Below are 140,983 nucleotides of genomic sequence, written 5' to 3' on the forward strand. Positions count from 1 at the left end.
TTTTCGATAGCTAGGGAGGACATGATCCTTTCACAAAATGCGGCAAAGAGTGTATTCTGGACAGCATCCCCCACTTGGCTCAGAGAACATTGGCAGTCTGCTGTAAACAGCCCCGAAGTACCCTAACTGCATTAAGTTTACTCTGTAGAGCAGCAAGTTTATGACACAACTCAATACAAGGGGAAACCAGCTAGTGTGGGACCATCACTTACTATAGTCAGCTGCAAGCTTTGCACCAGGACTCAGGACGAGCATGGAAGGCATTTGCTCCACAAAAGTTTTTCATGGCAAGGAATTACATTCTTCTCCAAAAACAACACGCCATGGATAGCGTCACACAGAAACAAAAGAGAACACTGACTTGCAACTTATCAAAAGGAGTTCAGTTCTTGGATCACCCCACGGGGCCTTCTCGTAACCTGACAGCACTGAGTGTGGCTGCTTCTGCCTGTTCCTCGATGGTGTCATTTCGTTTCTCGGCCCAATCATGGAATCATTAAGGTTGGAAAGGATCTCTCAGATCATCCAGTCCAGCCATCAGCCCTTACACTACTAAACCATGTCCCAAAGTGCCATGTCTACATGTTTTTTGAACACCTCCAGGGATGGTGACTCTACCACTTCCCTGGGCAGCCTGTTTCAATGCTTCACTACTCTTTCAGTAAAGAAATTTTTCCTAACATCCAATCTAAACCTCCCCAGCTGCAACTTGAGGCCATTTCCACTCACTTTCACACAGCTTCCCTCTGCTAGAGCAGAAAAGCCAACCTGCTTCATCCACTATCACCAGAAGGAACCAGATTGTTGGTGTCACCAACAAAAGTCACCAGCAAAGCTTGGTCACAAACAGGACACCCCACACAGGTTTCCAGCGAACAGCTGTTTCTGCTTATATCAAAAGGACACTGCAGCTCTCAGATCCCCAAAGCTGGCAGGTAGTGATCCCGAATGCAATTCTGATTTTTAATACAAAACAAAAGGCACAGGAACCATGAAACAACCTTATGTACCCAGCAAACCAGCTGCAATGAAGCCATGCAAAACATTCCTACAGAAAGAGATAGGGATATCTTTTCATTGCCTACAGCAAATCTTTCAAAGCTAGAACAGTTTATATTGGGATTGTTCCTATAACTCAGGTCTCTGAAGAAGTCAGGGCTTGACCCTTCCCATGTCTGTCTCAGTTAATCAACTTGTGTCACAGTCTGTGTCTGCTTTCCTCGTACACGTAGTTCCACAAGTTGTTTCTCTGCTTCAACACAGTCTGTAGAGGCCACAGCAGTCTTCAAGCAGATCTAAAGCTACTGCAAGGAGAACACATGCACAAAGAATAGGGTGAAACTTGGGAATATGAAAAAAGGAGCAGGAAATAAATGAGGCAGCTGTGCTTTCCTGACAAGCAGCCTGGAGCTGGAGGCAGGCATCCCGATTCTCAATTGCAGGTGACCAGAAAAATCCTCTGAAATCCAGAGACTCATGATTTCAAGTAAGGGAACACATGAGGAGACAAAATTCACAGCCACACACATACATAGTGTGGTTTAATAGCTGGGCACAGGATTTTGATTGGATGTGGTGCCAGGTTAGGTCATGAGCTTCGCTCTGGATCAAACAGAAAGCATAAACATAAAGCATCAGACTCCAAGCTCCTCTGCACCTTTGAGCTTGCACCCTGCTTCTCACTTAGCAAAACGTTTCAGGAGGTTCCATTCCCCCTTCCCTCTCACTCTACAGTGAATCAGAGCAAAGCTGCTGAACTGGGGCTGCTTGTCACCCTGCCAAACTTTGCTACTCAATCTCGGTGTGAAAGCAGCTGTGACAGGCGGCGACAGAAGATCCAGCATCAAATTAATCAGCTGGAAGGGATCCAGGAAAACACTGGCACTGCCTCAAAACCACTGGATGGGTCAATTCTCACCATACTCAATGTTACAGATGTTGGGTTGGGTGCAGGGTCTGACACTCTGAACCAGAGTATGCCAGCCAGTACCCACAAAATAATCTAAGGATGAAGTATTTATTTTAGGGTTCTTTTCCTATTGGGAGGAAATTTGTGGCCCTTTAGACTTGCAACAGCTTTTTTGGCAAACAATGCCAGTGAAACTCCCCCATCGCTTTTACAACTTTGTTTTTTGTTTTCTTCCCAGAGAAGTGCATTTCTGTGCTTGGAGCATTCAAAATGCACTGACCAAATCTGGCAGGGGTAACCAACACACGGGAAACACAGTGAAGGAGGGAAGAAAGAAGGATACAGGCAAATATTTCTTTGTCAGGCCTTTCAGTTACCATGGCAGTATGTTACCATGGAAGCCAAATTTGAAGCCTGTTGCTGCCACTGTAGTGGCCCAAAGAAAAAGATTAGTTTTGAAAATTAATCAAGCTCCTCTCTATCTTGAAAGCCAGCCCACCCACAGCCCTCAAAAAAAATAACAGCATCTTGCCACCCCTGATAAAGGATTCAATAAATATGTGGGGAAGGAGGAGACAGCAGAAGAAAATGCCACACAATAGAAAACAGGAGCTTCCTTTTATGCAACCAACAATGCAGAAATAGCACTGGTAAGGACAAGGCTGAATGCACTTTTTGAAATATTGCGCATAATGATCAGCAAAATCCTGCAAAGCATCCTGTGCCACTGGCTCCCGAGGGGCCAGAAGGGGGGTACTTTGAGACCAGTGCCATTTGGTTACCATTTGTTTGAAATTACCCCTTCTTAATCATGTCTCTGCCTTGGTTTCCTCACCTACCTCCTGGGAAAAGCTTGGGGAAGGGAAGCAGAATTTTCCTGGAGGCCACCTCAGGCAACATTAAAGATCAGTTTAGCTGCTCTCCTTGCTGGTAAGAACATATAGTTGAATTCTTGAAAGTCACTTTTTTCCTTATCCATCCTATTTGCCCATTGAAAAAAAAAAAAAAGAAGACACTTTCCACAGCCCCTTTCATTTTTCAGAAGCCAGAGAGCCTGCATAAGCTGCCTGCTCTATTTTATCACTGGTCACTGAAAAACAGTGGCACAGAGATTCAGCCCTTTCTGAAGGAGAGATGGTGGGAGACAGCAATGAAACGGTGTCGTGTCCCACAGAGTGCCCAAACAAGAGATACTCAGGCAACAAGAGCAAACCCAGCACTACTTTAAAAGGACAGATGACAGATTCTCTGGATTTGTGACTTCCACCTAGAAACAAGTGCATCTTCCCCACTAACATGAAAACAGCATCATGAAGTCGCACCAAATTAGGCCTTCTGGGGATTTAACACCTAAATCTAGCTGAACTCTCATTGAAAGACAAAGGTCAGAGGGAAAGAGGCACCTGTGATGAGAGACTGTTGGAATTAGCTGAATCTGATTTCTTTGCCTCAAAATGAGATGAGGACTGTATCACAGAAACATCACTCTTACAACACTGCTGTAAGGTCTCCTGTGCTACCTGGGAGGTAGGAGAGAAGGGGAAGCAGATGCTTTTACAGCACAGTCCAAACAGCAGCATTTGATTGGAATGTATCAGATTTCCTTTGAAAGAAAGGTGAGCACAAATAAAGGGCCTACCACCTGGTTTGGGATCCCTGGTCTGTTCAAACTTCACTGGAAAAGGGATTAAAGCCCATCGTATTTGTCACAGACCAACTGATCCCATTATGCAGTGCTGCATCCCACCTCACCAGAACAACCTTCCCCACCCAAAATCAGTTGTAAATTCTAAATTTCTTCATAGATGTAAAAAATTACTCCGCAAGAGGCAGTTAAAATGAGATGGCACCCAAGAGAAGAACAACCAGCTTAAATCAACGCCTCCTCCTTGTTTGGGAGGTTTTCTCAGTTCTTAGCATTACACAGCTCTGGTATCTCTCACTGCTTGTCTTTCTCTCTGCCAGAGGTGACTGCCTTGCAGAAGGAAAAGCACGTCCAGACTTTACCTCTTCAGTGAAGAGTCCTGAACAGATGAATTTCTAAGTATGCACCTGGGGGGAGCAAGGATGCTCTAATACAAGTCACACATGAAGGGAGCTGCTGGCAGCATCCTCAAAGCAGCCGAGAGCACCACAAAAGGCAGATGGGGCCCTGAGCCATCAGCTGAAAGGCTTGTCAGAATTGTCAGGCCAAGTTTTACTACGTAGTGTAATTCCTGCTGGGCACTTCCTATGTTTTACACACCAGTGCTTAAAATTCTTTGCACTGAACACATCCAACAGATGAAGTATGTTCGTGCAGGAGGAGGCTTCAAGCCCAGAGGGATACTTGCTCACCCAGACTGCAATTCCACTAAATGAAGGTAAAGGCATGAATACCCCCAAACTAAGATTTTCTTTGGACATTTCGCCTTCTCCCCCCAAGCTCTCTTCTGTAAAGGGAAGGCAAACCTGGCTAGCAATCTTCCTCACCGTGCAGAGGACACAGGCATTGGATTCACTTTCCATGACAGATTTTGGAGAAAGAGAGGGGCAAGGACTGACTATCCAGACCAACAGTTCAGCCAAGAACTCAGGAACAGCAGCTTCAGTCTTTGCTCTGCTAACTTGCTCTCTGGGACTACTCTTACCGTCACTGAGCAGCAGCAGGTGCACAGTAAAGTCTGCAAAGGACCACTTACCAATGCTTCAACAAATCTACCACACCCTGCTGTCTCTGGGCAAGCAGCACTGTAAACGTCCCCTTTTCACACTTCCATGCTAACAGTGCTGCTCCAGACTTCTGAAGTCTGAAAGGATTCAGGGTTCCATCCAAAAGGAGTATTGTGCATCATACCACGGCTCCTGGCCAAGCTTCAGGATTTCTGTTTCACACACAAATCAGAGGGAAGAACACGAAATGTAACAGTGCAGGTAAGTTCCTGAGCTACTGGCCTTCATTTATCTGCTCTCTTATAAACATCGAAAGGATCACGGGATCCCTTCCAGCTCTCACCGTCCAGTCATATCTTCGTTTTTACCTCCAGAAAGCTGAGATCCCAGGAGCCTCCAGAGACTGATAAAGCAACGCAGCCATGAAAGAGGGAGGTATGCTTAGTCTTCAGAGATTTAAATTGTCTTAAATTCTGTGTCACGTAGACAAGTAAGCAAATAAGTAATTCTCACAGAACTGAAACCACACAGAACTGCCAAATGTTTTAAATCCATAACTTAAAGCATTTTAATAAAAACAAAGCAAAATACATTTTGTAACCCGTCCACTGGCACAATGTATAAAAACTTTTAAATAACTTTAATATTAGTCACAAAATACAGCACTTTGTATAAAAATAGCTGTATGCACACTGCTAAAAGATAATGTAAAACCTCTCTGAATAGGCCATGCAAAGACATTCAGCTTTGACCTTTAAATTTCCATGCGTTTTTTGGATCTGCTATTATACTTTATTCCTTCTCATTCTGCTTGGGAGGGTTTTGTGCCAGCACTTGGGGGCCACCTCCCCCTCCTCTCCACCCTGCACACAATGCCTTGGCAAAAGGTTTTGGAAATGGCTGGCAAGTTTAAGGTGCATCACGTCGGGCATCTTAGTGGCCCAATTTTCACAGCTTACACTTCAGAAAGTGCTCAATATCCATGTCCTTCTGCATGGACACCTCACCTTGGTCACTTAAAACCTTCGGTTTTTCAGCCAGTACCTTTCTGAATTACTCCTGACCCCTGGAGCACTACAGTACTAAAACTGGAAGCAAAAATCTAGACGCTCAGACTCAGTTCCACTGCAGGAGGCAAAATGCCACAGCTGCAGCACTGTTTCTGCACAGATGCGTCTCTGCGTTTGATAATCCTGAATTACTCACACACCAGATTCACTGAAGCCTGTCCATTCACATTAACAACTCAAGGTAATACACATAAAAGGACTAGGAGAAATTAGTTTACAGAAAGGAAGGTATAACTGACAATAGCATTAATACAGGAAAGAAAGATACTAAATATAAACTGTTACATAAACAGTCTGTTACACTGTGGTTATCAGACACAAGAATGTAACTGACAGAGAAGGGGACACGTGGAACAGAAAATGAGATGATATGGAGTATATTTTAGTTAAGAATTAAAAGATGTCAGATAAAGAAAGAACACCCACCCAGCTTTCATCCCACATCCTGACACACAAACTATCAACAGGATAAAAAAGCAACCCTGTTTTCTTCATTTCTACAAGCCTGGGCAATCCTTGCACCTTTACACTACCATCCTCATACGACTTAAGACCAATAAAGGTAATGGAGGCAGAGATCCAACCCAGTCATCACCTTCATTTCCTGAGCCTACATAAAGACAGAAGGGCACTGTTGGTTGAAAACAGTCCCTGCTGCTAACACTAGCAGCAGCACCTTGCAAGATGTGCCACCAAAGACAGCAGCCATAGGCAGGGAGAGATGTGATGCTCTGCTGGGCAAAGCAAGAAAGTGCTTCCTTTTGATGTTTTCAAGCTTGCATTTTAAAGCATGCTCTTCTAAGAAGAAAATAAGGAAAGCTTAGTGATTTATCATCTCAAATACAGCAGCAAACCCACCTTCTCCTGTTTAAAAAGATCAGTTACATTATCTTAATGCACCAAATCTGACAGTTAAAAAAAACATTCCCATAATAAGCTGTCCCCTTAACGTTACAAGTCACATCACTAGAGCAAGCTTCTTATCGAAGCGTCAGAAGCAGAGAAGCTTTTATCAGCACTGAAAATCCAAATAAAAACACAGGCCGATCTTGACAATCCACAGCAGAAAAATAGTTTAAAAGGCTTTATGGGGAACTGGCTGGAAGTCACTGGTTTTGGTGGCATGCGCCATTGCTCTGCGCTTGGCAAGGCGGGACTTGGATGGAGGAGAAAGCTTCATGGAGCACACAGCATGGGCAACGCTCTCCTGCTCTGCGCTGAGTTCGTTCTCGTGCTGAGACAACTGGCGGTTAAGGGCTATAGCCTCAGCGGCAAAAAGTGTCAGGTCTTTTGTGCTACTGTTCCTTTGAAGGGAAAAAGAAAAAGCAGTTACAACACAAACAGTCACATCTGCTCAACACTCCTACTCTGCTTAACCTCAGAGCAGAGTATCTATTTTCAGGCAGTTTTATTTCTCCTATTACAACACTGACATAGAGGCAAAACGACGGTTAATATTTACATCTCTTATGATTTTGAGGACCAGCAAGAGATAACAAAGACAGTCTGGGATTTTGGAAACAGCCACAGTTCTTGTCCTCGTTCTGCCAAGGACTTCCAACGGAAACCCAGGAAGCCACCAGAGGTGCCAAGCTTAATTTCTACATGTTAAAAAAGGATAGGCATATGAGGCAATACTGCTGGCTGTTTCCAGAAACTGCAATCCCACTATAATTGTATATCTGGCTCAAGGAAATTAATTTCTGATGGGAAGAACTACCTGGAATCACCGGTGGTAGACATAGGAATAGAAATGGAGATGTGAGATTGTCTCTCTAGTATATAGAATCTGCCATCAAACCACTTGAAACAAGGCTGGCCCTGCTCACAGTTAAATTGATACTGTGATTACCACCAACTACAATGTCGGATCTGCATCTGTGTACATGATGATTATTCACCCATCAGAACATCGTCTCTTTGGATAATGCATAAAAGACCTTTATGCCTTTTTTCTCCTCCTGGGCAGCAAACTGCTAAAACCATAGTTATTTCCTGCCTAACATTAGCACTGCACTGCAGGAATCCTCTCCAATGCCTTTCCCACAAACGAGCAAGATTAGTTCATAAAGAAAAATCACAGCTTTAATATTTCTCACGCTCTTAATAAAATTAGTGCTGCACATTCATGAAGTTCCACTCTCAATCAGGGATCTTACACGCTCTGATTTGTCATCTCCTACCTCTCCCCATTCTTTCAGCAATGATTCTTCGCCAAGTTTACAGATATTAAAAAAAAATACCTTTGAAGAACTTGAGGTGTAGGTAATCCCCTTTCAGGAGCCTGCTAGAAGAAGCAGTTAAGAAAAGTTAGTTACGTTTTAGTAGCTGGGAACCAAGCTTACCCAAGAAAGGCAACTCACCTGCATCTTTACAAATAATGGATACTGCATATAAACCAATTTACTGTGCGTTTAAATTCATATTTCATTTCAGTCTACCCTCACAAGAAGATGCCAGTTTGCAGGTATAAGACTAAAGCTGTGGAAACTCTCCTGAAGGCAAAACATTTCTTTCCTGAACTAGCAATACTGAAGCAAGAGAAAACATTCAGTTAAAATCTTATCTGCCAGCATTCTGCATTACTGTATTAAAGAGTAACACAATAATTAGTGTACTGCAGTGCTTGGTATTCACAAGAAGGCCATTTAAAAATGCATAAAATAATAATTAAAAAAAAGACAACAAACACTTAAAGCTTGACAGATTCATCCAAATATTTACCACACAGAGCTCCAGAAAGAATATAGCCATTGTATCCTATTTAATTATACTAAGATAAAAGCACTAAACCATGCAATGACTATTAAAAGCCAAGAGACAAGAAACAGCTTGTTTGTCACTTTGGAAGAACCATAACCCTTAAAAACATATAAAGGGGGATACATACTCCTTGAACCCATGAATGTTGCAAAACTTGAGAAGCACTAAGTCGTTCTTTGGCGTCACGAACCAGCAACTTTGAGATGAGATCTTTGGCCTCAGATGATATATGCGACCAGTCCTTCTCAGGAAATTCATACTTGCCTTCCTGAATGCTCTCAAAAAGCTTGTTCTAGGAAAGGAAAATTTCTTTAAATTAAACAGCATCTAGAGTGCAACCAGAAGACTTCCCAGACAAGATTCCTCTCACTTAATTTTATCCACCTGATGCAGTGCATGACAACTGAAACCACCCAGTCTCCTTATGGAGTCAACAGAGAGTGACAGGGAACTCCACAGCAGGGTTGGAACTGGGTGATCTTGAAGGTCCCTTCCAACCCAAATCATTCTATGGTTCTATTGTAACTGGCTGCACTACAGACACACCTCTTCACTGCTGGCATTATGGCAAGTCATACACCTTAATATCACAGTGCCAACCACACTCTCCCACACATGCCCAGGACACGCACATTCACCTGGCAAACTCTGCAGACTTCTCCTCTATCCCAACCACAGTCCGTGCCACAGTTGCCCACAAAAGGAGGGTAACCACTGAGCATGATGTACAGAATCACTCCCAGGCTCCAAAGATCACACCGCTTATCATAGAACGTGGCCTCCTCCGTGAAGACTTCAACCACTTCAGGTGCCATGTACTCTGCAGACCCACACTAGGAAACCGGATTCAAGCAAGTTTTCAAAAGGAGGGTCAAAACAAAACAAAACTCAGGTTTATCATTTTCCTCTTTTAATAGCAGGCAGCTTGGTTTAAAAGCAGAATTTGGCATCAGGGACTACTAAAGTTTATTGCTGGCTTTCGCTCTAGGTCTTATTCTGTCAAGCCAAATCACAACTGCTGCATCGCTCAAATGTTAAATGGAATTTCCAAAAGCTTGAAACGTTTTGTGAGCATATTGCAAAAGAAAAAATAACATGTTTCAAGTGTATGGACTAGAGAGATGTAACAGAAGGCAAAAGGGTTCCTACTCTTCTCCTGCAGAACCATCAGCTATTCCAAATGACTCTATCATCCTTTAATAGGGTCAAAATATTAATTTTCATATTTCAGGATTTTAAATCTTATCCATTAGTTATCAGGATTTTCAGAAAGTGAATAAGTATCACAGGAGGCAGTATTTGTAGCAAACTTCTGCAGAACTGTCAGATTTTAATTTCACAGCAATGCCAAAAGCACAACACCGTAGCTTTCCAAAATAAAGTGTATAATAAAGCTACACACTGATTACAGAGTTTGTATTGCACTCAACCCAAATAAGGCGAAATGAACACAAAACTAAGGTTCAAACTCAGTCAATAAGCACAGGAAAAAAAACTCCAGTAAAAGCTTCCTCAGTTCATGGGTAAGAGACAAAGAGGACCAATGTGTTACTTTCCAGCCAACACGAGAATTAATACAACGAACTCCTGTGCTTTTGTATATTTTTACGACAGGGAATCTAAGACAGTATTACCATACCACACATACACCTGCTTTAAATGAACTATTCACTGAGTGGAGTTGCAGTAAGCCCTCTGGAAGCTTTCTCTGGAGATAAGGAAAATTGTTTTATCGTAGAAGGGAAAAAGCACGAAGCCACAGTAGTCTCTTACCGGTGTTGTTAATTCAGGAGTAGTTATTGGAGTACACGCACTGTTGAGCTTCACCCCACTACCAAGATCAAAGTCACATATTTTTACTGGTGATACCTAAAACCAAGGACAAAACAGTAAGAGGTCCACAAGACCAGGACTACCGCAATACATATGAATACAGCATGATACAGAAAACCCCACAACAAAAAACAAGTTGTTTTAGCAGAAGGGCTAGAGAAACCCAGTCTTTTACAGGTATATTCCACCCCTTGCATTTGCCTCCTCTGTCTCTGTCGCACCCATGTCCCCAGCATCTGACTCTATTCCATCAATTTTTCATTTGGCTAGGCAAGTGCTAGCACACATTGGGGCGGTCTGGAAACTATAAGTGACGTGCTCAGCCTGCCTGTAAATGTTACCTGTCCATCTGGGTACTGTCAGAGAACAGACGAGATGCTCAGTTTTAACTGCCATGCTCTCTCTAAGAACAGTTGGCTTTTTATCTCCTAGATGCTTGCACTTTAACAGCTCACAGAAGAATTTAATCTGTCTTTAGGGCTTCAATTCTGGTAAATTTAGTTGAATATCACTAATTGGTTCAGAAGTCTTCAAGAAGAGAAAGACAGAAGATGAGGGCTGTCTTTAGAAACAAAGTTAAAAAATACACTTCAGAAGGTTAAGAGGCCAGAGCAGCACCTTTTCTGGAGATTCGCACAGGATGTTTTCAGGCTTCAGGTCCCTGTGAGCAATACCTAAACAAGAGTACAAATGTTCATTAGAGAAGGTACTCTCCTGTTTTAGCTCTCATTACTCCTCTCTATTAGAAGGTGGCCTGGGAAGTATTCTAGACCTGGGTTTGTTACACAGCCCCCCCTTAACAATACTGCAAATAATTAAATTTCAAAGTGTGTTTGTTACAAGTCACTGTTGCATCCTGCTATGCCTTTATCATCCTTAAATGTACATGAGATTCAGTCAAGCAAATAAGAACCTGCTAACACTGGAACTTTCTGGCTTAGCCCAAATTAATTATGTTAATTAAAACCAGCTCATTGGCATGGCTGACCTGTAGTAAAGTTTACTGACAATTTAGTCAAAAGATTTTTGTGGTTTCTACAGTAAGGTCCTTCCACAGCAATCAACTGCTGATTTGCTGAACTCCTACCAGCACAGACAATACTTGAGACATTTTCCCCAGATAAAACCCTTGAGTTCTTAGGTAAAAATATCATCCCTTTAATGGTGAGGTATGTGCTCATTCCTGAAGTAAAATAAAAATGAAAGGGTTTGGTTGGAGATGCAGACAAAAAGACTAAAGGAGAACAACCAAAGGGCTTCTATATTCATTCAACTGCTATCAGAATAGAAAAACCCAACAGGGAAACTCAAAGTTATCTGCCTGTTGTATTCACAGGCAAAGGTGGTTCTATGTTGTCAAAGCAGTTCTTCAAATGCCTAAACGCAATTTCTGGAAGTTCTCCATTTAATAAGATCAAACTTAATGTGGAGGCAGAAAATGAGAACTAAATATTAAATCAAATGAGCAGCTTGGCTGTAATTTAACTGCATTCTAGCTTTGCTTAAAAAAAATGACACTCCAAGCACACTTGATACTACTTCAGAGTATGAGAAAAAAAAAATCCCACCAAATTCCACATAAGTGACTTTCTAATATTTTTAATTCAGCACACTCCATGAGACACGACTTGAAACGTAACATTAATAGCATAGCACTGATCTAAAGAAATCAGAGCTTTCATAAGGATGCAGCTCACATTGCTTATGCCAGGAAGATGGGAAGCACTACAAAGATGGCCCGTGCTGACATTCACAGCAAGGCTGACAAAAACTCCAACAGTTGGCTTGGCTTGCACTGTGAAACCCAACAGCACTTTTTTGTATTATAGTTTGAATTCCAATGTCTGATTATGTAATATTTTATTTTGCAGTTGCACACAGCGCTGAGAAAAGAAAACAACTGCCTCTAAACACTCCTCCAGTGGATTATTAGCAATGAAGCACACATATCGCAAGTGGGTGTAAGGCAGTATTATCATCCAGCTGAGTTTTAAACTACTCCTGCCAAAAAAATTAGTTGTCTTCATTCAAATTTTTTTAAAGCATCTAGCTATAGCACTTTGCTGTTAAGCTGTGCAATAAAACAGCTTTAATTTCCTGTTTACTTTAGTGTTCTGTATGCTACTTACTAATTACTTTAATGTCACACAGAAGAATCATAAAGACAACAATAAAATAATAGGGGATGGTGCTGTAGCTGATTCTGCAAGCTGTGTTCCCACTGTACCAATTCATAGCAAATGACAAGAAAGGAAGCGGATTGCTACTCTAAAGCCATTTTAATGAATCATTCCCATCTTGTTTGGGGAAAAGGGAATTAAAACTAAAGGCTGAGAGAGAACTACAGAAAGATATTAGCTGAGGCGATGTTAAAACTTCCTTGAACAGTATTCCTAGACTTTCAGCTGTTAACCAACCTACTACAGCCCTAACACATCAAATAAGTATTTCTCCACACGTTCAGCCTGTGTTTAGGCTGCTATAATATGCTCCTTATTTACCCTATAGCTCAAAGCCAAAATATTCTAAAGGCAGGTATTCAAATAGTACATTTTCTGCAGGTTTAAAGTTGAGTTATCACAGATACAGGCTACAAAGATTACCAAACTTAACCTAAACTAAGCTTGTTTCCACATTTAAATTAACTTCTAATAACAATTACAACAATATTCCTCACATTTACTACTTTCTTCATTTCTACGCTTCTTTTTTTAATGGGTTTTAATCGGTACAACCTAGTGACATACCCGGAAGGAATGCTGTGTTTCCAACTCAAGTGCATAAGCAGTCCTGTGACTTGGAAGTAAAGCCTACAATTAAACCGTTATTGAACTGGGCCCAGTGCTAAGCAACTTAGACAGCAAACAAAGACCTGCTAAGCATCTGTAAAACCCGTCTAATCATAATAGCAAACTGAATGGAGATAAAAGTTTATCAGAATAAATGACAAATAAATACAGCCTCTAATTACATGCCATTCTATTTAGAGCTAGTTACCATAATCCAATGAAAGCAAACATTCACTGAAATTGCTTCATCTATGCAAGACTGATAGTTCTAAAATCTTTCACGTCACATTCAATACAAACAGATACTCTCGGATGACCTAGTGCACACAGATATTTTGAAATGAAAGTACTCTAAAGTTGAAAAAGCAGCAGGAAAGCATTTTAATGTAAAAGAACTCTCTACAAAGAAAACTGCTTTTAAATCTGAGCAAATCACTAGTGAAACGAGGACACCTTCAAACAAGGACTATCGTTCACTTGTAAGTGTCTCAACTCAACAGTGAGAGCCTAAATGTGGAGAGCAAAACCCGCTATGAACAAAGAGGTTTGTAACCAGCAGAGTTCTGGATAAACACTGAAAAGCATCTCTGTGGACCAAAAAAAGGAGAAAATTAAAAAGAATACCAGCTCCCTTTTGAGTAACATTTACATGGTGGCTTAGGTAACAAGAACAAGCAAACAGATTCAACTCTAATGTTAATTTTCCCTGGATGCCGATTTAACTTTTCCTCTTCAATAGGCTATATTATCTTAACACAGATGATTACATTAACTACCATGTTATGAAAATAGTATTACAAAGGAAAACTGAACAAGTCACCTGGCATTACTACATATAGAAATGCTAGCAAAGTCTGACTTCTTACACATAAAATAGGCTCCCTACCATAAGTGTACAATATCAACCAGCAAAGATAGAAACAGCCTTCTCTTACCTTTTGTATGAAGAAAATCCAGAGCAGAGGCAATATCTCTTACCACTTTGCTAGCTTCTCGTTCATTGAAGTGCTTCCGCTTTTGAATATGGGCCAGGATTGAACCTGTTGGGATAAAAGTGAAACAGAAAAACCTTAGTCTGAGTGCTGCGTGAGCTGAGAAAAGGCTCTGTCAATACGAGGATAACAATGCAATAGCCACTACTGGTCTTCCATAAAGGGAGAACTGATCTCAGTGTGAACAGGGCCAGAAGTAATTTAGAAAAGTTACTTTGCAACTAACACTCTGTGCTAGTATGTTTACATGGCAGAAAATCAAGCGTCACAATCCCATGTTTTTACATTAGAATAGCCTCAGAAAATAATGATGAACTAATACCAAGTATAATGAGTCCATAACCTCATTTCTCACATTTTATAACAGCCTTCCACAGCAGGCAACTTCTGAGGGCCGAACAGGGGAATGACTAAGAAGGAAAAGGTACAACTGAACAGCTTCAGTACTTAAGCACGCTAGAACATAATTTGTGGGCACTGCAGCCCTTTAGTTAAAGCACAGCATGAGAAGCAATCCCTTTTTATTGCCCCAGCACGACTGGTCTTTTTTTTTCCCAAACACCACGAACTTGCTAATAGTACTAGTAAAGCCTAAAGACCAGCTAAGGATGTGTGTAGCACTTCAGCAAAACCTACCCTCCCCTAGATCATGGGTGGCCGTGGTCAGACAAACTCTCCTCATTCTGTGTAATGTGACAACTGAAACCTTGCACTTATAAAGTCAAGTATATGTGGTTTTTTGTCTCTCAACACTATGAAAATAAAGAGGTATTCTGCCTTTAAATACACATTAAAATTCCCACTGACATCAAGGGAGTTCAAAGGGTTTTCCTGGTATTGTTGTTCTTTACACCTTTAGAAAGTAATAACAGTTCTTGAATTTTGTTTCCATCCCTGTGGAAAAGATGTTGCAGGAAACAATACTGAGCCACCTGAAGTGCTCTTTTCATTCTGCAGTTTTATTTCAGGTTATCCTTCTGAACAGAGCTGGTGTTCCAAACTCTCTCAGCTAAGAGTTATATCAATACCAATGAAAATACAGTCTACAGACTACACAGTCAGTCCTCATAAAGGAATCCCACAAACAGAACAATAGGGCACTCCTGCCACAGTTGTTTCCACCTCTGCAGTTATTCATCAGAGAGAAAGCATCACATCTAAAAATTCCCAAGCATTTCTAACAAGTTCTTCATTTTCTGCTTTACAACACTGAGACAAACAGGACTGGGACAATTCAATGAACACAGGCACAGTTATTGCACTGTACCTCCTTGCAGCTTCTCAAAGACAAGGTAGTATCTTGTGTCATCTTCAAAAAACTCTATTAACTCCAAAATGTTCCTTGAAAAAAAAAAAAGAGGAGAAATTGGAGAAACAGGTACAAAGTATAGGCAGAACAATGACGAGTTTCAGCATGGATAATTAGGAAGTGCCAGAAGTAACCAAAAATAACAGTGCTAATTAAACAAGTTGCTTTGGCTGCCTATGGCATTAAAACCAAATTTCAGTCAAGAGTTGGAACTGTAAGTAGAGGAAATGCTTCAAATATCAAAATGAGAAAGGATTGTGAGAGTTCTACCATTCAACTGACAGGAAGATAACTGGTAATAGGTTGTATTTAATAATTCAGAACATTGCATTTGTGCTGAAGGCAAGAACAAAAAAATAATTAAATTGGCATTCTTTCTCTCTGGAAATCACAAGGCAGAACACACAGAGGAGACAGGCATCTGTCAACATGACATTAAATCCAGCGCATCTATTATCACTTTTAGACTAACTCCTGTTTCGCTACTGTACAGTCTTTGCAGTGCAACACAAACGCCCCATGACGCCTTGAGAATGTCAAATGTGTAAGTCATTTTTCTACACTTACAAGTACACACAAAATCCAAATTCTGCACATGGTCATGACAGCTTCAGTTTTTCATCAGTCATGTACTGGATGACCATCTGCCCTTAACCACACAGAACAGAGATATAATCTGCTTCTCTATAGCACAACTTCTCTATAGCCCACCAGTTTGGTAAAAAAGTTTGTTTTTAAATTATCTTTAAGTATTGTACTAAAAATTGTAAAAAAAGATATGATCGGTATGATCTCCACAATTGTAGTATAGATAACAGCTGTTGCTTAGATTCTAGATTAACAGAGACATCTAAAGGAGTAGTTTGGCTTAAACTCATCACAGAGCACACTGCCACTGGCTGTGTAGGCTCTTCCTCCGTTTCAGACAGGAGTAGCAGCTTTAAAATTACTTCCTCCTGTGGCTACGTGAAGTCAGCAGACATCCAAATGAAAACTAAATTAGTTTTTGGCTGCTCTAAGAGCTCCAGTGCAATGCAGGAGGCTGACACAAAAAGAAGGACAAACTACACATTAAGGAAGGGAACAACAAGACTCTTCCTCTCAACAGTAGCTGCCATCAGGTGAGCTTTTGCTGATGGTGAAAACATTTTAACATTCACCCCTGTGAAACTCCTCATTTGGACAGAAGTCATGCATCACTGAAGCACATTCAGGCTACACTGATCTGGTTGCTAATCAAGTAATGACTTATTATTTGTAAATATTTCTCCAAGTTTTACAGGTAAGAGAAGGATAAATTCTCATTTAGAATGGGTCAAGTCTAAATTTCAACTGGTCTTAAGGAGACTACTGCAAAGCTCCTAACCTAGTCAAACAAGAGGCATGAAAATTTGAAAACAATATTCAAGATACTTTAAATTAAAAAATAAACATAAGACTTAATACTTACTTGTTACCCTGACACTGGTATAGAGTTTCTATTTCACGGAAAACCCGACTCCGACTATGCCCAGCACTTTTTTCAATGATCTGTAAAAAGAGTTAGAGCTTACATTTGAAAAATTACTGCAGAAACTGTGCACGTGGCTCTGATCTAAAGCTTGAATCTCAGGCATGCCTTCCAGAGAGAAATACTCCACCTTTTGTTTGTTTAATTTCTCATCTGTCATTTATTTACAGTATCAGCAGAGTCGTGGGAGGCATTCAAAAGACAAGAGTAGTAATGACAGGAAGAGAAGAAAGGAACTAAGTCCAAGTCACTGACCAGTTACCACAAGCTTTTTCTTGCATCATTTTAACTCTGCAACGTGCAGAAAAGGGTATCCTTTTGAGTCCTAACAAAACCAGATTTGAGTCACATCAGACATTGAACAGTCAAGAAGAAGAGATTTGTCATGACAGGCATTTAAGTAAAGAGTACTAAAATCATCACAAAATAAGAGTTTGGTTTAGAGTGCAAACTTCACAGAGACACAACAGTACCTAATGAATTACAGAAAATATATATTCCATCTCAGAGCCCTTCTGTACAACTGAAGTCACCCTCCTTCAGACAGTCCTCAAACTGAAAGAGGACAAGGACAAGGGCTTTCACAGAGACTGGATAGTTGCTACATTAACTGAAAGTTCAAGACATCACTGCAAATACTACCACCATCTGTATCCAGTATCAGTTTCTCATTTTCACAGGCAGAGTTCTCTGGTACAGAATGGAAAACCATCCACCAGTACTACATGGAAAGCTTGCCCTGAGATCTAACCATCACACAGTTATTTACTGTCTGTGAATTCTGTCTGCAGATGATATACCAGTTTATTCCAGATGCACAATACTTAAGGCAACAGATGTCTCAATGGTTATAAAGTAGGCTTATTTCAAACAGCAAACATTTTCTAAAAGCTTTTGCTACTACCCACTCTATTACCAGCTTTCACTGAAATACCAGGAGGGAGAAGCTACAAACTGAAGTGCTTTTTATTCTATACTTACTTTGACCGCATACTCTTTTCCAGTTTGGAGGCTGACAGCGCCCTGAACTTTGGCATATGCTCCCTCACCAAGAAGCTCAGCAGTCAGCTTGTACAAGTCTGCCAGAGAAATTCAAAATAAAGGACTCGGTAGCCAAAGCATTTCTATAAATAACATCAAGAAAAGCTATTTATTTGCTAAGCATCCTCCACAAGACAGCAACTGAAAAAATTCCCTTGATAATGAAGACAGAAAATAGATTCACGCAGTATTATAGTAGATGGGCGAGTCTTAATTATGTCTAATTTTTCACTCCCCTCCCCGCCATCTGGCTCCGGGAAAATTTAAAGACTTCAATCCAGCGCCAAAATTTAGTACTTTTGTACAAGAAACATTTTCTATCTCGGCAGTTGCTAGGACCTCATCCACCTTGCAGTGGTAAGCAATGTTTACCTAAGAAAACCGAGAACAGCTGAGGGGAAAAAAAAAGACCGTTACAATTAAAAGCCTAGAAGCTGCCACTGACCTTCAAACTTCCCAGGGACTTGATCGGTGGCTCTGGTTCTTTTTTTCTTTTTCCTTTTCCCACTGTCTGCTATGGGGAGAGGCTGACTGCTAACCATCTCTGTGGGGCAGAACATAAAGGTGCCTTTAACACACAATAAATTACTTAAAGAGAAAATGAGCATGCTCTTGTCTGTTTATGTTCTTAAGCTACCTAAAAGTTTCTCTGCTTGTCTTCATCAAAGGCTGCCAACTCTCCCCCAAATAACAGAGAAAACCTAAAAATACAATTTGGATCCTAATTAACAGCTTTGGGGAGGGTTGATAAACAAACGTAGAAACAGAAGAAAATAGCTATGCACCTACACTGAATCCTCCTCCAACAGCACAATAAGGCAAAGTACGAGAATAACCTTGTCAACAGCCACCATGAGCTACCCACGACATAACACATGCCCTGATGCAAGGCAGGATTTACAGCTCTCACAAGGGCACTATTCTTTAAGCTGTTGTGCTCTTTTACAAGTAGACTTTTTCCAGTCAGCTTAAGAAAACGAGCTTCCAAAGCTGGAGGAAGATGTGGGGAAGTTTCAAACAATGCAGTGAAACAAAGCAACCACAGGAGTTAACAAGTGAAAGGAGCGATCTAGGTCAGTTTATGCTGCTGAAAGCCCAGACAAAAAAACGGCTTCTCACAGAACCATGATGTGGCTTTCTAAACCACAGATCAGTGGATAACTTATGCTCCAAAATAAGCACTTTTCATGGCATTTGGATATTTTTTTCCTGCATTACTATCTCCAGATATCACAAGAGCTTAGTCAGAGATAAGAATTTACTGATGTGAGATAATAAGGCAGAAAAAGAAAACACACCCACATATTCTTAGGGAAGGAGTAAATAAAAATGTTGCTATACACTTCATCTACCAGCAGCTGCTTTACACAGCTAAGATATCTTCAAAAAGGTTAAATGATTCCACACTGCACTCACATGAGCAGTTCTCCATAACAGTCGCGTTGTGCCAAGCTGGCCAGTTAAAAATCACAGCAAGAAGTCTTTAAGGCAGTAGCAAAACATTACTGTGACATTTTACAGCCAGGAAGATTTCTAAATAAATTCACAATTAAAGATCTTGTACTACAGAAATAAAAATGAATCCCTAGAAGTGGTGTAATCATGAGGACACTGGTAATGAAAGAAGAGCGTGTCCCAAAAACAAGAACAACAAAAAACTTCTGGCAATTCTACTTTAATAGAGAGCCTTTGGCAACAGCAGGTTTTCTGCCTTTTACTGTTTCTAAAGTACTCTTAAAACACAGGGGAAGCTCTGAGGTAGAAAATATTACACAACAATCTACCAATACATGAAATACATTTTTGTTGCTTCGTTGTATTTTTCTTATCAATACCTGTCAGTAATAGCCATTACAAGTGTCACTTAGAACTCACACCTCTGAAAACTTAAAACAAGTGCTATTCTGAAAGCCCTTAACAGGTTACTGAAACGCTTATAAACACATCACTCAAAGCCTCAAGACAGTAGTAAATTCTCATTTTCAAGTCTTAAGCAGAATGCGGTAAGAAATCCTCACAATGGATGACATATGCGAGTTCTTAAATACAATAAGAAATATACAAGCATACATTTTACCAACTTATGAAGCAACAGCTTCTTTTTAACTCAAACCAACACACACAGTTTAGAATTTTAACATAGGAGGTAAGCCTTTGACTGCAAGTTCCAGCTCTCACCAATTTCAATTCAGCCTGCATTAGAAGTTACTCGGAACTGGGATCAAAATGACACACAGGAAGCTGCTCAGAGACAGAGCTGGTCTGATTGACATAACCGATTTCCAAAAGGTGACAAACAAGTATTTTAATGACCTGACCTTCTGCGAATCTTCAAAAAGGAAATCCTAGCAGCTCAGGAGAAAGCCATCCCCATGTTCCGGAAAAAAAAGCCGGCAGGGGAGAAAACCAGCTTGGTTAAACAGAGAGATCTTGAGTGATATCAAGAAGCAGAGAAACGTTTATAGGCTCTGGAAGAGGGGACAGGCCTCTTGGGTGGACTACAGGAGGGAAGTGAAATTGTGTAGAGAAAAAATCAGAAGGGCTGAGGCTCAACTAGAAATCAGATTGGCAAAGTCTGTGAAAGATAACAAAAAAATCCTTCTATAAATATATAAATAATAAAAGGAGAACTAGGGAGACCATACAGTCCCTATTGGACGCAGAAGGAACAACAGTGACAGGGGATGAGGAAAAGGCTGAGGTACTTAATGCCTGCTTTGCCTCAGTCTTTAATTGTAAAGAAAGTCGTTCTGCCTGTGTACAAACCCAGGAGCTAGAGGAGCATAATGAGGCCCTCATGATCAAGAGGAGGTGGTCAGAGCCTTGCTAGCCTGACTAGACAGCCACAAGTCTATGGGGCCGGATGGGATTCAACCAAGGGTATTGAAGGAGCTGGCGGATGTGCTGGCCAAACCCCTTTCCATCATCTTCCAACAGTCCTGGAAGACTGGGGAAGTCCCACTGGACTGGAGGCTGGCTGATGTTGTGCCCATCTACAAGAAGGGTCGCAGGGAGGATCCAGGGAACTACAGGCCTGTCAGTCTGACCTCAGTGCCAGGGAAAGTCATGGAGCAGGCGATCTTGAGTGCTATCATGAAGCACATGCAAGAGAACCAGGTGATCAGGCCCAGTCTGGACCGCTGGGCAGAGTCCAATGGCAGGAGGTTTAACAAGGCCAAATGCCGGGTCCTGCACTTGGGGCACAACAACCCTGTGCAGTGCTACAGACTAGGAGAAGTCTGTCTAGAAAGCTGCCTGGAGGAGAGGGACCTGGGAGTGTTGGTTGACAGCGACTGAACATGAGCCAGCAGTGGCCCAGGTGGCCAAGAAGGCCAATGGCATCTTGGATTGTATCAGAAACGGCGTGACCCGAAGGTCCAGGGAGTTTATTCTCCCTCTGGACTCGGCAATGGTGAGACCACTCCTCGAATCCTGTGTTCAGTTCTGGGCCCCTCACCACAAGAAGGATGTTGAGGCTCTGGAGCGAGTCCAGAGAAGAGCAACGAAGCTCGTGAGGGGGCTGGAGAACAAGTCTTACGAGGAATGGCTGAGAGAGCTGGGGGTGTTTAGCCTGGAGAAGAGGAGGCTGAGGGGAGACCTCATTGCTCTCCACAACTACCTGAAAGAAGGTTGTAGAGAGGAGGGTGCTGGCCTCTTCTCCCAAGTGACGGGGGACAGGACAAGAGGGAATGGCCTCAAGCTCCACCAGGGGAGATTTAGGCTGGACATTAGGAAAAAATTCTTCACAGAAAGGGTCATTGGGCACTGGAACAGGCTGTCCAGGGAGGTGGTTGATTCACCTTCCCCGGAGGGGTTTAAGGCACGGGTGGACAATATGCTAAGGGGAATGGTTTAGTGTTTGATAGGAATGGTTGGACTCGATGATCCAGTGGGTCTCTTCCAACCTGGTTATTCTATGATTCTATGAATCAAAAATTCATATCTAGACAGGTTCTCTTCTATTTCAAGTATTACAGTTTCAGGGCTTGTCACAGACTAAAAATTAGCAAAAAGACAGGAGATGAATCCTGCATCTTAGTACAGCTGACATTTCATCACAAACATCTCCTGCACTCTACTAGCTGGCTATGATATTTACAGTCTGATGTTAATTAACTCACTTCATTATTTCAATTCCCTTTAGTCTGACTCAATTCTTAAATTACAGAGAAACATTTCCTTGAAACCGGGAAGTTCACTAGTCATGCATACAGAAACCGAATTACTGAAAAGTTGACATTTTCAGCCTATAGCCTTGACCAAATTTGCTATCAGACAGGCATGAAATGTTTGCTTTATAAGATTCTTATTACCCTTCTGGTCTGCTACTTCACATCATTGTGTAGTTCACTTCTGCTTTTCCTTTAAAGGTATCACAGCTTCATTCTCATTATTCACATTGTTATAATGAACCAGTACTTAAATAACAGCTGGTATGACAAGAAAATGCTTTTAGCCCTGCCAAGCACTTTTTCAAGATTTTTCAAGTTTTAAAAGAAATCCTGTGTTTCTGTGATTGTGCATCACAGCATTTCTGAAAACACCGATAGACAGTGTGCCTCAATCACCCAAGCAAGGCCTGCACACTGCATGCGACAGGGACAATCGTGGGCTCTGAGGAACCTCACCCTGCCAGGCAGAAAGCTCAGAGACTGGATTAACGGCTCAGGAGGGAAATGGCCTATGGACACATCAAGTCGAAGATGAATGTCTAAATGTGTCATTTTAAGGTAATTTTACAATGTGACCCAAAGCGCTGAACCCCTGCTTCTACCAAATCAACTGAGCACTCGCTTTAAAATCTATTCTGGCTGAGTGCAGGGAAGTGGGAGCAGAATGCTGCTTGGTGTTTGGAGCAGACTAGCCAAACCTTTGCTGAAGAGCACTTCTTACATCCCTCTCAACCATAACAGGCAGACTATTCTTTGATAACTCCTGGCTGACTAGCAATCTCACAATAGCTGAAGAAATAGGGAAGAGTTCAAATTCTAATTTGTCCTTTTCCTCCAGTCAGGTTAGGATTAGTGCTCACAGGATAATGTAATCCAGTAAAATCCATACGGCAACCAAAACCAGAGCTAGTTTCTGTCTTAGCTGCAGTCCTGTATTTTAGTATCATCATAACTCAGTGTTGAGGCAGTATTTAACACACACATTATTCAGAGCCTGTGTGGGAAGTTATAGTTACAGCCTTTCCCCTTTGCTATTGTGGCCTCTACAACTATCTTCAAAAGCATGAACAAAACCACTTTTCGTAAAAAAGACTTGCAAACAATGCCAAGTGAATAAGAAAAGCCACAATTACCACAAGTTTAACTTCATTCACATCTTAAATCAGCTTTCATCTTGCTTCCTAACACTCCACATACAAACAAGCCAAAATTCACTACCCAGGCATAATCCCCCTCTAATTCTAGTCTGCTTCACAAAGGAAGGAAGGGTGTATTTAGAAAACAAGGACACACATGTAGAGGAAGCACTTGGAGAACATAGTACACATGGCTTTTCCTATTAAGATGATACCTTGTTTGTGTTCTTGAATTTAATGGAAGAAATTTGCAGTAGAGAGTCCTGGCACTACCACTTGCTTCAGAACTTTAGCTGGGTTGTTCTGCAGCTGAAAAGGAACACAATCACATTTACATGCAGAAATCACAAAACCATTGTTACTTACATTTGTGTAGTTCTCAAAGTCTCAAGAGATTTCAAGAAACTGTTGTGCTGGGCTTCGTCTGAGCACACAGCAAGAGTACATGCCTGCGTTAAAGACTTTACAACTCTTAAGCAGAGAATGCAAAACAGTTATTTCTAGCACTCTGATCATTTCAGCTGAAAAGACCCCCTCGTTGCAGTCTTGCAAAAACAATGGAGGGATTTATGGTATTCATACGTTCTTGTTGTCATAGCATTGGAGAACCATAACAAGTTCAGATATAAAATACAGAATTACTTTTAATGGACAAGAATTATCATACTCCTAACTTAGATCACACTCTGCTGAGACACAGCACAGCAACTACAGCCGTAACAGCATCAAGTTAAAGCATATCTTGAAATTGTTCTTGAAAGCAGCCAAACAGGTTCTAACAGACCAGGCGCCTGAGAAAGCATTTTCAATAGCTGAAAAGCTTCTCCTGAGAACAGATACCACTAGTGCTGTATTGACTCCTAGCAAGTGACAAACAAGGCAGTGATGTTGAGGTAACACCACATGAAGAGAAGAATCAGGAGCCTCAAATAAGTCCTTCTGTGGATTCACAGACAACAGCCACAACCCAGAATTCAATAGCTGAAACAAACTCATCCTGCCGGCACAGGATGTTTTCAGGCCACTGGGGTGGTACCTAAAGAGCTGCAATTACAAAAATATTACTGCCCCACAGATACTACAAAAGCAAAGCAAAGCTTTTTTATTCAGACTGAATAAAAGATCTCTGATGAGGCTTTTCTAACTGAAATTTAAAAATACTATTTTGACTAACTGAACAACTGCACCTTCTGAACAGCATCCAACTTTACTGTCAATTTATGCTTATTTTCAAAGCCACTGTTTACTTGTCCAAACAGCTACTGACAGACTGAATAAAATAGTTAGGCATGACTAAGTCCCTTGATTCCACAAGCATGACATACCTGTTACTCTCTGACTTCAAATAGAAAACTGTGTGCTCACATCCCCCCACTTCCTCCAAAAAAAAAAAAAAAGTTAAACCACTCTGAAGTTTTGGACAAAGAAACAAAATGGAAACTAGACTTCAGTCTTATTTTCGTCCCAACACAGTATCTCACATTGTTCTTGGAGCCTCCTTTCTATAGGAATCAAAGTCTTGCTGGAGATGCGGCTCATAAAAAAACATTTCCTCAGCAGGTGCTGATTCTGCCAAAATCTGCTCATTGTAGGAAGTTCAGAATAATCACAGCTACATTTATAAAGCAACTACATAGTGATCAATTACGCTTGTAACATTACAGATCAAGGGAAACACAACTTGAAGAGGAAGGACAGCAAATTTTTTAGGACAGCCCTGTGTTAAACCCAGAGGCAGATTATTTTAATATTAATTCTATATTGCATTAAATAAGAATATTAATCTCAAATTGTAAGAAGTGAGTATTCTTACTGTTCATTCATCTTTACAGTAGCTTGCCATAATTCATTCTTAGTTGTCAGAGTTACCCTCTCGTCACACCTGCAAGAAAAATTTTAGTATCATTTAACTCATTAATCTGAATTATCCATGAATGAACAGGAACTTAAAAACATCCCAAGAGCTTCCCAATAAGGCACATGACCATTAACACTTTAAAATGAACACCCAAAAGTCCAGAGGAAGCCTGAGCAAGGTGATTTCATGAAAGAGCAAGCCTGAGAAAAATTATCAATTCACCTACACAACGTAAAAGCTGACACAATCCTTCTAGAATCCTTCACACTGCGATTCCCTTCTGTCACATTTCTAGAAAACCACAATCACCTCATCTTCTCTGTAAGCAAGTTGCAGAGTTGTAACTTTTCATAGTCTCAACTAGCCACTTCCCTTGCAAACTAAGTATGGGGTTTCCGAGGTTCTGAGTCAAACCCTCCAGCAACGGGTGGGTCTCATCTTGCAGGAGAGCACAAAGTTATTTCAAACGGATTCCTCCCACCCCAATTTATTACTTCATCACAATTACTACTGGGGAAACAGGGAGAACCTTAACAAAGAGCAGAGCACACAGTGCTCTTTTCCCTCTCTTGTTGGGAGAAAATAGCATATTCTAGCACACATGCTATAGACACAGGATCTGCTGAGGTTTGACTATGTTTAAAGAAACGCATGTGTGTCTGTGTAAAAGCATTTGTTTTCATTCAGAAGAACTGTTACCATCCCCACTGGAAAGACAAAAAGGCAAATGAAACTAGTGTGCTGACCCTGCTATGTATTAACAAGTAAGGGCAACATAGGAGACCGAATGTGGCTTAAAAACACGCAGTAATCTTTTAAACTTCTTGTTCTAGGACAATGTGCCTTTGAGACATGGATGAGAGGACATAACAGGGTGTAATATTTCACAGAGCTAACAAATAAATCTGTATGGTAAGCTTTGTCAGGAACAACATGGCATACACACTGGTTACTGGACCAAACATCACCTTCCCTCCTTCCACATACAGCATATTTTGACTCAACTACTCAAAGCTTTTCAAACTCCTAGAGCACTTCTAAATCAGGGAGACGTGGAACAAACAAGTTCTGAGGGCCACTTACTAAACAGTAAGCTGCTTACTCTCTTCTATATCTGATGGCATCATAAGACTGTATGCATCGCCAGTCAGCTCCTCTAACCCCACTCAGCTCTCCTGCTAGTTTTCAAGCCTAAACCAAAAAGAAAAACTTCTTAGAAGAACACTTTTAATTTCATACAGATACAAGATAAGCATTTCCTGTTCTTACTCCACACCCCAACAAATGATCAGATAATGACATTCATCACTGGAAAAGTAGCTACACAACATACTCCCCTGTTAGCAAGCAGCCTTGTTTGAAGAGGTTAATCTAAGTGTGTACGTGAAGTCTGAAGCAAGATTGATTTTTCTTCTTTTTCCTCCCTGTGCTCTCAACTCCAAAATGAAAAACCATTAAACTCCACTACATTTTCACATTTGATGTCACATAGAATTTGTACCAGTGTTTTAACTTTTGTTACCAGGAGAGTAGTGGAATATGAGAGGAAATTCATACAGGAAATAACATCATGATGGACAACACTCAATGTCAAGAAACTTTCAAGTGTCCATGACATACACACCCACATTAACTGGAAGGATGCAGATACCAAAACCAATTACCTTCAGAATTACAACGGAAGAGGTTCAGCTCCGCACGTGTATTTCGCCTTGTTTCCATCCAGCACCTGGAAGGCACGGAGAGGAGCTCTGTTCCGAAAAAAATGCCAAAGTGTAGTTCTTCAAAGTTAATCAGAACATATGCCAATCTTTCCAAACTACCTGTGGGGCAGAAATTTGTATGAAAAAGCAGCTTTTATAAGCAGTAAGGTCATTAAAGGGGGGAAGAGGGGAGAGGATCTAAAAGATGGTTTACTTCTAAACAAATCTGACATTTCACAAACAAATGCCACTGGTGTCAGGGGAACGGGCTAATTTTTGGCTGTCACGTGTACTGCTGAAGCCAGCAGCCGAGCTGTCACCAGGGCTGTGCCACCACTCTGGGTCTGCTTCTCTTCCCTCTCAGCTGACCCAGAAGGTCACCCTGGCCAGGCCAACACAGAGATAAAGTACAGATTAAATTGAGGGGGAAGGAGGGAGTATGTCTCACCATTTTATGCCAGAGAGAAAATACAAGAATAACTAAAAGATACCTTCTGATTTTTGGGGTTCACGGGTCTCACTGTTTCATGCCAGAGAGAAAATACAAGGCTAACTAAAAGATAACTTCTGATTTGTGGGATTCACGGGTCTCATCGTTTTATGACAGGTGAAAAATACAAGAATGACTAAAAGATAACCTGTAATCCAACCTAGGAACAGGTTCATTCGCCCTCGCCCGCTCTTCCCTCGCTCCCACAACATCCCCAATGGGAAGCAGCCGTCAGAGGACTTCGTCAAGAAAGCTCTCGGGGTGAAACATTGCGGATTGAGCCTTCGGAGAACAACCAGCCCCAAGCAACAGCGAAGCGCCCCGTCCCCGGAGAGGCACCGAACCCCTCCCCGCGGCCGCCAAACACGGGAATCGCGCCCAGGGGACAGCGCGTCTGTTCCTCCACTCGCCGCGGGGCGAAGAGCCGCAGCCGGTGGCTCCTGCAGGCACGGCCCGGGTCCCCTCAGGGCTCCGGGTCCCCTCAGGGCTCCGGGTCCCCTCCCTCACCTCCATGGCGGCCGCCGGCGTCCCAGGCGGGAGGGGGCAGCGCCGCGGGGCCGCGCGCCTCGGGCTGCGCGCGGAGGGAGCGGTGCGCATGCGCGCGTGTTGGCCACGCCCTTTATTCCTATGGACACGCCCCTTCATGAGTCAGTCCCTGCCCCTAAGCGGTTGGCCCCGCCCCCATGTGCCTGGCCCCGCCCACCCTGAGGGCAGAGAGACAGAATGGCGTGTCCTGGAAGGGAGAGGGGGGAATCGTGGAGTACAGCTCCTGTCCCTGTCACAGGACAACCCCAGCGTTCACACTGTGTGTCTGAGGGCATTGCGATGGAATCATAGAATCATGGAATCATAAACCTTGGACACCTCCAGGGATGGGGCAGTCACAGCTTCCCCAGGCAACCTGTGCCTCACCACCCTCATAGTGAAGAAATTCTTCCCAGTGCCTAGTATAAATCTTCCCCCTTCTAATTTAAAGCCATTCTCTCTCATCCTATCACTCCATGCCTTTGTAAAAAAGTCCCTCCTCAGCTTTGTTGTAGCCCCTTCAGCTACTGGTAGGCCACTAGAAGGTCTTCCAGGAGCCTTCTCCATGCTGAACAACCCCAACCCTCTCAGCCTGTCTTCACAGCAGATGTGCTCCAGCGAATTCCTCACCGGGGTTCAAAGGAAACATCCCAGAAGCAGAGGCAGCTGAAGCCTGTGGGTCCCAGGACAGGGTGGGGGTATGAATATCAATGGTGGTTTTGTGGTATCCTCTCCTAGGATGAAAGTATGCAAAATTCTCACAAAGCTGGCATGGAAGACTGTGTCCTATGAACAGCAGAAGGACTGAAGCCTGGTTTCCTAGGGATGCACTCATCATGCTGGTATGATGCTCTGATACTGGGCAAGGTGCAAGCCAGAGCAAAGCCACTGCCAGCAGCTCTTCTCCATATGAATCTCTGGAGGCCCATCCAGGTTGAGGATGCTCCCGTTTCCCTTTCTCCTCTGGGGAGGGCAGTAATAGTTTTTACCTCCTAGTAGCTGCCCATCTATTTCCACAGCACTTAGAAATATTTTATTCTTGAAGGATCCAGGACTTACATCTGAACATCTTTTCACAGAAAGGGTCATTGGGCACTGGCAGAGGCTGCCCAGGGAGGTGGTTGAGTCACCTTCCCTGGAGGGGTTTAAGGCACGGGTGGAAGAGGTGCTGGGGGGCATGGTTTAGTGTTTGATAGGAATGGTTGGACTCGATGATCCGGTGGGTCTCTTCCAACCTGGTTATTCTATGATTCTATGATTCTATCTTGCCATGTATACTTCCACCTGAACAGAAGTGGAGGGTAATCTCACAGAGCAGCTCAAATCCATGTAAGCACATTCAGACTCTCAATGACTAGGACTCTGGCAGTTCAGAGCAGATGGTCTCAAACTTCTGCAGCCTGTTTTCAAATTGAGTCTTCATGGTTTTTCATTCCATCCGATGCTGCTTGTTATACTTTTCTCCTCTAGGTTAAAGGGCTCTTGTATAACACAGAAGCTTTTATCTGTTGAAGTAGGTGTTCATTCTCAAAGCAGGATGAATACCAATTCAATACTTGAACACTTCTTGTTTTTCTGTCCCTTTTGCTACTTGCAAGATAACCCACCTGCATAACACACTCAACCAAAGGGCAAATCTTATATTTCAATTTAGCCTGTTGTACAGCAGAAGGGGAAAAAAAGTATTTTGGTTTTCATCTTGTTGTTTTTAATAGAATAGGCACAGCATTTCTAGGAAATGCTTATGCGAATATTTCAGGTATAAGTCCCATGAAAAAAGGAAGAAAAAGCACATACTCAAACAGTATAATTAGTTTATTAACCACAGTAAAACAAGTTGTTCCTCTACATCATTTTTTCCTTTTATTTTTTAATAGCATTTACCTGTGCAGCACACTGCAGAGAGGATAAGGAGCCATCTATGCTGGCTGTGAGGCAAATAAGAAGTAATTACCAAAGCTAGTTCTGATTTAGCAGTGTTACAATTGTATCACAGTACTTCATCCTAAGTTTTAATATTAAAATTATTTCAAGCCTTGACTAGAATTATTCCTCTCTTATCTACCTATTGCCAAGCACCTAAATCTATATTTAAGAACCTGCAATCTAGTCTAGTCTGATTTTCAGGACACAGAACATGTACTGTTCCCTCCGCTGTTCAAGGAATTTTTACAGGCTCGGTTTCTTTGAAAATTATTCTTCTCATTTAGGCAATTAAACCCAGAGACAGGCTTATGCAACCACATTTGGCAGGATCAAGCTTCTGTGTCATGCTTTTGTTGTGAATGTCCCTTCACCACTAAAGCAAAAAAAAAAAATCTAGAAAGAGAAAGAGAGAAAGTACTATTTCTTTCAGGAAACCTTATGATTCACATGTAACATTATGGGTCATGTGAGATATCTCTAGTCCTGGAGATTGTGTTTCAATGTCCCATCTGGCAAAGCTATTCATTACTGGGGGTAAGGAGAAGTTCTTAAAATGGACATTGAAAGTACCCATATGGATGTTTGTGAATGCCAGGATGAAATTTGCTTTTCCTGTAGCCAGAACCATGAGGAGTGCTCACATCTTCACACAGTGCCATTCCGCTGCCCATTGGGATGGAGATCCTGGAAAGCTCAGGTAATATGGGACCTGGGGAACATGTGGTCTGCTGGAGCTCAGCAAAGCAAATCTGCTGGAAAGAAGCAGGAAAAAATACGTGTTTCCACTGTACAAGCTGATCGCTAAAGGTTGCTTCTGCATGACCCTAGCTCCCCCATCTGCCCCAAACATCTGCTCAGCCACAGCACAGTGACTTCTTCCAGTCCAGAATCCTTTCTGTCCTCAACAGCCCCTCTCTTTTCTGCCAGACTCAGTAGGACCCGTTACAAATCCTTGCAGCCCATTTCCTATGCTGTTCTGCTTCGGAGAGCAAGAGGAAGTGCAAACTATGTGCTATCCCGAATGCGAGGCTCCTGAGCAGCCACTGGAGACACACAGGGCTGTGAGCAAGTAGTCTGACTTAAGTATTATAACTTGCTATTGATTATTTAGGTGGTGCCCATGCCATCATTGTCAACACAACCTGGACAAGAGGGGTGAGATCTGATGATGTTACACATGATGTTTTGATGGTATGTTCTCATTCAAATGAACAGAGCTAAGCTGGCTCTGCCTGGGGGAGCCTTGGGATGTTACCCGGACGAGTAACAGCCTCTCTGGCCAAAGTTCTGGCTGCTGCAGTTTCTTCCTGTGACACTGTGCATTTCACATCTATCTGCACTGCCTAGAGGTTTAGAGAGTATTTGCACATGGATAAAACAGAAGTCTTGGGGCCAGGAATGAGCAAAGCTTTCAGAAAGTAGGTATCTTCATCATACACAACTGGATTCCTCAGACATAAGAGGTGCTGTTGTATGCTAGGTCTGCACTAAAAAGGGAGTATCTCAGACTCTTCTGTTACAACCTTGTGCAGGAGAAGGGGCATTTTTTAATCCTCCTTTTGCTATAGGCTGGTTACAAGAGAGTAAAATTTAAGAATGTCTGTAGGTTTTAGTGAATATGAAAGCCAGCACCAAAGGGTGTCTTGGAGAGGAAATTGTTAACTACCAGGAACAAAAATAGGAAGATAATTTCCCTTCTGAGTGGCAACATTTTAAAATGCAGCATCCTAGTTTCATTACACTGCATTCCTCTACTTAGGTATTTATTTTTGCATCAGAGAGCAATAATATCATCCAGATTGCAAAGTCAAGCAAGAAGGACTTAGACAAGATGCCAGGGCTGGTGCTTCCAGCCCAGGGGAGAGTGAGAGAGCTGAGTTCCTTACAAGGCCAGTTATGGGTTACAGAAGCAATCCAAGGACTGTAAGAAAACAGGTACTCAGAAATGAGCACAGTCACCAAAACAGCAGAACATTTGCCACAATATTAGGAATTGAGGCATTCCGTTATCTCTACCAAAACCAGCACATCCACCCTGCTGGTTTAGGCTGGGATTGAGATCTTGTGCACTTGTTTCCTTCAGCACGTGTAAGCACAGAGAATCCTGTCACTACTGGAAAACTGCAAGGTGAGTTAAGACCTAAGGGAGTACAGTTCTGGCCCTGGCCTCCACCTGAAGATCCTACAGCAAGTTGCCCCAAGACTGTCAAGTCTCACATATGCTCACCTGACAGCCAAGTGAACAGATGGCAAAACGCTTGTCTCGCTCATTAGGACTTAACCCAATGCAATTGGTAACTGGCCTAGTGGATGTAAAATAGGAAATGACAAAGGAGAGGTTTGTTCCAGGATGCCAAGTCCCAGGTGGCACAGCTTCCTTAAAGCTAATAATAAAATAGCTACTGGAGGATTACACTAATGGCAGTGAAGCTTCTCCTTCTAACACAAGATGAAGAGTCATACAAGTTGAAGAATCCTGAAAATACGGATCCTCTTCCTCCCCCTCATCATTATTGTTTCCAGCAGGAGGATGTTATTTGCCACCACTTGCTGAGTGTGAAGCAACTCTGTACCCCAGCAGCACCTGGAGCCAATTGTTCTGCAAGAGAAGCCCTGCAATCCAGGGTTCCTCCAAGTCCTAAACTTCTTTCAAGTTTTCCACAAAATTACATGATTGAATCAGTGATTACATTGATTACATGAGGAAAAGTGCCAGATTCTTTTAAGAAGCAGTAGTTGTGGAGCTTGTGGGCTCACTTAGGATCCAACAGGATAGTGAGTCCTGCTGTATGGATGTTAGTAGCAGATGCCGTCACCTGGTATCTCAAAGCATCCAAGTAAGGTCCCTCATTGGAGCTGAATAGTTGGTGTTCCAAGAAATTTGCAGGCAGACCATGCTTTTCTTTTTTTCCCCGTGGCCACCTTTACAAGAAGAGACTTTCTCGTGTTAGAGACCTTATTTGCAGTTGCTATGTTCTGCATCTGTGCAAACATGCAGTAGTCCCCAAGGCACTGCTGGCATTTCAGCTCTGACTCAGGGTCTCTTTTCATCAGGGAACTGAATGCCACACTCTTTCTTCGAGGTTTTCTTGACACTTATGAGTCATTTGTCCTTCCCTGACCTGCATGAGGGAATACGGCTAACCGGGCTGCACTAGCAAATCTATCAGGCTCCAGAAAGTAAAAACTGCGTACATTCAAGAGAAACACTCTTGCCTCTAGTTGTGAAACTCTGCTACAATCAGCATCTTACCCCAACCCCAAGAAAGCGATTAAAGAATAGGTCTAGTGTTATTAACCCATTTCATCCCTTTCTGATCCCATGTGGATTCATGGTCGTTTCCCAGCATGGACCGATCTTTTAACCCGTGGAAGCAACGGCTTCTCATTGGCTTGTTTTTCTCTCTTCACAAGTCTTCTCTTACATTATACAATTTTTCACCAAGAGAGGAGAAATATCTCAGACCAAATCATGTTATGGTTACTGTGACCAGTCACCCAGGACTCAGGAACCACACACTTAAGAAAAAGTAGTGAGCAAAACTCACTGGAAAAATATCTTCTTGTGGGGTGCTGGTAGAGAGTTTGCAAGAGGAAGATGCAGGCCAGCAACATTAGCCTATGTCAAGCCACTTTCTGAGATCTCAAACTCATTGAGAGCCGTCAATGCTGCAACTCTCAGAGGAAAGCCATTTTTTAGCTTATCCTGAGTGCTGTTTCATTATACCAGTCTTGCTACAGATGAATCAGGAAAGAACAAAGTACATTAGGCTTATCAATGTTTTTTTTTTTAATCAATTACAGAACAAAAGTGTTTGGACTTTTACTGATTTGTTTACAGAGAAAATATTGGAATGATGTATCAGGTGGTTTTGTGTCTGCTTTGCTCTGTTTTATTTCCATGTAAAAATATACATCTGATACACAAGATTAAAAAAATACATTTTTCCAACAAAATAAGTGCTTTGAGCACTAAAAATTCACTTGTGCGCTTCAATTTTGGCCTAAATATTTACATTTTCTAGCCATATCCCCTCCCTACCCCAAAATGGGCAAACCCCAGGTTATAAACATCAGCTGTCTGGTATACAAAACTTTCCCAGAAAAAGGGAAGGAAACACAAATGTAACAGTTCTGTGGCTCAGATAATTTGATTTTAACTAACTTCCCCAAAACCATACAAAAAATAGTTAAATTATTGTCAAATGAAAAATGGCACAGGGAACACAACACTGATTATCAGGTACTGCAAGCACGAGAGGAAATTTTGAGATGTGATAAATTTCAGGGGAATAATGGCACAGACCAGGTAGCAGTGGTAGGCTTTCAAAAGGTCAAAAAAGTTTAAGAAAGACTGATTTTGCCTTTTTGGAAAACCAGGGTATATTAGATATCTTTTGAAGTTCTTCTCTACCTGATTTACTATGCTGTAGGGTTGTATAATGGAAAAACAATTTCTACAGCCAGTATCTGCTGATCTTGAGCCAAGACGACGTGTCAGGAAATGCTGACATGTTGAAAGTGTTGCTTTCTGGCAACAGCTTCCTTCCACCACTTTCTGAGTCTTTCTCAGGAAGACTGTGCTGATCACACTGGAAAATGGCCTCATTCACCTCCTCTTGTCATGGGGCCATCTCGCCATTAGTCCAAGCTCTGTTGGATGTATCTTGGAACATCTTGAAGTCCCCTCTGCCAAGCATGAAAAATCCCTTGGGAGGGAAAAGGGTCCCTTTGGTAAAACATGAATTAGGACAGAAGGAGAGATGTTCATAGCTCATGGTTAAAACCAGTACATCAGCAACTGGCCACATGAAGGTGGTTGGGATCAAATGTCAGCAACTTGGCAGAGCTGATCTCAGATGTAAGCAAACCCACTGCATGTAGGAAAGGTAACAGGCACTACTCAGTAGCCAGTGTCACGCCTGCTTACCAATACAGCTGGAAGAGGATGGATTTACACTAGATATAAAGAAGAAATTCTTCGCTATGAGGGTGGTGAGGCGCTGGCACAGGTTGCCTAGAGAAGTTGAGGATGCCCCATCCCTGGAGGTGTTCAAGGCCAGGTCGGATGGAGCTTTGAGCAACTGGGTCTAGTGGGAGGCGTCCCTGCCCATGGCAGGGGGGGTTGGAACTGGATGAGCTTTAAGGTCCCTTCCAACCCAAACCATTCTATGACGATTCTATGATTTGGAGCTCAGCATAGCTGAGGACAAAACAAGAGGAAAAGTAGCTGAAGGGATGTTACAGACATAGAATTGATTCTTAGAAACCAGAGTTTGCAAAAGTCAACCAAACTTGCCAAAAAAAAAATCTGTCCAGAGATGCATGGCAAGCTAAGGATTAGGCTCTGTTCTGAAGAGGCTCTTCTGCAGTGTTCATAGTTCATTGAGTTGAAATGCCCAGAGGGAGTCCTTGGGGAAGAAGTCTTCCACCACAGGGTCTCTTGTTCCATCAGACTCCAAATGAGCCAGCTGAATTCACTTGCCAGAATGCTTCAGTGGCAGATTCGTTCTGTCATTTCTTTCTGCATTGAGGGAGGAGAGAAGAGTAAGAAAGAAATAGTAAGTGCAAAGGACAGGTTTTAGTAGAGTGATGTGCCAGGCAGTTTGGTAGGTGTCCAAAAACAACCCAAGGAGGCAACTGTGGGAGTCTCAGGGAGTGTTTCTCTATTTCCAATGACAGCCCTCCTGGGAACTGCTCTACCTCAGCAGCTACTTCCTGGCATCCTCCTTGGTCTCTGTGCCACAAGGTTATTTTGGCAGTGCCCTAGCGTTGTGAGTTGTCCAAGGAAAGAACATTGGCAGAGATGTTGAAAGCTGCAGGTCCTGCTCCTGACTCACCCATGAGCAGCCAGACAAGGCAGTGCCACTCTCACAGCCTCCAGTTACATCTGCCTAGGGAGGCAGGACAAGGAGCTGCTCCTGGCTCTCACTCTGGGATGTGACAACAGCTCACCCAAAGGATCTGTGGTTTTGGCAGGGAATCCTACAGCCACACTGCAATGCAAATGAGTGCTAATAACAGAGGGCCACAGGAAACATCCTGTGAGGGTGAGCTCTGTTTAGGCTAATAGACTGCTTTCTTTAGCCAGGGTGCCGTCATGCCAGCTGCATTAGGAAGGTGCTCAGCTTTCAGCTGGTGGAAGATGGAATTTGTCCTTGCCTCAAGGAGCTCAACAGATAGCTTGCAAATCATGTACATTTCTGCAGTGAGGAAAGTCTGTGCTCCTCTCTGGTTCATCAGGGTCACGGCTTGTGAATCTGTGTGTGCACACAGACCCCTTCATGCACCCCAGACAAAGGTTAGCACATTAAAATGCATTCCCAAAATAGACCTGAAGTAGGACCGTCTGTGGAAAAGGAAGGATGCAACTCTGAAAAAAGGAGAACTAGGAAAGTAGGAGGACCCTTGAGGAGCCCCATAAAAGGCCCTTTAGGGATATAACCACGGGGGATAGAAGCTGCAGTCTCAGCTCTTTAGTTCTGAAAGTTTTGTTTTTAAAATCCGTCGAGTGAGAGTGACAAAGAGAGGACAAAATCATTAAAACGCAGAACCCTTCCATCAAATAAAGACAGTGCTCTGCCACAAAATCATATTGCAAAGAAACGTTTACAAATATCTCAGAAGAAATAAGAAGAGGGGGTGAGAGACTCTGAATATCCTTCTGCAACAGCATCCAGGCCACCCCACTAGCACAGCACAACGCATTAAAGCAGCCTTGAACAGGATGGGCTGGGGTGGCCAGTGGACTGCCAAGCTGCCTGCAAGCTGCTCAGGCTGCCCCCAAATTCCAAGGTATTCATTACACTCCAGAAATCCTCACAGCTCTGCCTCCATACACATCCAGCTGGACTTCTGCCAGCGCTGCTGCCCAGCACCATGACTCGCCCTTATCAAGGAAATAAGTGCACGGCTTCTCTCTGCCCCCACATTTCTTCATTTGTTAAGAGAGTGAATCAGTGCCTTTCACTAGTTCTGCCAGCACAAAGGATCTCTCATTCTTGGCTCCCAGGATTTGCTGCTAGGAAATCACATCCCAAGGAAGCTTGACAAAAGAGAAACTGAGGCAGCAAAGGGAAATTCAGCCAAAGGCAGGGTTAGAAACCAAGAACTCCCTTATCTGCAATCCCTGCAATTTTTTTAAGCTATTTGGGCCTAGCAAGATGTTTTCTGGCTGGGAAGGTGCTGTTTGTTTGTTTTTTTTCCTTCTTACTCCTGAATCTGAAAACTGGGGCTCCTCAGTAGAAAGCCCATATTGGAAAGTTCCAAGCATAATGCAGCACTCAGTCCTGCTATCCTGCTCCAGATGTGTGCCCTCCACGTGCTTGGTGTCCTTCTACAGTCACAGGCAGGGAACAGGCACCTCTGCAGGCAGGAGAATCCTCTGTCATGGGATTTATGTGGACTAACCCTAAATGCAACATTAGGAAAGCTGTCTGGCCTCACGAGGTCGTCAAGAGACCGAACCTCTCAGGGACAGTTCATCTCACCCCAATGACAGATTGTTGTCTTTTCACAAACCTTGAGAGCTCACAAAAAATGAAACCCTGCAGTCTTAGTCTAAAATGAAGGCAGATGCAACACACTGTCTGTTCTTGCTTAAGTGTCAAACCAGCTGATGAATCCTTCAGGATTTAAAAACAATTAGGAGCACAGCAATAGCTATGATGCAGCCCCGTGAGAAGGGGAATGAGCAAAGCAAGTCACTGGTTCTCTGTCTTCAGTTGGGCAGAGTAATTAGTCACAGGAAAGAAGATTGAGGTCAAGTATAAAGTGCTGCAGAGGCTGGATATTATTATTTGTGAATCTTCTTCATCTGCTGGTGAAGCAAAGCCAGGACAGCATGAATGCTGGGCTCCTCACACGCTCCACAGCACAATGAACCAGATCTACATCAGGCTCACAGGGGCTCATTGGAAAGTCTCTGGTTTGTACATGAAGGAACTTCCCATGATTGTTTTCCCTGCCTGCAGCAGAGACAAATGGTGTTGGAAGCTACTGGATCAATCCTAACCCATGCAGACTTTGGGATTGATGGTTGCATCAAGCTGCAGCCTCCCAGAAGAAACAGTCACAGTTGTTTGTAAGCTGCAGCAACTTGTCCCTCCCTCCTTGACTCAGCATTGCATCCTGGACACAGACGTCCTCTGATTTGCAGGACGCTCTCATAGATGCCTACAGCAAGTCATTGCCTGAGGGAAGAAGGTCTCCCATGTGGTTGGCTCTGCCTGGGGCTTGGATGCCAGGCAATGGGCACACCAAGAAATGAGACATAAGTAGACCGAAGGTAAACATGTCTCATTTCCTTGTAGTTTAAGCCTGGTTGCATCACGCAGGAAAATTTGTTCATCTTCTAAGCCATAAATCATCTCATGTTGCATGTGAGTCACTGGCATTGAAAGCCTATTTAGCAATGCCAGTCTCTACTTTGGCTGTTAGGTGCTAATTACTTAGATTAGTAAGCATCAATAAAAGGAGATGACAATATTATGGGCTGTATATCAATGCTGAAGAAGTCTGTGATGAGGAGCAGTGGTGAGGAACACTAACAGAGGACAGAGTGATGTTGAGCTGCCATTTTCTGGAGCTGAAGCCATTGTGATCATATAGGTCACAATCAAACTCTACAAAATAATTAACATAGACACTGTTGTCATTCAAGTCTCCTCTGGTTACATCATCATCTCTCCATGCTCCCAGATCATGATCAGAGCAGACAGGCAGCAAACTGACTGAGACAAATGAAAGCAGCAAAGCAATAAAGCGCTTAGCACTTAGGGGCAGGAGCATCCCCTTCCACCCCCACCTACTCCTAAACATGCAGCTCATGCTGGGACTTTGCTCAGCTCTTTCCTTCCTGGAATTATGTTCTCTTGGTCTTCCCTGGCTCTCCACTGCTGGGTACAGCCTTTTCTGCAACCCAGTCCTTATCATAGTGTGCTAACTACTGAGTTCCCTATTAATTCTTCTCCCCATTGCAACATGACCGTACTCAACCTTGTCTGTGACATACTCGCTTCTCTTACAAAACTAACTATGTGCATTTGCTCGTTTATGTGCCTGGGCTGTCTGGCCCCTGCTTCCCACCAGTCCTGCTGTTTCCTAGGACTCTCACTCTCTGCCTGGCTAATTGCTTCCCAAGAGAGGCTGCAGACAAATATAGAGCTCCGGTGGGGCCTCTCCAGCTTGGTGTCTATACCTGTTGTCTGGAGCTGTGTTGCCTGTTGGGGCTCTTCTTCCTGCAGCCTCACAGTAATACACACTAGGATCTCAAGTATGGACCTTAGGCCACTAACAGGAAAACTTAAGACTGTGGAAAGGAGACCAGGGCTCAAATCTGACCCCTGAAAGCCATGTGGACACAACACTTCCATGTGCAAATTACAGGAGAGCTACCAAGACAGCGATCCTGAGGGTATTAAAGAGAGATTCATAGAAATGGTAGCAAAGGCAAAGTTTAAGGAGGGTTTTCAAAGGGTAAAGGGTTTCCTCAGTGTTGCTGGGAAGTTCTCTCTCAGAGCACTAAGCCTCTGGTTACAGGGCAGAAAAGATGGGTGTTTTTTTCTGAGGTAGAGTGGCTGAAAGAATCCAGAGAGCATGACTGCACCACTCAGAGCCCAGATTTCACCTGAACAGACCAGTGCTGTGTTCAGCCCATGCCACTCTCACACCCTCCACCTCCCCATCCCTGAGGCATCCTTACCAAAGGCTCGAGCTCCCGATGGTCAACGAGGCTGAACTCCCTGATGAAGTAGTAAAAGTGCTTGTAGCAGGTGTTGACGTGAGCCTCAGCTCCCATGTTGATGATGCTGTCAAAGTGGTGGATGTAGACATGGACAAAGACACGGAAGAGGCGGGTGAGGATCTTAGTGCAAACTTGCTGGAACTGCCTGGGGAAGGGAACACCTGCAAAGCAGAAGCAAGTTGGAAGCTATTTGACCATTTCCAAACAAACCAGCTAGCATTTAAATGTCACTGTCATGCTTAACAGGCCATCATGGATGATGAGGAAGGACTCCCTTGGCTAATGTCAAGAGTGACAGCTACAGTGGGGCAATGTGCCATCTCGCTCTCCTCGCATACTTCCTCAGTACCCAACTAATAATTTCACACAGGCATGATCTGAAGATTTGAAGAGTTTCCCTACAGAGAAAATGTCTCATCTAGAGGAGGAGGCCACATCTCTCCACATCTGGCTCTCTCCAGAGCAATCTGGCAGAGGATCCTTCTGTGCTCTCTCTCTGCATTTCCCCTACAAGCCTGTGCAGACACAGCTTAAAACAAGTTGTATTTACTCAGGTCCATGAACAAAACAAAACCTCTACCTAGCAGAAAAGATACCTCCCCTGGTCCTCTTTTGCTTGCTCCATACACCCTCAAACATCATTTATGATGTTTCGACAGAAACAGGCGGGGCTCCTACCTTGTTTCCTGATCCTCATTTCAAGCAAATATCTCACTAAAAGAGGAAGAAAACTGCTCATCTTACTGATGTTGAGGTTGTAATTTCATGGCATCTGCACAATGCTCCCTCCTGAGAAGTCCTCTCAGGTTGTTTGAGGACGGGACCCACCACACATTGCTGTGTCCTTTTAGCCTTGTCCCACACAAGGACACAATTTCATACTCTATGTTTCCATCCTTGTCTAAATGCACTGCTATCACAGAGAAAATCTCAGGGGTGTGATACAGTCACTATCAGCAAGCTTGGAGTAAATCTCTAAAGGAAACATGGCTTTGAAACCTCAAACGTTTTTTGGAAGGAAAGAAAATGAGACAAGTGGAGTTTGTTTTCCTGAAGCTTCTTCCTCTCCCCTGAGCAATTCAATGGAAATTTGCAAAGAACAAAATACAAACCCCCCTTCCCACGGCTGTAGCAGCCTCCTCCCTCAGCTTCTTATTAATGCAGCACATAACTCTTCAAAATCTTTCCAAATAATTTCCTCTCAACCACGGCCAGCTCACACATTTTGCACTGCAGAGAGCATCAGCAAATCTCTTAGCTAAAAAAAATTTAGAATGGTAATTTTATCTTTGAATCTTTCTCATCAGCCTCGCTAGGCAATTAAACTGTTTTTCCAAAAGACTCCTGGCAGTTTTGCTTCCCAGCAGCAATTCCATGCCACTCTACTCCGTGGGTGGCAAACGCAAAGGATCTGTCCCTCCAATGTGTGCATGGAGCCTGTGTTTTCAATAGCCAGGGTTTTCTGGGTGCTGGGTTCAGTACAGAAAACAATCTTCACCCTAAACCAGAGTCACCTTCAGCCCAGCCTGGTCTCACTTTCCTTTATGCACAGCGTGGGTGCAGCAGGCAGGACAGAAGCATGTGTGTTTATACCACAGGTGGATGTCTCAGACACCACTTGGAGGAGGACACGTATCTTAGCTCAGCATCACACAAACACCGAGAGGTGTTTTTTGAGACTGATTGACTGCTGTTGCTCTGCATAACCTCGAGCACGCTGCAGCCCCAAGGCTGCTCCTGCACCAGGGACCTCAGCATGTCCCGTGTCACTGCCGGCTCTAACAGATCCTGATAGGATTTCTGGGAAAGGTGTTCGCATCTGGCAAAGTACAACGAGGATCTCCCCGTGCCGGCAGCTTAGAGATGGTATTGGAGATCTGCTTCTGCTTTTCATCCTCGGCTGCAGAGCTCTCCTTGCCTCCCATTCTGATAAGGGCAGGGGTCAGACAGACACCTCTGGGTTTCCCTGCAGTCAGGAGGGACACGGTGCTTCAGCAGCAGCTTCATCTGAGGTTTTTGCTCTGAATCAGAGTTTGCTGGGCAAATAAAAGCCCTGATCACCCAGCTGGGGACTCATGCATGCCATTAGGGCTGCAGACCAGCTTTGAAGAACCAGTCAAGAAATATTTCTTTTAATAAAGAAAAATTCATGACAACAAGTAATTTCTGATGAGCAGACATTGCAGGGCCCTGGCTGGGGAATACACAGTGTTCTGAACAGCCTGGTTCCCTGGCACCAGAGGCGAGCTGTTGCTGCCAGAAACTCAGCAAGGTGCCGCCAGGCAGACAGCAAGGCATTTCTTGCCTCCAGTTGGTAACCCGAGTGCCTCCTCAGGTCAAAGCAGGTCATGAGGAAGAAATCAGACCTGACCCAGGAGTTCATCACCAAGCTGCAAAAAGTGATAGTGAAGGAAAGCAGCAAACCCCAACCCAGTCCTGAGCTGAGAGAGAAATAAGATCAGGCAGTGAACAGCAGACCAAGAGCATCTCAGACTGATAACATCTGTGATCCAGATATTGGTGTTAGATGAGCCACATCCAGAGCTGGCAGATGGTGGACAAGTGGCTTTCCACCACTTTTATCCTAAAGTCGGTGAAGAACTGTCTTGTCCTATAAACCAGTTGCCAGCAAGTCTTCATGGATGTGCTGCCAGCTGAGAGGCTTAGCAGGGCAGACACCTTCAGCTATAACCTGGGTTTTCCAAAAGCATCTCTTGCATCAGGGAACAGAGATCTAGCATAGACCTTGGGGCCGTTGGATACTATGTGAGCTGCTGACCTATCCTAATGATGCCTGGGAAGATACCACCAAGCTGCCATGACCTGCAAGTACCCTTCTGGGCTACCCCACTGCTGTGCTTGGGAGGTGAGGCTGGGCTGCTCTTCTTTGTATTCATCACAAGGTGTCAGTGTGTGGCCGTCCCCTCCAAACATGGCCAAGCTGTAGAGGGTGGCTGACAGCCACCAACGGACTTCCACAGGTCACCCCTCATCCTACTCTGTCATGATGCCACCTATCCACTGTGGTCCTTTGGGTCCAGAGATCACTGGGGTCCGGCTGTGGCTCTTCTCCCAGGTGACAGGGGACAGGATGAGAGGGAATGGCCTCAAGCTCCACCAGGGGAGGTTCTGGCTGGACATTAGGAAAAAAATCTTCACAGAAAGGGTCATTGGGCACTGGCAGAGGCTGCCCAGGGAGGTGGTTGAGTCACCTTCCCTGGAGGTGTTTAAGGGACGGGTGGACGAGGTGCTGAGGGGCATGGTTTAGTGATTGATAGGAATGGTTGGACTCGATGATCCGGTGGGTCTTTTCCAACCTGGTGATTCTATGATTCTTTCTCCACAACCTCGTCCCTCTCACTTGCACACATGCCAGGGGAGGTATGGGCAGCCCCAGCAGCACAGGGCACAACCCTAGGCCATCAGGTCTTCCTGTTCTGCAGCCACGCCTGTATCTCCTGTGCCAGGACTCTCAAAACATGCTATGGATGATTGACTGAGCCCTGTGTCTGGCTCGGGGTCCTGCTCCAGCTGAGCGAGCGCTTCCCCACAGGAAGGAAGCAGGTTGTGCGTCTGATGAGCAGCCTCTGCTAGCAGCAGTTGTGCCTCGTTGCTGATCTCCAGCGACCTGGAAAGCAACCCACAACAGCCCCAGCAGGCACTGGGCACACCGGCAAGGAGCTGGAGAAATACCCCATCACCTCACCCAGAGCTGAAAGGGATGGGGTCTCCAGAAAAGGCTGCATCTGACCAGCCCAGAGAGAGCAGCAGAAAGCACTGGCATAAATGCGGCTTGCCCTGGGTCACAGCAGCTGCCGCAGCGGATGTCCAGCAGACAACACATGTGACATCCTCTGTAGCACACGAGGGGACACAGCGAGAGCAGGCTGTGCCTCCTCCCTGCAGCCAGGCGTGCATTGCAGCCAGCACATCCCAGCAAAGGGAAAGCCCTGGGACTAGGATCTCTGCGCTGGCCTCATGCCTCTCCTGCCCTTGCAGATGGTTATTTTTAACTGAGCAGCCAGTCCCCAATACGTTTATATCGGAGTCGTCCTGGCTGCTAGGAGGGGTCACTGCCCAGCAAAGGGGGAGCAATGGGGCCCATTCCCCAAGCGTGCGTGGCAGCAGGCTGCTCCCACCATCCCTCCCACCTCTCTGCCGTGCTGGGACACGAAGATCAGGTCCCAGCTGGCAGCAGAGGGACTCCACGAGTGGCCAATGTGCCAAGAAGTGGTGTCTGTCACTTGGGGGACCTTCTCCACTCTGAGGTGGTGCACAATAGCACAAACCAGCAGGAGTAGCAGCTTGGTAAGCTGGAGGGGTGAGGCTGGTGAGACTGACTCTGCATAGCTGAGGTGAGTGAAAGTCGGGATGTAGCCCTGAGTTTTGGCAAATCACCCTGGAAGTGTGATGTTTCTTGGGTTTTCTTCACCCACCTCAGCCCTAAATACACATGGCAACCCAGCAACGTCATCCCAGCACGTCCCAGTGATGCTGGTCCCAGCTGCCCCAAGGGACAGCAGAACACCTCAAAGCCCATCTGGGCTGATACAAAGGCACTGAAATAGCCTTTACGTTTAAATCACTGGTGCTCACCATCCAGCAGCCTTGGAAGAAGCAGCAGCGAACCCACAATCTGACAATTCTTCTGTGGTGAGTGATGAGGAGGGGACCACGGGATGCAAAGTGAGCTTGCTCAGACGCCAGCAAAAACATCTACACTCTAGGTCAGCTCTTTTTCTCCATCCATGATCACAGGCATGTGCTACCCAGACGTGGCACACGGATCAGACAGCTGGCGGCTGGAAGTGTTGCCTGTCCCAGGGCAGAAACACAGCCTGATTCCAGGAAGAATGGAGCAGAACAGCCATCCCCAGCAGCAGAAAAGGGAGAACATTACCTATTCTCCAAGCCAGGGCAAAAGCTGCAAGTACAGCAGGTACAATTTCACTCACTGTAACACAGCCAGGGTGCTGGCGAGCGGTGTGACTCACAGCTCTGAAATGAATTAGCACCTTCAGTTTATCTTGGATGTTTTGCTTGAAAACCCCAAGGTGTGATTTAATGCTCTGAAAAATCTGTTTTCCCTACTCTGTGCTGCTTGCTTCAAAATGTAAAGAAACCATGTGGGACTACGCGTAAAAGGAAATGAAAATGAGAGGTAACAAAGTTCTTGCGCTTACCGTAAGGGACTGCGAATGGCTCTTGCATCTTTCCTGTCATCTCTCCCATCCCTAGCCCTTGTGCTCCAGCCAATTTAATTTTTTCATGATGAATCAGTACTGGGAAGCTATTTTGCTTCTTGGCAATTGTACTTTTTTTCCTCTGCAAAAGCAGTAATGAACTATGTGATGAATTATTGCTGTTGGTATTATTTTTCAATTTCATTTTAGCCACCATGGTGTTCAGTGATTCATTTTTTCCTAAAAATAAGTCTTTAAAGCCCCATTTAAAACTAATGGCGTGATGGCAGCTGCAAGCTGGTGTGGTGTTAATTTTGGAAGAAAATAGGCACAAAAAGAAGACAAATCATTTAAAAAAAAATCCAGCTGAGAGAACGGCAATAATTAGCTGAATTCTGAACATTTTTCTCCTGTTGTTATGGGGAGAAAGTGTCAGATAATTTCGCACCAAGTTTTCTCTGTTTTTCATAATTGTTTTGGGAGCATGCTCGAATGGCAGAAGAGTTTTGAAAAGCTTTCCAAGAACTGTTCCAAAATCTCCTCTGAGTGATGCTCTTTAGAGCCACAGGCACGTTTGGCAGAGAGCACAGGGTGTTTCCGGTGCTGGGTCTGATCCAAACCCTGCATCCGCACTGATTTAATAACAGAGAAGTCTCAGCATCCACAACAATGCTGGTTTGGGACAGCTGACCTCGTGCAACACGCAGTCTGCTGCTGGGCTGACTCGAGGAGATGCAGCTGACTGCCAGGGGCCCTGCAAACCCCATCCACTTAATCCTCCTTCCCACCAAGCAACAGCTCCCTAAAACCAGGAGCCATAGGGCAGAATGATTACCAGGAGGAACAAAGATTTTCCAGGTGGCAATTGGTTCACGTGGCCACTCACTGAAGAAATCTACTGATATAGTTTTACCAGCTGGTAAAAATACACCTGTAGAATCATTTATTCATCTCCCTGCATGGGAACAATGCTTATTCTTCATTTAAATGTATTTTTCAGGACAGCTATGTTCGTTGGAAGAGCAGAAACAGAGCGCTAACGCATGCAAACTGATACTGAGTCATCGGGGAAAGCTGCTGCTGCTGCTGTAGATTTATAGCAATCAGGCTGGCAGAGCTCACCCCATGCAGGGATTTGTCTCATCTGACTAGCAGACAAACAGATTTCCGCTCCAGAGGAAGAATTATACAGCAAAGCCCTTAAGTGGGACTGAGACCTCCAGGGATAAGGAAGATGCAGTAACGCCCTCACCCCCTTGCTGGGGTACCCAGAGGGCTTGTCAGCCCTCCTGTCCCCATCAAACCACCACAGGGCTTTTCTACTGGTGCCAGCTTGCCATCTGAGGGTCCTGCTGGTTAACTCTGCCAGGTCACAACCCATCTGCTGGCGTTGGGCTTCCTCGCCGCTATTTCAGATGTCAGCAGCGCCTCTGGCCTCACTGCAGAGCCGGCACAAGCTCTGCATCATTCAGTCTGGCTAAACCCAAGGTGTCTGTCACCCAGGTTGCTCTGCTCCCCTCCCACCTCTACAGCTCTGACACATGCTGAAGGACCAGATGCTTTAGTGGTGTAAATCAGCGCTGCTTAGCTCTGGTCACTGGAGTTGTGCCCATCTACCCCATCCAAGGTCTCCCCCATGATGACAAAGGACCCTGTAAGCCCACAAACCAGTGATTCATCTCTGCTCATTTCCAGCTGAGCCTGTCAGCCCAGGGTGAAGGATTCTGACCCCTGAAATACCTTCCCCTGAACTGTCAGGACAGCCATGAGTGAGTGAGCCCCGCTGAATCATGCGCTGCTTCAGGCTTTGTAGGTTTTGGATGGAGAGGGATGCTGAGGTTAGCCTCAGGCAATGTTAGCAAGTTTCTAAAAGAGGAAAAAAAAAGTAGTCTGTTTTGTCTGCGGTTGATTGGCGTTAGCCAGGGAAATAGTTGTGCTGGGACAGTTGTATTGCACATGGCAAAGAAGGGTCAAGAGGGAAAGCTGAGATGCACTCAGCTCATAAAATACCTGCTGAGGTGGTGGTCAGTCATGCCAGTGAACATCTCCTATGCAAGAAGGAGTGGAACAAACATTCTTGATAAATCCCATCTCTATTACTGATACTGAAGAGCTTCACCTCGACTCCAAAGCATGAAATATATTTTTCCCTCCATCATCTTAGAATCATAGGACTGTTTGTTTGGAGAAGGCCTTTAAGATCATCAAGCCCAACCGTACCTGTCCATTACTAAACCATATCCCTAAGCACTTCATCTACCCAATTTTTAAATATCTCCAGGGATGGGGACTCAATCACCTCCCTGGGCAGCTGTTCCAGCATCTGAAAGCCCTTTCAGTGAAGAAATTTTTTCCTGATGTCCAATCTGAACTTTCCCTGATGCAACTTGAGGCCACCAGAATCCTCTCCCCTCCTTAAAACAGCTCACATGTCCCCTGTGTCCTCTCGGTGCCTTATTATTGTCCTGCATCTTCTCCTAAGAGGCTGACTCTTTAGGAGGGAGGCTGAGCATCTCTGTTTGCTCACCCTGGCCGCCGTCCCTGAGCCCTGCACCCCCCCTGCTGCGCATCCCCCAGCCTCCTCCTGTCATCCATGCCAAGAGCCTGTCAGCAACAGGAGGATTTGACATTTCCCTTAGGCCAAACACCTCCATCTCCTGAAATGCCAGAGGTGCCAAGCAATTACCCGGTGCACAAGGCAGGCCAGTGAAAGGCTGTTAATTGGGGACACACTGATGACAACAACAGCCTTTCGTGCATTTTAAAGTGCAGTCTCAGACTAAGTTCCCTTTTAGAGATGTAAGGCCAGAAGCACCAAGACACTCCAGCAAAGGGACTGAAGTCACTCAGGGACCTGAAGGTGTCCCCTCCTCAAAGAAGGCTTGGAAGAGAGACCCCGGTAATGGCTTTAGAAGAGAAAAAAACATAGGTTTGCCCCACGCCAGCCCACAGCCAGTCTGAATCTCACCCAGAACATCCCCCATGCCAAAATAAAAGAAGTAGAAATTGGGGGCGTCAGCCATCCCTCCTCACATTGGGATCTGCTACACCCTGGAGGGAGAAGAGCCAGACACGGGGTGAAAACCAGCAGGACCATGACTGTACTTGGGTTTTGCACCTGTGAGGGAGATGTGGGAGGGTCGTGGGATGCTGCTGTCCCTCTGTGGCTGTGGTCTTTCTGCAGTGTTAAGACTCTTTGTAGCCCTAACTACCCAAAGCAGCTTTCAAGCAGCATCACATCCCAAATCCAACCTGAAAGGCATGGAATTGGACCAGGACACTCGTACCTGCCAGAGGCAAAACAGAATAAATCCATGTCTGCACCTCTGCTCTTAACAGCACATGGATCTTCTTGGGAGAATGGAAGATCCAGCCTGTACGCAGCCAGAATCAGCAGGGACTTTGTTGTCCCCAGCAGAGCTGGGGCTGCTGGCATGGAGCATCCTGCACTGATGCTGTTGGCCAGCTACATTTCCAGCCTCCTCTGTTCTCTGGGATGTGTGGAGCCCAGAGCCCACGAGGGAGGAATGTCTGTAGGGCACAGTGAATGCCCCTGGTGAATTCCAAGGGCTGACTCCTCCACATACCCTGAAGACAGCCTGTCTGCCTGTCCTGTAGCGTGAGGATCTGGCACTGCACTACCCAGACTGCCATGAGGGGAAGAAGGCAGCTATTACCTGCAGGTCTTGGCTTCAGGTGAGGGAGGCAGAGAAAAAGAAAGCCCCAGAAGGCAGGTTGTACTGCTGTAACACCAGGCATAGCCAGGTCAGCCAGGTCAGACCAGTCATCTGGGGAGTAACCCCCTGCCAGAAGGCTGAAATTAAGAGTTTGGCACAAGCAACCTGCAGGCTGTGCTTCCCTCTTGCTTGCAGAGACCTGTAACTCTTCTAAGCCTCCAAAGGCCAGAGGCTTTCCCAAAATAGACACAATTAGATGCTACAGCACAGCCAAACAGGTCTACATCAGCAAGTGGCAGCCAGTAATCCCACACAGGCCATTTTCTTCAATGTTTTCTAGCATATTAATGAAAATCCTGAGCCTAAACTGTGCTGACTTCGTACATCTCTTGTCAGCTGTGCTGCTTGGCTAAACAAAAAAGGTCAAGCAGATTCGCAAAGCGAGGTGTGTGTCTCCGAAGCTCCTCAAATCTTCTTTTACATTCTAGAACCTTTGCATTTCATCAGAAAAGCAACCGGTCCAATGTGCGACCTGGGGCTCTGGCAGCTCCGCCACCCAACACATCCACTCCAACCACTGAAGTCATCTTCCCAATCTACAAGAACGCAGCTACGTAGCAGGGCTAATATCAGCTGCCAAGCATTGCAGGTCATCAGCAGAGGGGTTAGTCTGCAAGCTGTGTTACCTTTGGCAGCTGCTGCAAGCTCTTGAGGCCAAAATTTTTGAATAGATGCATCATACATGCTGGGCATGGACAGACAGAAAGACCAGCTCCTAGGTTAGGTATATCTGCTCGTACAATGCCTCAGCTAAATGGTAAGATATGATGAATTAGCAGAGATGGAAATGTTAGCTGGGAAGTGAAGTGGCAAGGTGGGATAAAGGTTAGACCTTGGAAGCATGAACCTACTTGGAAAACCAAAAAGAAATGGAGTTGGTTAGTTTAGGGAAGAGCACAGTGCAAGGGTGTGATCATCACCTCCATGCAGCCCTGCAGCTCAGCTCCTTCAGGAAAGGCAGGGAAGCTGATGACCTACTAGCCCTCATTTCTCACAAGCACAGAACTTGTGGCAAAATTCAAGCACAGAAAAGGAAAATATTATTTTCAACATCTCCTAGGAGATAAATGAGAAACCCTGAGCTCAATTTACAGCAAGGTAACTTGCTGTGGGATGGCCATTGAGAAGGAAATGCCACTTTATTTGGGATCACAAAGTTCAGCAATACCAACCCTGAGGCACACCAGCAGCTTGGGAAAATGAACCGGTTACAATCCCAGCCTTCCCATGAAGAACCAGAACACACTCACCTATCCTGGTGGGGAAGATGTCCTCGTTGTTAATGAGCATCTCGATCCAGTCCATCAGCATACACATGTACTGCGGGGCCGACAGCTTGGTTGGTTTCTTGTATTTGCTATCATCCTGCCACCTGTACTCATACTTGAGCCCACCCGACATGATGGGGCAGCTCTTCTCCGTGCAGTACTCCGACATCGTGCCGTAGATGAGGTTGATACGGTTGAAGAAGTCCACCACGTGCACAGCGATCCAGTCGTTGATGCTCTCTCCAGGAGGCAGCTGGACCACCGCTTTCAGGTCCAGCCCAGACTTGAGGGAGGCCTGGGCTTTCTTGTACAGCTCGAAGCGCTGGGTGCCCGGCTCAAACTTCTTTCGAGGACGAAACGTTTTGTCTTTGTTGAAGACTTGCTTGAGACACAACGCCATTGCGGGCAAGGCTGGCCAGGGTGAGGACAGAGGCTTGGTGCAACGAGAAACCCAAAGCTGGGCTCTTCAGGGATGGAGGTTTCTGGGAGAAGAGAAAAATTTTGGTCACCTATGAAGGTGTGAATGTGTGGGCACGACTGCAGAGACAAATTCACACCAGGATGCTGTTTGGCCCCACCGCTGCATATGGAAATGGAGATTTGGGGTGAGGTCCCAGCCCCTCCATATCCACCAGGGTGACCTGGAACAGCTGCTGCCCAGCACTGGAAAGGGTGAGCACTGCCACACGTGCCCTATGTCAATGATAGACAGTCCTTCTTCCCTCCTGAGCACACCAGGAGCTCGCCGGCTACAGCTAGGCTCTTATCTCTGGGGCTTTATCAATAACTGCTGCAATAAGGTGAGAGCTCCACCAGGGGAGGTTTAGGCTGAACATTAGGAAAAATATTTTCACAGAAAGGGTCATTGGGCACTGGAACAGGCTGCCCAGGGAGGTGGTTGAGTCACCTTCCCTGGAGGTGTTTAAGGCACAGGTGGACGAGGTGCTGAGGGACATGGTTTAGTATTTGATAGGAATGGTTGGACTCGATGATCCGGTGGGTCTCTTCCAACCTGGTGATTCTATGATTCTATGATTCTATGATTAGTGGAGTTCACCAGCCCGGACAGTCCCAACCTGGTGGCCCCTTCCGCTTCCAGCAAGGAGGAAGCATCTCTTTCCCAGGGATTCCTCAGTACAAATAACCGCTGACCCTGCCACAGCGGCTGGCGAGCGATGCTCCAGGGACTGTGCTGCGACCACAGCTGGCTGCTGGTTCACACAGCCCCAGCGCTGAGATCAATGGGAAAAGGATGGATTGTTTTTGTTGCTCTGCCCCGTGTGTTTGTTCAAAAGAACAAAACCTGCATGTGAAGAAGGGAAACGGCAGCCTAGCACAGCAACGTGACGCGCCAGGACGCACACAATGCACCCAGGACCCGGCTGGGTGGTGAGCAGAGCAGCTGATGCTTCGGGTGCCTCCGTCTGGAAGTCATTGCTCTGTGAAACGCTGAGCTCACTCCTTCCTACCCAAGCTCAGCAGCACAGACAAGGGCTGCGGTCTGGTTTCCTCTTCCTCCCTGAAGCTCCCGTGGAAATCCCATCCGCCCCAGGCTGTCCCAGACAGGCTGAAACTTGTTTAATTATCAATGATGGTAACACAAGATCAAGACCTCCTTTTGATAAGCCTTAGGGAAGAGAAAGTCCTCCAACAGCATCTCCCTGATGGGAGGAGATGAAGAAAGAGTTAATAACAAAGAAGACAAAGATTCAAGGAAAGGGGAACTGACTTACTCAAAGTCACGAGCAGGAGGGAATGGTGCCTGTGCAGAACTTGTGTGCAAATTCATTATTAAAAAGACAGCTTTTAGCCAAAAGCTTGCTATATAATCTGTTTTCTAAACTAGTCCTGAGCCACAAGTAGATCCTATTCTGCCCAGTAGAGACCGGCTAAATATCTTGCAAGAGAAACCCTGTGCTGGGCTCATGCCCACCCAGGGGGCATCACTGGGAGGCAGCAGGACCTAGTGATCATCCCGAATTGCATCAGAATCTGCCCTGTGGGGATTTCTACACCACAGCCAGCATGTGGCTGTGAAGGGAGAACCCCAGCGTGGGTGCAGACCCTGGTGTGAGTGTAAAACCCAGCGTAAGTGCTGTTCCTGCACCAACCACAGCCTTTCCCACAGACTGGATCATTGCTTTGTGGCTGCTACATTGCAGCATGGTGGTACCAAACCATGCTCTGCACCCAGGTACAATCAGACCTAAACCCGTATGGTTTTAGCTGGTTTTTGCCCCACTGAGGGGGTCACTGCCATCACACAATGTTTTGCAGCGTGAGTTTAATACCAGAGTGTCTACAAACCTTCCCAAGAACATGTGGCTGGATGGGATTTTAATGGCCGTGGCCCTGATGTCCTCATTTATTGGCAAAGGGCAATGACTGGGGGATGTTTCTTGGATGCTTTTTCCTCCCTTGCCCCTAGCAGCCATCTCTGGACACATCAAAGATCTTGTTCCTCACTTCAAAAAAAGAGCACAAGCCCTCCAAAACGCCAGCTGGCATCGTGTCATGACTCCCCCCTGTCCTGAGGGGCAGGATCTCTGGCACAGCAGCCCCAAGAGAGCCCAGCGAGGCCAGGGGACTCCGGGCACAGCCAGGCTGTAAGGAAAAGCCCTGATCCGGGGCTTCCCACTGGGCTGTCACATACTCAAGCTACATTCTGTTGATAACACCTCTAAAAAAAAGCCTGCTGGGAGTTTGCTAATGCAGAATGGCTTCTAAATAAGTACATATTTCTAAATAAGTACTATTTCTTCTAAATAAGTACATATGGCCTCTTCTCCCAAGTGACAGGGGACGGGACAAGAGAGAACGGCCTCAAGCTCCACCAGGGGAGGTTTAGGCTGGACATCAGGAAAAAAATTTTCACAGAAAGGGTCATTGGGCACTGGAACAGGCTGCCCAGGGAGGGGGTTGATTCACCTTCCCTGGAGGTGTTTAAGGGACGAGTGAATGAGGCGCTGAGGGACATGGTTTAGTGATTGATAAGAATGGTTGGACTCGATGATCTGGTGGGTCTTTTCCAACCTGGTGATTCTATGATATACATACATACATATATATTTATGTGTAACTATAGCAATGAAGATCCTAACCCAGTGGCGTAGGAAGTGCTGGGCTTCCCTTTGGGATGAGGCAACCTCCACCTAAGGAGAAGTTGGGATTTTCCCATCTGACACTCGGCAGCTCCCAAGGATGGGGATGCTGCAGCACCCACTAATCTGTCCTGCAGCTCCCTCATCCCCATCTCCAGCCGGTCCACAACCCCTGATGAAGCTGAGCAGCCACTTTGCCCAAATCAAACTGTTTCTGCTGGCCTTGGCTCCATTCACTCCACTCCAGGAGCTATTGCTGTTTGCAGGCTCTTCCAGGCAAAGGCTATATTTGTTCTGGGATGATGAGAAGCTGCCCTGGCAGATGATATCCCATCAAACACACCACTTGCAGGGTCCATCAGCAGTGAAATCTGTTCTGCATGAACATGGTGGGGTCCCCGTGTTCTTGTGTCTCACATTGAATGCCTTCTGTAAATACTGAATCACTCATTGGGAAATAAACTGCATCTCATCTCTCAAAGCCATCCTACTGTCCTGTAACTCATCCCATGATGCGATCTCTGTGTTACCCTGCAAGATGCTCTCCCTCATGAGGCAGGTGCTTTAGGCTTCAGTACTATCTGAATAAAACACTGGTTTTAATTAAAAAAAAAAAAAAGCAACAAAACTGCTAAACATCTCCCACGTTTTCCTACCACGTCTCTGTTACCAGGAAGCGTGGAGAACAATCTGCTGCTGCCCAAGTGCCTGGAGCAGGTTTGACCCCTGTCTCCTGAGCCTGTGGGATGCTGGCCCCACAGCCTCTCTGCTCCCAGGGCAGCAGCACACGCTGGAATATCACAAGTAGTTTTGCTTTCAGGAGCCTCGCCATCATCTCTAACAAATTACCAGATCACTAAAAGGCCTTGTGAGTCCTTACTGGAGAAAAACAGTCTTCAGAAATTAAATTTAACATGAAGCCAAAATACATCCTGGGATTTATGACCCAAAGAAGCAGAAGGAGGCATTGGGCCAAAAATCTAATTTCTTCCCTACCTCACTCCAAAGTTTTCACTGCCCAGAGAGATGGATATGCAGGGAAGGATGTAAGCTGTGTGGGGAAGGAGCTGCATGGAGGCCAGGATAGGGACTTGAAATACCAGCTACAGCCCTTGCAGCTGGGGTGCTGAGGTGGGACACACCAGCCTGGGGCAAGCAGCCTCTGCAGGATCGCAGATACCTCAGTTTCTCCTTGGGCAGGGACTCAGCACATGCCTGTGCTTTGTGGGAAGAAAGGCAAAGTCCTTCGGGGAAGGACCCAGGCGCATCCTGAGTTTCACTGGTGGGAAGGGACATCAGCAGCAAACACAAGACCAGATTTTCCCAGTGTCCAACTTTAGGCATCCAGCTCAGCCAGTGCTCTTTCATCACCGGTCGAGTATTTGAGACCGGTCCATGTAAAGATACGGAAAATAAGAGATCCTCCAAGGTTTATCTGTGGCACAATGTCAGCAGCACCTGGCATTTGGGGCTGTCGAGTTCCTGGAAACGCAGCTGGGGCTGGAGTGAGACAGGACACCCATCCAAGTCCACATCACTGATCACACTACTCTTTTTGGGAAATCCAAAGGGCGAGCTTCCATTCACAGAATCACAGAATCACTAGGTTGGAAAAATCCCACTGGATCATCGAGTCCAACCATTCCTATCAAGCAATTCCACAAGCTTAGGCAGCAGCTTCCTAGGACACGACCGTACACGTCCTGCTGCCGACCCGTGCCAGCAGAGCCTGGACTGGTGCCGCGGTGGCAGCCTGCGGCTCTTTGCCTTCCTTTCCCACGTGCAAAATCAAAGCTTCCCCAAGAGGAGCCTTGGCAAGGGCTGCAACCCTACTTCACCACGCTGCAGTTCCCATCACAGGGTGGTGCCGGCACCCCCGTGGCTCACACATCGCTTTCTGAAAGCATCTGCGAACCCCCAAATCAAACCTCATCCTGCTCTTGGGATTGAATAAGGAGAGGAGCGGGCAGCTATGGAGCCAGAGACTTTCCCCACTGCCACTCCATGTCCCCGCTGTAGATGGTCAGAGGAGGATGAGTGAAGCTGCAGGGTGGAAAGAGGCTCCTGCTTCCCACGGGACATCCATGCCAAGTGCTTGCCCCCATCCGCGCTCCAGAAATAGCCTCAGCTTTGCAGAGGGCTGGCTTCAAACCCAGCTGAACAGCCGCAAAACCCCAGCCGTGGCTGCGAAAGCTGCTGCCCTCAGTCCTGCCCCTGTTTTTACCGACAGCAACAGAAGTGAAAGTCTGTCGGGTTTAGCAACAGCCAAATGAGCACAGGGTTAAGCTCGGCAAGGGCCAGGCAGAGCTGCTGTTAGGGGTGTAACAGGCAGAGACACGTGAAAACTGATTTCCTAGATTGCTGGCAGGTCCAGGGATGAAAGGAAATGAACTGGATGGGGGAGTATGCAAGTTCAGGGACAAACTAAGCCACTAATTTCAGATTTGAGGGCTGTTTTGGTTTTTTACTTAAGCTCTTTTTTTTTTCCTTCTCCTTGTTTTATCATTTGAAAACCACAGAGGAACATGCCAATGCAAAAGCTTTGTTGTAAATTAAAAACAACTCTGAAAGGTCTGTTTAGAAACCGAGAAAACAAAAGGGGAAAGCAGGCAGAGCGGTGGAAGGGTGGCTTCCTCTCCCCCAGTCCTGCAGGGGCAAATCAAGGTCACCCTCCAGTTTTGGCCTCGAATAAGCTTCAGTTGGACACCCAGCAGGAAGGATCCGTCAGACACTCTGCCAGTCTCCAGGGCGATGGGCACTGGGAACAGTCTCACACTCCCTGCCTCAGTTTCCCCAGTTTCAAAACTCCTCTCCTTCCCCTGGCTGCCTTTATATTGAGCTTTGGGGCAAAAGTGCTTTGCAAGTGCCCCTGGGAAGCATTAATGATCACAGAGGGTAAGGGGAGAGAAAGGCTCCTATACTGGCACCTCCCGTGGCTCTGGTATTAAGCATATCCTCTCTGGATCTGGCCCGAGACGGTTACACACTTTCATAAGCATCTGGAAACCGCAGGTGACTGCTTTAGCAGCACACTCCAACTCTCAGTAGCGATGCAACAGCCAGGGAGCGCAACAAGAGGTCCAAAGCGACAGGCAATCCACAGGGAGACTCTGGCTCCCGCTGCTTTTTGAAGGGACTGGAGGAAGGGCACAGATCTGTGCAGCTCCAGGCACCACACTGCAAACTGTAGGTTAAATATACAGCTCTGTACATCCCCCCTGTCTTCAGCCACTCAGATGTCTACTTCTGCTTCCCTGATTTAGGGGATTCCCTTCTCCCCGCCCCAAGCAGTGTAGAAGTCCTGTCCTGCCCTGGTCCCCGACAGAGGAGCAGGGCAGGCATCAGCTCAGCTGCTGTCTGCGAGAGTCCGAAAGAGCCAGCCACCAGATAGACAGTCTGACCAGAAACCAGCTGGCCCTGGGGCTCGGCTGGCTTTTCACTGCTCTAGGATGCATTACTGTCTGGCTGCTGACTCAACAGCCTTGTCTCTGAGCTTCCCTCCAAGCCCTAGAGAAGTCCTGCTGCAAAGTTTGATCTTCAACCTGTCCTGGAGCATCTTTGCAACTGGGGCTTTTTCTCGGTGCACTTGAAAATATATCAGAAGCACCCCAAAGGGCAAAGCTGCCTCTCCCAAGCATCCTTTGCACCGCAGCCACCTCAGATCCAATCTAGACAGGGGCTGTGGGCGTGTGGGGATCCCAGAGAGGGGAAAGCATCCCCTCCTTGCCAGCCTTTCCAATAGCGATGTCTGGTTTTAATAGTCCAGGGAAGAGGGGGTTGCAGAAGGATGATGCTGGGGAGTACGGTCTCGGGGTGCTGGCCCCACTCCCTCTGTGCATCCTGCTGGAGCCAAGCCCCCAGCTGGGCTGTCCGTGAGAAATGGGATTATTGGCTGCTGATCCCAAATATAACCCAAACGATGGAAAATTCCAGGAAACGAGCCAAGACAAGATGCTGGGAGGGGAATCAAGTCCCAGAATATGGGCTGGGGGAGCTGCAGAGAAGCCTTGAGTTCTCAGCAGCATCTCCTCGCTGCCAAACCCTCCTTGTGCAAAGCCCCGAGTGCTGCGGAGACCCACAAGAGGTGTGGGCATCCTCTGAGGCAGCCCCCAAGCACCCATCTCCAGAGCAGCCACCTCTGGAGCAGCAGTAGGACTCAGCCCCCGTGTCCCAGATGGGGCCAGCTGCCAGTGGGAAGCCACGCTGGTCCTTCCCCCAGCTCACTTGGTGCTTGGAAATCCCCAGCTTGTGTAAAATGGACACAGCAGAGCTTCCAGGAATGGGACCTCACTCCTTGGCTTGCCCACCCCAGCCAGATCTGCTGTTCCCCTGGCCCCGTCCCGCTCCTTGCCCTGGGTCTCTGCCGTGTCACTAGCAAACAGCAGCTCCACGAGGACCACAGTGTGGCCCAAAGGCACCAAAACAGTTTTTCCCAAGTCACCCAAGATGCCTCCAAGCAGAAAAAGCAAAGCCCCATCTCTCCAGGCTACAGGTAGCACATCCAGTTCATTTGGGGGTGACACCCTGTGGGGCTGGGGGCTTTTTGGGGGTACCTCATTCCTGGGGGATGGGATCTTGCTGCTGCCACCAGGGACTTGCTGGGAGCCCTGCAAAGAGGTGTCGATGGCCTCTGCGGTGCCCGACTGCTCCGGTGCAGTCCCAGGGGTGATTGCTCCACTGTCAGAGTCGTAATCCCAAACACTGGGAGGTCCAAGCCTGCGAGCTCACGGAAGAAGATGAGAGCAGATAAGCAAGTTGCTGAAAATCCATCTTGCTCAGCTCCCCCCACCCACAACTTTCTGCCTTCACTCCAAGACCAGAAAAGCTGCTGCGAGGACTGTCCCACCCAGGAAACGAGTGTCTGCCCACACCATCTGCACTAATCCCCTGTCCATGAAACAGGCTCCTTTAGTATTTACACGCTGGCAGCTGAGCTGAGACATGATGGAGGAAGGGGAAGAGGCTCCTGCAGGCATTCGTGCCCCAGCTGGGTGAAGGATCGCACTTTCCCAGGCTACCCTCGACCAGAGCTTGCCCAACCCATGCTTAAAAGCACCCCAGGAGCATCCCTGGGGATGCAGAGGGGTGCAGCCCTGGCTTTATCCACCCCCAGCACTCACCTCATTCCCCAGCACACTCAGTTTCCAGCCTCAAATCCCTTTGCTGCACTTTCTGCTCTCACTGAAGAAAAAGAAAACAAAAACTAAGAAGAAAAAAAGTCCAAGTCGGGCTCCCTGTTGAGACGGTCAGCGGTTTGGGGATCACAGCGGCAGGGAGAGCTGCTGCGCTCTGGCGTTCGCTGGGGTTTCGTTAGAGAAATGCGGGGCCAAGGGTTTTTCTCTGGCCAGTGATGTCACATCCTGACCCGGCCGACAGCTCCAGCTGTCCCTGGAAAACCCGCTGGGTCCCCAGCAGCCCCAGGAGCAAGCACGCACTCTCACGGACAGGGACCCACACGCACCATGCCTGGATGAGGTCCTTGTTGGGATGAGGTCCCACGCTTCTGGCTGGCTCCAGGCTTTCACAGGGCAGCAGCTTGCGAGGGGAAAGGAGATGAAATCCTGCAGTATTTCTCCCCACACACCTTTTGCTCAGTTTCACTTCTCTTCTTCCTTCCCCTCTCCGCGCGCACACACAAAAAAATCAGGCGGAGGTTTCAGTGCCAGGCCAAGCTGGACACCATCCAAAGCAGAAAAGGCAAAGGAGGGGGAAAGAAAAACCCCAGAACAACTTTGACTGCACAAAGCAGACTTTCTGTCTGTTGGTCTCAGAGGTGGGGTGAGTTCTGAAGCTCACTGCGGTATTTAAATAGCGCTCGGCGAAAGCAAGCCTGCGCCGGCATGCTCAGCGCTGAGAGGAGCAACCAGCCAGCGTGGGATGGCTCGGCTTTGGGAGAGACTCTGCTTCGGGGTCAGGCTGCTCAGGTGCGGATGTAAAACTGGATGCTTCCAGATGTGGTGGTGAAGTGGAAGGCAGCAGAGCAGCCCCGACGCTCATCATCGCAGGTCTTTCCCAGGGGAGCAGCTCGGCTCAGTCACGGTGAGATGAGATGCAAGCATGGCTGGAGATGCCTGCAAATAGTTTGGCACCAGGACAGTTCTAGTGAGGAAACACTTCTAGGCTTTGCTTAATTGTGTGTTAAACTCAGGTTCAGCCAAGCTTTTGTAGCTGGTGGGGCAGCAGGAGTGTGAGAAAGGAAACCACAAACCCAGCAGCTTGAGATGATGGGAGGATCTGGTTGCTGGGTGGGTCTGCACGAAGCAGGAGGATTTAAGATGAGGGTTTGCCTCCCTGGATCCTGCCTGGCTTCCCCTGTTGCTGTGGCTGGGGATTTAGCTTCTGACTCCACGCGGGTTGTGCACCCAGGAGGATGCATCTGTGCAGGATCTGGCCTTCTTCCCCCTTCACAGGGCTTCTCAGCCACAGGTGATGCCAGGGTTTGCCATTGAGGCACAAAGCTCAGAGCCAGTCTTTAAAAATAAAGTCACCTGCCCAGCAAGGGCAAACAACCTCAGTTATCCAGGAGCCTCCTGGAGCAGACGGACAGGAGGAAACTCAGCCTGGACCCAACATGGCATCTTCTCCCTTTTCCTCCCTCTCCCTGTGCGGGTGCAGCATCCCACACAGCACTGGTTCTGTACAGGTGCAACAGAAACTCTTTGTCACCTGCAGCAGCATATTATTAGAAGCAAAGAAGGCATCAGAGGGCCCTCAGCATCTGGCAGCAGCTGCTAGTGGATTGCTTTTGGGTGGAAACAGAGGGAATCAGGGCTCTGGCAGGGCTGAACATCTGCTGATGGGATTTTGCACAACCCAGCAGCCCCTTGCTTTCCTACGTTTCCCTGTTTGGGATGTGGCTGAAGGGCAGGTTACGAGCCAGGTGATGGGAGAAGGATGCACCAAGGACACGTAGGATTCACCTGTGCTTGGTGCCCCTCGCAACATGAGAGGGCCGAGATGCCTCACACCTGCAGCACGTTTCCACAGAAAGGAGGCCAAGAGCTGGATGATGTCACTGCAAGGTTCAGGCAGCAGCAGCTCTGCAAAGTCTTTTTTCAGTACCTGGAGAAGCATCCCAACACTGGATGATCCCTTGCACATCACAGCCAGCCCGGGTACCAGCAAGGGCTGAGCAGCACTGCCATGCTCCACTCTGGGGACCCAGTGGGCATCAGCATCCACTTTCAGTCGAGATGCGGGGAACTGCCTCAAAACTTGTAAGCAGGAGGCAAAGCTCTGCTGAGCAGATCTAACCCCTAATGCTGAGCCAGGAGGAAACTTTCAACTGAATCCCCAGCAAAAAAAAAAAAAAAAAATAGGCACAAATCCCATACTGAGGGGGCTTGGCCGTATAGCAAAGGTCCCAGAGGGAACTTACAGCCAGGATTTACATCCAGGCAAGATGGAGCCAAAATACTTTGAGGCGAACAAAATACAAAATACTGAGGCGAGATGGGGTCCTCCCACCCTCAGTGACCTGGAGCCAAAGAGGGGCCAGGAAAACAGCACAAGGGCTGGAGTTGCATCAGTTAAAGCCCTGCAAGTCCATGGGGGTGAACAGCGTCTCCTGTCAAGAAGTTATCCCCTCACAGGAGGCTTTTGGTTTTGGAAATCTCACAGAGCAGAGAACATGCGGTCCCAGAGCTGCCAGAGGTCTCAGCTGCGGGCAGAGCAGGCAGGAGCTGCTTGAGAGAAAGGAAAAGGTCAGAGGGGCAGGTCTGGAGCAGGAGGGATGTGTTATTGTGAAGAGGGCATTTGCCTGCCCCGGAGGAAGGAAGGAGGGGGCTTGGCCCTGCTCCTAAAGGCAGGTGCACGGCTGAATTTATCCGAGGGGAAGGAAGCGGGGAAGGAAGCAGGGAATGAAGCAAGCCCAGAGCACTCGATGGCTCCATCGGATCTCACAAGTGGTCATGGGCAGAGGCCCAACAGCGATGTGGCTTTGCACGGCTCAGCAGGACACAGCTGTACCAGGGCTGGGGATGCAGAGAGCCCTGCAACAGCCGCAACCCAGGCCAGGCTCTCCCAGCCACACAACACCCTGCACAGGGTGCACCCCAGCAGCTCTGCAACCCACCATCCAGGGAGAGGCTTGTTCCCAGGCAGGGGTGGAAGGCTCTGCAAGCCTCTGCAGACCACAAAACACAGCGAAAGGGAGCAGTGGGTTTGTTCTGGTTATTCCCAGAAAGGCAAAGGATGTGCCTAGAAAAAACTGCCTCAGATACACAGCGTCAGGCACAGGCAGCTCCCCATCCCAGCTCCATGAAGCCCTTCAATATCAGAGACAGGAAGGGGGAACTTCCTCAGCCAAGGAGAGGGCCAGTTTCCTAAGGCAGGGGAAGAAACCAAGCACAGCTGAAGAAGAACTGGAGTCAGCATTTTAAGCAATGGTAAGAGCATTATCCTTCAACCTCCACTTCCTTGATTGCTGCAACAGCCGCCTTTCACAGGCCAGGGTGTCTCCCTGGGGAGCAGGATGGGCTCCTGGGTTTCATGCTGATGTGGGGGTACACAGGGAGACGGTGGTGAGTGGGCAAATCTGATGCTAACAAGATCCTCTGGCTGCAAAACTTATTCCACTGCTCCTAGTGGGAACTGCTGCCACATCCCACATCCAGCTGGAGGCAGAGGACAAGCAGCACAGAGGGAAGGAGGTGGCTCCTGCAGCATCTGGTTCAGCTGTGAAGGCCCTGGACCTACAAACTACTGGAAAACCGGAAAGCAACCCTGAAAACTATTGTGGGATTACTCCCTCTGTGAGGCAGCTCATCCAGGATCCAGGGCAGCAGGTGAAGGAAAACGTTGGTCTGACTCAGTGCGGCCCACCATGTTATCGACCACGGAGGAACGGCTTGCAGATCAAAACATATTTTAGCACAAAATACCCCAAGCTCACACAAGCTCTGTGCTTGCTGGTAGCTCAGAATAAGGAGACAAACCTTCCCTCTAGTGGTTCTACCGCACGTAAGCCTCACAGTTACTTTCTCTTCCCACATCAAGACCAACCACATCGTTTTCCCCAGCTCTTAGGCTCAACATGGATCCTCAGTGCATCAAATCTCTTACAAATACGCTGAGGCTACACCCGGCAGCCAGCACTGCTGTCCATGCACAAGTGCACCTTGTGCACTAGAGAAGCCACAAAGACTCAAAACACCACTGGCCTATTTCTGCAGCAAGGATGGTTTGTATGGACAATTCTTCAGCTGAGTTACTCCCTCTTACCTCAAGCATTTAACGGGCTGGAGAATCAAGCCTAGAGTTTGTCCAAGGACCTTTTTATTACAGGTCTTTTTCCCAGTTTCAGCCTCATCACCACCACAGATTCCAGACTGCACTGCTCCAATCCTGGAGCACAAGCGCACAGATTAGTACCTACATTTCCAAAAGAACTGTTTCCACTTTTCCCCTTACACACTAGGAATCTTATTCACACCCTGTCAAACTTGCACCCTACAGCTGGGCCACCAAATATTGAACCAACTCTCTTGTCCACAGCCAAGATGCTCTGATGTTGCAGCATCTCAGACTACAGGGCCACCTGCTGTTATCTGTATTCCTACATGATGTTATCATCTGTAGGAATACACGTTATAGTCTGCATACAGATCATACAGAAATACAGTAGGAAATAGTTGCCTGAAGCTTCCCCGCTCACAACAGCGTTTCAGTGGCACAGTCCATCACACTGGCTTCCTGGAGGAAAACACAGCACTAATATTTCATGGGGCTGCAACAAACCCCAACCCCAGGAGCATATCTGGGAACACCTCCCAGGAGGTTGTGCAACCTTCAGTTTTGTCTCCCTGCCACTGCACGCACATATATCCACACGAGTCCAGCCAGCTCTAATACAGCACCAGATCATGGACACCAAGTCAGTATTTTCTGTGTCTCTCCCTGACACAAAAACTGTGTTATGCTGTGCATTCAAGGAACACGACACCTGCAGAAAAACGCCCTTGCTCCCTCCCTCAGCCCATTCTCTCTCTGCCAGAGCTAGAAAGTGCAGTCTCTTGCCAAATGGCTGCAGGCGATACGATCAACTTGGCCTTTTCAGTTTGGGTCTTATGTATAAAAAGTTTCTATGCATGCAATGCAAGAAATATTTCATTTTCTTGAATTTGCCATTTCTGTCTGCCTTAAACCCTTGGAGAAGTTCTCACTTGGGATTAATTACATGGCGGGTTGAAAAGAAACCCCACTCAGTCACAGGCAGTGACTACTACAGCCTTTAGTAGAGACTTTTAAATTCAGAAAGAAGCTTGGGTATAGATTTGGAAGCCTTGAATTTCACTCCTGTTGCCTATTACTCACCCAGGGATGTTATATTATAGCTATATTAAAAATGAATACAGCAACTTTCACTTTTTTCAAAGCAGGAAGTGAATAATGAATCAAAACTGCCCTTACTTCAGCTAAGGGAAAATGATTAATGGAGCATAAATGCTACAAAAGTAGAAAGGCTCTTTAATAAGGGTGATTTGCTGTTCAGATTGTAACAGCCCTATCCACACCTCCTCTGATTATTCACCTACTGCGCACACACTCAGACCCAACACAGAAACAAAAAGGTGCTATTACCAGGGAGCACGACCATCTCCTTCAGCAAAGCCCCAGGAGATGTTGTGCCTCTTCTAGAAACATCTTACAATTCCCTGAATGGACAAGAGTTCACACCTAAGTTATACGAGTTACTGCTAAAACAGACTGCAACAACAAAACCTAACTATCCACCAAGAGTGCTTAGCTGAACACTATTCATATCCGAAGAACAGGCTGAGAAAGCATGGAATGACAGTAAGTATTACAGCAAGAGGGCCCTACAATTACACTTGCATAAGAGCCCTTTATAACTTATTAAACCTCTGTATCAGGTCACGGCTAAAGGTAGCACAGAATATCCATTACCAGCCCTGCCAAAATAATTGGTCTTCATCTAACAGACAAATAAGTTGTACTCTTGCCTCCATTTCTGTAGCAAGAGAAGGAAAGCTTTCCAGCTTCAGCAGGCTGATGGTGGGTGGTTGCAATGTGACCTGGACAAAATGGATAATTATGACTATGGGCAAGTAGTGCCAAGGATTTGATGTGGATAAGGGAAATACTTCAATGTTGCTCCTGTAAAGGTCCTGGCTGTCTTCTGTTTACTTGCCTACCTGTGCAGCAGCGGTGTGCTCATAATCCACACGCAGGCTGCACATCACTTAGCGCTGCTGTACGCCCTTGTCTACAGACACACTGCCCCTCCTGTGAATGAAAATAAGAGAAGCTCAAAGCACAAATGCTTTGGGATTCCTTTGTGGAAGACAGGTTTAAAAAAAACAAACCAGCTGCAGTCCTTAAAAGCCAAAGTCTTACCAACATTTTCACACCAAAGCACTTTTTCATGTGTTGTCACTTAGTAGCTGAGGAACCTACAGGTGGCCTTCGCTCTGCAATTCCATCTCGCTTTTATTGGAGATAGTGGCTTTCCTAAAATGGGAGCAAGAGCGATGTTTTGTGCCTCCAAACATCATTTGTACCTGACTTGCCAGTCTGTGAAAAATTAATTCTGTAAACCATGCAAACATTCCTCTGCACTATTCAAAAATATACAAAAATAAAACTGTTTATAATATCTTACTCCTCCAGAAAAAAAACATCTCTAAGACAGAAACACGGCAACAGGATAAAGCTAATGTATCAATTAAGAACAAACTTCCCAGAACAAATCTAGTCACTATTTTTTAATCCTGAGAATAACACAGGCCACAGTACACATCTGTGTAAGGAACCTTACACACGAAGTAACAAAAAGGAGTCTGTTTCAGAGCATCGGTTCTATTGTCTTTTCTTGCTGGACGAGCCTGTAGAAATTCCACACATTAAAAATCGCTGGACCATGCAATTATAATGGCAGAGGGCATTTAAAATGCATTTACTGAGAAGAAATATTGATTGCTATCTGTCTCCTGATGTCGGTGCAGTCCATTATGTCTCCCCTTCTGTCACTTTATTTCAGATTTCAAAAACACAGCATGCAGCAAGTTACAGAATGGGAAAAGGGTTCGTTCTGATGAAGTTATACTGAAGTGCAGGGCTCCTCTTTGACAACCAGTTATTGTCGTTCAAATGGCCCAAGTCTTGCATCAGTGCCAGTCAGGCTTGTCTATCACACTCTCAGGATGTCTCCAGATCCTTTCTGTAGCCAAGCCCCATTTGTAAACCAAAAGAGACATGACCACTCCAGTTGGGAACTGCCCTGCCTGCTGCTGGCTCGCTTCACAAAGGCCAAGCTCTACGACTTGTCAGAACCTTGACTAGGTCTCAGTCCTCCTCCAAGTCCGCTTTGCTCAAGCTCTGCTATAACTGACATATATTTAAATTCACTAGATCTGTGGTTGAAGGTCTCCACTAATTTGTAGGTCTCAGAACGATCTGTTGCATAGAAGAGCTGCACCTGATTCGCCAAGCACTGTGCTTCATGGACCACCTGCAAGTTAAAAAAGAATTTGTTACCATCTGGTTGTGCTGTAGGCGAGTACCCCATTAAAAAAAAGACTCTTCGGCAGCTGAAATGCTGCAGTCCAACTTATCAAATGCCTCAATTCCAAGTCACCTTAGTTTTGCAAATCTCTTAAGAAACGACCTCCCTCTTGTTCCTGACCTACTTATACACTTCAGCACTGTGCCTAAAAACCACTTTCCCGCTGAACGTACACCTCAGAGGTCAAATGTCTTTTGTGATCCCTGCCCACTCTAAGGCACCAAAGCCTCATCTTTCCCTTCTTACGGTTGACCCATTTGCGAAAATTGATTGTCTACCCTGAGATACAACAGGGCAAATCCATTACCAATGACTCCCCCCCGTACGGTTTCAGAACTGATGCAAGTAGGTCATTTAGAGGTGGGATGCTTTAGTTATCTTGTTCCACCACTATAATCCCATGTGCTACTAGTCCTAGGGCCGCACAATGACAGACGTGGAAATAACAGCACACCCACACAGGATGGAAAGTGCAAAGGCATGTAGAAACCCTACACAAAGCTCTGGAGGTTTCCTTATTTGACACACAGTATTAAGCTTCACTGTTTTAACTTGTTGGCAGGTAATAACAGCTTTCACTTAAATTTGCTTCCATTCATAAAAATACAGAAGTATTTCTAATTTTTTTTAACAATAATATGTAATACATAGAGCAAGAAAAAAAAAAACTGCATGAGCTGAAGTCACTAGATTTGTCCAAAGTCTGATGATTTCCTTCAACTTTCTCCAGTAGTAAGCAGGGTAAAGAAATCTAGTAACACTACTCTTTGGGAAAAGGTCTTCTAAAGACTTTAATTCAAATTTAATTCAAAACTATATGAGGAGCTGCAGCATGAAATGAAAGAAGGTAATGAACGGATATCTCTTACCAAGAACTTTGAGTCCATTTCTGCTGTCATTAGTACAATCCCTTTCTCCTTCTGCAGCTCAGGGTAATGGTACAAGACCAACTGGCTAGGAGCAGTTTCACCCTGGGTCTAAAGGAGATAAAGAAACCTGTTAGTATCCCATAAAGAATTTTAGCTCTGTTGCAGATTTTAAGGCTTGATTACAAACCCTGAGTTATTATCTGCTATGGAGACAGTAATTTTGCAAGGCTTAAGGGTCAGTTCTAATTGAAAGTTCATTATCCCTGATATTTAGAGAAAACAAGGGATTTGCAGAGTTAGGTTGGGTTTTTTCTTGACTGAAAACCATTCTGCCCTTAAAATAACCCACAATTTCCAGAAAGACACTAAAATTCTTTGAGCATCTACTGGTACTTTAAGCAGTTTGCACCAACAGTTCTAAAAAGTTTGGCAAGAGTTCTATTTTCATAGAACCACACAGAATATCCTGTGTTGGAAGGGACCCGCAAGGATCATCGAGTCCAACTCCTGTCCCTGCACAGGACAATCCCAACAAGGGAACACAATGAGCATCAACGGCTGCTACGCACACGCCAACAAACAGTGAGGTCTGGGAGCACCAGGAAGAAATCACAGACCAAGGGACTAGGGATCTGGGGAAAAATGAAGCATCTTTCTCTGCAGGATTCTGTAGGGTTTTGTTATCTCCAAAATACTAAACCACTGTTTGTCTACAAAAATGCACTGTTTAGTCTGAACAGCACGTTCCTTGTAAGAAGGAGGCCTGTTGGAAGTCATTACTTCAAAATTTTGAACCAACATGCTGATTTAGCAAATATTATATGCTGTCCTGCATTGCAGAAGGATGTCTCCTAAAGAGTTCAGAGCATTTAATGAGAATAGAAATTGTGCAGTGTAATGCAGCACAGTACTCTATTAGATTTATATAAAAAATATTTTGAAGGCATCCTCTATTGTGATGTCATTGAGCTGTCTTACCCTTTTGCCTGGCTTCACAAGAGAAGATGTGAAAATAGAAAGATAGTAAACTTCGGCTCCATGATGCAGTTGGTAAGTACAGTATATTAGATTATTACTGTATTGTTATTACTGTATTTAATTATTATGTGATGCATGTGTTAGGGTTAGGTTACTTGAGGTTAGGTTAGGTCAGGTCAGGTGTATGCCCCAACTCGTTTATTGACAAAAAACCACTAACGATGCTCTGGTCAGAACCATGTACCACCGCTAAGTGAGGCACAACAATATTGTGATACACTGATATTATATTTTTCTGGATCCTAAGCCATTCTTGGACATTTTTATTTCAACAACTCACCTGAATATTTATTAGGGAAGTGAAGTGCAATTCTGTTCCTGACCACTGCCCCACAAAGAACTCATAGCCTTCTTTTCTTGGCAAAGCATATAGAAACTGCAGAGAAATGATAAAAAACAATTCTCCCTTTCATAGAACAAAATGATGCCCGTGTCACACTGGCCTCCAGCATAAACGCTTTAGCAAGAAAACACAACAGAAAAAAAGGTTTCTTTGCCCCACTAAGGAAGACAGGACAGCAGGAACCAGGCTTCAAAGCAGACAATAAATCAGTATTCTCTTATGAATATTATTTCATTAGCAAATATGTTGGCATATATTTTTACCAGTATTATGCGTGACAGAAAAAAGAAAAGGACAGTGAAGAAGATTCAGATTCTGACTGGTTTGTTCACTTCAAGAAAATTAACAGCAGAAATAGTCAAATGTATATTAAGGTGCATTCAGAGTGTTCAATCCTATAATTTCTTTAACTGCTCCAGAACAGGCAGCAATCTAGAGATTTACAGTCTGTTCAGCTCCACAGGCTAGGGACTTGCTCATTTTCCCACCAAGGGAAAGGACATCATGGAAGCAGAAAAATATGCAGGATACCCAAGATTAAATACCAACACACTGTACAGAAATGTACCTAAAGCTATAAGTAATTCTCCAAGCTCCAGGTAGCTCAGCAAGCCAGATATATTTGATCTTGCTCTTGGCAAATAAAACACCCAGGACCATTCCATCAATCCAGTGAAGTATCCTATACAGATCTACAAAAGCATTCCTCTCAATGCAGTGAAGTCTACCTCCTTCATTTCCATAAAGGAATGCAACATTTCATTTCTGTCTCAGCACAGTGAAGGCCATGCTTCAGCACACAGATTACTGTAAAAACACACCTCTTCCAACAGGCAACAATACTAATCCAGCAGCATGTGGAGCAGAACAGCAGAAGGCTATCCTTTAGCTTGTTAGCTGTTCTGCTTTTTTGTAGTTTTAACTTCTTCAAAGCAACAACATGCTCATTCACACAGGCATCTTCTAATTGAAGCTTTTACGATATCCACCAACCCACAAAAGAAACAGTGAATCCACTCATTTCTGAAATAACCACATGATGCATTCTCTGCACTTTACACTTTATGCTTTGCCGTGTTAGCATCCACCTAAGACACAAAGCACAGAAATTACAGATTACTCTGTATCTGTAATAAAGGGTTTGACTACACCCAATTCCCCTCTTCCTCCCCATCACAGCTGTTGAATTACAATGCTGGGCGTTTACACTACTTAGTTTTGCGATGCCTGCCATACAGGTTTGACAACTCACACTCCTTTAGAGGTAGAGGTGCACTACCTATACATAGCAACATCAATGAGGCTGGCCTACGAGGCTTGGGTCTCCATAATGCTGCACAGAAGAGATTTAACCACAAAACATCAATTAATGGAAACCAGAGGCATGCAGCTAAATCCACCTCCTGGGAGATTCTGCACTCTCATTGCTAATCCCTACATCTCTTGTATCTAGACATCCGATGCCGAGATCAAAATGTTTAATACAATACGAATAGTTGCTTTTATCCAAACATTAAGGCAAATATTTGAACCCCTGGATTTTACTAATCGAGCTGATACAAAAAGTCTGAATGCAGGAGGGTCAAAAGTTTATGAATTAGGCTTTAGAGAGGAGAAATGCATTACAGCTATACATCCATGCATTGCGAGCCTCTGCTATACATACCGACGGACATTTCTGGGCTCTCTTCCAAATTAAATCAAACTTCTCAGCCTTTGGGGAAGAAGAGAGAGAAATTCAATTTTCATAACACAAATGGAGATGCACAGTTATTCAGAATCATCTCATTAATCTGTAGAGGCTTCAGCTTCCATCTACAGAAGCTCTCACTGCAGGAACAGATAACAATGAGCGCATGCAAAACTGTATGTCGTTCTTAGTTACCTAAATGTCACTGATATCTCATTTTAACAATGCTGTCTCTAAGATGTTGCAGCAACTCCTTGGATTCAAAGCTTTATTCACTGGAGGTGGGAGGCCCATGCTTTAGGCGTTACATTACATCCTTTTTCAGTAAAAGCTCCAAAGCTCCACTGCATCATGTGGTGTCAACAGTTGAGCAAGATGACATATCCCTGGCCTCATATTGTGGATTTTATATTAGCCATCTGTTCTTCAGTATTAAAATGCAGCCTAGATACTTACTCAAATAATATACTTATTGCTTTGGTTTATATTAAAACCACAAACATATTTGGTCATCCCTGATGATATCTGGCAATCTCACTTATGTGCAGTTTGCATTTCCCCAAACCTTTTGCCTGCTTTTCTCTTCCCAGCACCAGATATTAATAACTCCTCTAACGTGTTAATGAAAGAAAACACATGCCATTCATCAACACAAAATTCCTCCGTGTGTGCTTTTAAGCACTTGAGAATTACGCGAGGCCTTTCTTCCAGCCAACAAAAACCTTCTGGCAAAAGAAGTAACAGTTTCTTTCCCTGATGACACCATGAACTACTTCCTAATGTGACTGGAATCTGGTTTGCATTAAAGCCTTAAAAGCTTCCAAAGCTCCTTCTAAACCAGCGCACCGCAGAACAGTGCCAGCCCCACTAATGAAAGACCTACACCGTTGTAAATGGAGTCTCTGGGTTTGGCCCTCTGCTACGGATAAAGGTGTGATTCAAACTATTTTCACAACATCCATATGTTAGGAAAGCTGAAACACAAAGCTACTTGACCTCAAACCCCACGCTGACATTTCCAGAGTATAAAGAGCTTCATACATTTAGAACTCAGCCTCTTATCACTTCAGCCTCAGCTGAAAGGGCCCCGTACAACCCCAAATCAGACCCCAGATCTAAACGAGGTTTCAGGAACTCAAGAAACACACAGTTCATGCCCAGCTGTGAACAGGCAGATTTAAAAGATCATAATTACATAGAAACTCTGAAGCAAAGAGTAAAAAGAAATCCCAAAAGCAAAAAAACACTTGCAGCAGATTAACAATTAACATCTGGTGAAGTTATCAGGAATAAGAAATACGATCTTATCACAGGAAGCACCATGCAATCTCAATGAAAGACACCACTGCCAATAACTTTCAATGTACGAAAGTAAGTCATTAAATGATAAGCCACGTGCAAGTTATTACCCACGTGCGCTAATACTGCCATATTATACTTGAGTTAGCAGTCAGTGCTGCAGGGAAGAAGGGAAGGAAATGAGCAATGTTGAGAAAAAATGATGTGAAAACATAAATGTTACATTAATAGTTACTAGGGCCCTGCAGAGTACCGGACACTCAAAATCATGGAATCATAGAATCAACAGGTTAGAAAAGACCTCTTAGATCATCGAGTCCAACTATTCCTATCTGCCACTAAACCATGTCCCTGAGCACCTCATCTACCTGTCTTTTAAACACCTCCAGGGATGGTGACTCAACCAACTCCCTGGGCAGCCTGTTCCAGTGCCTGATGGCCCTTTCTGTGAAAAAATAATAATAAAATAATAATAAAAGATGGTTGGAAATTCAAGCCAGGCATGCCTACAAAAAGTACTGGCTTTATTGAGACTGATGCAAGTGAGGAAAAAAAGGGAAACAAAAGCTTTTATTTGGGCCAGTAAGATCACTCAATCTGGAAGAAAGTTTGTTCTTGAAACCTCATTTTCTTTCAATAACTGCTTTTAAAAGCAACAGAATCACAGTTAGAAAGCTTTGCACACTGGCCTTTCAAGCACGTAACTAGAGGGGAGCTACTTACAGGAATAACAGCATAAACCGTATCTTTTGCAGAAAAATACTGATTCCAGATCTGTAGGAAACAAAGATGAGCTACAGTTAAAAATCAAGCAGCTAGCAGCAATATTAAATGCTTTGCAAGGAATTCCTTTGTAAGCACTTTGAGAAGTCATTTTTCAACCAGGCCTCACTGACTTTCCTGCTAATGTAAAACACTTCGCCTAAGGTTCCAGAGTACTTGTACCAACTGACATATTTGAATTAGGTAACAGAAATGAGCAGTGGGCTCAGAGGTGGTTCAAGATTTACCAGCTATCAGAAATGCTTTTTTACCCAACAACCACACTAATGAGCTCTAGAAGGTTCAAGCGGGTGAGGTTTTTTTAATAAAACATATGAAACACTTTCAACAGAAGACAAGACTTCGTGTAACACTCCCCTGTGTTCACAATTTTTTTCTTTACCTCAGCAGGATAGCGACACCTACATAAAGCCCAAAGTCCTTAATAAATGGAAAAGCACAAGTAAAAGCCCAGAGTCCAGGACTCTCTCAGTTGCTCTTCCCCAGTCCTACATAACTAATGAGAACAACGCTTGATCGATGAAATGGAAATGGAGGCACTCGAAGGATACTCACGAGTTATCAAATGCACTCCCTGCTAGAAATGGCTCCACATCATCTCTTGCAAAGCACATAAACACTTCTATAATGTTCCTGAGCTATAAAGAAAGCAGCTAGATTTCTGCTCTCCAAGTTTTACTGGAAGGCTCCTTCATATGTGCTGCTCCTCTCAAACACTCATGCCTACATGAAGCTTCTTGGCACACAGTCTGATTAGGAAAAAAAATCCCAGATCCAATTCAAAAATGTGGAACAGATGTGACTTGTAAGTAGATAAAAAGGAACACAGTGCAAAGCCAGGCAGATATTAGGGAGAATAATCTGATTCCCAGTGTTCCACAAACAGACACAGACCCCAACAACCTCCTCCTTACCCTAACCTTTGTCAGTATGGGTACTGAGACCCTCAAGTGACAGACAATGTGAGCAAAGAGAGAAGACAGTAAAAGCTTTGGGTTTATTTCAGCAGAACAGACATAGCCAAATCCACATGAGCTACAGCTAGGGTTTCCCTTTACCTGGCTTCAAACCTGAGGGGAGCTTCCTTATGCCAATTCAACTGCTACACATTAAATGGCAACAATAAGAATTACAACAGAGACATTTTTTGAGTCATCAAGCCTAGATGTATCATTTATCAGATGGGCATATCCTAGGTAGACTACCAATACAAGGAAAACTTTATCTTCTATTATTGATATGCACGTGAATGTGCTTTTTGTAAATACACATCCATAGCCATGTTTTATTTTTTAGTCTAGGTAGAATTTCCATCCTCACATGTAGATTTCCATTAAGCACAGATGTGGTGCGAACTTTATTCCATTTAAATCCATCACCTGTTTTATCTCCTCCGCTGATTTGTCTTTCACCATCTCAACATTAAGGACTGAATCAAGCGTCTGCAAGAGAAAGCATAAGGAATTTGGCATGATGACAATTCTCTGATTCAAGTAAGAATCCAGAATGAATGGATGCAATTACAGAGAACCAAATCCACGCTGTAAATTGAATTAAGTTCCTCTGATGTGACTTAGTCCTCCAAATTGCCAAAGAAACTAGAAAATCATAAGCAGTAACACACCAACAAGTGGATTCGCACATCAAGGCAGAAGAAAATAGATTCTGTCAGGACACAGAACACACTCTGCTCCAATTCTGCAGATCTCTACTGAAGCTGCAAGAGAAGCTGCAGCCTTTTTCCTTCAGCTATCTCAAGCACATGCTCTGTTGGCAGATTTACCCAGAAAGTTTGCCAAAATACAAGCATGTGAAAGAATAAAGCCATTCTCTTGTCCCTCTACTGGCTGATCTTTGGAAATAAATTTCCATGCTGTAAAGGCAGTTTAACTCTTTCAATTTATTACTGTCAGCACCCAGTACAAATCCCCTAACTAGCAGGAGCTTCTAGGATGTCAAGACAGAAAGGAATGGATAATAAAAAACCAGACTGTTGCGAGTTTTAAGACCTGAAAGTGATCCCAATAGTAAATTAATATTTTATACTCAAGTGCAGCATAAGGAATGTAAGTTTTATCTCAAGAAGCTCTTGGCTGAAGCACTGATGCAGCAATACAAGTTCATCTACATCCTAGATTCATTAAGCGAGTCCTATTTTAACACTCAGGTTCATTTCCCTTACCTTTTCTTTCGTGAAGCCTCCCTTCGATGCCTTTGTGCCCAAGCCTTCTGCCTAGAAGAAAACATTCTTTAGTTTTTATAGCTGATGCTTTAATACCATTTATTTGCCTTGCCCGCGACACATAACATTGCTGCTGACAAGATACTCTGAGTTCAAATTTAAGACACTTAGAGATTGTTGCACTATGTTTTATTAAAATAAAACCTTGATAAGGGGAATGAGTAGTTTAATGTGAATCATGAATTTCAAGAACAGGAAGGATTAACTCAAACTATTATGCATTTTGAATCCAATGTTATTGAACAGCTTTGTTTCATTCACTACAAAATGATACATGCAAGAATATGTAACTCCATCTGGCCAAACTAATCTGGAACTAATTAAACACTTAATAAGGCCTCAAGAACAGAATTTACAGCCTAAAAAAAAATGAAAAATAATATGTTGGCATACAGAACAACATTTTTAGCTACCAGAGTGTAAAATTCCAGGGCTCTTTACTAATAGGAACACTTTATAGTTGTAGCATTGTGCTGATCCTACATAAATGACATTATAGTTTTAAGATATGAGAATTACAAAGAAAATCTGCCTTGCCTTTTCCTCCATGCATCTGATAAATTCTCCTTGCTTGGAATATCCCACAGGCTGCTTTTTCACTTCATTTCTTTTTTCCATACGGGATTCAAATACATCTGGACTGGATCTGAATCAGAAAAGGGACTATTAACAGTTCTGGGTGATTAACACCATTTAGCCTTTTAAAATGTTTATTGCGGCACTGATTCTTGCTTTTAACTTAAAATTTTAACTTGTTGTTAGCAAAACTATCTCTTACCAAGCTGATCCTGTTGGAAGCCTCTCACTGACTTGGCATCAACTACATATGAATTTCAAGGCTGCATTTGGCCTTAACTAATTAGCATTTGGCCTTAACTAACTTAGCTGTTGAAGGGCTCTTCATCAGGGAGCACAGCGACAGGACAAAGGGTTACAGTTTTAAGCTGAAAGAGGGGAGATTTAGATTAGATATTAGGAAGAAATCTTTTCCTGTGAGGGTGGCGAGGCCCTGGCCCAGGTTGCCCAGAGAAGTCAAGGATATCCCAACCCTGGAGGTGTTTAAGGCCAGGCTGGATCAGGCTTTGAGCAACCTGATCCAGTGGGAGGTATCCCTGCTTATTGCAGAGGTGCTGAACTGGATGATCTTGAAGGCCCCTTCGATCTCAAACCATTCTATGGTTCTACGATTCTATGATATTAAACTGAAAGCCAATAGAAGGGATAAGACTTTGATTCCAGAAGGAGAGAGCTTGATAAGCAGGGTTGTATCTACACCGTGGGGAGGCCCTCAGCACTGCTGGTAGAGTGCTCCTTGGGACTGGGATGCCTGTGCAGACTCTGACCTCTCTGAATTTAGGCCTGGCCTAGAAGAATGAAGACCTTGTGGATTCATCACAGACTTCAAGCTGGTGGGGAGTTTTTTTCTGTCAAAAGTGCAAAAATTATCTGTAGTTCATATTTGCAGCAAGGGGGGAACTGGCAGGAAAAAGCTGTAGACATAACTTCATTATTGCTTTACAGTGGTGTTAGAAATAACAGAGGAGTGGGAGAGAGCAGCGGGCAGTGAGGAGGTGATAACTTGATGACTGAAAAGGACAGAAATAAAATGGAAATTGGCAAAAGTGAAGCTGAATTAGAGTTTGTAGTACCCTTCCAGTACTTAAAGGGGATCTATGGGGAGACTCTTTTTATCAGGGAATGCAGGGATAGGAATACCGGGAATGATTTTAAGTGGAAAGAGGGGAGATTTAGGTCAGATATCAGGAAGACAGTTTTTACTGAGAGGGTGGAGAGTCACTGGCCCAGGTTGCCCAGAGAAGCCATGGATGCTCCATCCCTGGAGGTGTTCAAGGCCGGGTTGGCTGGGGCTTGGAGCCCCTGATCCAGTGGGAGGTGTCCCTGCCTGGAACTGGATAGGCTTTTGAGGCCCCTTCCGACCCAAACCATTCTATGATTTTATGAATCAACTCTCTCATAGGGGCTCAAAGCTGAAAACACCTCCCCTCCTCTGAAAAACCCAGCCCCTCCCTTCCCCTCAGGACCCGCCCCCCGCACCTCCGCAGTTCCTGGATCTTGTCCCGGTATTTCCCGTAGAACGGGTTCTCCTCCAGCGCCGCCGCCTCCCCCTGGCCCTGCCCCGGCCCCGTCGCCTCCCTGCACGGCGGGGCCAGCAGCCCCAGCGGGCGAAGCGCGGCGCGGCTCCTCAGGGCGCCCGCCAGGCCCCACGCCTGCAGCAGCGGCGCCGCCATCGCTCCCGCTCCGCCCCCACGCGCGCCCCGGGTCCGTCCGCATCAACGCCCCGCCCGCCCCGGAGACCCGACGCGAAGGTTCCGACACGCGCCCCGCTCCTCGTCGGAGCCACGCCCCCTGTCCCCGCCCCGCCCACCGCCCCTCAAGCTTTATTTGGATCAATTAAAAGACGGGAGAGGAGTCGTGCGGCTCTGAGGCTCACAGCAGCTCCCCCTACAGGCCAGGGATGAACCCACAGACCCAGCGGTGCCTACATAAAGCCCAAAGGATTCAGCATTCCCAGCCCACAGCACGGCCCCAGCAGCCGCGCTCTGCCCCAGCCCTGCTCTCGGGGATGATGGGATCCAGAGGAGAGCGACAAAGCTGGAGAGGGGGCTGGAAAACAGGCCTTATGGGGAACGGCTGAGAGAGCTGGGGGTGTTTAGCCTGGAGAAGAGGAGGCTGAGGGGAGACCTCACTGCTCTCTACAACTACCTGAAAGGAGGGTGTGGAGAGGAGGGAGCTGGGCTCTTCTCCCAAGTGACAGGGGACAGGACGAGAGGGAATGGCCTCAAGCTCCGCATGGGGAGGTTGAGGTTGGACATTAGTAAAAAAATTTTCACAGAAAGGGTCACTGGGCACTGGCAGAGGCTGCCCAGGGAGGGGGTTGAGTCACCTTCCCCTGGAGGGGTTTAAGGGACGGGTGGACAAGGTGCTGAGGGACATGGTTTAGCGTTTGAGGAACGGTTGGACTCAATGAGCCGGGGGGTCTCTTCCAACCTGGTGATTCTATGATATTGTAAAATCGATAGCAGAAGTCCATCCTACAACAGCAACTTGTGATCAACCACGCTCCCACTCTGCAAACGAAGGAGCCATGGACCTAGGGCCAGGCTCCTCCAAAAAAACCACAAAAGATTCAAGAATCCCTTAAAGTTTAAGGTAAGTTGCATACAAACTAAACTTACAAAAATATTTTGCCAACTCTGGCTTGTGGCTATGATACAGTGTGTATAAATCAAACATCAGAATGGTTACATTTTATTGCTAGGGTTTTTTTATTTGGTTAAGGAATTACATAGTAATATGTAAAAGGGCATGGGAAGTGACAAGAAGCAAGTGTTGGCTTCTTGTCCTGTCAAAAGCCAAGGTTGGTTGGTTTGGTTTTTAAATACCGTATTTTCAAACATCACATCAAAAGCATCTCCATAATGAGTTCTGTCTGCATTACCCAAACAGGATAGAAGAGCAACAGTGAAAGAATCCTAGGCAATGGGCAAGAGGGTTCTATTTTGCGCATTCCTTCACTGATTCGCACTTCCAGAATACAATTATTCATAAAACTATAAGCATCCAGTCCAAAGTTATATATAAGTCAACAGTTATGAACCAACTTCCACATGAACCAATGGTTTGGCAAGGCAGGCAACTTCAATTCATTAACCATGCAAAACACTCCCAAAAGATCAGTGGTGTTTGTGAGCAAAATCATGCAGCTTGGCCCTGGTCTAGTCTGCAAGAGAATCCTCTCTGCAATTATTCTCTGTGTTCCAGAAGGTTACAAACACACTCCGTGTTTAGATCCACAGGTAAAACCAAACTATTCAGTTCCTCTATAGTAAGGAAACATCACTTACTAAGCATGCATCAGTAGAGAATGACGATGCAATTGCACACTCCTATCCTGCTTTTTACCTCCTCCTGCTGGCAAGAGCACAAAAGGTTAAGGTACCAAGAAGCGATCATGTTTAGGTGCTACTCATCAGGCTGCCTGGTGGACTTATACCTCTTATGGAACTGTTGAAGTTGTCCAATACTTCCTTTTTTTAAAAAAAAATAAAACAGATAGGCTCATCTCAAAATGTAATCTGGATGCAACACAGCAAAGCTAAAAGGATGCTGACGTGAAAACCCAAGCACTTGGTAGGTAATTGCTCCTGTAGGCTCATGATATAAAAACTCTTTAAGCTCTTCCCTCTAAAAATAAATCCTGCTATACATGGGCATCATTTACTATCCCTGCTTTCCTCTGACTGAGTCCAAACTCATTCCTGGACATACTTAGTCAAAATTAGAGGTTTAGCTGAAGCTCTTAAGCACCCCTTTTATGCTCAGTCCCTTATTATGAACAGCTTACTACCAACATAGCCCCTGACGCAACCTTCTCCTTAAATATGCATAATTTACTCTATCTCAAATATTTACAAGCAGAAGCAGCCCATCTTTACATGACGGATTTCCTTCTGCTCTACGTAAAGTGCAGCTCTCTAATTTAAGGCAAATTTCAGTGAAATATAAAACCATAGTTTTATTTTAGTATGTACACATTTTAAATTAAAAACAAGAACTCTCTTGAAAAGGAAAGAATGAGAAGAAAGTGTTTCCAAGTTTAGGAATCTTCTGGATTTTAACACAGTCCCAATATTATGTCCTCTCAACATAGAAATCTGTAAATTTCTTTCCAATAAATGCAAACAAAAAAAAGAAGTGGCAATGCATACAGTAATTTAGCCCCAAAGATCAGTAAAACACCGGGAAAGTGCAGACATAGTTTTCTGTGTCCCGTAGTCTCCTTTAGCTACAGTAGCATCCAGCAATACCACATTTCTAAATATATATTCTATACATCTAATGCTAATCTCAGTTCTTGTAATGAGTATTTCTCATCTCCATCTGTGTCAAATTTCTTAAAGCTCTCTGACTCTTGGGCTGTAGAGCCAAGCAGTTTTTGAAGATCTTCATATGATAGTTTTCCATCAGCATCTAAAGTTGCTCGTTCAAACAAATTCTGAAGATCTGCAAAGAGAACAAGTATTTAAAAAGTACCTCTTTTAAGTACACAGAAATATCTTAGAAGTGGCTCTTCCAGATTACTGCACTATGTCTTACTACCTAGTAATTAGACAAAGCATCCCCAAGTAAGCAGCTTGCCTGCTGTCAGCGTAACAGTTTAGGTGAAGAAAGTACAAACATTTCTGGATTAAATTACATTAAATGTGAAAAAAAAATAAATCCCTATTTCTGAGTAGGACTAATACCTCATTCTACAACCACTAACTGCATACAGATGCAGTTATCCTCCACAAAAGCAAGCTCAGAATGACTGTTGCTATACCAACAGCACCAATGACAATATAAAGGAAGAAGTGTCTATTCATTTCCTGACGCAAAGCATTGCCCTTTCAGTAGCAGAAAAGACTGAACAGCAAGATCCAGAAACCATTCATTTGGCCAGGCAGTGTTTCCTTCAAAAAATAAAGAAAAACCCCCAAAACATACAGACTCACACCTACTTCATTTTCTTTCAGCACTCTAATTCTGCCTTTGACTTCTCTTTCAATCTCTGGGGCACTCGATATAGTATTTTGCACTCATAGTAATTACAATCCACTTATAACAAACGCTCCCAGTTTCTTTTCTTTTACACACTAGTCTTTATTACTATTTTAACTTTTCTTTTAAATCCATAGTTCTCAAGCTTTTAAAATTGATCTCCCTTACCCTAGAATGACCAGACACACCATCATAATTTAAATTATACTATCATCTCCTGAACACTGACATGAAATATTCAGCAAAAGAAAAGGTCGGCCTATAAAGGACATACCTTCCACGCTGGAAACTCCTGGTAAGGACAGATGTCTCAGCTGTCCACTGCTCTCTGCGTTGTCATCAGCTGACCTTGAAGCCAGCCTTGAAAGGTCTGTGGGCTTTGCTGTAGTACTCGGACTACTTTCAACTGTTACAAAACAATCTCTATTAGTCTTAACAGTTCCATGGAATTACAGTTAGCAGAAACAAAAGAAATCAAATAAGACTAATTTCAAAATAATTTCAGAACACAGCAGTGGGTTTTTTCCTCTTTTGCCAGTAACTAGAAGAACAGAAGGAAGGAAATCTTTTTTTTTTTTGGACAGTTATAGCTTTAAGCTTTCATGCTATACTAGGAGATGTATATTTGTACACCTCGTACAAGGAATGACTTGGAAGCACTTTCTACCTCTCAGTCTGAAGGTGCTGAACAAGCTTTATTAAGCAAATTACACCTGCCCACCTGGGGTGGCTTTCATCTTGTCAGGTGTCCATCTTCCCCCAACAGTGAGGTCTAAATCTCCAAGCTGCTGCTTAGTAAGTTAAGAACAAGCACAGTTCCACTGTAATAAAGTATTTCAAATCTTATCCTGCGCACTACCTGAATACATGTAGCAGAAATGCAGAAGAGATCTGCCAGCAGAGACACGGACCTTCCCTCTAAGTTACACTCAGATTTTGAAAAAGCGAAAATAATGTTACTGGGTATAAATTTCTATCAGTTAAGCTCTGCATGCCGTCAAATACAAGCTACTGATGCACACAATACCTGCTACATGCACAAAAAGTCACCTTAAATTTGTAGTCATATATAGCTTTCTGGTTTAGAGCCAACAGTTTCCTTCCGCTTTAACTGAAATAACCTCCACCCAAAGTCTTAGGGAATAGTCTAAATTATCCACGTTCAGTTGTTATTCTTTGAATTATAGGTTCAGGTTTTTGGACAGTTATCATACAACTTTCTTACCATTCTTAGATGTCTCAAGGAGTCTGTCATTTTCTGGCTTGCCTGCGAGAACACTGATCATCTGAAGCTTCTCTCTTAGTTTTGATACATGAGAATCTCTAGTTCCCGTTTCCTGCATAGGTAGAAAAAAAGCTTCTTAAAAAGTACCATTTCAGTAGATGGAGAACATCAGAAAAAGTAGTAATTTAAAATATGTAAATACTTTTGAGTGACTTAGAGGTCTCCAGGCTGATCAAGTTTAAAACAAGATTAAAAATAAAATTAAATAAATTCATGGAAAGATGAAAGAAATAAATTCATATTGTCTGTAAGAAAACAATAAAATCCGTACTTCAGCCTGAAATATAGGCAACTATTTTGCAGATCGTTTCTTATTCTTTTGCAGAATCTTGCTTGTTTACATAAGAAATATGGAAATTAAATGTCAGATTATTTTGAAATCAATCTAAAACACATTCAGAGCGAACATCTATACACATAAGTGAACTGCAGAATTGTTTTAAATGTTTTTCTGCAGTATTGGCTACTTTGTGTCAAAGTAAAACCACCACAGTTTTCAATCTGGAGCTCCTTCACTCTTTTTACCAGTAGGTTCTAGATGACAGGTTGAGTTCACACCAATCCAAGCCTAGAAATGACAGCGTAGCCCAGTTCGCGCACTTGCCATCTTTCCAGAAGATGGGAACCGAGCTCAGCAGCACCACCTCTAGTCCCCAACGTACAAGGTGGCCATTCAGTTAGACTGGCATCAGATCATTACTCAAACACGGCTTTCGTCAGTTCCTAGACTCCACTAGTGCAAAATTCCTCTCAGTCAACCCACAGAAGTTTTCAAAACCGGATGAACACCATAACCCCAAATGAGCTGGCTGCAGAGTCCCCTGTTCTACTGGACCACAGCTGGAATCACCCAAGATTTTTCGCAGCTGTACAAAGGGATATTAGAGCAGTTCTGCTATGTTATCCCATATTCAGTTATAATGGCAAGACTTTGAACTGTTACAACTCTTCTCCCATCCTAATTGACTTCCTGTCTCTCATAATGGGACAGATAAACTGTCCTTTCTACTTTAGACTTTTAAAACAAACTAGATCACATTAGCCTGCTTGTGGATCTTTCCTCAATTAAGTCTCATTTAAAACGTGATTACAAAGATAATTACATACTCTACTAATCCAGTATAATTTGTATTTCCTTGCTTTACCTTCAGTTCTTTATTTGCATGAGTTTCATTATCTAGTTGATCTTCATTTTCCACTCTTAGCGAGGTAGTTGCATCATTCCCCTACAGGAAAAAAATGAAGGGGAGACAAGTTTATTCATGTGCTTATTTTCTACAATAGCGTTTCTTTCCTTCAGAGTTGGCAGGCATGAAGCAGGAGAAAAAAAAGAAAAAAAAAAAACAAACCACGACAAATCATTAGAATAAACACAAAGACAGCAGGTTATGAAATTTATCACAATATCATCAGCATGTTCCTTACCATTAAACACACAGAGCACCTTCTCAGAGACAGCCCCCAGTATGGTACACTGGAAGGAATTATGAACTTATTCAATATTAATAATTTAATTTTTTTTAGCATTTAAACTCCACTGAACAATCCAGAGGCACATCTAGCCCCTCAGGGATCTTTAACAGACAGTTTGTGAAACCTGTCCAATTAAGCAGTCACTCAAGTCTTAAATGCCACAGAGACACTTTTTTGTAGATTCTGCAGGGAAGAAATAACGGCTTCAGAGATACCCCTAAAGCTGCTTATCTGTTCAGAAACAGAAAACAAATTTCAGCCTTTTAAAATTAAACCTAAAGTGTCTCAAGTTTCACTCTGCTATTTCCTCCATTTGGGTTTGAAAAAGCTGTATGTGTAGTGTATACAAAGTATTGAAGCTACCAGTCTGAGTAGACACCCTTACGCATCAAATACTTACCACATACATAGACAAGTTCTCTCTTTTGTCCAGATTATTCACAGCAAGGGGGGAGTTTTCTAACAGCACAACCCTCTGGCTAAGGTTACCAATGGCTGAATCCACATTTAGAAGCTTGAGGTCATTCAACTTCTGGTACGCCACTGCAGAATTATTCAGCTTGTCCAAAGCCGCATGCAGTGACTCACTTTCCTGCAAGACAAAACCAGCACACAACCATTTACTCAGCTTCTGCAGCGCTCTCTCTATTAACAACCTAGTGACTAGTGACTGACCCAGTTTAAGCAGACACACTTCAGGCTGGCTCTCCACCGCATCAGCTGAAAACATCCAACTGGAAGTTACCAGAAAGTTATTCCTGCTTTCAAAGTTTGAAACTGAGATTTTCCTCAGGGCTAACTTCAGCTGTGCCAGCAAACACACAAAGCCTACGCATCTAATTTTCCAGGGCAAGCTTAGTAACTACCCCAACTATTTGTCCCAAGAAAGTATTCCAGACATATTTGTACTCAAGATTCATTTCTCAGGAAGATATTGACTATTAAATGTAAGTAAATGCAGTCATGACATTCTGACCCATTCACATACTATCCTTTTTTTGTTGCCAAATCCCTGGTTTCCACACCCCCAATTACATTGAAGGTGACTCAATACATGCCACTCCTAGATTTGCTCAGATTGGCACATACCTGCCATAAAATTCGTTTGATAAAAAGCCTTTAGCTCATTTCCATTTACACAAGCAAAGTACACCTATAATTTGTTTGATATCTGTTTCCGTCGCTTTACTCCTCACCCAGCTGGAGCACAAACAGGTACTCTCTGATTAGATACTTTCCTGTTTGCACGTCCACAGGAACAAAATACAGCACAATTATCTTGCATTTCATTTTTAAGGTTGCTATCTGCATTGCCTTGACAATAACATCCCTTTTTGTAAACTACAATACCGCAAAACACACGAAAGCATTAAGTATCAGTGATAATTGTACCAGTATTTGTTATGCAAGGGAGAAAAATACCTTTTTGCAATTTTCTGTTTGATTTCTCTCAGTCCTTGGCACATTAGTGGCGGGAAGTAAAGGTATCTGTTTTAATTCTTTCTAAGGAAAGAAATATAAAAATATGTTACTGAATGCTTGAAAAAAATACTAAGCTTTTAATAACTGTCAGGCTGCAGTTAAGGATGTTTTGCTACAATTATAGTTGCTCATGTCTGTTGTGCATGCAGTATTTTAACCAGGCTAATACAGTTTTCTCTTTCAAACACAAAGGGTCCAAATTTATTTTAATTAACCCCCTAAATTAGCTCTTCTTCCTTTAACGACATATGATAATACACATTTCAATGCTACCATACACAGTCATATCTACAATGTTTTCTCAGCACTCACTGATTCAATCAGATTTTATGAAATGCCCAATTTAGATTTTATCTGCAAGCATTCTTACTAATGTAATGCTATATTGCAGTTTATCTGAAAAACTTTATTTATTGATTCAGTTAACCCTGAGTGAGAGGTTAGTATAAATACAGCAAGTAGTTTATGGTAAAGGTGGTCAGTAATTTCATGCTTAATTCAACCAAACTGTACCTCCATGCTTCCACCATCCCCAGCTCTTAAGAGAGTGGAGATAAGTTACCGTAGAATCATGGAATCGTTTGGGTCAGAGGGAATCTTAAAGCTCATCCAGTTTCAACTCCCTTTTGTGGGCAGATCCTCCCACTGGATCAGGTTGCTCAAAGTCCCTTCCAACCTGGCTTTGAACGCCTCCAGGGATGGGGCAGCCACAACTTCTCTGGGCAACCTGTGCCAGGGCCTCACCACCCTCACAGGAAAAAATTTCTTCCTAGTATCTAATCTAAACCTCCCCTCTTTCAGCTTAAAACTGGTTCCGCCTGTCCGAACCCTGCACTCCCTGATAAAGAGCCCCTCCCCAGCTTTCCTGGAGGCCCCCTTTAAGCACTGGAAGGCTGCCATAAGATCTCCCCAGAAACTTCTCCAGCTAAGCAACCCCAACTCTTCAGCCTGTTCTCATATGAGAGCTGCTCCAGCTCTCCGATTATCTTCAAGGCCTCCTCTGGACTTGCTCTAACAGATCTGTGTCCTTCCTGTGCTGAAGACTCCAGAACCAAAGAGAGGACCCCAGCTGAGGTCTCAGGAGAGCAGAGTAAAGGGGCAGAACCACCTCTCTCGACCTGCTGGTCACACTTCTTTTGACGCAGCCCAGGATAGGGTTGGCATCCAAAAGCATAAGCAGTTACCATAAGCAGTAACCTGCATCACACAGAAGCAGAGGTTCCACATCTGCGTGATAGGAAGCAAAAATCTGCAGGACAGAAGCATAGAAGCAACTAACAAATCTGTCTACAGAAAAACACATACTTGATTCCATAGGGGAGATGCCACACAGGGATTACGACATTAACAGTATATTTATGTACCAACCAGCACCAACTAGAACTTTAGAAGTATTCTGAAGGCTTAAGGAAAAACCCCACACAGTTCTTAAACTTGCTTTATTTTAGACAAGTAACCATTAAAACAGCATTAAATCAGTACATTTCCTTACCACATCATTCTGGAGTATTTCCATGGATTTCTTGTACTCTTCAATTACTGTCTGTATATTTTCAACGTCATGAGAAACACTGGTAAGAGTGCTACCTATGTTTGCCACGGTCTGGAATAAAGATGACAAAAATCTCAGCCTTCCTTATACTGCACTGTCCCAAAGTTTCAAACAATTCTTTGCTAGTGGAACTGCTGGCAAAATGCCACAAAAATACACATGTGAATTTGAAGTATTCAGAATTTTCTCTGCAGACAAAACTGCAAATTATACCCAGTGCATGTCCAGGCCAATAAACAAAGACTTACTCTTCACCATTAGAGCTTAAGCTCAACCAAAATTACAGGTTGGTTGCTTGCATGCCAATACAAATGGTCTAGCATTAATGATAAAAAAAGAAAAATCCTGAGATGAAGATATCTTACCCCCTCTCTACATGGAGGATTTGTATGGAATACAAGGATGCTGATGCTGCCCCGTTTACCCTGCCTTGCCTTTCAGGGTTACCCATCAGACAGTATATACTACAAAACGTAGTCTCCCAAAGGTTGCAGAGAAAATTTTCAAGCAAGTATTGCTTTTTTAAAACGAAAGAACAGCTCTGAAGCATCAGAAAAGCTCCTGTGAATTCTACAGGTACAGCCAGGGTGCTGTGACAGCAACCTTTGTTTCCATCTACTGCAGTGTCCTCTTTCCCTTGCCTTCACCTATGTGAACACCTTCTAACCCCAGCTCTTAAGTCAGAAACTGGTCTGTTAAGCTGCACTGACATTTTAGCAATTGACAGCATAGCACCCATCATATCGTCACCTGTCACATCCACAAACACTAGTGGAAGTTAGAGTAACAGGACAGAGCATGCTCTTATGCTTCTCATTCCATTTTTAACACTTTCTTAAACCATCAAAACAGATAGAACCCGTCTAAAATCCCCTCTTCCTATGAACCTGTTATGCTCATAAGCCCTTCAAATCATAGAAAAGACTTTTGAGATCATCAAGCCCAACCATAACTGCCCACACATCATCATAGAATCTCTCTCACTGCACTGCAATGACGCTCTAGCTACCCAGAGTATATTCAAACAATATCCATATAAATCCTCCTCTAGCTCTTCATTTTGCAAGTCTAAACACAGGTTCAGTGAGCAACCTCTCTGCCCTGGAGGACCTCAGGACACTGAGCATCTTTCATTAGTCCAAACAAAAGCTCCTGTCCAAGAGGAACACCCTCGGTAATCCTTCAGGATTCTAACGCCAGTAGGCAGCTTCCCATTTACAGGAACAGTACCTAGAGAGAAAAAGGCTTAAGAAAAACAAAATCCTGTTCTAAAAACAGCAGCATTTTCTTCCAAGAAAAGCAGGTAATTCTAAAGACAGCTGGATGTAGTGGGCAACTGAGATTTTTCACCAGGGCTATCAAAAACCAGGCAACCAACGTACACTTACTGCTGTGTGACAGGAGATAATGCAGTGCACACACGGGGCTTAAGAGGACCCCGCGTCTTGAAACTTAAAAGCTTTTCATTAATATGACACTTACAAGCCTTTAAAACCGTTCTGTTTAAACCTCAGAATAGTTTTTCTACACTTAACACCTCCTGGAAGGATTCAAGCTCTGGCTTTATTTTAACAAAATTCCAAAACATAAATGCAAGCATGATGGCATCAAGAGAGCAGTGGAAACAGATGCCACATCTAAGAACTTACTTAGACTCAACAGCAGAAATTGGAAAGAACTCAAGAGTTCCCAAGATCTTTGATTTTCACTAAATGTGATGAAGGATGGCCTTATTTCAACACAACAAAGCTTTGCTGTTCAGCAGATCACTGCAAGCCAAAACCTTTTGGCCCTAGCACTTTGTTCTGACAATACTGAAGGCACCAAGAAGACAACAAGATTTTTCTATATCACATAAACAAAGCAGGTGCAAGTTTCAGGTTCTAGGCACTGCCTTAAGACTTACTTCTGATATGACAGAGTGAAAACTCAGCATGCTCATAACACACTAGAGGCTTAGGAAATAGTTTTGTACTCCTCCCAGAACCAGAAATCCTTGCAGCCTAATCAGCCAAATCACACTAATTGCTTTGCATATGACAACCTTGTTGATTATACATTAATTTTGTAGGGATAAAAATGAGAAGTGGTAATGCACAAAAGCCACAAAGACAACTTGGCTGACATCAGGTGTGAGCCCAATATAAATATTTATTGCTAAATAAACAGAACTGCCATGGAAGAGCTGGGCAAGTTTCAACAAGCCATTCTTTTTACCAAAATAAACAGGACAGTTCTTTGGTAAATAATGCTCAGCTAAGGCACATGGTAAGACTGTACCAACAGAAGTCACTTTAGAAGTAAGTTTGTGCCACCCATAGGGCCCATCTTTAAGAGACTGTCAGAAATCTATCCCAGTACAATTCAGGTTTTGCTGTGCATGCAGAACACCAAGAAAACTCCCACACTACTGGTTCCAGGCCCACCACTCCCAACCAAGACTCCTACCCACCTCAAGATTGTCAACGCAAAGCAAGATGTAGAACTATGTGCTGCTCAAGATGAGGAAGATTTCCAAAAAGCAAATAATTTTCTTTTCTGATTAAAAAAGTTAAACAAAGGACCTATTTGCAGACAGATATTTTGCAAGCGTCTTACACGATAAGATTAGTAACCTGAAGGAAAGCAACCAGAAATATCAGCTCCAAGGTAAAGAAGTGAACATAATACTGCCAGAAACAAATGCATCTCCAGAAAGGGACAACAAAGGCCTTCAAATTTCTTATCTGCCACACATTATCGTACAACCATACAATATCAAGTACATGAAGTCCAATTCAGAAAGCAAATATTCCTCACATGCAATTCAGATGGCTCCTGTTGTCATTACTGTCCCAAACAGCCCAGCTGGAGCTTAGCAGCACAGGACATGTTTAGCAATAGCCACATTTACAATACTTGCCTTCTGAAGTTTCTCTACTGTGGAAGGAAGAGAAATCAAATCAGAAGCAGACTTGACATTGTTTTTGAGATGATTTACTGTTGAGGTCAACAGTGACAGCTAAAAGAAAAAAAGACAGGAATATTCAGTATTACTCAACATAATCCTGATTAATGACCTTTCCCAATACTAATGTTTCAATCTGTAACTTTAAAACATAAAGCAAGACAAAAATACATACATACGCACAAAGCACCTTTGGCTCCAGGCTGTAAGTCCTGGCTAGGCAACATTAAAAAAAAAAATCTTCCAAGATAGGAAGGGTTTTTTAAAATTGAATTAAAACCACAGAAGACTCTTCTTTTCAATAAGATATCTTCTGTCCATTTTACACTCATCCATTTAGAGAAAGGCTGTTGCCCAAAAAAGATTTTTAAAATTGTGCAAGAAGCCTTTATGCGACGGAAAGAGTCACCTACCTCTGTATTTAGCAATCAAATCCACCTAGCAACACACACGAGGCCATCCAACTTCTCTAGCAGAGCGACAGGAAAACAAATTCCATGTATCACCAAAACCTTCTGCTACAGAAGTGGAACAGTGACAACCTAGGTACAGCAGGCAATCTCAATTTGTGTCAGCTGCTTGACCCAGACAGCAAGTTATTCAATGGGTCTTCAAGATTACTTATTCATTCCACTTAAGAGGTTGTCAAATTAGCAACAACTGCATGCTAGTCATTAATTGCTAACATTAACACTGTAAGATCAATTTGTAGACATCAGTAGTCAAAACAAATTCTTCTCACACTTGACAACACAAAAGTAGGGCGGCTGAAACCCACTTTCTTCTTGTTTTGCAAGCTAAGGAAATGGGCAAGATCCTAATTTTACATCAGGCCAATGCTGATCAGCTGGCATGTGGAGCCTTTGGTTCCACAGCTGTGAATACTGGCTGAAATAATTCCCAGCAGGACATCCAAACAATTCAGGGAAAACAACAGTAATTACGTTTTGATCCCCAGAAGAGCTGGCACTCAGCCTGTAACCAGACCCAAAATAACTTAAGGGCCTGGAAGAAGCACATGCAAGTATCTTTGATGTTCAGGTGCAGATGATAGTGTTTTAGAAGTCCAATGAAGCACCTAAGTATATGCGGATAACGCATACTGCCAGATGCCAATGGAAGCAAGTCACATTTTCACATGTGTTTATCTGCCCCACTAAGCGCTGAACCACTGCATGGGACTTAAGGAAAAACCAATCTGAGCAGGCACCTCAGTACTCTTAAAAATTAAACCCAAAGCACCAGTGTCAGGGAGGGTTCCCCACACAGACCTCTTGATACCACTAACTGTGAGCAGCTCTCAACTACTGCCCTCTGAGGCAAGAATTTCAGTAAGAGCCTTGCTGGATGCTTTGTTTGAAGCATGAGGAAACAGCTTTCTGTTAAGTGGCTTAGTTCAAGCCGCATAAACAGAGCTAAGATTTACACCGGCCCAGATTTCAAGTGTGCATTAGCAGATTTTATATTCACAAGAAACCACTACCTCATTTGTACCAACATGAACTTGCACTGATTCAGGCTACTCTTTTCAATGCTTATGAAACGTTTGCAGACACTCTCAGAAACCTGAAATGTCAAATTTCTCATCAGAAACATGACAATTATTCGGCAGGAAAATTAAGAGCTGCACAGTCTCTACGTTCTTATAATTTCTCCCTGAGGTTTTTCCACCAGCTGTATAATTTCTCCTCCTTGCAAGGAGTCTCCAGTCCAACCAGACGCTCAAACATTTTTTGCTTCTTAGATATTCAGGGTTACACTCCATTTTAACTTAAAACCAAAAATCTAGCACATGACACCGAAGTCCTTAGATAAAAGCTCAGCACTGCACTTCGAATTGATTTGTAAAAATAAATTTGAATGGAATATTTTACTTTTTTTTGAAACAGAGAACGCACTGATCCCTCTCACCTGTTTATTGATCTCTGTGATATTGACCCAGATTTTATTCAGCCCCAGCTCTCCAGTCTCAATTTGTTCTAGTTGCTTTTGCTTCTGCACCAAATCTTCATTCAGTTTAGGAATTTCTTGGAATGATGTCTTTTGATTAGATTCCACTAAAAAGAAAAAAGAAAAAAATAATTTAATTTATTTAAATAAAACCCCAAAAGTCCAGTTAAACAATGTTGAAAGGCAGAAAACAAATTACAATGGCAACATCTACAGCTATTACAGAAGGCAATAACAGTTTCTGCATATGGTTTTATTGCTAATTCAGAATTAAGTGTTTGTTCAGAAAGACAGCTCTTTTTTATTTTAAGAACATTTATGTCTGCAGGGAGAACCCAAAGAGACTATACTAAATTTAACACTTTACCATAATTTTGTAATTCTGGCAAGCCTCGGCAGGACTTTATTTAGTGCAGTTATGTTGCACTACTTTCAGAGGAACATAAAATAGTAACGGGACCACGAATAAGAGCTGCCAACAGTACCAGGGCAAAGGAGGCACCTGAAGTGAACCTCCATGCCCTTTCCAGCCTGCAAAGGGGCTGCTAAGGATGAAGTGAATTCCAGAGATTAAAGTGATTACAGTCCGTGTGACACAAAGACAACTGAAAATAACATGCAGGAACGTCTGTTGGTAAACAAATGGGTGCACAAGGTCCTTGAAAATGAAGTCAGTTATTACTGCCATTAATACTACAGGAAGGGGGAAAACGCACAGCTCAAGCCCATTCAAGTGAGCCTCAGAAATGCAGCTCTTCCAGGTCTGCAGTGACGCAAGTTGTTCAGCTGCAAGCACTATTAGGCAATCCTAAATCTCTGGGTCTGGGAAACAAATAAGCAAAGGTCTTGAGATGAAGATGACAGTCCTCCAAAACCTGCACCTCCACCCTGCAACACAGCACTGGAATGTGTCACAACAAACTGCCAGCATTCAGAGCAGGCTGCCAAGGGCAACGGGACCTACACAGTACAGAGCTGGCAGCTCCCAGAGCTCATCTCCATGTGTGACCCATCTGGTCAAAAGGAGAAGCCTTCAGAAGTGCTCCAAGCCCCTGGAGTGGATGCCCAAATACACACAACTGGAAAGCCATGCATCTTCAAAAACCTACTTGATTTTTCTTGAAACAAGTCCTTAAAGTAATTCCTAGGTACAGACTAATCTGCGCTGATCACCCAAGATCCAAATAACACTTTCAGTTAAGTAAGACCTTGGAAGGTGGATTTTAGCTAAAACAGACTAAGAGCCTAACTGTGCATTTGACAAGCAGTTCACACTAAATCTGATGTCTCATAGGCTCTTGTATACAAATTACTTTTTGTTTTGCCACTCTCACCGTGTACAGTGAGGCTCCACATAAAGAGTTTTTTGCAGTGCCAGAAAAGTTAAGTACTATGTGCATTCTTTCATCGTTAATAACAAATGAAGGGAAGCACCACAATGACTCCTCTCTATACCAAACACTAGAAGTAAAAATGCCTTATTCTTATAAAGCATTCCTACCATACTCAGCTTGTTCAAAGAATGCCAGAATATTCACAAATACCACCACAGGAACCACCTCTTAAAGGGAAAAAAACTGGATGAAGATTTAGAGGAGGAAGATTCTTTTTCCAAACTTGCCCTAGGGCAGAGAGATCCCTGTCTTTGCCTCTCCATCCACCCACACATCTCACCAAAGCACAATGTTACCTTTTGAAACCAGGTTGCTCTTGCTGTCTGCTTTTTTGTTGCTGTTTTAAATGCTGTGCCTCACTATAAGGCACCCATCTAGTTTCTAGGCATGCTATTACAGTGACAAGGAAATCTAAGACTATTTTATCACTACAGGAAGTATTAAATGCACAGCTTTTCTATCTATCCTATTAAGGAGAAAACAAGCACATCTGTAATCGCCTGACAGTAAGCTCAGAGCGGAAAAACTCTGTTAACAAACAGGCCTGTGTAGAACAGGAATGATGAAACTTAACTACACCAAAGCCAACATATGTTGTCATCATGCAAAACTTGTACTGCCAGTACATACTTAAAGCAGACCAGTCCACAAAGAGCATTTTTTTCAGAGGAACATACAGGTCTACAGTCCCATAGCAACAAGGCTAATTTACAGTGTACCCAGAACACAGAGACAGCTACTGCAGAGCTGTTTCGTATGCTCACTGCCACAGTGCAGCACCTGTAACTAAAGATATCCTCCATACCTGGTGATGCCAATCACGGCTAACTCTCAGAGTCCAGTATCAGCAATGCTTTCTCTCACTCCCAGCCAGCAGGTTCTATCTTGTCAGACAACTCCCCAAGGACCAACAGCAAAGAATTTGTACACACATTTGCTCAGTACCTCTTTTACCACAAGCAAATCAAGCCCTCTGCTTACCTCCAGCCCTAACATGCTCCTAACTTTTGAGCTAATTTCACCAGCCTTATTTTTTAGGTCATCTTCACATCCTCAGTACAAAAACTCTACCACAAAGACCAAAGCTACGGGACAAACCCCACAGTCAATAGCAGTACTCTCTAGGCAAAATGTAACTAGCTTTCCCAGACCAGCTAGAGCCCACCTAACTGCTTCAGCTTTGCTCTCTGCTGCTCTATCCACACAGCTCCCCAGCTTATCTTTGCTTTTCCAGCATTCATGATTTTAAACGCTACTAAAATAAGGTAACAAAACACACTTTGTGTCCAGAGGTGAGGTACAGAGAACCCAGGGCATAAGTTATGAACAAATCTCACCATTTGTTACATCTCAGCATTACAGAACTCTAATATAGAAACCTTACACGGACAAGGAAAACCCGAGTCCTACAAGCAAAATGCTTAACTCCACACATCAAAGTATTAAACATGATGTAACTCCATGCCACATGCAATACAACATAAAAGCTGAACAAGAACTGGTCAACGCAAGTAAGATAAACATTCAGAGGATATGAAGAAGAAACATAACACTGAAAGAATATTCAAATTGCAGCAACACCACAGCAAGTACTAGATGTTTCCAAAAGAGCTCAAGACGAGGTGTTTGAAGGATGAATAGATGAAGTGCTTAGGAATAAGATTTAGTAGTGGACAGGTATATTTGGGCTTGATGATCTCAAAGGTATTTTCCAATCTAGAGATTCTATGATTCCACTGTGCATTTTGCAGCAGCCTGTGTGCCGTTCTCTAGGCACCAAGAGGAAAGAAAGTAGTTTGCACAGCTGAGAAAAAGGATGCTCAGCTCTCCCTTACACGGGGGACTTCCACGTAAAATCAGGAAGTTTAGAAATATATGCACAAGCAAGTACAGTCCCACCTATAGCCCAGCGACTCTGAAAGACTATGTAACATTTGCCTTAGGTTCGCCCAGCTTCCAAGTGTTTTTGACTCAGAGGACTCCTCAATCCAGGTGCAGCTTGCTTACTCAGTACTTTCAGTAAGCAGGCAGGCAAGTGAAGCTCTGCTTCCTGCCCGAAGCAGATGTGAAAACAGTGCAGTTACATTTATACTTACTCGTTCGAAACTTCTCCTTTATTGCATCCAGATCCTCCTTGAGAGCCACCTGCATCCAGACCAAGCCAACGCAGGCTACCACACAAGCAGCAAGAATGACAAACGCACACAATGGGTAACAGAACTTGCAGCATCGTAGATAGTCTCCCCTGGGTAAAACAAAAATAACAGATGGTGAATATTCAACAGTACCTAGAAAAGTTTTATTTTAAATGCTGTTCTATCAAAGCAAGGGACAGCACTGGAACAGGACATATTTTGGCTGATAAGAGCTAACAAAGCGCTCTTCCAAGAACAAATACAGCTGTACAGTTACATCAGGGCTAATATTCACTGCTCAGTTTATCCTCAGGAGGCACATCTAGCACATTTAAGAGCAGCTGTCAGGTTTCCCTTACTGAAATTTCCTGCTCTCCTCACATAAGCTTACGTTACAAACATCTGCTTCATAACTTGGAAAGCAGGCTTCAAGAAAGGTCATTACCCTATTGGTCCAACAAGTACTCCTAGACCACCTGAAACAACCTAAGTTTTTCTACAAAGCGCCTGCTTCTTAGAGTCACATTAATACTGCTGTTACTTAAATAAAAAGTTTATTTATTGGCAAAAGCACATCACAACCACCAGAAAACCAGCACTGCAATCCCCATGCCATGTGCGGGGACACCTCCCATTGGATGAGGCTGCTCATAGCCCCATCCAACCTGGTATCGAACACCTCCAGAGATGGGGCAGCTACGACTTCTCTGAGCAAATTTTGACCCCATGCTGCTCAAAGGACGAATAACCATGAAGGAAAAAAACAGAGAATGATTCAGATCTGCTCCTACACCAGGACAGGCAACGCATGGGGCAGAATGCACTCCTTGCTCACAGCTCCTGACAGAGCCCTGCACCCCACACCCCCAGCTGCCAGGCTGACCTAGAATCACAGAATGGCCTGTGCTAGAAGGGACTCACATGGATCATTGAGTCCAGCTCCTGTCCCTGCACAGGACAACCCCAACATTCACACTATGTGTCTAAAAACATCGTCATAGAATCATAGAACGGTTTGGGTTGGAAGGGATCTTAAAGCCCATCCAGATTCCACCCCCCTGCCATGGGCAGGGACACCTCCCATTAACCAGGCTGCTCAAAGTCCCATCCAACGTGGCCTCAAACTCCTCCAGGGATGGGGCAGCCACAGCTTCCCTGGGGAACCTGGGCCAGTGCCTGAATGCCCTCATTGTGAAGAGCTTCTTCCCAATATCTGACCTAAATCTTCTCCCTTCCAATTTAAAGCCACCCCCCTGAGCCTACCCCTGCATAGGACAACTCCAGCATTCCCACCATCCAAGAGCACTGTCAAAACGCTGCTTGAATATTGTCAGGCTTGGCACCCCAACTGCTTCCCTGGGGAGCTGCTCCAGTGCTCCACCACCCTCTGCGTGAAGAACTTTTTCCTAATACCATAGAACTGCTAGGTTAGAAAAGCCCTTTGAAAGCATCAAGCCCAACTGTACCTGCCTGCTACTAAATCACATGGCTAAGCATTTCATCTGCCTGTCTTTAAAACACCTCTGGGGATGGGGACTCAACCACCTCCCTGGGCAGCCACTTCAGTGCCTCATAACACCTTCCGCTAAGTTTTTTTCCCTAATATCCAGCCTACCCCTCCCCGGCCCATCTTCCCGCCGTCCCCTGGGCTCCTGTCGCGGCCACCAGAGGGACGAGACCGGCGCCTGCTCCAGACCGCGACGAGGCCCCCCGTGCCCCCTCTCCTCCAGGCTGAGCAGCCCAAGCGACCCCCCGCCTCAGCCCTTCCCGGTGCGGGCCTCACTTGCCGCAGCGGCCCCGCGCCGCCGCCGCCGCGAACTCGTCCTCCTCGGAGCTGGACTCGGAGTCGGAGGCGGGCGGCTCGGTGCGCAGCAGCCGGTGCCCGGAGCCCTTCTTGGCGGGCTTCTTCCTCCGCCCGTCGGCGGCCAGGCCGATCAGGGCGTTCAGCTCCTTCCGCTTCTTCATCTTCTTGTGCGGCGTCGGCGGCGGCGCGGCGGGCGGCTGCCTCCCGCCGTCCCCGTCCTCGCCGTCCTCCGCCTCCCCCCCGCCGCCGCCGCCGCCACCGCCTCCTCCTCCACCACCACCCGGTGCCGCCAGCGCGCCCCGCGCCGCCAGCCCGAGGCGGCTACGGGCGCTCGGCGGGGCCGCTGCCCCCGCGCCGGCCCCGCGCCCCAACCGGCCCCGGCCGCGCCGCCCGCCCCGCCTGCACCATGGCGCCCGGAGACCCGCCCCCAAAGCAACGCGAGCGACCATTGGCTGCGGACCGGCCGCCGCCGCCGGGGTGCCGCGCTCCCATTGGACACTGACGGGATACCGCGCTCCCATTGGTTGAAGCCAGGCCACCCCGCTCCTATTGGATGCTGCTGGGATGCCGCGCTCTCATTGGTTGCTGCTTCGCCACCTCTTTCCCATTGGTTGCGGCTGGGTTCCTTTGAACGCCGCTCGGCTTAAAGGCAACCACGCCCCCTCCGCCAGGGCCCGAAAACACTCCGGGAGACTCGGGTTCGAGTCCCGCGCCCAGCAGGTGGCGCTGACACCACCATATAGAAGGATTTTGGTTGGAAAGGACCTTAAATACCGTCTAGTACAACCCCCTGTCATCAACAGGGATGTCATCCGCTACACTAGGTTGCTCAAAGCCCCATCTAACCTGACCTTGAACATTTCCAGTAATCATAGAATCATAGAATCACCAGGTTGGAAGAGACCCACCGGATCATCGAGTCTAACCATTCCTATCAAACACTAAACCATGTCCCTCAGCACCTCGTCCACCCATCCCTTAAACCCCTCCAGGGAAGGTGACTCAAAACCTCCCTGGGCAGCCTGTTCCAGTGCCCAATGACCCTTTCCATGAAAAATTTTTTTCCTAATGTCCAGCCTGAACCTCCCCTGGTGGAGCTTGAGGCCATTCCCTCTCGTCCTGTCCCCTGTCGCTTGGGAGAAGAGCCCAGCTCCCTCCTCTCCACAACCTCCTTTCAGGTAGTTGTAGAGAGCAATGAAGTCTCCCCTCAGCCTCCTCTTCTCCAGGATAAAAAACCCCAGCTTCTCTGCCAACTTGTTCCACTGTCTCACCTTGCTCATCATTAAAAAATTCTTCCCGATATCCAGTATAAATCTACCCTCTTTTAGATTAAAACTATTTCCCCTTGTGCTGTCACCATAGGCCTCAATAAAAAGTCCATCTCCATCTTTCTTATAAGTCTTCTTTATATATTGACAATATAAGGTCAAAATAAGGTCTGCCCAGAGCCCTCTCTTCTCCAGGCTAAGCTCCTCTGACTCTTTCAGCCTTCTTCATAGGAGAGATGTTCCAGACAGAATATATTTCCATCTTACAGGCATATGGATAAATTTTCGCAGAAATCTTATGCATATTCTATTACTTTCCAAGGACTAATTTTAATGTTCTTATGAACTTCACAACAGTCAAAACTTTTGCTAATTTGGAGCTTTGGAGCCCGCTCTGTCTGACCACGCATTTGAGATCAGAAGAGCCTGCAAACAGAGGTGATCACAGAAGACACATCTGTTCAGCACAGATCACACTGAACACAAGACATTGCCATCTCCAAAGAATGAAGAGTCTGGAAAAACACTGTTTGGAAGAAAACCATGCTATCAGAGGGACATTCTGCCCAACTTTCAATGAATACAGTTGCTTAGGTGAAACTTCACTTTAACTTAAATAAAAAAATTATGCCACTTTTTGTAATAGTAACTACTTCATGCATAAGGACAAGGGGCTGAAGGAGGTAGCTAGAAGCGGCTGAGCAAAGGTGCCCTCTGTCCCCTTGCCCACAAGGCTTGGCGGGGGCCCTTGCTTCCAGAGATAAGGGTGACAGGGAAGCGGTATTGCCTGGAATTGCCTTCCCTCTGCCAGCCACAGGGCTGTGCAAAGCTGCCACCTTACCCGCCCAGCCCGGGGCAGGATAGAACCACAGAATCATAGAATGGTTTGGACTGGAAGGGACCATGAAGGTCATCTGTTCCACCCCCTCTGCAGTGAGCAGGGACATCTTCAACCAGATCAGGTTTCTCAGAGCCCCATCCAACCTGACCTCAAATGTTTCCAAGAAGGGAGCATCCACCTCCTCCCCGAGCGACCTCCTCAAGTGTTTCACCAACCCCAGTGCAAAAAACTTCTTCCTAATATCTAGTCTAAACTTCTCCTCTTTCAGTTTAAAATCATTATCCCTTGTCCTGTTGCTATAGGTCCTGATAAAAAGTTTTCCCTATCTTTGCTATAAACTCCCTTTAAGTAATGAAAGGTGGCAATAAGGTCTCCTTGGAATCCTCTCCAAGGCCAAGAACCCCAGCCCTCAGCCTCCTTTCTCAGGGGCAGCATTCCAGGCCTTTGATGTTTTTGTGGCCCTCCTAATCGTATTTATTTTGATCATTTTTGTGGCTCTTCATCATAAATGATGAAGACCTCAGGTGGAGAAAGCCCAGGCTATGCCTATTTTCTCCTTCAGCCGTGTGTGCATTAAACCCCCCCTAAAAAAACATGTTTAGAGGAGTAATTTTCCCAAGTGCTGGCTTCCCACGCTCTCACACACACACTACTCAGCCAGGCTCTTTTATCCCCGCTCTAAAAGGGCTACAAGGATGATCAGAGGGCTGGAGCACCTTCCACACGAGGACAGGCTGAGAGAGTTGGGGTTGTTCAGCCTGGAGAAGGCTCCGAGGAGATCTTAGAGTCACCTTCCAGTACCTGAAAAGGGCCACAAGAAAGCTGGGGAGGGAGTGTCCATAAAGGGTGGTGGTGACAGGACGACGGGGAGCATGTATAAACGGCAGAGGGGCAGATTTAGGCTTGATGTAAGGAGGAATTTATTCACTATGAGAGTGGTGAGGTGCTGGCATAGGTTGCCCAGGGAAGCCCCATTCCTAGAGATGTTCAAGGCCAGGTTGGATGGTGCCTTGGGCAGCCTGATCAGTGGGAGGTGTCCCTGCCCATGTCTTGGGGCTTGGAACTGGATGGGCTTTGAGGTCCCTTCCAACCCAAACCATTCTATGAGTCTATAAAAGCCCCGAAGTGCTGGTGTTGGCTGGCAGCAGCAGGGGCTGGGGCTCCGTGGGTGCCCCAAGGCTGGGCTGGGGTGGCTGGGGGAGTGGGGAATCATAGAATCATAGAATCACCAGGTTGGAAAAGACCCACTGGATTATCGAGTCCAACCATTCCTATCAATCACTAAACCATGTCCCTCAGCACCTCATCCACCCGTGCCTTAAACCCCTCCAGGGAAGGTGACTCAACCACCTCCCTGGGCAGCCTGTTCCAGTGCCCAATGACCCTTTCTGTGAAGAATTTTTTCCTAATGTCCAGCCTAAATCTCCCCTGGTGGAGCTTGAGGCCATTCCCTCTCATCCTGTCCCCTGCCACTTGGGAGAAGAGGCCAGCACCCTCCTCTCCACAACCTCCTTTCAGGTAGCTGTAGAGAGCAATGAGGTCTCCCCTCAGCCTCCTCTTCTCCAGGCTAAACACCCCCAGCTCTCTCAGCCGTTCCTCATAAGGCCTGTTCTCCAGCCCCCTCACCAGCTTTGTTGCTCTTCTCTGGACTCGCTCCAGAGCCTCAACATCCTTCTTGTGGTGAGGGGCCCAGAACTGAACACAGGATTCGAGGAGCGGTCTCCCCAGTGCCGAGTACAGAGGGAGAATAACCTCCCTGGACCTGCTGGTCACGCCGTTTCTGATCCAAGCCAAGATGCCATTGGCCTTCTTGGCCACCTGGGCCACTGCTGGCTCATGTTCAGTCGCTGTCAACCAAAACCCCCAGGTCCCTCTCCTCCAGGCAGCTTTCCAGCCAGACTTCTCCCAGTCTGTAGCTGCACGGGGCTGTTGTGCCCCAAGTGCAGGACCCGGCATCTGGCCTTGTTTTCCTTCCCTCCTCATCCCTCACCCCAGCGGGGAAGCGGGGCAGGGGGCACCCCCGAGCCCCCCTTGCGGGCACAGCCGAGGTCCCCCCGGGATGCTGCTTCCCCGCAACAAGCCGAGCCGTGATTCGGCGGCGGGTCGGACTCTGAACCGGCCCCCCCGCCCCTCGCCGGCTGCAGGCGGTGCCTCCGCCCGCAGAAAAGCGCCTCCTCTCGAGCCGGCGCCGCGTCTGCCGCGGGGATGAAGCTCTCCTGGCTGGGCGTGGATGTCTCCCGGGTGCTGCACTTGGCTGCCGTCTTCTGCCTGACCTGCGTGTTGCTGAAGGCCATCCAGCTCTACCACCGGCGGCGGGAGCTGATCCGGGCGCTGGCTGACTTCCCCGGCCACCCGACCCACTGGCTCTTCGGCCACATCCATGAGGTAGGGCTGGAGCCGGGGAGGGAAGGAGGGAGAGAGGGGAGCAGCTTCCCCGAGCAGCGACTCGGCCTCGTGGTCCAGGAGAACCGCTTCTCGCGCTCCCCGGCGTTAAGGGAAAGCTGAGCATCCTTTTTCTCGGCCACGCAAACGGCTTTCTTTGCTTGTGATGCCCAGAGAACGGCACATGCAGGCTGCTGCAAAACGCACAGTGGAATCGTGGAATCTCTAGGTTGGAAAAGACCTTTGAGATCATCAAGCCCAACCGTACCTGTCCACTACTAAATCTTATCCCTAAGCACCTCATGAGAGAGCTGGGGATGTTTAGCCTGGAGAAGAGGAGGCTGAGGGGAGACCTCATTGCTCTCTCCAACTACCTGAAAGGAGGTTGTGGAGAGGAGGGAGCTGGGCTCTTCTCCCAAGTGATGGGGGACAGGACAAGAGGGAATGGCCTCAAGCTCCACCAGGGGAAGTTCAGGCTGGACATTAGGAAAAAATTCTTCACAGAAAGGGTCATTGGGCACTGGAACAGGCTGCCCAGGGAGGGGGTTGATTCACCTTCCCTGGAGGGGTTTAAGGGACGGGTGGACGAGGTGCTAAGGGACATGGTTTAGTGATTGATAGGAATGGTTGGACTCGATGATCCGGTGGGTCTCTTCCAACCTGGTTATTCTATTCTATTCTATTCTATTCTATTCTATTCTATTCTATTCTATTCTATTCTATTCTATTCTGTGATCTACCCATCCTTCAAACCTCTCCAGGGATGGCGACCCAACCACCTCCCTGGGCAGCTGGACAATGCACTCAGTGAAGAAATCTTTTCTGATGTCCTATCCGAAAGAGGTGGCTAGCAAGGAAAGAAAGCAATAATATAATGCGGCTGAGGCAAGGTCATCCCGGGCTTTAACCCACCATTGGTGCTGGAGGCAGCTGAGCTGCTGGGGCGGGTTCTGCTGTCACCTCTCTGCTGCCGTGAAAGTCAGGGTACAGCCGCTGCAGCTGTCTGTGTGGTGTTTGCAGATTTACCCTGCTCCTGGCATCCAGAAGCACCTTCTCTCCTTTGCCAGCTTGCATTGGCTTCACAGCCAAGTGAACCAGACAGCGCATTGATTGGTTTGAGTCATGTTTCAGCTACGAAACACATCCCAGGTTTAGCATCCAGCACAGGGGCTTTTTTTAAGGCTGCATTAAAGTCGCAACTAACTAAAACCATGTATATAAATAAGCCTTGTTCTGGGTGCTCGTGGTGTGGATGTGTATTTCCCAGCGTATGTTCTTGCCTGCACAGATAGGAATGGTTGGACTTGATGATCCAGTGGGTCTTTTCCAACCTAGTGATTCTGTGATTCTGTGATCAGTGCGGCTGCTTTGGCCTCACAACTCATTGACAGGTTTGCAAGGAGTAGCTGAGCTGCCTGATGTGAAGGGCTTCCCCAGACGTGGTAAAGGATGCTTCAAACTGCCCTGACCTCTTTTGGGCTCTGCTGATGCACTGCCCTGGCCAAATCTGTGGCACGTTAAATAATTGGCACACAGAAAAGTAGCTGGGAAATCTGGAAGTAACCTCCAAGGATCTGTTTGTCTCTGTGCCATGGCAGCCCCAGTTTTGCTGTGCTGGACAGGACAGTCAGTATTTTGGCAACATAAGCATGAAGATGGGCCAGTTCAGGGCTTTGTAGCACTGCCAGTTAGACTTTAAAACAAACTGCAATTAAATAAAGTATGTTTGCCTGTTTTTCAGTTGTGACTATCCTGGAATATGATTTAACCATTTGTGCTGATTGCTCACTCCCAGGTTGTTCACAGCTCGACTTTTGCCTTGGACAGTATTTTTTTGAAGAATTCCAGTTTTGCAAATTTAATCATTTGCTGATTAAATGCTGCTGAGTTCCCCAGAGCCCAGCAGTTCATTGAGCCAATGAGGGAAGTGGCAATGGTCTGGGTGCTTGCTGAATACAAAGTTTACACACACCTCAGAGGAGGATCCGAGAGCTGTGTTCAGGGAGAGCACTGACTTTTCCTATTCTGTTAATGTCAAGTGATTAATTGCTGGGTTTGATTTAGGTCAGATTAGTACCTCAGATGATTTATTATGCTGTGGGTGGGTCTCTACTTATCCAAATCACTCGGTAGACACTATTAAAATAGCAGGAGAGGTCGTGTAGACCTGTTCAGTCTCATTGCAGCAGCGCTACTTAAAGCCCAGAGTGCCAGCCCTGAGCTGGCCAAAGTGACTCCCCAAGGCCATGGTTGGTGGGAAAATAGAGGAGAGCAGGGAGCTGCCCCCTGGGCACAGGGAAGCTGGCAGTCCCTCTGAAGCTCTTTGCCCTGTGCAGGTGGCTGAAGGAAAGGAGCCAGCCTGATTCTGAGCACAGTGCAGCTTCCAGCCCAGATTTCACTCCTGTGTTTTCTGTTTCATTTGCTATTGCTTAGTCTTTAAAAGCACCTTTAAGCACCTTTTCCCAGACGCTTTTAGTGTTGGATCCATTTCAAAACCTGCATTTCAGGCTGAGAGCAGGCTATTATCTTTCCTTCTGAGACCCAAGCAGAGGTTATGCTTTTCTTTTAACCCCTTCAAGAGAGGATAAAGTAGAAGTGATGGTCTTTCATATAGAGCCTGGTAGCTGGAGCCCTGTTTAAGAAGCAGGATCTTTCTGTTCCTGTTCTTCCACAAGCCACAGGACTTTATACCCTCTGTCCTGGGAGTGCTTGACAGAGCAGGTAGAGGTTACTCACCTGGGGAGTAACATCTCCTCTCAATTAAACCTGTCACACCTTCTGCCAGCGCGGGGATCATTCTTGGTAGCACAAACTGAGTCCAGTGCTTCTAAAACAAGGTTGGATGCAAAGGCTTCTAGCATTAGGACTTCTGCCAACGAGTCTTGCTCAGCATCTCCCAATTACTTCCATTTATCTTTTCTGTGATTTCACGACAGGAGGAAGCACAAGCAGACATATCAAAGGGACCTTCATGTGTTCAGCTGCCAGCAGTTGGGGAGGGCTGCCTCCTTTCACCCCAAAACTTAATGCCTGCAACCAGAGAAACTGGTGGTTCTCTTTAATAAGTCCAAAATCTTGAATTTGAGCAAGACAAGTTGAGTAATAACTTTCTATCATGAGTAACACATGATGTAGTTTGTCATTCTGCTGGATGCGAGAGACACATGGGATGTGCAGCAGGGACCCTCACAGCTCACAGGGAAGGGCACAGCCCGGTGCACAGAGTCTGGCCATGCCACCACGCAGCCTGCACAGTCCCCTGGCAGCCACCCCTTGCTTCCTGAGCATCTTCTGGAGACACACCTGACGTGGGTGATTACTTGTGTACAAGCCATCTCCCAGGTTGAGAAACAGTAGCCGAACTGAGCTGAGCTCAGCACCAAAGAAATTGAGCAAATAATTGAGTCAATCAACAGGGTGACTTTATGGCTGGTTTCTACACCAGTGTGCAGATGTAGAATCATAGAATCACCAGGTTCCTGGTCTTCCGCAGCCCACAGGACTTTATACCCTCTGTCCTGGGAGTGCTTGACACAGCAGGTAGAGGTTACTCACTTGGGGAATAACCTCTCCTCTCAATTAAACCCATCTCACCATCTGCCAGTGCAGGGGTCATTCTTGGTAGCACAGAGTCTAATGCTTCTAAAACAAGGTTGGATGCAAAGGCTTCTAGCATTAGGACTTGGATCATTGAGTCCAACCATTCCTATCTGCCACTAAACCATGTCCCTATGTCTAGACATGTCCCATGTCTACCTGTCTTTTAAACTCCTCCAGGGATGGTGACTCCACCCCCTCCCTGGGCAGCCTGTTCCAGTGCCCAATGACCCTTTCTGTGAAAAATTTCTTTCTGATATCTAGTCTGAACCTCCCATGTTGCAACTTGAGGCCATTGCCCCTTGTCCTGTCCCCTGTCATCTGGGAGAAGAGCCCAGCTCCCTCCTCTCCACACCCTCCTTTCAGGTAGTTGTAGAGAGCAATGAGGTCTCCCCTCAGCCTCCTCTTCTCCAGGCTAAACAACCCCAGCTCTCTCAGCCGCTCCTTCTAAGACTTGTTCCCCAGCCCCTTCACCAGCTTCATGTAATGTAATTAAACTTAAAGCTTCAAGTCAAAGCAGCAGACGTGTCAGCCCTAGCTCACCAAAATCCTTTCTTCTGCATATTGTGGCAGAGTAGTTTCTGTTCAAAGAAAAGGGAATTGTTACTCAATTCTGTATCTGTGATATTTTTTTTCTCTGCTTGTGACTTTGGATCTTTCCACTCGTTCTTTGGCCATTGCCTGTTTAATATACAACAGCACTGGCTATAGAAACAGTAAAGTGGTGATCATTTTCAAAGAGTGTTGCTGGTGCTGATGTTGCTCCTTACCGTGCAGCTTCCAAGGACCAGAGATGGTCCACCTCTTGTCCAGAGAAGGGCCACAAAATTGGTGAAGGGTTTAGAGGTGAAGCCGTACGAGGAGTGGCTGACGTCACTTGGTCAGTTCATCCTGGAGAAGAGGAGAATGAGGGGGGACCTCATTACAGGTTACTGCTTCCTCACATGGGGAGGAGGCTGCCATGAAAGCCCTGCTGTATTTTCTCATGACTACAGGGTGCTAATCACTCAGTCATGTGCACATGAGAACATATCTGCATGCCACAAAATGCAGGTGTTGTTGGGGGTGAATCTGAGTCTTCTTTGGAGTGACCACGGAAAAAGAGCAGATAACATGCATGCACTGATAGACACCACCACTGTCCCTCAGGATGTTGTCCAGAGTTAGGGCCAATTGAGAAGGAAGAATTATTTTATATGAGGTTTAAAAGTAACAAGCATCTCTACTTCTGATGCTCTGCAAACCCAGAGAGACAACCACTTGTTTGCCATTACCTGGTTTTGTATTCCGAAAGACCTTGGACTTTTTAAGACAGTGTTTTGGAAGATGATTTATTTTTTCCTCTGAATCTAAGTAGTCTTTCTCTTTTTATTTCCCCACAACTACAGTTTCAAAATGAGGAAGAGATGCTGCTCAAGGTGGAGACCTGGGCACAGAAGTACCTACATGCTCACCCTGTCTGGTTTGGGAATTTCTCGGCATTTCTGGTTATCAGTGATCCCGAATATGCCAAGGCTGTGTTGGGCAGAGGAGGTGAGGAAATAATGCCTTCAGCTGTGGCGGAACAACCACAGCCTTCAGATTTCCCATGCCAGCCTAAAAATTCACAGCAAGGCAGAGTTTTGCAGAGGGGCTGTCTTGCAGAAGTCATCTAAAGTCACAGAGAGATATTTTTTCTTCATGCTGTGCCCCTAGTCCTTCAGGCACAGGGCTATGGGAGTGACAGGGGTCCCTCCAAATCAGTTGCTGTCAAATCAGACTCCTTAAGTGCTCCTTGAAAGGTCATCTTCTTGGTGCCTGACCCCAGTGAGGAGAAGACAGCTGGAAACTATTTTCTCAGCTCAGACCCCTGGCATCTTTTGCATCTTTAGTGCATCCAGAGAAAGGTGCTAAACAGTGCTGCCTGGGAGGGTTAATCATTCATCACGCAGCACAGACTTTGGACTACCAATATCCTTGTTTATTCCAGTCTGGGCATCTGCTTTTGTACATATTCCTCACAGCTGGGCCAAATACTTGATGATGAATTACTGATGAATTCATCTTTAATTATGAAATACTGATGAGTTCTGCAGGGATGCCACCAATTCTGCTTCATTCCCAACCAAAAGTGAGAGCCCAGAGGGACTTTTCAGGTGCAAAAAAAAGTGGGTTGATGTTACTGAAACAGTTACCATTTATTTTGTTTTTCTTGCTGTTTTTTTTCACAGATCCCAAGGATAACATGAGCTATAAACACCTTGTCCCATGGATCGGTATGTGTTCCCAGGGCTTTGCCTAGGAATGACTCTGAAGTTAGTCAAGAATACACTGTAAAGAAACAGCATTGTGCTTGTTCCTTGGTGTAGTTATAGCTAAAAGCTTCCTGAGATAATTACATTTATTGAAAACAGTACTAAATAATGCTATTTCTTGTCATTCAAGGAAAGAAAGTTCAGACGTAGTCATACATACAAAAGAGAAAAATGTACATGTCCATAGATAGCAAAGGGGGATAATAGGAGAAGTTTCGATTCAGTGGAGGATCAATGAAAAGTGCATCTGCTGATCTCAACTTCCCAACTTCGGTGCTGGCATTTCTTTTTGGAGGCAGCGCTGTGTCACTTCAGTGAACAGGGCTCTGCTCCACCCTGGGGACCCTGGAGCTGACGGCAACGTTTAGAAATTCTCCTAGCAGCTCAGACAGCTGATTTAATGATGCTCCTTGCAGGCAGAGGTTGTGTCCACAGGCAGGTGAAAGCAGCCTGCTTGTGCCCAGCAAAACTTGCCTTGCCTATGTTTCCCCAGGGAACGGTTTGCTGATCTTACATGGGCCAAAATGGCACCAACATCGAAAACTCCTGACTCCAGGGTTTCATTACGACGTCTTGAAACCGTATGTGGCCCTGATGGCAGAGTCTACTAATGTGATGCTGGTAGGACTCATATCTGATGCTCCTCTCTCTGCCCTGTTTTCTTTTCCCCGATCCTGACTGGTTAGGAGGTAAATGCAGGAGCAGGGTTTTCTTGGCAGTGCTCTTACTTGTAAACTGGTAAGTGTAAGGACAGGCTGTGCCTGTCCAGGTTTCTGAGCCACCACAAATCCCTTAGGCTGGAAGGAAGGAGCAGGTTGAGCCTCCCTGGGGGGACTGCGTTTCTGGTACTACTTTGGGCTCTGTGGGTAAGATTTGACGATTAATGTTACTTCCACCCCCAAGCTGTGCATAATCTCAATTCCAACTGCAACTTCTTATGGGGTGTTTATGTAAATGAGGAAGTGAAGAAAATAAAGGTTCATAATAAATTGGAGCAGAGCTATACTGTGACTTAGGGTTAAGGGGTATCATTTACAGTTGACATACTCATGACTGGATTGCAATCCTTGCCTTGCCTAATACACAGTGGAACTGCACTGTTCTTCCACCCATTGGTGCTGGGCATGGTGGAAACCAGTGTGAATTACAGGTGAGGGGCACCAGGCTTTGTGCACATGGTCTGGCAGATGTCTGGGTGCCAGATCTATTCCTTCTCCTTTACTTCCCTCCATCCAACCTCCCCAGCAGTTCCATACAGCTGTCCTCCATCCCACCAGCCCAGGGGGCCCCCAGGAGTCAGGGGCTGGAGAGCCAGGAGAGCCTTCGCATTGCACACTGGTGTCTGGCAGTTTATAATTCCTTGGAAACCATGCAAAGAACCCATTGTGGGAGCCCATGCCACCAGGTGGCAATCATTGTATGTGCTAAGGACGTAAGTCTGTCCTTATAAGCACTGCTTCCCAGCCTGGTTTCATGCTGCAGGAGCTCAGATGTGACCATGCTCCTCCATCTCCTCCATTTCTCAGCTTTTGAGTTCACTGGTTCCTTGCAGCCTCAAAGAGACAGAGGATTCAACAGCATTTTGTGTTTGCTAGGCAAGAGAGGCACTATTTACAGTTTCTCTAGGGATCCCCTTTGGGAGGAGTTAAGCAAGAGCTCCTGTGCTGGAAAAACACAGTAAGAGAGAGATGCTGAGATGGAGCCTTGCATCTTAGACACCAAAGGCACTGAAGTCATATGTGCTTGTGAAAGAGAAACAGAAAACACAAACTCAGTGAAGCCTGATGCCAACATAGGCTGCTATTGTGCAGGATGCACACTGCACCCTAAGAATTGCTTTAATATAATAACTTGCCCCCTCACCCAGCAATTCCCCCATCCTGGGCTTCTCTGGGGTGCCTTTGCCCTGGGGTAGGGTGTACCAGGGCTCACAGCTGCCAGGGCTCAAGAGTAGCAGCTGCCTGAGGCAAATATTTATTCATCATCCTGCTCTTTGCTTTCCTCCTCTGAGATTTTGATGGCAAATATAAGATCCTCTTCTTTTTTCCCATTTCTCTCAGATGTATCCCTAGCTAGGCACTCATTGACAAGAAGGTGAATGCAAAGCACGCGGAACTGTCCCTTACCTTCTCATTTCTGTCTCCTTTGCACCCTAGGATAAATGGGAGCGGCTGATCACAGATGGGAAACCAGTGGAGCTCTTCGAACACATCAGCTTGATGACGCTTGATAGCATCATGAAATGTGCCTTCAGTTGTCACAGCAACTGCCAGACCGACAGGTCAGTGCTGGCTGCCCCAAGCCCTGGCAGAAAGATTGCAGCTCCAAAGGGAAGTGGGCAAATTACTTATCACAATGCTTCCAAATCTACAAAGTTCCACCATTCCCCTCTCCCCAGGAAAAACGCCTACATCCAGGCCGTCTATGACCTGTGCCTCATGGTGCACCAGCGCCTCCGCATCTTCCCCTACCACAATGATATAATTTACTGGCTCAGCCCCCAGGGATATCGGTTCAGGAAGGTCTGCCAGCTCGCTCATGACCACACAGGTATTTTCTGCCTTCATCCTCTCCCAAAGCTTTTGAGCAGGTTGGGTGATGGCTGAGAAGAGGCAGTTGAGTTAGGTCCTTGCCTGTGCAGTGATCCTACCCAGAGGCTCGGAACCAGGATGCAAGCAGAGCATCAGCCTATGGCCGTGATCCAATCTAGGCATAAAGCAAGGGGGTCTCACAGCTCCTGGATTATTAAACTGGACTAACAGATGATTTCCCTTCTGGGAACACTCCTGTTAAATGATCGGAGACTGGTAAGACAAGAGATGGGTGCTGTAGGCAATGCCAATGCAAGGGACGATTTCCCTTTTTAGTCCTGGCATGATATTTATGCAGGAGGGGTGAGTGAAATAAGCTGTGGACAAAGAAGTTTGCAGGAAAGGATGGCAAAGTGTACAGCATTTGTTGCCGTGCTGCTGAAAAAACCAAACTGCCTGAGTTGCAGAAGCACACGTCAACTGCGTCATGAACTAAGAAGTAGTCACCACCCTTGAGTGAGCTTTGCATTGGCAGGACAGTTTTGCAGCCCAGCATGTCCTGTTCCTGCTGAACCTTTTCTTTCTTCCTCAGACAAGGTGATCCAGGAGCGAAAGGAGTCCCTTAAAGATGAAAGGGAATTTGAAAAGATCCAGAAGAAGAGACGTTTGGACTTTCTGGACATTCTGCTGTGTGCCAAGGTGAGTGTTGGCAACCTGTTCTGGGGAATACAACACGCAGAGGGATTTCATAGTCTTGCTGGGCATAGGGTGGTGAGGATAAAGGGATTTATAAGCAAAGGAAAAGAGACCCCTCCTAGGATACTGTAGAATCATGGAATCATAGAATCATTAGGTTGGAAAAGACCTCTTAGATCATCAAGTCCAATCATTCCTATCTGCCACTAAACCATGTCTCTGAGCACCTCATCTACCCATCTTTTAAACCCCTCCAGGGATGGTGACTCAACCACCTCCTTTAGAATTTATATATATATATTTTTTACATTTTTTATATATATCTAGGACACTATAATAAATACATAATATTTTATATGTAAGTATGTATAGATGTGCTGCTGAATGTGCTTCTGGGCTGTTAGGATGAGAATGGAGCTGGACTGTCTGATGAGGACCTGCGTGCCGAGGTGGACACATTCATGTTTGAGGGCCATGACACGACAGCCAGTGGGATCTCCTGGCTCTTTTACTGCCTGGCATCGCACCCAGAGCACCAGGCACGGTGCCGAGAGGAGGTCCAGGGGATCCTGGGAGACCGGGAGACACTTCAGTGGTAAGGATTCACATTTCTTCAGCTGGTAAACTTATTTTTAGGTGAGCCATGTGTTCAAGGCTCAAAGGCTAGGGTGCTAAGGAATACGTTTGTAAGGTTGCTGCATGCACGGGGACATTATAGGATGGAGCAGATAATGCATCCTTCAGCTAAATCTGACTCCCTGCTCTTCAGGGCTTCAGGGCTCCAATTGCCAGGACAGACACAGGAAGAAACATCCATTCATGCTGGATGCCACGCCAAGACCTGAGCCACTGACATTGCCCTTGCTCTCTCCTGATTCTTGCCACAGGAGGTTCTAGTTGTGTTTTTTCACCTTTTGCTGTCACTTTGCGCTTAAGATTGGTCAGAGATTGTTAAGGTTGTTCAGAGGTGTCTTGGGGACCCCAGCTTGCAGCAGCCCCTGGTTAGACATTGTGGGTTCCTCCATACGCCCTGTCTGTTGCAAGAGGGTCTGCCCAGGGGACTGGTGGCCGTGGGGCAGGGTCCTCCTGGCACAGGGCAGCGGGGGAGTGTGCAGCTCAGCCTTGCTCTGTCCTGGCAGGGAGGACCTGGGCAAGATGACTTACAGCACCATGTGCATCAAGGAGAGCCTTCGCCTTTACCCACCAGTGCCCGGTGTGTCCCGGCAGCTCAGCAAACCCATCACCTTCCATGATGGACGCACCTTGCCAGAAGGTCTGTAAATCCTATTCCTGCTTCATAAAATCGTGCTCTTGGACGTGAGCCCCATCCTCGCTGCCTGCTGCAGAGCAAAGATGGCAGCCCTACCTCTGTGACTACCAGCACAGACATCCAGAGAGGACTGTGCAGATGTTGGCACCCCATCAACAGGCATGGTGGCATCCCTGTGACATCCTTCCTGCCACCACTGCTATAGAGCAACCAAGTTTTTTTTGCCTGTGCCAAAAGTGCCTTGACATCCTGGCTCATGGTTCACCCATTTTGGCAAACTACAGGTACGGCGGGGACAGGGATTGTGCTGTCCCAGCTGGTGCCATGGGAATTGCCCTGTGCTGCTGCTTTTCTCCTCTGATTTGGCACACAAGCAGCCAGTGTCAGCGGGGGGATCAATGTGCCTACAGTGCCGGTGCCTTCCTAATTTTCACCTTTTGCCTTCTTATAAATAGAGAACTGGAAACAGTTTAGTTTCCTCTGAAGCCAATGAGAGTAATCTCATAGATTTCTAGTTAGCAGATAAGACCATGTTGATTTAGAAGGACCTTTATGCAAGCACACTGCAACCTCCCATTTAGTTTCTCTGTCACTGAGCCCTTTTCTCCAACTTGTGATTGCTTTACAGGCAGCATCACTGCGATAAGCATTTATCTCATTCACAGGAACCCCGCGATATGGAAAGACCCTTCGGTGAGTTTTCTTTTGCCTTTCTAATAATTTTTCCCCTTTGTGTTGGGCCTTTTCCAATGTCGCCTTCGTCTGTTAGCAGGAGAGCAGAAACCCCTCTTGTTGGTGAGCATCTTTGGCCACAGGAATCATGCAGAGATGTGGCTGCCTTGTGTTAGTCTCAGTCAGGGAGGGCGATCAGACAGCAGCATTAGGGCTGGATGCTGCCCAAACAGTGAGACAAAGTGCTCTGAAGAGCTTGTATTGCCAGATAAAAAGAAGATTTTGCTCAGCCTATAGGTAGTGACCTGAATCCCAGCTCCTCAGCTTCCACCATAGCTATGTCTGGTTTATCTTGGCAACTCTGTTGCCAAGCAGAAACCAAGGGAGTTTAGGGTTTGAGTTTCAGTCCATCTCAATTTGAATCCTTTCTCCAATGGGGTTGCTCAGAAATTATGGTGTGTAGCATTTTTTAAGATACCGGTCTTTATTCCTCAAATAATTATTCCTTTTCTTGCTGCATATTCTTCATTGCCAGGTGTTTGACCCTTCGCGGTTTTCCCCAGAGAACATCTCTGGCAGGCACTCTCACGCCTTTCTGCCTTTTTCTGCTGGAATGAGGTATAGTGTATTGAACGCTGAAGGAGTAGTGTGGAGAGAAAACAAGCATCCCTAGAAACTGCTCAGCCCAGGAAGCACGTGCTCTTATTATGATTGCTGTCAGGGAAGCACTCGCAAAGTGCTTTCAGAGACCTTCACCTGAAGTCCTGGCCCCGCGACATAAAATAGTTCATGGGCATATAGAAAGCATTTGTGCTTCAGAGGGGTTCTGATACTGGCAAAATGGGAATTGAATGTGACCAGGCCCCTCCTAGGGACAGGGAATGGGCTCCCCAAGCTGCTGAGAACCCTACTGGCATCATGTGGAGAGCCTACAGCATCCTGCACTCCTCTGCTCTCTTCTCCTTGATGTGGAGACCCCATCTCACCCCTCATCCTTTGATTCCCCCTTGTCCCCTCCTGCCAGTCCTTCTCTTCACCCTGTCCTCACCTCAACAAGGCAAACACATTGCAGATCCTCCTGCTTGGAGACCCACCACCTCAGTTCTGGCCTTTCCACTGGTTTCCCTAACTCCCCTCCCTCTCCGTGCTCATTGAACAAACATCCAGGAGGCCCTCTACCCCTGTGTTGGCCCCCAATTTCCCCTGCTGAGCCCATATCCCTGCATTTGCCACCCAAAATGCTTCCTGGAGCTCCCAGAGCTGCAGAAGGGAAGGGTTATGTGCCGGTGTGAGAGTGCTGTGATCATGTCACTGGGGTTTGCTGTGCCCAGCACAGAGATGGGGTGGCTGAACTGCTCTATTTTATCTCAGGAACTGCATCGGGCAGCAGTTCGCAATGAACGAGATGAAGGTGGCGCTGGCCCTGACCCTGCTCCGCTTCGAGCTCTCACCTGACCCTTCCAGGCCTCCCTGCAAAATACCTCATATCATCCTTCGCTCCAAGAACGGGATTCACCTGTACCTAAAGAAAATCCGCTGATGTTGGAAAACATCCTGCCTTCACTGGAGGGAGGGACCAAACAGATGATGGGACAATGTTTCTCTGAGGCAAAAGGTGCAGGGCAGGATTCGGGAATGAGGATTCCTTATTTCTGTGCTTCTTCCACCAGCCGAAAGCTCTTTTCAGCCTGGGCTTGGGTAGCCTGGATGGCATTACGCAGACCCATTGCCATCAGCTCCACAAGGACTGACCTCAGAGCAGGTGGACACGGCCATGCCTCTTCACTGGCTTCCTCCTCACCCCACTGTGAGAGCTGGCCTGGCCCGGCAACATCTGCAGGTCCCACCAGCATCCTCCTTTCCAAATCCTGCCTTTGCACTCATGTTCTAGCCAAATCCGTGGCCGTTCCTAGCCCTGCTTGGTCATTCACACACCTTCCTCAGTGCCTGGAGGTCAGGTCTTCCCTCCTGCAGCAGGGACAGCCCACGGCAGACCTCTCTGTCTCTTTCTTCTTGCACTCATTGTGTCTCTTTTTTTGTTGAAAGCACTGATCTAGTTTGGGCTCTGAAATTCTGCCTAAACTGCAAAATATTCTGTAATTTTTGTGTTAATAAACCAATAACTATTCCTGTAACAGCAGCTGTGTTCCTTTCTGTTGCTGATGCTTGCCTGCTTTGTCACACCTATGGTTTTAAACCCTTTTGGAAATGGGAATTGGAGAGGAAACCTGTGATTAGTAAGAGACAATGCAGGTCTGGCCAGGCTGCAGCCAACACAGCAGCCCCTTTACAGGGGTCCTAAGTGTCTTCCTTTAAAGCTGCAAAGGAGGATTCCTGTTAGTTAGAAATGGGGAGTTCTCTCTTCTGTTTTGATTTTCCTAAGCTGGCTAAATGACATGAGTTGTATGCTTGAGGCACACTGGAGGACACTAGCGAGGTGGCCTCTGCAGGAATCATTACTGGGGTAGAAAGTGTCACATTGGGAAATCCCAAATGCTGCTGTTGCAATTAGCATCACAGTGATGTCAGCTCTGGTTCCTGCGTCTGAACAGGCTGCTGTGTGGTAAGAGCGGCTGACTTCACACAGCTCTTCTCTGCAGAGATAAGGCAGAGAGAAAGCAGCGTGGGAAACGGGAGGGCCTTTCTTGTGGGATACACCATGCTAGGCTACCAACACTGTAAGCCCAGTCACTGGGGAGCCCATTAGCAAGGTTATATCAAACAAAGAGGTGTCCAATTTTAATTTTAAATAAACAAAGGGTGCCCATAATAAATAATAAAAATAATACAAATAACTTAAGACGCCTCACTCTGTGCATATTACCAACCCACTGCAAAAGTCACACCGAGGGTGTCCTCAGAACATCTGTAACTGAGAAGCTGCAAAAAACAGGCCAGTATATTCATAGAATCATAGAATAACCAGGTTGGAAGAGACCCACCAGATCATCAAGTCCAACCATTCCTATCAAACACTAAACCATGCCCCTTAGCACCTCGTCCACACATGCCTTAAACACCTTCAGGGAAGGTGACAGGATTCTGCAAATGGAGTTGCCCATGCACCCCTTCTGCCACTTCACCTGTATCTCTTCTAAGTACATCCACAGCTACCTCCAAGCCCCCTACAAACCCCTCCTGCATCTTCTCCTACCTCCTGTGCCAGCACATCCAGCTGCCATCAATAAAACCTGCCCGCTGTGGGGCACTTGCTTAGCCGAGCAGCCTCAAGAAGACACTTCCATCAGTCAGCTTCACCTCCAACCTCCATACCTCATGGTGCTCCAGGCATCCAAGCCACAAATTAATTCCTCCTATGAGAAAAACCTCTGTGATGCCCTGAAGCAACTGCTATGATTCAGTAAGATCCCATTTCAAAAGAAATGATAAAATAGAGAAATCACCTGCATGCACTGGTAACACAAAGGGCATGAGCGCGTCATCCAGTTTCACCCTGAATTCATTACAACTTTGTTATGTCTGAGTACACAAAAAATACCGAAGGATTTCCACCCTGACACGGATTTGCATTGATAGCTTGCGAGAATAAAAACCTAGGTCACTCCATAACCTGGAATAAATTGAGGGAAAGCAATGATTCCTCCTGACGAGACTCTGGTCAAGGAGAAAAACAATAAATGCACCTGACTCAAAGTTGCTCAGTCACAGCTTCTTGTGATATGGCAAGTAATAAGCTGATAAAAACCAATTTCTTCAGTTGTGTTCAATCGTATTTCAGGGTCACTGGGTAAAAGCTCATTGGGTAAAAGCTGCAAACTCATCTCACCTCGGTTACGCAGCTAGGACTGTTTCAGCTACAGCAGCTAAGGAATGTGTCAGGGTGACAATTTTCCATGCAAAAAGTCATCTTTGTACACTGAACAGACCCAATGTGGTGGAGCTCAACATAGCAGAGGCATGCAGTGACCTGTCACAGCAACAGCAGGAGCACTGCCCCATGCAGACTCTGTAACTGAATGCAGGACTCCAGGTGAGGTCTCACAAGATGAAGTAGAGAGGGAGAATCACTTCCTTTGGTCATATCCCTTAGCCGGTCGGGGTGGGTAAGCAGAGATATTAGAATGTGGCAGATTACTTTATACACCACACTGTCTGATAAAAAAAAGCACATGAAAAAAACAAGCATCGGACCAAACTTCAGTCTAACCGAATCATGATTTTCTGGGCTCAAAAGCAGAATAGATTAAAAATGCTATTTCTGTTTTCAAACTTCCCGTTCCTTTGAAAACCTGGACTTTTGGAGACTAAGTCTTCCAGGAAGAAAAATATTGAAGAAAAAAATCAGAAACTTGTTGAACCCAACATTATTATCTCAATGAGGATGCTACATGTTTCCTTTTGTAATGAATTCCACCAAAAAAAATAACAAATCTGAATTCATAATGCAAAATACATGCATTTTCAAAATACTTTTAAGCTCATTCATGTGGCAGTGCTTGTCTAGTGGCAGCTCAGTCAGCAGGCTGTCTTAGCAGGGGCACAGTGGTAGGGCACCCACTTTGAAGCCACTGAGCCAGGGAAGCCCAGGTGAACAAGTGCCCACACACTCCAGCTGCCCATCCCCTCTTTGGACGCAAGGTGCAGCTCTAAAGTTGAAATCAGAGATATCCCTGCAATAGATAAAGAGAGAGAATGCTGATTAAAATGTAAAATGTTACAAAACGCACTTTGGAGGATGGCATTAGGATTCACAATTATCCTGATAAATTGAAAAAATATTGAACTTAATAGGATGCGAGTCCGTAAGCATAGGGACAAAGCACAAGAGCAGGCACAGCCACTGCACAAAACCAAGAAGGGGAAATAACTGATAGGCAGCAATCTGTCCCAGGAGGTATTTTTTACATATAGAAGCTCACAAATGTAATGCAAAGCAATAATATCCCATTGTTGCAATCAGAGCAAACATCGTACTTGGATACATAAATACAAATATGTCTCAAAAATTTTTCATTTGCATCTCTTTCACCAGATGAAATGAGACAGCTCTTTGGAAATCTAAGTATAAAGGCAACTGCATTTACTCCAAAATGTACCTTGCCTACATATTGTAAAATGTAAAAAGAAATTTTTTAATCAGAATGGCTGAAGTCACTGGAAGCAATGACATTCACCTCTATATTGGATCCAATTTTCTTTGAAGATAAGATTTGAAAAAAAATATCATCTAAAAAGGAGTGGCTGAACTTTGTCTCACGCACATGAAAGATTAAAGCAAGAATATCTGATGAACGAGAGCACAAGGCAGAAATCATAGTGTAGCCACTGAAAGAGAGTAGGTAAAAGGGGCTCAAACTAAGGGAACCTGGCTTAACAGTCCTCATGTAAATAATGGGCAGCTGCTAAATTGTGTTTAGGTAGATACAGATTATATAGGAAGAAGCACTCCCTACGATTTCTTAAGCCCTGGCATAGTTTGCCTGGGGAATATGTATTTTCAGACATTTTAAGAGCAGGTCATTATTATTGCTGCATAATCCAGAACTCTAAAGAAGCCAATGAATATGATGTAAGGATACAGCAGGGTACCTCTGGCCTGGTTTGGGGGAGCAGACTGAATTAAGGGTAGAGGAAAGACTGCATTGCTTCTTTTCCAACTGGATTGTCCAGTATGTGCATGGTCCTGGCTGTGGGATCAGTCAGGCTGCTCCTTCCTTCTCCCTGCTCAGCCACTGGCCACCACACGACTTTTAGGACTCACTAAAAATCTGCCTTTTCATATCTGGAGAGGAAAAGGAAAGGTGTTCTGCACCATTCCTATCCTCCCCTCTGTTTGGTACCTGTGGCTTCTTGGCAAGGGAAGGGAGAGAAGCCCATTTACCCTGCAGCTGCATCCCAAACCAAACATCAGATCTGCACACAAAACTCTCTTCGGTGCTAAAACCTTTCAAGGCCAGGAGCTAAAGTCAAACTCTTCCAAATAATGCCATGCAAGGCAGCCTAGCTCCCACTCCCCCTGAGCCACACGGGCCAGCCTGCATCCCACATCCTGCATCCTGCATCCCGTATCCCATATCCTGCATCCTGCATCGCACTTCTCACATCCTGCATCCTCCATCACATAGCTCATATCCTGCATCCTGCATCCCGCGTCCTGCACTATCCTGCATGATGCATCTCCCATGGCTGCTCTGCTTTTGAACTGGAAAAATGGACTGATGCTGCAACAGGGCTTCTGGGGCAATGGTGTTGCAGTGCCAGAGTAAACCAGATCTTTTCAGGATGCAATTTCTGAGTGTTTCCTCCTAGTTAGCACTTCCCTTCTAGATATTTAAGACACAGCAGTAGTAAGAAGACCTGGTCATGTGGGATGTATAATTCAGAGCAATAAAGCCAGTCAAGGAACAGATGCAGAGAGGTTACATCATTCTTTAATCCTTCACTACATTCTGCCAAAAGGATAATTGCAGAGGTGATGAACTGACCTCAGGCTGCCTGACTTAGACCTTCAGATAACTAATTTGACAAGAGTTCACTAGAGGAGATATGCAGGGTGTCACAGGATAAGCCTTTGGTTTATAAGATCTTGGGGTTTTCTTATTGCTACAGTTCAGTCTTTGAATAAGAGCAGAGCAAAGATGCCATCTACTCATGCAGTTATTCCTTTCCCCACAGAGATTGCTGTAACAGCTGTACAGCCACATCCCAGTCAGACAGTGGGGACCTGTCCATCACAATCTGCTGGTGGTACTTTCTCGGACACTGCCAGGCACAACAGGAGAAGCAGAACTAGGAGTGAGAACAGCTTGCTCGCACCATTGAGGGGTCAATCCCCACGCAGGACCCACGCTGCTCTCCAAGAAACTCCTTATCACACGGTAGCAGCAACTTCCATCTAAATCCTACTGGGATATTACACTGGAAGAAGCCTGTAAATTAAATAAATATTGCAATATATTTGTAAGGCAGCTGCATTAAATGCTTCCAGATATAAATTCATCTGCAAGATGTGTGCGGTCAGATGAGATCCAGGCAGCTCACATTACTCTGCAGCACTTGCTGGGCTCTTGCCATGGGTTCCTCATATATCATGTGTTTGGGAGCTTGAAGTTTTACTGTTATTTTTGGCACTGCAGCTACGTTTCGTCTGTCAGCACTAAGCCCTGCAGAAACACACACGGATAGATGGGGCTGAACTCCTCTTCCTATCCGAATAAACACTGTCACAAGCAGGGAAAGCAGCTGCTGCGAGGCTGCATGCTGGGGCAAAGTACCCACTTGCCACCTAAATTCCACCTGCTCAGTAGACCAGTTCTTTTGCAATGAATGCCAACAGTATGAGTTAAACCAGTGGGGAAGAGCTCTCTGCTTCTTCGTTTTAGGCGTCTAAATTTAGTGGAGAACCTCCCAAAACCCTGAAAGCAACTCCCACAGCCTGATGTCTCTGTGGTTGTGGCCCAGGATGGGAATTCTTCAGTTCCTGGCCTGACCTGGCATGGCATACACTGCCCTCATGTGGACATCTACAGCACTGAGATGGAGGCTCTTGAAAGTATTTGATGACCTTCCAAGTGTCCTTTAACACCCAGCTGTAGTTTTGTAGTTTTGCCAGCCTCAGATGTCCAGAAGGTGAAGCCAAGGCTCTGTCCACCCTGCCAGCCTCTCCAGACCACTCTGGCCACCAGGAGACTCTTGTAGCTGCTGCTTCATGCCGAGATCTTCTTTCAGAGGCTCTTTACTTCAATTGGAATGCCTGGGAGCAACAGGGCTGTAGGTTCTCCTGGTGCTAAGCAGACAGTTTCTGGCCTTCTCCTAGTCCCTTATGATGTCCTCGTTCACTTTTCTCCATCTGCAGCTCTGTGGACACACTACTTTCTCTTTTGAACATCAACCTGTTTCTTGCCCTGCAAAACCCCATGAGTTCTCTTCCCCAGGCCGTTGCTGAAGGGTGTTACACCAAATGTTCTGACCCAGAAATGTGCTGGCCCAGAAAGCCAACCGTATCCTGTTTTCATCAAAAGAATTGTGACCAGCAGGTTGAGAAAGATCATAGAATCATAGAATCATAGAATCATAGAATAACCAGGTTGGAAGAGACCCGCCAGATCATTGAGTCCAACCATTCCTATCAAACACTAAACCATGCCCCTCAGCACCTCGTCCACTCGTGCCTTAAACACCTCCAGGGAAGGTGAATCAAACCCCTCCCTGGGCAGCCTCTGCCAGTGCCCAATGACCCTTTCTGTGAAGAATTTTTTCCTAATGTCCAGCCTAAATCTCCCCCGGTGGAGCTTGAGGCCATTCCCTCTCATCCTGTCCCCTGTCACTTGGGAGAAGAGCCCAGCTCCCTCCTCTCCACAACCTCCTTCCACGTAGTTGTAGAGAGCAATGAGGTCTGCCCTCAGCCTCCTCTTCTCCAGGCTAAACACCCCCAGCTCTCTCAGCCGTTCCTCATAAGGCCTGTTCTCCAGCCCCTTCCCCAGCTTCGTTGCTCTTCTCTGGACTCGCTCCAGAGCCTCAACATCCTTCTTGTGGTGAGGGGCCCAGAACTGAACACAGGATTTGAGGAGCGGTCTCACCAGTGCCGAGTACAGAGGGAGAATAACCTCCCTGGACCTGCTGGCCACGCCGTGTCTGATCCAAGCCAAGATGCCATTGGCCTTCTTGGCCACCTGGGCCACTGCTGGCTCATGTTCAGTCACTGTCAACCAACACCCCCAGGTCCCTCTCCTCCAGGCAGCTTTCTAGCCAGACTTCTCCCAGTCTGTAGCTGCACAGGGTTGTTGTGCCCCAAGTGCAGGACCCGGCATTTGGCCTTGTTAAACCTCATGCCATTGGACTCTGCCCAGTGGTCCAGCCTGTTCAGATCCCTTTGCAGAGCATGACAATTCTTTCTCTCTATGCTGTTCTCATGAGAACCCAGCTGGAGTCCTCTATTCAATTCTGAGGCCCTCAGCACAGAAAAGACACGGATCTGTTAGAATGAGTCCAGAGGAGGCCATGAAGATGATCTGAGGGCTGGAGAACCTCCCAAACAAGGTCAGGCTGAGAGAGTTGGGGTTGCCCAGGCTGAAGAAGAGAAGGCTCTGGGGAGACCTCATAGCAGCCTTCCAGTAATTAAGGTGACTACAGGAAAGCTGGGGAGGTACTCTGTATCAGGGAATGCAGGGATAGGGTGAAGGGTAACAGCTTTAAGCTGAAAGAGGGGATATTTAGATTCAGATATTAGGAAGAAAGATTTTCCTGTGAGGGTGGTGAGGCCCTGGCCCAGGTTGCCCAGAGAAGTTGTGGCTGCCCCATCCGTGGAGCTGCTCAGGTTGTATGAGGCTTTGAGCAACCCATGGGAGGTGTTCTTGCCCGTGGCAGGGGGTTGGAAGTGGATGATCTTTTAACTCAAACCACACTTTAATCCAAACCATTCTATGATTCATGGCCCTGCTTGCCATGAAATCTGTGAGAAAGGCCTTTCTCTCCCCTCTGCCAGTGAAACATAAAAAGTAGAGGCTGGAGGCTGGATGAGGCAGCCAATTTTACTATTAATCAAGCTCAGATTCTTGTTCCAAATCCTAATAAATGTGGATTTTGCCACTCTGTCCCCCATCAGCTCACCTGACCTTCATGACAGCCCATATCCCCTTGGCTCCATGCTCAGCTGTTGTTACTGGTTATTAAATAACTGTCAGGAACCAGATGGGTAAAAATCCACCCTTCTCAGTAATCCATGGCCAAACCCACTGCCCAGGGACTTTGTCACTGGTGAGAATTTCTGTGTTGTTACAAAAGTTTCATCTAACCACGCCAGTGACTTCACCAGCCTAGCCCCTCCACCTGTGGGTCCTGGGGAATTTCTGAGATATTTTGTAGGTGATTGCTGAAATGTGCCAATCAAATCCAGATTAGACGGTGTAGTTGCCGCAGGACACTCCAAAACATCTCCATCGGTGCTCACTAAAGGCTCAACCCCCAGTTCTACCTGTGTTCCTTAAGTAGACTTAGTAAGGCACCCAACTACACAACACTGTTGGATGTATTAACGTACTGAAGGTCTTCACATGAGGTTCCCACAGTAGCATTCCCACCTTCCAATATTCTCAGCTCTGTGGAGCTCCTCTTCTCCTCCCTCCTACACATAGTCATGGGCAAGGCCAGAGGAGAGGGTAGATGTTTACAGACTGTTCCCTAGAGAGGGCATCTGAAAGAGCCTAAATACCATTTTAGATCTTGTTTGGAGGGGTGAAAAGCCTAGAGGAAGGACAGATTTACAGCAGAGCCCATGATGCATTGGATATGGCCAAGGGGTCACTTGTAACACTCACCACCTGAGGGATTAACTTCCAGATTAATCCCAAGCATTATTACAGACTTGTCTGAACTCTTTCCGTAACCTCATCTGAAAATGAAAGTGCATGGTAACATTTCTCTTCTCACACCCTTTGCCTCCTCAGTCTGTTTGTGTCAGTGACACATTTTGAAGGCAGCTTGTGGGGCCATAGAAGTGGCTTAGACAGCCCAAAAGTGGCTCCTAGTGCTGCTTGTCCATCCTTCTCCTCCTCAGGCAGGCAAGAAGCATCAGCAGGAACCATCTGACCAACTGCATCCCCCACACTTCCCAGCCATCTGGCCAAGGAGCCAACTGTCCTACCAGCCTGCACCTCCTTCTGAGAATTTCCTAACCTGTTAGGCTGCAGCCTTCTGTGTCCTAAAGAACAACCTTCACTCTCCTCTGAACTTTTGCACAGAACCAGCCAGCTTGGCAGATACACATAATCTCATGCAGGTAGCCAAGTGTGTGAAAAGCTAATGCTGTTCAGTGCCTGCCAGGGATGTTCTGCAAGACAACACATGGAGAGTCAGTGTGATCTTTTAATTTCAAAATTGTTGATGGGCATGGCCCTAATGACTTACCAGGCTCTGTCCCAAAGGATTCAGCATGTCAGCAATGGTGATGGGGAGAAAGCAGGATGAGAAGTGCCAGCCAGAGGATATAACTCCTCCTTCCTCTTCTTCGAGTCTGAAGAACAAGAGGCACCACCTTAAAGTAGGTTACAGGGATCCAATTCAGGGGACAGTCAAGCTGCAGAGCTGTAGAAAAGCACTAAGACAGGGCTCATGCAGCTAAAGCTGAGCCTGAGGAGACATAAGAGATTTTCAGCTGTTGTTGTTGGCTCTTTGTGATACCTCTTCTTGCCATGCTAACAAAAGCCCAGACTACGGACAGCTGTAGTGTTCACTGGGTCCCAACTGAGGAACTTATGCAATCGTTCTTTCTTGGGAAATGCCAAAGAAACTTAGACAACATTAGCAGATTAGCTAATGTGTGTATTCACATGTGTGTATTAGCTAATGTGTGTATTCACATGTGTGTATTAGCTAATGAGTGTATTCACAGCCCAGGACCAGACTAAGAGTAGATCATAGAGTCAACATCTTTCAAGAGAAAAGTGTGTTTCTAGAGCAGTCTTCCACTACCAGCATGAAGAGGTAATGAACAGACCCCTTCTTCAGCCCAAACTTCAGCAGGCATCTGGGCATGCATGGTAGGACCTGGCTTTAGCCAGCTGGCACGCCCAGTGTCTTTTGCACCCTGTCTACCTGCAATAATGTCTCAATGTAAACATTCTCAACCCAACTTATGTGGAAATGTCCAGGCTGCCAACCTCAGGGTGCAACCCCAGAAGTGAACGAGGCACTCTGGAAACATCGTCAGTGCCGAAGCTGGAGGTCACTGTTAGAAACTGCCACTTCCAACACATCATGCCCAAGCATTTGTAAAATATCTTATCACCACCTGAGAACTAGGTGATGATGCATCTGGCAGAGACCACGCACAACACTAGGTAACGTCCACCCAGAAAATCTACAGCTGAACTTTCAAGAGGAGACAGAAGCAATGGGCTGCACAAACATCCCTCCAAGGGAAGAGAAGGTCAAGCCACCTGAATCTGCCAGGTCCCTCTGTGAACTGTTCAGCTGTGAGGCTGAGTGCTTGTCTGTCACTCGGTATCCTCTAGGTGCTTGGTAGGGAGGACAAATCCTCTCCCTCTCAAGGATCTGTCCTCCCAAGAAGAGCTGAGAGCTCAGAGAAGTTGCATGTGAAGATTTCAAGTGCAAGGGGAGTTGCTTTAACACTACTTCTTGAGGAGTGCTGTGCACCACACCTAAGCTCTCCTGCAGCGTGTTGAGTTTTATCTCAAAGAGCAGAGGATGAGCGCGGCTTTCACAGCTGAGCACGTTCCCATGCTACACTTGCACACGCCATGACCTTCAGCCTATTTGCAATATGCAACATATTACAACAGTTGAACAATATATCTACAGCCCCTCACACATCATAGCAGCCAGACACTTTAAATCTCCCTTGGGCTGAAATATAAATGGTACCATCTGTACCTGGGGCTTTGTCTTTGCAATCATTAATTAATGAATAGACCACAACCCAGCCAAGGTAAAAGTTACTTTGCTAACTTCCAGACATTTTTGTGGAGATAGATAATTCCCAGGGAGTGGGTCTTGCAAGACTTTTTAATATATTCTTTCTGTTTAAAAAGTTTAAATATTTTCACTGGGGTTGTGCAGATTTATTTCAATCAGTTATCTCCCTGTCTCCATCTCTACAAAAACAACAGATCTGGACAATGAGTGTTTTTTTCAATGAATTCTCTCTACTAGCAGAAAACATGGGTTTCAGTTGGCCACGGCATAACTTAGACTAAAACCAGAAAGAAAGTGCCCAAACATCAGAAGATCTTTGCCTCAGACGTGTTAAATTGAAGAAAAACATCCACAAAATTCAGCAGCCCCTATGCAGGCCTACAAGAAATCTGGAGAGGGATTTTTTACAAGGGGATGTAGTGATAGGACATGGGGAAATGGCTATAAATTGGAGAGGGGACAATTTAGACTAGATATAAGGAGGAAATTCTTCACAATGAGGGTGGTGAGGCACAGGTTGCCCAGGGAAGTTGTTGCTGATCCATCCCTGGAGGTGTTCAAGGCTAGGTTGGATGAGGCTTTGAGCAGCTTGGTTCAGTAGGAGGTGTCCCTCCCCATGGCTGGGGGTTGGAACTGGATGGGCTTTAAGGTCCCTTCCAACTCAAACCATTCTATGATTCTATGTAGTAGCCCAGCAGCCTACCAGGTCCAGCCCCTGCTGACCCGTTTCATCCTCATAATATGCCAACATCCAAACATGAAATTATTTCAGCACATTTGGGGATGCTCCTTGCCACCCAAGCCATCCCATCTGAGCCATTCCAGGCTTCTATACCCGTGGGTTGTGAGCCCAGGTAACCAGCAGCATCTGCTCAGGGATTGCTAGAAGGGATCCTGCATTGGGACCAGCCAAGCACTGCAATGGAGAGGTAAATGCAATGATGTGGAGGATGGTGAGGTGCTATGTAGACAGAGGAAGGAGAACTCACCAGGACTGTAGAGTGAACGTGACCTTACCATCACACCTCCCTATCAGGTTAGACATGCCCTCAGTATTGCTGTAGCTCATTTTACAGCCCTGCCTCATCTTATCTATTGAACATGTTAATTCTTACAGATAACAGTTTTGTTTCCTAGCTTGTCTACAGCGGGAGCCCTTGGAGAACAGGGCCCCAGTCCCTTGTGTGCTGATTGTTTTAGATCCGTTCTCTTGATTACAGTCCAGCACTGCTTTTACAGCTGAAATCAGGTGGATCCATCCAGCCCAAGTGTTAGGCAGGGGTTCTTCACTTCACACAGATGGGTGAGTGGTTTCCAGACCTGAATTTGGCTGAGGACTGGACAGAACTCAGCAGGAGCTCAAGCCTTGCTACCTCTCACCTGCCCCCTCCTATAGCTTCATCCACCTAGGCAGGGATGACTTCAAGAATTTTCCCTCGCTGCAGGAGTGAACCCCAAGACAGTAGCAAATACTTAACAAACAGGTTGTTTGTTAACAAGCCACCTCCATCCACAGGTTGCTGCAATCAGGTCAAAGGGTGAGTGGGGTGCCAGCCAATTTGACATGTTGTTTACTGGGACTTTCCTGCTGCTATAAATTGCTGCCAGCAAGTGTTTCACCAGGATCAGCTTCATCAGAGCAGGAGGGAGAGGATTTTTACCTGCGCATAGCTCTCCACCAGGCACAGGTGTGAGAGGAGCAGGATAGGAACAGGCAGGAGAAGGCAGTATCAGGCATCCTGGACACAGGGCCGGCATGGCAACCCTTATGGACAACATAGTCAGACCTTCTGCTGTCATGTTGCAGCTGTCTGTGGTGCTTGGTGTCATCTTCGTGTTGTTGAAAGTGGCCCAATTCTACCAGGAGAGGAGGAAAGTCATCAGTGCTCTGAAGGCATTCCCTGGTCCCCCAAAACACTGGCTTTATGGCCACAATCATCTGGTAAGGAGGGAGCAGGGCTCGGTCAGGGTGGGTTTGCCAAGACATCAGTCAGGATGAGAGGAAACTGTGGGTGGAGTGTGCATGTTCCTTGCTGGTGTCCCTTCCTACAGGAGAGGACCTCTGCAAAAGGAGTGCCAAGATGTTTGCCTAGATATGAAATATACATCATTTTGGTAAAAAAACAGAGCTATATTGTTTGTAATAATATGCTTAAATATGCATTAGGGTGATTTCTGGGAATTTAATGACTTTATTAGAATATGAGCAACCATAAAATGTCTGTCCTGCGTTAAACCTTCTACCAAGAGTCTCTCCCCCTGCAGCCACTTAAGAAGACAGGGCCACAAAAGCAGGGCATTTTAATGCAGTTATTTTCACCGTTGAAGAAGCTTTCGCAGTGCACTGTTGAGTTCAGAGAATAGGTGTATAATAGCCTTGGTCAGGTCGCTCTAATGTCAGGCTGTACTAAGGTGGCTCGACTGTAGATGGACCCCAGCTAGGAACTTTCCATGGAGCTGCCTTGTGCTGCAGGGACACAGTGGCTCAGGCAGCTTTGCCACCTGTTCACAGTCCCTTTGCCATGTGCAGCATCCCCTCCATCTGCAGCATGGAAAGACCTCCATGGCAAGTCTCTCCTCATTTCCCAGGAGAGGACATCAGCATGTGCTTACATTGTGAGGGCAAGTATAGCCTCTCCTTTCCCTAGCAAATCCCTCTTTTTCTGCCTGAATTCAGCCCCTACTTAACTGTCGTTGCAGATAAATTCCACTAATGTATTAAATCAGCTGGTGTCATGGGGACAAGAATACCCCTATGCCTTTCCCAGATGGTTTGGACCAGCCCTGTCTTCTCTAATAGTCCATCATCCTGAATATGCCAAAATCATACTTGGCCAAACAGGTAAGTCTCTACATCTAGTTTTGAGAAGTCAAATTCTTGACACTTCCCAATGGAGGAAATTATGGGAGACTTGCCTGGAGTCTTCCCTCTGCCAGCTTCCTTCACAGCTACTGCAATTCCTCCTCCGGTCCCATTCACAAACTCCCACCTCACCCCAGTTCTTATGGGCAGTTTGTGTTCTCATGCAAACAGTGGCCACGTGCTTGTTCCTCCCACTCCACTGTCTCTGTTATCATTGGTCTTACTGTCTTGTGTGGCATCTACCACCAAAATATCTCTGTTTCCCAGTAAACCCAGCGATGCGGATTAGGCTGGCATGGCAATGGCTCTCAGAAGACATCTTAAGTCTTCCCCTCTGCTCGTTTCTGTGGAGCATGATGTCTGTCCAGTAACTCCTATCCACTGTTCTCAACTCTGAGATGTGCCATGGCCACTTCTGTTCTGCACATATTTCTTGTTACACCTTTCTCTGGTTTCTCATGTCCGTTGAGGGCATATTTTTAGGAGACCGCTTGTAAACTCTACTTCTAGTGTCAGAGTATTCTACATAATGAAATGAGCCTAATTCTACACAGTGATTTAGGGAACGGATTCTAATACAAGTTTATCATGGATTTTCCTTGTTTGTTTTGTTGAATTCGTTAGTCATTCATACTATTCTGGTGACTATTTTGTTTTACAGATCGCAAGCCCAAAATTCCCTACAAATTCTTTGTTCCTTGGATTGGTAAGTCATTCTTTTCCATTATCTCTCTCAGCTGTATTGCACATTTCAACAGCTTCCCTTGTCTTCCTTTATTTTGCTTTCTTCCATTCTAAAACCAGAGCTTTCAAATGAGAGGGTTTGTCTGAGCGTGAGCTCAGAGTGCACTTTTGCAATCAGTGCTGATTGCACTTTTGCTCTTTCTGTCTCCAGGGCAGGGCCTGTTGATCTTGGATGGAACCAAATGGTTCCAGCATCGGAAGCTTCTCACCCCAGCTTTTCATTATGACGTGCTGAAATCTTACGTGGCCCTGATGTCAGACTCAGTCAAAGTGATGCTGGTAGGAATCGCCACTCCTGCTACTCTTACTTTTCAGCTGTGTGCTAGCAAAAATAAGCAGGTCTGGGAATGACTGAGGGAAAGAGACTAGACTTAGACAATTCCTAGAGTTTCACTGAACTTTTTTTGGATAGTTTTGATGTTCTGAAGTTGCTCTCCTCCCCTTCCTCTGGCCATTCCACTTATTTAATCTTTCATCTGCTTTCTAATAAAATCAACCACTGCTAGAATATCCTTTCCTATCCAAATAATGGTAAAACTGCAAAAAGAAATGCACAGAAGGGTTTGATTAGATTCACAGAATATGTGGTGAACCACAACCTCTGCTTGCAGAAAAGAAAGTGACAAAAGGGACAGAAAAATATGAGCTGATTGTAGATGGTAGTCGGTCACTCCTTATCCCTATCTTCACCACTAGGATAAATGGGAGAAGAGGAACCTAGAGCAGAACTCAGTGGAGCTCTTTCAAGATGTCAGCTTGATGACACTAGACAGCATCATGAAATGTGCCTTCAGTTATAACAGCAACTGTCAGACTCAGAGGTCAGTACCTGAACTTTCTCATTCTGGGGAAGGAAGCACACCTGTGCCCCGACTTGTGTTGCTAACATCAGCTTGGTCTCCTCACAGCAACTCAGACTATTATATCAGAGCTGTTTATGACCTGAGCTACCTTACGACCATGAGATTACAGACTTTTTCTTACAAGGATATCTTCTATGACTTGACTCGCAAAGGCCGTGAGTTTCGGGATGCCTGCAAGCTGGCCCATACCCACACAGGTAATTTTCCCCCTTTCTCCCCAGCCCTCTCTCTCACCTGAACCTCTCCTCCACTTGCAGCTGGAGCAGCTTAGAGCAGGGTTGCAGCATGCACTGACCAGAAGGTTACACATTAAACAGAGTCCAAGCTGCTGGCTGAGCAGACAAGTACATGGACTCTCTGGAGGGGCAGGACAAATCTAATGCATTCATCATTCTCCTGTGTAGATAAGGTAATAAAAGAAAGGAAGATGTTGCTCTCCAGTGAGAAGGAACTTGACAAGATCCAGAAGAAGAGGCACCTGGATTTCCTAGACATTCTTCTTTGTACCAAGGTGAGTGTAGGAAATAGTTGCATCGAGTGCCAAAGAACGTATCTGCATGGCACTGAGGAGGCATCAGCAAGGAGCTCATCATGCCTTCATGGAGTTACTGGCAACACCTTCCACATCTAGAATTCTTGGCTCAGGGAAAGGTGGATTGAAAGGAAAGGAAATAAAAATGTGTGAGATGCAGTGATTGAACCTAAAAATCTCAGACAGAGTTTCATCTTCATTGTTCATTTTCATGGAGCACATTAATGGTCCAAAACAAGTGATGTGTCAGAAACTAGAGAAGAATGAGATTTTTTTTTGTAAGGTTACAAGGAGATCACCTTGGCTGTAGTCTTCTTAAGAGTTTTTATTTCTTACCTTCTGTAATTTGGGGTCTGGTATCCCACCAAAGCCCAACACTGCAACTCAGAGCTGGCTGTCAGTGGGTCTGACTGTTCTCATGTGCATTGGATATATGTTCTACTGGCTAACCTCCTGATGTATGGGGAGGTACAGGAGACACCAATTGGGCCCTTCTTCTTCAGCATCTGTGGTTATTTTTATGCCCAAAGAGTCAAGCCCAATTAATGGGCACTTGAGAATGAAACACTCTCCTCTTTGATAGGATGCAAATGGAATTGGGCTGTCTGATGAGGACCTGCGTGCCGAAGTGGACACATTCATGTTTGCAGGTCATGATACCACAGCCAGTGGTATCTCCTGGCTCTTGTACTGCCTGTCGTTATATCCACAATACCAGCAACGGTGCAGGGAGGAGATCCAGGGGATCTTGGGAGACCGAGATACCATTGAGTGGTGAGCTAGAACTTCTTATTTCTTTCCTTTGAAGTTATCCTGAGAAGGAAACTTCATCCAACTTAGACTGCATCTGTATTGGGGAATACTGTGTTTCATGTAGCAATGTTGGTGGCAAAGTGAGGACTAAGAGAAGAAAAAACCCCAACAGAAGATGGGAAATTTGGCAGTCCAGCCAAACCAGTGTGAAGCTGGTGTCCTCATTGCTGTCAGTCAAACACAGCCTGATCCCCCGATTTGCTTTCAGGGAGGACCTTGGGAAGATGACTTTTACCACAATGTGCATCAAAGAGAGCTTGCGCCTGTTCCCACCAGCTCCTTCTGTGTCCCGATACCTCTCTAAACCCGTCACATTTCCTGATGGACGCAGCTTGCCGGCAGGTCTGTTGAGTTTGTTCATCCTTCATGCTGCTGTCCATGACAAGTGGGGGCATCCTTGCTAGAGCTGCTGTGTGGAGGGGCTGGTGGGGCTTCCAGCCTCTCTTCTCTCTCCAAAGGGCTGTTCAGGGCCACCACAGCCTGCTGTCACAGCGAGCCTGGACGGGTGTCCAGAGAGAGTCCAAGGACATGCTATGGGGCTCTGGGATGTTCACAGAGCTCAAAGAGCACCTGCAAAGTGTTGAACCTGGCCAAGAGTGAAAGTTCATCCACTGATACCAAAATGGGGCCCCAGCTCTGAGACCATTGTTCCTTCCATGTGAGGATTTCAAGAGGTGACCTGCCTGAACAGGCTGAGCCAAGTCTGCAATAGCCCCTGTAGAGCCCAGGGAAGGAGAGCATCCCACAAACACTTCTCCTGGGTCTTCACTCTGTCATGAGCTTTTTCACACTTTTCTTTTCCAGGCTGCCAGGTCGCTGTGAACATATTCGCTATTCACAGGAACCGGGATGTGTGGGATAACCCAGAGGTATTTTACTTTTCTAACAATAAGAGGCAGATGATCTGAGCCCAGACATCCACTCTTCTTAAACAAGGCATCCTGTGCCTCCATGCCATGTCCCTCCCCACCCTTTTATTCCCACAGTTTATATTTAAATGCAAAGTTCAGTTAAGTTACCAAACAACCCAAAGGCTTTGAACATTACAAAGTGATGAGAAAGGGTAGTTTTCATGCATAGTGACACAGAGATACTCAAACTGCTTTCACCTGCCCTGGACAGAATTATATCTCAGGGTGGCATAAAAAACCCCAAGCCCTCCAGGCAGTGTGCAATTCAAAGCTGATGTCTTAGAGGCTTCAAGGAAAGAAATAGCCAGGAAACCTGAAGGGGAGTTTGCAGCTGCCTCCCTCCAGCAGCTTTCTGGAGATCCAGGATCAGGCATCTTCGGACAGGAGGGAGCCTGACTTGGTTATTACTGCCAAGGATGAGAAAATGCCTGTAAGCATCTTGAGTGCTGTAGTGGATGATCTGGATGTCTCCAAGGGGAAGATCTAGTTGGCCATTAGCATCATCTTCTCCTTGGACATGAGCATCCTCTTCTCACCCACCTGGCTGGCTTTGCAAAGGGATGAACATCAGCTGCAGCTCCTCTGGAGCAGCAAAAGCAAAATCCAGCCCTACCCTGGGGACCAGGGGAACCTGGCGCTGCTCATATCAGAGGCAACTCTGACAAAGTGGCCTTTGCTGCTCCCACAGGTGTATGATCCCCTGAGGTTTTCTCCAGAGAACTCAGCACAGAGGCACTCCCATGCTTTCCTGCCTTTCTCTGCTGGATCCAGGTGGGAGTTTCTTCATTATTCTCCTTCCCCGTAGGCTGCTTCACACAGGAGACCTAGTTTGGAGCTGAGCTTCTGAGGCTAACTCTACACTCAGTGACCATAAGCCAAGTCAGCTTGTCCAGCTCAAGAAGGGTTTCCATAACAATATCTCCACCATATTCCATCAGCTCCAGAGCATTGCCACACCCCATGCTCTATGGTCACTGTAGGGTTTCACATACTTTTCTTGTGGATTTGTGGAGATATTTACATTTTCTGTTGCCTGCACTGGGAACACAGGCTCCCTTGTTTAGAGGTGAATACCCAGCACACCTCAAAGCCAAGCTTGGTGCAGGTCTGTGTGGTTCCCATGATGTATCAACAGATAGATGCAGGGATACTGAATTCTCAGTAACTTGCAAGATGAGATACTCCACATAGAGCCAAAAAGAGCCTTTCTCAGGTATCTGGGGTTTTAGCTGGATCCATGTAGAACTGGTTCTCTCAATCTCAGATCTTTTTTCAGTGCTTATTAATAAAGAACAGCAATACCACATGGCAGAGCTGGACACCTTTTGCTGCAGCATTAGGAAATTATTGGATAAGCTGTGGTGTCATCCTTGCAGCGGCTGGAGGTCCACCAGCACCCCAAAGCTGCTGCTTTGAGAAGCTGGCACAGGGGCTGAGCCCAGCTTGGGGGCTTCAATCAGAACATTTGTCATCTTCTCCCCAGGAACTGCATCGGGCAGCAGTTTGCCATGAACGAGATGAAGATGGCGCTGGCCCTGACCCTGCTCCGCTTCGAGCTCTCCCCCAACCCTTCCAAGCCTCCCACACTTCTTCCACAGGTCATCCTCAGGTCTAGCAATGGGATCCATGTGCATTTGAAGAAGATTCGCTGACCCAGTGGGGTGACAAGTACTTTCCCAAGAACCACCTCCCCCCCAGAGGTTTAAAAGGGTGGCACCAAAGAGACCCACCTTGACTACCTAGGACCTCTTCCACAAAGGGTTTTTGCACACACAAGGGGCTCAGCCTTCACCTCCACAGGATTGTCCACATCCTCTTTATCTCCTCACCTCTAATCTGCCCTTTCATGCTACCTAGTAGGACTTCTGCTGCCTGCCTGTGTATTTGCCCCACTGCCAGTTCCCTGCTTGGGCGCAGCGATGAACAGTGCTGGCGTGTTTTGTACAAGCGTCTTAAAGCCTGGGCACTACCTGAGCACCAAACCCCTGCCCTACCTTCACCCTGGGTGTGCCAGGGCAGGAGATCTCCTCCCTGTAGCAACACAGCCCTCTCTCACATCACCCTTCGGATCATTTCTCCTAATTTGCGCTAAGGCTGGCACTGCGCCTGCCATTACAGAAACAAAGACCAGCAGGTTTTTCTGCCCTAGCACTGAACTTCCTTGAGCTGAGGGTGCTCAGGAGCAAGAACAGAGGCATGACACCAGCTAACAGGGACAAAGCAGTCACTGCCCTCAGAACAGCACCTCTCTGAAATGAGAATAAAGAACCATGAAGATTCTCCCCCAAATGTGGCTTTGGCTTCCTTTTCATTTGTGGGCCAAGAAGGTTCCAAGATGAGTTCTGGCATCACACAGGCAAGTGAGGAAGGGTGCAGCCCTGTGAGTGTTTTCTCAAGTTACACAGACGGGCAGATTTGCCTCTGGCTGAGAATCAGGAGCCTGTTTCCACTCCTCCCACCCCACAGGTCACAGAGCCCTCACCTCTGCCTTTGAGTTTCCGTGGTAAGGAAAGAGGACACTGAGGGGAGACCTCATTGCTCTCTACAACTACCTGGAAGGAGGTTGTGGAGAGGAGGGAGCTGGGCTCTTCTCCCAAGTGACACGGGACAGGACGAGAGGGAATGGCCTCAAGCTCCACCAGGGGAGGTTCAGGCTTGACATCAGGAAAAAACTTTTCATGGAAAGGGTCACTGGGCACTGGAACAGGCTGCCCAGGGAGGTGGTTGAGTCACCTTCCCTGGAGGGGTTTAAGGCACGGGTGGACGAGGTGCTGAGGGACATGGTTTAGTGATTGTTAGGAGTGGTTGGACCCGATGATCCAGTGGGTCCTTTCCAACCTAGTGATTCTATGATTCTATGAAACAACTGAACTGGAATCAAACAAAGCAAAACAGAAATAATTGCGCACACACACCCCATCAAATGCCAGTGACAATAACAAAATCAGCTTGAGAAAAGGTCATAAGAGGGAGTGTGAGTCCATCTCAAGCCCTTTTCTGCAGAGGCTGAGAACTGGCCACTCAGGACATGAGTGAGCTGCCCAGGGCTGCAGGGTTTGGGGGGCAGGGCCCCACCTCAGGGCCTTCCCCCTCAGCAACACCTATAGGTGGCTCCCAGGCCAAGGCAGATCTGCTGGGTGAGCTGCGGGTCTGGGGTGGGAAATAAATCGCTAGGTGGCAGTGGGAGACCCAGAAAAAAACTCAAAGTCTTCCCTGGAGCCTAGGAAAACGTCCTGGGCTTGGCAGGGAGCATGGTCATGGCCAGCAGGGCAGTTGATGGGCCCTGTCCGTGGGGGTATCCCTGCCTCGTCCTCACTCTCAGCCCTTTTAGGGTAGCAGAGCAACTGTCGCAGTCCCAGAACGATGGTGGCGTTACACCAGGGAAAAATTGTCGCTGTGGATGCCCAGGCAGTTAGCTGGCATCAGGGGAAACTGAGGCACAGGAGGCTGCACACAGACCACGCCACGGTGAGAGACAAGGCTGTTTGTCCAGCTCTTCCCTATGGCAACAGCATCACCACCATCACTGTAGGCACTAACACAGCCAAACCGTGTCTGTCTGTCTGGGCAGCTCAATTCTGCTTGTGACCAGACCAGGGTAGCCAAATGTGAGCATCTCTACATCTGCATAAACCCTTGCTTCCCCTCTCTGCCATCAGTTTGAGAAACAAAACTCCCCCAGGGCTGGATCCAGAGCTTAGTTTTTGCCGTCTCAGTACCTAAAGGGACTGGGATGCTGTGAATAACCAGTAAGGTGCAGCTTGTCATTATTTTGCAAGGCAGCTGGGCAGTGGGTTTGTCTTCTCCCGGTCCTTCCTTTTCTCACCCTAGGAAGAGACAGGATGCAGATTGTATAGGTGTCATCACCCTTGCCAGCGGACTCAGACTGGTCTCAAAGTTCGAGGCCGAACACAGTGAGCGAATACAGCACAGCGAGGCCGTTGGAGGGCAGCAGTTTCATAGAATCATAGAATCACCAGGTTGGCAAGGACCCACTTGATCATCGAGTCCAACCATTCCTATCAAACACTAAACCATGTCCCTCAGCACCTCGTCCACCCGTGCCTTAAACCCCTCCAGGGAAGGTGACTCAATCACCTCCCCAGGCAGCCTGTTCCAGTGCCCAATGACACTTTCCATGAAAAATTTTTTCCTAATGTTCAGCCTGAACCTCCCCTGGTGGAGCTTGAGGCCATTCCCTCTCATCCTGTCCCGTGTCACTTGGGAGAAGAGCCCAGCTCCCTCCTCTCCACAACCTCCTTCCAGGTAGTTGTAGAGAGCAATGAGGTTTGATGCAGGTTTTCTTTTACTGGCTCTTATTTGTCAGGCATTTCAGACACTCGTATGGGAGCAAGCCAGCTGCCTTGCAGCTCTGCTCATCCATTCTCCGGCTTGTGGTTCAAGCAATGAGCTTGGGGATCGCTTGGCCACAAAGATCCAGCCCAGTCTGCTTTGTGGTGGGTTGCAAAGGTGGCACTTAAAGATGTCCCTATGGCATCTTCTGGTTTGGGCATGGAGGACAAGGCCAGACAGAAAAAGTTAGACCTGATGAGGACCCACAGCCACTGCCCATCCCTGTGTCTGCAAGGTGCCCTGCTTGGCTTTCCAGCCCTGTATTTTGAGGCCACCACCCTACTCGCTGACATGACTGAGGCTGCTCGTTTGGTTTCCAAGAGTCCTCCTGAATGTTATGAATGGCCAGACCCAAACCACTTCCAGCGGAGACCTTCACCAGGGAAACAACTCTGGGAAATCTTCTCGGGAAAGCGAGAAAGGAGACACTCCTGCCGTTTTTTATGCAAAATGAAAAAGTATCATTATTCTAGGCAGCTCTGGCAATAACTGAGGTAGCCTGAGCCAAACACTTTAGAGTCTCTTCCTGCTAAGAATCACACTTAGCCCAGGTTTGCAGTTTGAAGGACCAAAGCTTTCAGGAAGGTCTCTCAGCACTGATGCATCATGGAGTCATAATGCAGTGGCAACCAGGAGAAAATTCTGCTTTTCAGCTTATCCAGGTCAAACCGGGCAACCCAAACATCCCCCTGCCTTCAAACACTGGCAGTTTCTGGACAGCAGCATGTTTAAGATAACCTCCTCTGCCGAGTCACTGCTAAACGGCTTTGAGAGCAGCAAAAAGCCACACGAGGAGCCGGGCAGCACCCAGTGACACAGATCTAATCACCCAAGCATTTGCCCCAAATGTCTCCCTGCCAGGCGGTGACATTTCTGCGCTGTCTCGGCTCTCTCCTTCTATCACCATGGCTACAGCAGCCGCCAATCCACGAGCAAATCCTTCCAGGGTACCACCAAACCCTCTGGGAGATGCTAGGAGAGCCAACCCCTTTGGCAGGGAGACACTTCAGGGACCCCGAGACAGCCAGTAGCACCAAATATTCCCCTTTTTCTTCTTTCCCTCCTCCCTTCTTCTTTCTCTTTTTCTTTCTCTTTTTTTTTTTTTTCTTCTTTTTTGAAGCACAAACAATGGAGCTAAAAGGTTGGGTATCAGGCCGATAATCATGAATGACGTGTCGTTATTACACACCACACATTCATTATCTCCCACTCCAGCCATGTCACAGGCGGCTGGAGGAGGGCAGATAACGGGGTGCCTTCATGCAGATGGCTTATTATCAGGATGTTCCAGGAGGGGCTTTAAGACAGTTAGTGATGCTGTTTGCCAGTTAAAGATTAGAGACCCCAGAGAATAATTAACAATCCCAAAACCCAGTTTTTCTGCTGGATTCTTCTGCTTTCTCCCCCCTCCCCCGTCCTCTTTAATCTATTCACTCTAGCAGGTGTAATAAAGTGATAAGGATGGGCTCCGGGGATGTTTGTTTGGCTACTACGGGTGTATAAACCAACAATGGATGGCATTTTACTTCTGGCTTTCAGTGGCTTGAATCGAGACCAAAAACTTTGCAGCCCCCTTGCCCACACACAGCCATCCCTACATGCTGTGCTCCCCGCTCCTACCTGGGTGGCTGGGCTCCTTCCCCAGCCTGAAGAACCATGCTGGTGGGATGGGCTCCCTTTTTGCTTCTGGAAGTCCAAATTGCACCACTTGCATGCCCTATGTCAGGACATGAGCCCCAGGTTACATTGCTTAGGGCCAGGGCTGGAGCTGCTTGTCCTTCCAGCAGCAGTTTACCTGCATACAGCAAGCCTTTAATTAAATCACCTTGGAATAATTCATATATCCACAGGGCCAGGCAGTGCTATCCACCTTTACTGGTGGTTTTAATGCAGATACATCCACTGGGCTGTGCATGGAGATCCAAGGAATGAGGATCCAAGCTGGTCCAGGGTTGTGGTCACAACTGGAACATCTTAAACTTAGTGGCTAAAAAGCCTCACTAACCTCAAGGACGCGGTGGAAGCCTCAAGGCAAAGGTGGCTTTCAACAAGATACCCTGTTACCTGTTGGTCCAACGAATGAGTTGCACCCTCCTAGGCCACAAAGGAAAACCACGATACACATTATAAAACAAAAAGACCAGCCAGAATATCTTCTGCCCCAAAAGGCCCTGTCCTGTCCACAGCAGGTCCCAACCTTGAACATCTTCCTGAAGCCCAAGCTTCAGAGATACTGATTAATCCAGAGATTATGGAGTGAGGGGTAGGATGGGGTACCCCAGGTGTCCTTTCCCTTCGCTGATGGGTGTGGAGTGACTCATGGAGAACACAGTTACCCCCCATGCTGCATGGAAAGAAGACTGGGAAGAATTTGACCCCCAGACAAGTTGGCTCAGAGCCCTTCAGAGAAGTCCCTGAGGCTGTTGGAGGTGCCCTTGACTTGGGGGTTATTAGGTCCATCCCTAGCTCTGGAGGACGTCCCTGAGCTCACAGGGTCAATGCAGCAGGACTGAGCACCAGAATGCCAGAAGTTGACTTCCCAATCACGCTCATCCTGCCGGGGAGGGATGAGACAGCATTGTGCTTTAAACAGCATCCCCGACCCTATCAGCAAAAGATGAGATATCCTAATTATGACAGTACAGGCGAGGATCCAGGCCGTATCAGCCGGCACAGAAAGGTAAACAAGAAATATAACAATGGACCCTTAACACTCATTAGCTGTGTCAGATAATACCTCACTTTTCTCCCTTTGGGGCTTAAAATCTAATTAAGATTTTCCAACAATAAATTTCATTTATGCTTGCTCCCTTTTGTTCTTTTTAGGATCACACCAAGAAGCAGCCGTCAGCCGGCTGCACAGTTTGTGGGAAGGCAGCCTGCTCTGCAGAGTCAGCTTTGGGTTGTGCTTGACAAAGAAAATTGAGGCAGGATGGCATCACAGACTGCGTGGAGGTGGGATCCCACTGGAGAAGTAGCATAGTGTCTCTTGCAAAAGGTGTTTTCCCCAAGAAAGTGAACTCTGAAGGGGCACTGGCTGGGATAAGACCGAGCATCGGGGTGCCAGGCTAGCCTAAAACAGGCAGTGGGGAAGCTCCATCCCTCTCCTTGGGTGGACCCCTGACCATGGAAGGGATCCCCAGCACATCTCCACTCCAAACCCGCACCCAGACACTGCGTGGGGAACATCATCATGGATTCAGGGTGTGCACAGGGCAGGGAATAAACTCCTGCTGTTACTCATTATAAGGATGCTATTTCTAACTCCTTTTGCAACCAAAAGGTAAAAATTAATGGGTTCCCGTCCTCTCGCCACACCCCCAGCCCGAGTGCTGACGCAGCGGGAACACACAATGACTAATCCTCCTTAAACCCTGCTGAGCAAAGCATTACTGCTGAGCTCCGGGGAGCTTGTTTTTTTCCAAACCCGCGTGATGTTTGGCACCTATGAGAGACAAGTCAGGGGAGCAACACCCATCAAGGACACAAATCTGGAGGTTCAAGATGCAGCCCGGGTTTGGTTCAGCCTCCAGCTGCCCAAGGGAAGGTGGGAGAAGGGAACAGGTCTGATGTGATGCTGCGGACACCAGCTGTCATGCCTCCACACCCAAGGGCTTGATCTCTCCATCTCTTCTGCCTGTTTTCTTCTACCCTCATGCAATTTCTTAGCTGGATCTGTGATTTCTCAATGCCGAGTCTTGAGGGCGTTTTTTTAAATGCTTGTTTATGTGAGGCTCTTCAGGGAGATACCTGTCAGGGTGGGCCTCTTACTGGAAGGCTCCTGTTTCACTTCCACGCCCAAATTTTTGTGTCACCACCCACTAGGGACATTGGCAGCTTCATCTGCAGGAGGTGAAATAGTGGATGGAGGCACCACAATCCAGCTCCAGCCTCAAGTTCCATCCCAGAGGGCTCCCAGCAGTGGGAAGTGGCCCATTTCAGGCTGAGCTCTCCATCACGATTGACACAGCTTCGCTTTGGGGAATACTCAGCAGGTCTTGGTGGTTTAGGAAAACTGGGCTTTTTGCAAGCCTGCACCTTGATAGGCAGCATCTCCACCAGGCTCAGGGCTTTTAAGGTCACCAGCAAGCACAGAGGAGTAGGGGATAGACCTTGCAGCAAGGAAGACTGTTTAGGGTTGAAGCATAGAGAGCAGGAGCTCTGCCAGTGAGAGGCAAAGCACCTCCAGCCCCAACACCCCAGCTGCCCGTTTCTGGCACAGCCGCCTGCAAACAGGTCTCCAAGATAGCACCTAAGCAGAGGCCAGGGGTCCACACACACACAGACATACCAAGGCTGCTTTTTCACAGCAGGTCTAACGCTTCTCCTGACCTCAAGGCTCAGCAGAAAGAAAATGCAAGAGGTGTCTCAGGCACCCAATGTCCTCCTGTCATCTCCTCCCCCTTATTTTGCACAGCCACAAGCACAGCAGAGCCCCTAAAACCATCCTGCTCTCCCCCAAGCCCAGGGTCTGCCAAAAATGCCCCTCTTATAATGCCCCCAGATCAGTCTCTGCACTCTCCTGGATTGCAGAGCCCCTTAACCCTTTCCTTGCTCGTCAAGGACAGGACCCTGCACACTTCTTGGGTAGCTGATGTCCCAGGTAAGGCCAAGGTGTTACAGGTCTCTCATTTCATTTTGCAAACATCTGGTTTGGGACCACTCACTTCTCCTAGAGTGGTCCAAATGCTTCCCCAGAGCTGTCCCCACCTCAGTGAAAAACAAGCCCTGGTTAATAAGCAGCCCAGAAGGAGGGGGTTACCCACCATGGCCAGAGACCCCAGGGGGAGTCAGCAGTGGCTGGAGCAGCCCCTGAACCACATCATAGAATCACCAGGTTGGAAAAGACCCACTGGATCATCGAGTCCAACCATTCCTATCAAACACTAAACCATGCTCCTCAGCACCTCATCCACCCGTCCCTTAAACACCTCCAGGGAAGGTGACTCAACCCCCTCCCTGGGCAGCCTGTTCAGTGCCCAGTGACCCTTTCGAAGAAAATTTTTTTTCCTAACGTCCAGCCTAAACATCCTGACAACACTGGGAAGTAATTGCCATTCCCAGCCTCTGGCCATGGGAATGGGACACAGCTGGCTGTGGCTCTGCATCCTACAGCCAGCAGGATTCGGGAAACGCTGCCTTTTACACATCAAGCAGTGCTGAGAAGTGCTGGTTTGGTGTCATGCCTCAGTTTTCCCATCTGGCAAATGGAGGGGAATACTGCTCACACCACCACCCACCCACCCCCAGCCCTTTGCAGCTCTGGGATGGTCCAAATGCTGAGCAAAGAAAATGCTCCGTCTTTTTCTTTCCCCTGTTGACACTCAGACATATGCAGAAGTTCTCCTGTCTTCATCCAAGTGAGGAAATAAGAGAGGGAGCCAGGAGGGCTCACAGGGAGGTGCTGACCACCATTTAAGCACCCTTCCCACACCAACACTGCCTTCTCTGGTGTCTTTCGTTTTCTAAACAGCCCAAAGGCTGGGAGCACTGTGAGATGCCAGAAAGTATTTCGGGTGATTAGCAAAATGACCCTCTTTACTATCGTATGGGCAACAATTCTCTTTATTGCTCACAGGGAAGATATATACAAGGGAGAAAGTTTGTTCCCGCGTTACGATGCGTTACGATGCATGGTGTTGTAAAAAAGAGGGTGAAACGTGGAGAAGAGAGTGGGTGTTTCATCAGCAGCTCCCTGGAGGGAAGCTTTGGGTGTGGCGAGGTCCCAGGCACCCAGCAGGGACTCCTCCATGTGTGGAGCAGGTCGGCCAACACCTGGGACTGAGGACATCAACTTCATTGACCAGGTGGGCTGACCACCAGGTAAGAGAGGTGGCACCTCCAGCCCTCTCCTGGAGGCTGATGCCCATGAGGACACCTGCCCCCGAAGCAAAAAAAGTACATCCTATGCATGGGAAAAGACCAGGAGATGGTGATGTTACGGAGAGATGGTGCTGCACACGGGTGATGCTGGTGCAGAGGGCCCTGCCAAAATGTCCATCATGACAGCGAGAAGCAAAGTGAGAAGAGGAAGGAGGACAGCCAGCCAGGGCACCTGCTACATAGCAGTGGTGATCACCCTCTCCTCAGGCTCCAAGGTGTTCTCGTAGGCGTGCTGGTTCTCTTTGGACCTGCACCGGGAGGGAGAAGCACAGCGTTGAGCTCACTCACAGCAAGACCAGCCTCCCCTAAACAAGCACCGTGGTCCTGACCTTACTGGTGCCACCACGCACTGAGCGAGGAGTGAGGAGTGCAAGGGGCATCTCCCTGACAGGAGGAGAGCCAAGCACGGGCTGGAAACTGCTCTAGTTTCTAGTACGGGCTGTTTTAACAGTCACCATCTCTGTGGTGACCTATGGCCACCCTGGGCGGGGGGGATGGCGGCTAGCGCTGTGTTTGAAAGGTTTGATGTAGGGTAAGAAAAATGTGGTGTAGCAGGTTGCAAGGTGGTGGATGCACCATGGGGATCAGCTGCGGGGATGGGGAGAGACTGAGGAGGAGGGAATACTCCCTCACTCTCTGCTTCTTAGCCCCTGAAGAAGATAAAAGCCCCAAAACCAGGTGCATGGGACATGAGAGACACCATGCAGGAATAACCATGGCTCTACATGTCTGAGTTGCCCCCAGGGGGACAGAACAGAGCCTGGGAGCCATGGGGAGGAGGTCTGAGCAAGTTCTTCACCTGAAGTTGGCTGCAGCAGTTACGTATCTCCCTTCATGGCCATTGGACGTCACAGCATCCTGCTTGCCCTCGACACTCACCATGGTCTCAACATTGTCCCTGGAGGGGGGAAGAGAGGAGCTGAGACAGAGCAACAGAGGGGCTGTGCCAGAGAGCAGCTTGCAATGGTGATGGCAAAGAGTAAGGGACAGC

At 46.1% G+C, this 140,983-nt stretch overlaps 7 protein-coding genes across 16 annotated transcripts in view; 2 read left to right on the forward strand and 5 right to left on the reverse strand.

Moving 5' to 3' along the window:
- Positions 1-5,102: 5,102 nt before the first annotated feature.
- Positions 5,103-112,567, reverse strand: MKNK1 (MAPK interacting serine/threonine kinase 1). Of its 6 annotated transcripts, none has more exons than XM_069863048.1 (15): positions 27,735-27,827; positions 26,699-26,785; positions 24,990-25,058; positions 23,392-23,485; positions 18,314-18,412; positions 17,809-17,906; positions 16,768-16,847; positions 15,276-15,349; positions 13,952-14,056; positions 10,846-10,901; positions 10,168-10,263; positions 9,033-9,227; positions 8,522-8,686; positions 7,875-7,915; positions 5,103-6,935 (listed from the first exon to the last, which is right to left on the reverse strand). In XM_069863048.1, the coding sequence occupies exons 5-15, from the start codon at positions 18,408-18,410 to the stop codon at positions 6,707-6,709; spliced, it is 1,236 nt and encodes a 411-aa protein (XP_069719149.1). In that variant the 5' UTR covers positions 18,411-18,412; positions 23,392-23,485; positions 24,990-25,058; positions 26,699-26,785; positions 27,735-27,827; the 3' UTR covers positions 5,103-6,706. The 6 variants fall into 6 exon arrangements, with proteins under 6 accessions (XP_069719149.1, XP_069719145.1, XP_069719146.1 ...); XM_069863044.1 differs by having other exon boundaries at positions 7,875-7,918; XM_069863045.1 differs by having other exon boundaries at positions 7,875-7,918; positions 26,699-26,763; positions 27,735-27,814.
- On the reverse strand, positions 33,497-57,967 carry MOB3C (MOB kinase activator 3C). Of its 3 annotated transcripts, none has more exons than XM_069863054.1 (5): positions 57,833-57,967; positions 57,266-57,428; positions 49,594-50,093; positions 39,382-39,584; positions 33,497-35,202 (listed from the first exon to the last, which is right to left on the reverse strand). In XM_069863054.1, exons 3-5 carry the CDS (start codon positions 50,009-50,011, stop codon positions 35,173-35,175), a joined length of 651 nt encoding a protein of 216 aa, XP_069719155.1. In that variant the 5' UTR covers positions 50,012-50,093; positions 57,266-57,428; positions 57,833-57,967; the 3' UTR covers positions 33,497-35,172. The 3 variants fall into 3 exon arrangements, with proteins under 3 accessions (XP_069719155.1, XP_069719156.1, XP_069719157.1); XM_069863055.1 differs by having other exon boundaries at positions 57,266-57,435; XM_069863056.1 differs by lacking the exons at positions 57,266-57,428; positions 57,833-57,967 and adding an exon at positions 53,714-53,782.
- ATPAF1 (ATP synthase mitochondrial F1 complex assembly factor 1) lies at positions 64,146-75,758 on the reverse strand. Its single transcript, XM_069863053.1, has 9 exons — positions 75,558-75,758; positions 74,040-74,148; positions 73,443-73,493; positions 72,640-72,702; positions 71,201-71,251; positions 69,155-69,202; positions 67,426-67,521; positions 66,108-66,215; positions 64,146-65,184 (listed from the first exon to the last, which is right to left on the reverse strand). Exons 1-9 carry the CDS (start codon positions 75,749-75,751, stop codon positions 64,990-64,992), a joined length of 915 nt encoding a protein of 304 aa, XP_069719154.1. The 5' UTR covers positions 75,752-75,758; the 3' UTR covers positions 64,146-64,989.
- EFCAB14 (EF-hand calcium binding domain 14) lies at positions 78,014-95,344 on the reverse strand. Of its 3 annotated transcripts, none has more exons than XM_069863031.1 (11): positions 95,066-95,344; positions 93,244-93,392; positions 89,715-89,860; positions 87,759-87,857; positions 84,797-84,907; positions 83,245-83,325; positions 82,223-82,414; positions 81,495-81,575; positions 80,290-80,401; positions 79,339-79,470; positions 78,014-78,527 (listed from the first exon to the last, which is right to left on the reverse strand). In XM_069863031.1, the coding sequence occupies exons 1-11, from the start codon at positions 95,245-95,247 to the stop codon at positions 78,352-78,354; spliced, it is 1,461 nt and encodes a 486-aa protein (XP_069719132.1). In that variant the 5' UTR covers positions 95,248-95,344; the 3' UTR covers positions 78,014-78,351. The 3 variants fall into 3 exon arrangements, with proteins under 3 accessions (XP_069719132.1, XP_069719130.1, XP_069719131.1); XM_069863029.1 differs by having other exon boundaries at positions 84,800-84,907; positions 95,066-95,334; XM_069863030.1 differs by lacking the exon at positions 84,797-84,907 and having other exon boundaries at positions 83,245-83,321; positions 87,755-87,857; positions 95,066-95,334.
- Positions 99,342-112,907, forward strand: LOC138723702 (cytochrome P450 4B1-like). Its single transcript, XM_069863042.1, has 12 exons — positions 99,342-99,580; positions 104,563-104,707; positions 105,385-105,429; positions 105,962-106,089; positions 107,625-107,749; positions 107,867-108,018; positions 108,592-108,698; positions 109,100-109,290; positions 109,835-109,968; positions 110,594-110,658; positions 111,173-111,255; positions 112,009-112,907. Exons 1-12 carry the CDS (start codon positions 99,401-99,403, stop codon positions 112,175-112,177), a joined length of 1,524 nt encoding a protein of 507 aa, XP_069719143.1. The 5' UTR covers positions 99,342-99,400; the 3' UTR covers positions 112,178-112,907.
- An 11,737-nt stretch (positions 112,908-124,644) lies between these two features.
- Positions 124,645-131,431, forward strand: LOC138723701 (cytochrome P450 4B1-like). Its single transcript, XM_069863041.1, has 12 exons — positions 124,645-124,972; positions 125,731-125,872; positions 126,555-126,599; positions 126,789-126,916; positions 127,334-127,458; positions 127,546-127,697; positions 127,905-128,011; positions 128,616-128,806; positions 129,054-129,187; positions 129,650-129,714; positions 130,445-130,527; positions 131,240-131,431. Exons 1-12 carry the CDS (start codon positions 124,787-124,789, stop codon positions 131,406-131,408), a joined length of 1,527 nt encoding a protein of 508 aa, XP_069719142.1. The 5' UTR covers positions 124,645-124,786; the 3' UTR covers positions 131,409-131,431.
- Positions 131,432-139,991: 8,560 nt separating this feature from the next.
- Positions 139,992-140,983, reverse strand: part of PDZK1IP1 (PDZK1 interacting protein 1) — a 7,682-nt gene continuing 6,690 nt past the window's right edge. The window contains exons 3-4 of the mRNA XM_069863058.1: positions 140,792-140,890; positions 139,992-140,240 (exon numbers count right to left, since the gene is read on the reverse strand). Coding sequence (XP_069719159.1) covers positions 140,168-140,240; positions 140,792-140,890 — 172 coding nt within the window. The 3' untranslated portion in view covers positions 139,992-140,167. The remainder of the gene's footprint in view (positions 140,241-140,791; positions 140,891-140,983) is intronic.

The sequence above is a fragment of the Phaenicophaeus curvirostris genome, chromosome 8, assembly GCF_032191515.1.
Source record: "Phaenicophaeus curvirostris isolate KB17595 chromosome 8, BPBGC_Pcur_1.0, whole genome shotgun sequence".
In the NCBI taxonomy this organism is placed as follows: domain Eukaryota; kingdom Metazoa; phylum Chordata; class Aves; order Cuculiformes; family Cuculidae; genus Phaenicophaeus; species Phaenicophaeus curvirostris.

Excerpts from the sequence above, each read along its gene's own strand:
- MKNK1 (XM_069863043.1), bottom strand. The coding sequence starts at position 18,428 with ATGTTCTGCCCCACAGAGATGGTTAGCAGTCAGCCTCTCCCCATAGCA. Across the intron at positions 10,264-10,845 it reads TGTGCGAATCTCCAGAAAAG|GTATCACCAGTAAAAATATG; the intron begins GTGCTGCTCTGG and ends CCTTGGTTTTAG. Across the intron at positions 7,919-8,521 it reads AACATTCATGGGTTCAAGGA|CAGGCTCCTGAAAGGGGATT; the intron begins GTATGTATCCCC and ends TGCTTCTTCTAG.
- MOB3C (XM_069863054.1), bottom strand. The coding sequence starts at position 50,011 with ATGGCGTTGTGTCTCAAGCAAGTCTTCAACAAAGACAAAACGTTTCGT. Across the intron at positions 39,585-49,593 it reads CATCTTCCCCACCAGGATAG|GTGTTCCCTTCCCCAGGCAG; the intron begins GTGAGTGTGTTC and ends TCTGCTTTGCAG. Across the intron at positions 35,203-39,381 it reads ATCGGGAGCTCGAGCCTTTG|AAAGAAATGACAGAACGAAT; the intron begins GTAAGGATGCCT and ends CCCTCAATGCAG.
- ATPAF1 (XM_069863053.1), bottom strand. The coding sequence starts at position 75,751 with ATGGCGGCGCCGCTGCTGCAGGCGTGGGGCCTGGCGGGCGCCCTGAGG. Across the intron at positions 72,703-73,442 it reads GAGGCTTCACGAAAGAAAAG|ACGCTTGATTCAGTCCTTAA; the intron begins GTAAGGGAAATG and ends TTTCTCTTGCAG. Across the intron at positions 66,216-67,425 it reads CTTCCCTAATAAATATTCAG|ACCCAGGGTGAAACTGCTCC; the intron begins GTGAGTTGTTGA and ends TATCTCCTTTAG.
- EFCAB14 (XM_069863031.1), bottom strand. The coding sequence starts at position 95,247 with ATGAAGAAGCGGAAGGAGCTGAACGCCCTGATCGGCCTGGCCGCCGAC. Across the intron at positions 82,415-83,244 it reads AAACAGAAAATTGCAAAAAG|GAAAGTGAGTCACTGCATGC; the intron begins GTATTTTTCTCC and ends TTTGTCTTGCAG. Across the intron at positions 81,576-82,222 it reads AGAACTTGTCTATGTATGTG|GGGAATGATGCAACTACCTC; the intron begins GTAAGTATTTGA and ends TTTTTCCTGTAG.
- LOC138723702 (XM_069863042.1), top strand. The coding sequence starts at position 99,401 with ATGAAGCTCTCCTGGCTGGGCGTGGATGTCTCCCGGGTGCTGCACTTG. Across the intron at positions 108,019-108,591 it reads GCTCGCTCATGACCACACAG|ACAAGGTGATCCAGGAGCGA; the intron begins GTATTTTCTGCC and ends TTTCTTCCTCAG. Across the intron at positions 110,659-111,172 it reads CGATATGGAAAGACCCTTCG|GTGTTTGACCCTTCGCGGTT; the intron begins GTGAGTTTTCTT and ends CTTCATTGCCAG.
- LOC138723701 (XM_069863041.1), top strand. The coding sequence starts at position 124,787 with ATGGCAACCCTTATGGACAACATAGTCAGACCTTCTGCTGTCATGTTG. Across the intron at positions 126,600-126,788 it reads ATTCTTTGTTCCTTGGATTG|GGCAGGGCCTGTTGATCTTG; the intron begins GTAAGTCATTCT and ends TTCTGTCTCCAG. Across the intron at positions 129,715-130,444 it reads ATGTGTGGGATAACCCAGAG|GTGTATGATCCCCTGAGGTT; the intron begins GTATTTTACTTT and ends CTGCTCCCACAG.